The 141,435-nt window shown below is 41.9% G+C and overlaps 9 protein-coding genes and 1 long non-coding RNA gene across 19 annotated transcripts; 4 read left to right on the top strand and 6 right to left on the bottom strand.

The window, feature by feature from the left end:
- The first annotated feature begins 21,895 nt into the window (after window positions 1–21,895).
- nocta (nocturnin a) lies at window positions 21,896–31,223 on the top strand. 2 transcript variants are annotated; one of them, XM_032554885.1, is made up of 3 exons: window positions 21,896–22,488; window positions 29,556–29,831; window positions 29,960–31,223. In XM_032554885.1, the coding sequence occupies exons 1-3, from the start codon at window positions 22,281–22,283 to the stop codon at window positions 30,811–30,813; spliced, it is 1,338 nt and encodes a 445-aa protein (XP_032410776.1). In that variant the 5' UTR covers window positions 21,896–22,280; the 3' UTR covers window positions 30,814–31,223. The 2 variants fall into 2 exon arrangements, with proteins under 2 accessions (XP_032410776.1, XP_032410777.1); XM_032554886.1 differs by lacking the exon at window positions 21,896–22,488 and adding an exon at window positions 25,749–26,810.
- Window positions 31,224–33,341: 2,118 nt separating this feature from the next.
- Window positions 33,342–45,732, bottom strand: elf2a (E74-like factor 2a (ets domain transcription factor)). 4 transcript variants are annotated; one of them, XM_032554884.1, is made up of 9 exons: window positions 45,413–45,732; window positions 43,246–43,329; window positions 40,064–40,313; window positions 39,654–39,761; window positions 39,221–39,334; window positions 37,403–37,486; window positions 37,081–37,273; window positions 36,653–36,907; window positions 33,342–35,569 (listed from the first exon to the last, which is right to left on the bottom strand). In XM_032554884.1, the coding sequence occupies exons 2-9, from the start codon at window positions 43,318–43,320 to the stop codon at window positions 35,026–35,028; spliced, it is 1,623 nt and encodes a 540-aa protein (XP_032410775.1). In that variant the 5' UTR covers window positions 43,321–43,329; window positions 45,413–45,732; the 3' UTR covers window positions 33,342–35,025. The 4 variants fall into 4 exon arrangements, with proteins under 4 accessions (XP_032410775.1, XP_032410774.1, XP_032410772.1 ...); XM_032554883.1 differs by having other exon boundaries at window positions 39,221–39,337; window positions 40,064–40,310; window positions 45,413–45,731; XM_032554881.1 differs by having other exon boundaries at window positions 39,221–39,337; window positions 45,413–45,730.
- Window positions 45,733–47,812: 2,080 nt separating this feature from the next.
- mgarpa (mitochondria localized glutamic acid rich protein a) lies at window positions 47,813–62,961 on the bottom strand. Of its 4 annotated transcripts, none has more exons than XM_032554524.1 (9): window positions 62,757–62,961; window positions 58,905–59,005; window positions 58,681–58,786; window positions 57,216–57,233; window positions 52,373–52,624; window positions 50,688–51,064; window positions 49,929–50,648; window positions 49,341–49,388; window positions 47,813–49,158 (listed from the first exon to the last, which is right to left on the bottom strand). In XM_032554524.1, exons 1-8 carry the CDS (start codon window positions 62,830–62,832, stop codon window positions 49,353–49,355), a joined length of 1,686 nt encoding a protein of 561 aa, XP_032410415.1. In that variant the 5' UTR covers window positions 62,833–62,961; the 3' UTR covers window positions 47,813–49,158; window positions 49,341–49,352. The 4 variants fall into 4 exon arrangements, with proteins under 4 accessions (XP_032410415.1, XP_032410416.1, XP_032410413.1 ...); XM_032554525.1 differs by having other exon boundaries at window positions 49,929–50,614; window positions 50,732–51,064; XM_032554522.1 differs by having other exon boundaries at window positions 49,929–51,064.
- A 1,208-nt stretch (window positions 62,962–64,169) lies between these two features.
- ndufc1 (NADH:ubiquinone oxidoreductase subunit C1) lies at window positions 64,170–66,616 on the bottom strand. Of its 2 annotated transcripts, none has more exons than XM_032554219.1 (4): window positions 66,434–66,616; window positions 65,541–65,644; window positions 64,364–64,439; window positions 64,170–64,285 (listed from the first exon to the last, which is right to left on the bottom strand). In XM_032554219.1, exons 1-3 carry the CDS (start codon window positions 66,576–66,578, stop codon window positions 64,380–64,382), a joined length of 309 nt encoding a protein of 102 aa, XP_032410110.1. In that variant the 5' UTR covers window positions 66,579–66,616; the 3' UTR covers window positions 64,170–64,285; window positions 64,364–64,379. The 2 variants fall into 2 exon arrangements, with proteins under 2 accessions (XP_032410110.1, XP_032410111.1); XM_032554220.1 differs by having other exon boundaries at window positions 64,368–64,439.
- Window positions 66,617–69,435: 2,819 nt separating this feature from the next.
- On the top strand, window positions 69,436–82,748 carry LOC116714456 (N-alpha-acetyltransferase 15, NatA auxiliary subunit-like). The gene is made up of 20 exons (XM_032555048.1): window positions 69,436–69,489; window positions 70,087–70,171; window positions 71,988–72,092; window positions 72,202–72,359; window positions 72,679–72,813; window positions 73,999–74,152; window positions 74,252–74,371; window positions 75,551–75,646; window positions 75,960–76,066; window positions 76,194–76,266; window positions 76,360–76,529; window positions 76,606–76,758; window positions 78,068–78,196; window positions 78,448–78,661; window positions 78,755–78,948; window positions 79,045–79,153; window positions 80,573–80,671; window positions 80,750–80,893; window positions 81,963–82,060; window positions 82,140–82,748. Exons 1-20 carry the CDS (start codon window positions 69,436–69,438, stop codon window positions 82,347–82,349), a joined length of 2,607 nt encoding a protein of 868 aa, XP_032410939.1. The 3' UTR covers window positions 82,350–82,748.
- A 670-nt stretch (window positions 82,749–83,418) lies between these two features.
- ugl (ureidoglycolate lyase) lies at window positions 83,419–92,940 on the bottom strand. Its single transcript, XM_032555204.1, has 15 exons — window positions 92,837–92,940; window positions 92,026–92,187; window positions 91,737–91,955; window positions 90,605–90,695; window positions 90,406–90,482; window positions 90,136–90,246; window positions 88,954–89,013; window positions 87,796–87,952; window positions 87,521–87,719; window positions 86,679–86,757; window positions 85,536–85,628; window positions 85,370–85,442; window positions 85,094–85,161; window positions 84,326–84,450; window positions 83,419–84,245 (listed from the first exon to the last, which is right to left on the bottom strand). Exons 2-15 carry the CDS (start codon window positions 92,140–92,142, stop codon window positions 84,068–84,070), a joined length of 1,647 nt encoding a protein of 548 aa, XP_032411095.1. The 5' UTR covers window positions 92,143–92,187; window positions 92,837–92,940; the 3' UTR covers window positions 83,419–84,067.
- A 771-nt stretch (window positions 92,941–93,711) lies between these two features.
- On the top strand, window positions 93,712–101,444 carry hars (histidyl-tRNA synthetase). 2 transcript variants are annotated; one of them, XM_032555205.1, is made up of 14 exons: window positions 93,732–93,908; window positions 95,258–95,589; window positions 95,713–95,805; window positions 96,595–96,714; window positions 96,798–96,893; window positions 97,004–97,129; window positions 97,217–97,324; window positions 97,391–97,489; window positions 98,772–98,865; window positions 99,233–99,360; window positions 99,452–99,718; window positions 99,811–99,927; window positions 100,728–100,874; window positions 100,960–101,444. In XM_032555205.1, exons 2-14 carry the CDS (start codon window positions 95,479–95,481, stop codon window positions 101,017–101,019), a joined length of 1,566 nt encoding a protein of 521 aa, XP_032411096.1. In that variant the 5' UTR covers window positions 93,732–93,908; window positions 95,258–95,478; the 3' UTR covers window positions 101,020–101,444. The 2 variants fall into 2 exon arrangements, with proteins under 2 accessions (XP_032411097.1, XP_032411096.1); XM_032555206.1 differs by lacking the exon at window positions 95,258–95,589 and having other exon boundaries at window positions 93,712–93,908.
- A 2,081-nt stretch (window positions 101,445–103,525) lies between these two features.
- On the top strand, window positions 103,526–104,473 carry LOC116714912 (GRAM domain-containing protein 4-like). The gene has a single exon (XM_032555713.1). It carries the CDS (start codon window positions 103,559–103,561, stop codon window positions 104,471–104,473), a length of 915 nt encoding a protein of 304 aa, XP_032411604.1. The 5' UTR covers window positions 103,526–103,558.
- Window positions 104,474–111,438: 6,965 nt separating this feature from the next.
- On the bottom strand, window positions 111,439–126,292 carry dnd1 (DND microRNA-mediated repression inhibitor 1). The gene is made up of 7 exons (XM_032555712.1): window positions 126,263–126,292; window positions 125,547–125,665; window positions 124,947–125,112; window positions 122,744–122,849; window positions 116,463–116,788; window positions 116,190–116,322; window positions 111,439–112,061 (listed from the first exon to the last, which is right to left on the bottom strand). Exons 1-7 carry the CDS (start codon window positions 126,290–126,292, stop codon window positions 111,505–111,507), a joined length of 1,437 nt encoding a protein of 478 aa, XP_032411603.1. The 3' UTR covers window positions 111,439–111,504.
- A 9,056-nt stretch (window positions 126,293–135,348) lies between these two features.
- Window positions 135,349–139,952, bottom strand: LOC116713940 (uncharacterized). Its single transcript, XR_004337954.1, has 3 exons — window positions 139,184–139,952; window positions 138,928–139,061; window positions 135,349–137,420 (listed from the first exon to the last, which is right to left on the bottom strand). It is a non-coding gene; the product is annotated as an uncharacterized LOC116713940 (long non-coding RNA).
- Between the last annotated feature and the right edge of the window lie 1,483 nt (window positions 139,953–141,435).

Below are 141,435 nucleotides of genomic sequence, written 5' to 3'. Positions count from 1 at the left end.
GATCGGTTTGCTATTCATAGAAATCAGTCGATATTGTTGCTTTTTATTTTGAACATGTGTAACCTTTTGGATTTAGATAACATAGTTAAAAGATGTACACCAACATCCAGACATGAACCATAGAAACATGTTGTTCAGTACGTGGGGGACCTCAGCCTGTTCTACCCAGTCAGGTCACTCACTTGTTTCCAGTCACCTGTGAATAGGTGGGAAAAGAATTTGCAAATCATCATATTCAGTTTTTATTTATGTCTTACATAACGTCCTAACTTCACTGGAATTGGGTTTGTAGATTAGAGCAATAATTTGTTAGAATGGCCCTCATTGCCCAGAAATAGGATGTGTTATGTACTTGTTTCAGGTAGCAGGGCTTGGCGCCATGGTAACAGACATTTCCTAAAAACAGTGTAAGCAGGATGAAGTGATGAGACAGGAAACATATCTGTCTCTGGAGTCTCTTCTGTTTATTAAACATTTCCAACAGCATCATATCTAGTCTTCTTTTCTCATAACCATTATGCCAAAGTCATTCGCTTTGTCAAAGCAGCACAGTTTCTGTTTCTGTCATTTTAACAATTCCATCAATGACATTTGTACATAGGTACAGCATCTCTCTAACATGTCAACCTCATAGTTCAACTTAACCAATATGTTATTACATAAACTGACAGAAAGACAGACATATATATATACTGTATATATACACTGCCTGGCCAAAACAAAAGTCACCACCTGGATTTAACTAAGCCAATAGGTACAAGCCTCCTATTGGATAAGTACTGCATAGGCGATTATCTTTCAGCTGGCAACAAGTTATTTAACCCCAGCTGATGCAATGAGTAACTCCTCATTTCTTAAACAACCATGGCAAAAGACACATCCTGTGGTTGTGGAAAAGACGTTAGTCTGTTTAAGAAGGGTCAAATCATTGGCATGCATCAAGCAGAGAAAACATCTAAGGAGATTGCAGAAACTACTAGAATTGGGTTAAGAACTGTCCAACGCATCATTAAAAACTGGAAGGATGGTGGGGAACCATCGTCTTCCAGGAAGAAATGTGGTCGGAAAAAAATCCTGAATGATCGTGATCGGCGATTACTTAAACGTTTGGTCAAATGAAATCGAAGAAAAACAACAGCAGAACTCAGGAGTATGTTTAATTGTGAACGCAAAAGCATTTCCACGCGCACAATGCGAAGGGAACTCAAGGGGTTGGGATTGAACAGCTGTGTAGCCGTAAGAAAACCTCTAATCAGTAAGGCTAACCAGAAAAAAAGGCTTCAGTTTGCTAGGGAGCATAAAGATTGGACTCTGGAGGAATGGAAGAGGGTCATGTGGTCTGATGAGTCCAGATTTACCCTGTTCCAGAGTGATGGGCGCATCAGGGTAAGAAGAGAGGCAGGTGAAGTGATGCACCCATCATGCCTAGTGCCTACTGTACAAGCCTGTGGGGGCAGTGCTATGATCTGGGGTTGCTGCAGTTGGTCAGGTCTAGGTTCAGCAACATTGTGTGCCCAAAGAATGAGGTCAGCTGACTACCTGAATATACTGAATGACCAGGTTATTCCATCAATGGATTTTGTCTTCCCAAATGGAACGGGCATATTCCAAGATGACAATGCCAGGATTCATCGGGCTCACATTGTGAAAGAGTGGTTCAGGGAGCATGAGACATCTTTTTCACACATGGATTGGCCACCACAGAGTCCAGACCTTAACCCCATTGAGAATTTTTGGGATGTGCTGGAGAAGGCTTTGTGCAGTGGTCAGACTCTCCCATCATCAATACAAGATATTGGTGAAAGATTAATGCAACACTGGATGGAAATAAATCTTGTGACACTGCAGAAGCTTATTGAAACAATGCCACAGAGAATGCGGGCTGTAATCAAAGCTAAAGGCGGTCCAACAAAATATTAGAGAGTGTGACCATTTTTTGGTGGCGACTTTTTTTTGGCCAGGCATTGTATATATATATATATATATATATATATATATATATATATATATTCAACTAGATTCAACTCAGGTAGCATATTTGAAAGTTCTGAAGAAAATATCCAAAGTACAATTCAACAAAATTCAGAATAATGATGTATTCATCCACAATTGTTTTATCAGCACAGCCATTTTTTTACATTTTGTTTGTAAATTTAAATAAAATCTATAACATAACTTTGTATACCACTGCAGCAGCTTCTGACAACCTTAACACATGATAGCTGAACAGTACTGCTACCGCCACTTTCTCTGTTGGTGCACAATAGATCGGGTTTAATGACAAACAGCAAACAAACCACCAGAGCACTCCTTGTATCTATAAAGATATTCAATATGTCAATATGTATAAGATATTTAACCAAATCAAGAACCTGTTGTTATTTACTGACAGCTTAAACATATCTGTGCTTTATAAATCCTCCTGGAGTCTGTTCTGGACCACAGATACACTGTCCCAACTTCTGAGGAAGAACAGTATTAGATGTTTTAAAAGTTACCAGAAGTTGCTGCAAACAGGCTCACAGATAGATGTGCTCCTGGTCAGAACCTTAAGACAGAAAAATAAACTAAGGGGCTTCACATTTTATGCTTCTGGGTTGGAATTGTGCTGGAAGTTAAACTTCAAAATGCTCGAGGATGCGCTATAGGAATAACTGGTAGACTGATTGATCGATTGATTGATTGTAGCGGTTGCAGGAGACTCCATCTAATTGTGAAGCAAATGTCTGAGGCTGAACATGTTGCAATCTTTTAAGAAAGTGAAATCCAGCAGGAATGGGTTGTTGTGAGAGATTGTTTCAATCTACAAAACATTTCTTATTTTACAGCCAAAATGGATCCACATGCAGAAATAAAACATACTCATGTTTTCGTTACATGTCTGTAACAACATACATCTGTGTTTCTTACAGTTTGGTTCCCGTGTCTCTGTGCACGTCTGCAGCAGCCAAAGTGTGCACTTGTAGAATAATCAGCAGCTACTTGTGAAGGCCAAACTCAAGATGTTATTCTCAGGGGGAATCTAAGTGTTAAACAGCAACACAGCCTTGATGATTGCATTCACTCTCCTCAGCATAACCCCATGGCCACATGCACAGGCTATTACTCTTCTCCCCTGACACTCGCTGACAGCGAGTCGCCCCCACTTTTCCCCAGCACAAAGGAACCCACACCACACCTTTAAATGCATCTTCAAAGCTAATACAGTCCACACATTGATTTGAGCTGGTTCTGCCCTCACAGCCCGTGTAGCAAAGGCCTGGGGTGAAAGGAAGGAAGGTGGGAGGTGGGGGGGACAGAATGAATCAAAGATAAATCAAGAGATGTGAAGGGCGGAGAGGTGATGGGTTAAGTACTGCAAACAGCAGCAATACACTGGAGTGTAGAGGCAGAGCAGCATGGATGGAAGCATGTCAGTCTTAACAGAGCGGACAGACGGGATGAAATGAGGCCATGAAGGAGCAAGGAGGGAAAAAAAAGATGGAGAACAGCGACATGCTAGTCCATCTCCCCCATGGCTCCCGTCCAACGCTTTTAGAGCGCGCTGCAACTGCATAAAGATGTCAAGCGGAAAACGCAGAGCGATTATAAAACTCTGGGAGGGGCTCCGTCCCTGCGTTTCTTTGGAGTCACACCGGCTCTTCAGAAAAACACTCTGATTTTCCACTTTTCACCATCAACTTACCACACAGGATCCAGCCAGAGCAACACACACAAACTCAACTCATTTTACTGAGCACAAATCATAAAATTCTGTGTAATCCGAACACTACTGACCAGGTAGTTTACCTGGTGGTTTTTGATAAGATCCTCACCAGTGGCAGAAGTAGAAACAGATCTAATGTAAATCATCTGGTAAAGAAAGAGTTCATATAAGAGTAGTGGCTAGAGCTAATGGGAATTATGGGATAGAGTTTTAAAAATAATAATTTATTTCACAACCATAAAGGAAGAAAGTAATTTTTTAAAGTTTTTCAGTGTGTGGTATTGTGCCTTGGTTCTTCCTGATGTGCTTTCATCCTTAGTCTCTGGCTAGATGAGCTCCATGAATGACATCAACTTCACAGATTATATAATAATAATAATAATAATAATAATAATAATAATAATAATAATAATAATAATAATAATAATAATAATAATAATAATAATAATAATAATAATAATAATAATAAAGGTTTCACTGTTGCTTTTATGGTGTACAAGTTTTATTAGCTTAATTCTTAAAACAAATTCAAAAATTAGTTTAGAAGACTGCTCACTTTTTAGAAATTTGTAAAGATTAATTTTGTGCACATGAAAAATACATAAATGTCTTTTAACAGATTCATTAAAAAAACTCCGTATTTCTGATTCTGTTTGATAAACATTAGTTTCTCTCAAAATTCAGCCATTTAGGAACCTAATTACCATATTTATGCCACAAATTGGTGCAGATCTTCTGCTCCTACATTTGCATATAAAAGGACGAGTTATTTGACAACTAAAAAGCCTTAACAAACTTTCAAAACATGAAACTGAGATGTCGCATTAAAGAAGATGAAATATTTTATTTCTGCTCTCTAATCTCAACTGGGCCAAAATGTTGTGAACTGATAAAATGCAACGGAATAAATCAGCTCTGAATATTCAGAATTAGAGGCGTAACAAGCGAAGCAGAATGTGGCTGATGAGATGAAACCTCTGCTCTGTGCTTCAATGGGAATTAAAGGCTGTTTAATATTTGATACAGCCTTCAGTGGAGACGATGAGACGGAGATAAAGCTGTACATATGCAGCTGTGTGTTGGCTGTGGCCCATAGTATCAAAACAACCATGATCTTTTGGTTAACCTACCTAACAAGGTTATCCAACAGGCTGTTGTTGGATGACCAACAACAGCCTCTGCATTGTTGTTTGGTGAAAGATGTTTGGTGGAATGTGACTGGCGAGCGCTCCACACCAAACTGGTCGACTTTCCTGAGAGGTTTTTGGGACATCAGATGTACAGAGTCAAAGAATTAAAAAGTGGGTGGGGCTAAGGTGACTGACCCTTTGCAACTACATCACCTACTCATGTTGGAAGTGAGGAATGGGAATACTGAACTGCGATTGTCTTCCCAAGTTGTTTTTGCCAGTGTAGTCATGGCTTCTAGTTGTTCATGTCTGTGGATGTAGCACACCTAGCTGGTGCTCATAGATAGATTTTTACAAAAGGTTTCCATAGAAACCGACCCAAACCTTCTCTCTGAGGTGTTAGTTGATTTGATCAAACCACTGACTTTGTCTGAATTCACACCACATGGTTTATATCACTATGTGGGCCTTTCCCTGTTAACCAAAGCAGACTAAAGTACAAAAGTCTAGATGCTAAGCCGTTTTCTTTCATTCATGGTCAGCTACATGCTGGTGGGGCATTTTCTCCATGGTTACCAGTGATTAGACACACATCTTCTCCATAATATTTGATCCAATCTTACTGACTTATGAAGTATATGAACATTAACAGTAATGGCATTCAACACATAATTTTGAATGAGATATGTGTAGAATTACAGTCCAGCTGTTTTGAATACATAATTCCACCGTGTTAATAATGAGCTCTGTCCATCACCAAAAGCTCATTATCAAAAACAGACATTAGCAGGCTGTTATGGCTGAGTGGATAATACAGATTAATATCAGAAACAACTCCTATTTATCAGTAACATCCATCCCTGAATCTTTTTCTTTTTCAATTTAAATCCATTCTAGTGTTTGCACTTAAAAAACAGAAAGGAGCCCAGACAGAGGAGCAGCTGGGTAAAGGCTGGGTTGGGGTCCTTCAGAAGGTCGGGGTCAGTGTGATGCTCCAGGCAGTCAGGAGAGAAGGCAACGAGCCACCTCCACTGCTGCTCCCTGTTTCCCTCTCTGTCTTGGCCTCCCCCCTACCCCCTTAACAGCTCTTCCTCGTTTTGAACTTTTCTTCCAGTCCCTTAGGCAGCACCTTCGGTCCAGCACCACCTCTTCATGGTGAGAGGGAATCAATAGTGCTCAGGTCTGCGTGGTGGAGGAGGCATTGATTGTTCAGTCCCTTCGACAGCCCTTTCTCTGTCTGTTCAGAAAAGCCTGAGGGCAGGAAGTTTTAGACTTGTTTTCATATCAGGCAGACATTTATCTAATTTTGGATCTCCAGAGATGCAAAGAGTGGATTTTTACACTCTTTCCTCCTCGCTGAATTCATCCAGTGAACCACCAGAGGCCTCCTGTCACCAAGCAGGGCAAATTATCGCCGAAAATGACCCTGAATGTAATGCTACTGGTAATCACTGGATTGTTGCCTTAATCACTGAGATGCTGCTTTGGAATGAGGAATGGCACCAGGGACCGGAAGCCTGTGTGAAGCAGTAGGTTAATTTGGCTGCGATTTAAGGTAGCTGGGAAATGACTAATGCTTCTGCGGACAGGATGGAGCTGTGGGAGGTGCTCTCAGCTAATGGGGGGAACAAAATATCACCACATGCAACATGGCATTAAAGAGGGGCATGGCGAAAAGTGGTGCATTAAAAGTCCAGATTGGTTGCAAGGATACTAGTGTAAGTCTTATTCTTCAGAGCTTCATTTAGTGTAGCTGAGCTCCTCGTGGTTCAGCGCCGCCGGAGGCTCTGGGGAGAGACGCTGTGGAGCTCTCATTTTACACAGCCTCTCTTCTCTGCTGCAGTCCAGCAATCTAAATCTTTCAGGGAGTTATTTACCATCTATTGCACAAAATAGGAAAGTAGAAGTGAAGATTTTTTTTAAGACAGCTGCTGCAGCATAAACAATATTTATGTTGTTGCTTTGCTAGTTCCACTCAGTTTTTGACCCCTCTTGGCAGCAACTACTACCACCAACAATTGGCAATAAATGGCAAATTATTTTTTTTTTTTGCCATAGCAGAATTCCTTACAGGATTTGCAAAACACTCCTCCAAGTCATCTTAGATGATGTTTTTCAGCATGAATGGTCTTTGTAAGGTCATATCACAGCATCTCCATCAGATTGAAATCCTGAATTTGACTAGGCCACTCCAGAATCTTCGCTGTAGTTTTAAGCCAATCTGAGGTGGACTTGCGGTTTCTGTTTGGATCATTGACCTGCTGCATAATCCAAGAGTTTTCTCTGATGTCCAGAGATTCTCTGAGATTTTCTGAAACAGAGCAGAAGTCAGCAGCATGCAGTCACACTACCACCACCACCATCATCATCATCATCATCATCATCATCATGAACTGCTGAAGTTTTACATGCAGCAGGATCCCTACCTTTGTCTTGTAAGTCCAAAGAACATTTTCTTAAGCCTTGGAGATCATCAAGATGCTTTTCAGCAGGTGAGCTGTGGACCTTTGTGTTCTTCTGAGCCAGCAGTGGTTTTGGGCTTGGAATGTTTCCATGGAGACCAACTTCCAAGTCTCCTTAATCGAAGTGGGTGAGGCTTGCAGAGCTTTAGATCTTATTCTGGGTTCTCTTACCTCTTGGATGAGTCATTAATGCACTCTTGGAGTAATGTTGATGGGTCAGCCTCAATCAGGAAGGCTCAACATTGTTCAATGTTTTCTCCCTGTGGCTCACTGGACTCTAGAGCTCTTACAGTGTATTCACAGAATTCATTTCCCTCGTTTGTCCGAACTTTTAGTGCAGGTGTGAACATATTTGAGTGAACCCTGGTTTGACCAAACAACCGAACCATGATCCAACTTTTGAGGCAGTCTCGGTCCACTGCCAAAAGAACTCTGGTGCAGTTCACTTATGGTGTGAAAACAGACCAGCCTCGATCCAAAGCAACTACAGCTAACACACACCTTTATGGGCTTCATGAGCCACCGTTGCTGATCACTACGGTAAAAATGAGCCTTTCAGTGTTGCTAACACTGATACTGTAGGTACTAATAGGGCTTCAATTGTACCTGAAATATGCACAACATTACCTCCAAAGTTTTGTTTTTCCAGGTTTGTGCTCCATTATTTCTGTTCTGTGATTGTTACCTGGGCAACTTCATGTAGAAATTATTGCAAGAAAGCACAATGTGAAAGCAAACCACACCAAATGAAAAAAACTAAAAGTTTTTAGTCCAGACCAAACAAGTAGACCAAAGACCTTTTCTGGTGTGAACACACTCTTAGAAATGGCTCTGTCAAAGATTAGTTTCTCCTGTTTTTAATTTCCTTAGTATGAGTCATGACATGTTGATTTTTTTTTATCTTTTCATCTAGTTCATGTTGCAAAGAGGTTCTTTTTAAGTAATATTCATGTGTGGTTGTAAAACTGAGTGCAACTTTGTTTGAAGGAATTGTTGTTATTGAAATATGGTTGTTGATCTGAAATAATGAGGAGTGACAAAAAGAAAAGAAAATCTGTAAGAAGATACTTTCCATAACCCATTTTATAACATTCGCTGTGTCTGAACACTTCTGAGCTGCAGCTGTTTTAATCACAGCATCTGAACAGCACTAATGCATCTGTAAAGTCCCAGTGTCACTCTAATGAAAGAAAGTTTTTTTTCTGTAAATAATGTAATAGTTATTCTCAGCCAGCTTCAAATCATCGTTTCTTGCTTCCAGTGTATTATTATCTCGTTCAGCTGAATCAAAACATCCTGAATCACCCTGAATTGTGGCTGAGTGGTGAATCGAGTCACGTTGAATCAGTGCTGGCTGCTCATGTATATTTTGTGCATCAGATTGAAAACCCAACTCTGATGAAAACACTTGAAGAAACTGGATGCACAGTGAAGATGATATTTATATGACAAAGAAAGTAAATTACAACTATACCTTCCACATGTTTGACTTTAATAAAAACTGTGATATTTACTGGATATGTCTAAGATGCCATTAAAGACCAAATAATGCATGGTATAACATTTACCAGGATCATGTGATGAAGACCCGACCAACAGCCTATCCATATGTTTTCATTTCACCATCTGTAGCCATAAAGTTAGTGAGATATCCAGCATTTCTTCAAGATTTTTGGATTTCTATTCTGTACTACTTTTGTAGCACACAGTCCCTCTGACCAGACACGCTTAATGTGCTTAATTCTGAAGTTTGATACCTATTGTAATGGACCAGCTCAGACTTTAATACATATAAAAAGTAACAAGTCATTTATTTCTCATTTAAGCTTAAAACAGATCTCAGCTATGCTTTTTAAAGCAGATAAATGAAGTGATTTGTTCAAATGATGGTGGTGACATTGGTAGCAGTTTGTCCTGCAATCAGCAGGCTACAGGTTCGATTCCTGCTCTGTTTGCTTCTGTTGTGTCATTGGGCAACACATTTATATGGCAGACTGCTCCTGACCACCATCAGTGTGTCAATGACTGAATGTAGTGAGAAGCACCATGAGGTCTATATGGACTTGATAAAGTGCTATTCAGGTGCAAGCCGTTTACAAACACTTTCTTTATTAAATATATAAATTAGCATTCCTTCCACACACATAGTTCCACTAAAATTGGTTAGAAATATAGAAAAAAGTAAAATTTATTCCATCAACCTTCACAGATCTGCTCCTTATTGACAAGCTCACAGAAAGACTTCCTACAGAGAGCCGTACATGTCGCCCTTTCATCCCAGCAGAATCTGGGTCATATCGCTGCCATAGATGTGAGGGATGCTAATTCTTCAAAACTTTCTGTTGCATCTATAATTCAATGTGAATCTCATTGTTTCTTATTTCTTTATATAGTTATGTTTATATAATTCTCAGTTGAGAAGCTAACTAATGCAGAAATACTTTGGTTTGTACATTTTGATGAAGTGAGCCTCTTGAAATTTGCTGTATTTTGACCCTGATCATGTTTTTTATCTTTGGGTTTTATGTTAAATGGTGCAACATCCAAAATAAAACCTCCACTTTGCTCTGTGCTGTCTCATTGGAGACTTAAATTCAGAATAGATCTGCTTTATTCACTCCATGAACAAATTGAAAAAATTCATACATAGTACTTGAACTTGTCTGCTCTTTTTATCACAACTTTAGCCAATTCCATGTGTGAGCCTGATGAACATCTGCTTTTCCACAAATTCAGTCATCACCATCCGGAGTCAGCTGAATCTGCAGCAAAAACAACTTTTACCATATTGCACATCTCTGCCTTGCATGTCAAAAGCAGGAAAAACATGCAAATGCAGTTTTAAGTCAATAATGCTCCAAGATTGCCCTCCTACGCATCTGTCACTGCAGCATACACAATTTGATCTCCAGCTGAGCCGAGCCGCCTCATGCTGCCACATGAGCTTCACAGTCTGAGAGACGTGGTGCATTACTCATATATGTATCACCACTATGAACCATAGGCAAGTCAGAGATTATTTGAGGGCAGTCAGAGCATTGATATTTAATCCTAACATGGTTGTTTGATCAGGGAGGAGACAATAAATGAACAGATGATGCAGCAGGACACTGAGTTCTACAGCCTGAGTCCAACAATGAATTCGCTATTGTAAGAAGAAACTTATTCTGTTTGTGCAAAGAGAGCAATTAGGAGTCATCAGGGAGAAAGGATCAAATCTGCTTTGGTGATTTCTGAAGTGGCTGCAGGTGAGTTGTTGAGGAATAAATCAGGTGATGTCATGACAATCTGAGACAAGACCAGACAACAAAGAACTGACGGAGAGTATGACGGACGACAGAGAAGCAAATTAATGATAAAAAGAAGACTACTGGAAAGAAAGAAATCTGACAGAGTCACACAACACAGACCAAACCCACAGGTTTCTACAGTATATCATCAGCTTCCTGAAATAACAGCCTAAGTTATTGTTTGCCAAAAGTCTTTTTTTGCCACAATCATGTTTGGCAACAAATGACTTAGGCCATTATTTTAGGAAGGTCACAATATGTGTAGGTGTATAACATATGACTTAGCCAATACAAGACCTCACGATTCAAATGATAGAAATGGCACCCCAGCACCTCCTCAATGGGGCCGCACTGGAGCAGCTTTGTGTGTGAGGGGAGCGCCAGCAGGAGGGGGGGAGTTGAGGAGTGGAGGGTCTCTAATCAGTGCCATGCCTCTGTTATTGATCACATCATTTACACACACACAGACAGCTGTTAAATACCGACTAGAAAATGCCGACTAGAGATCATTTTTCCACCATTGCCCCTCTAGCGCAGCCCCATATAGGGCATACCCAGGTACCCACTGAGAGTCGCACTACTTCTTCATCAATTTATTAAAATGATGTTAAAAAAATTATTCAAAAAATGACTCCAGTTGAAGTAAAAAACTTTTGGTTGTAAAACCTGCTTCTTCAATGATTATTGATCTGGGCATTCCTTATGACGTTGCTGATCAGAAGTTGCACCAACCAAAGCAGCAGCCATGCCAAGGTGACTGGGCTCCTTTAAATGCTCTTCGCCATGAGTCTGTGCAGGCACGGTGGCTTGACCTTTGTCTCTCCCTGCTGCCTTGATGACCTGATGATATGAGCAGAGTGGGACTGATGGAGACAGGCAGCATCCACCTGATGGAACCTAGTGGATGGATGGATGGATGGATGGATGGATGGATGGATGGATGGATGGATGGATGGATGGATGGATGGATGGATGGATGGATGGATGGATGGATGGATGGATGGATGGATGGATGGATGGATGGATGGATGGACCGACGGATGGATGGATGGATTGCACCTCCCCAGACGGAGGAGAGCAGGCTGCTTCTTTCAAAGTAGCTCAAATTAAACATTTTCCTCATGTGGAAATTTAGCCTTATTGCTTGACTTGAGTTTCATATCTGGGAGTGGAGTTCAGGCATGGAGCTGCAGTGCCACCTAGTGTTTTAATAAAGAGCAACACCTAATAAATTAAATACCACAGGACCTGAACATACTACAAGCTGTTAATCTTTATATAATTGGCCGCTCAGTGGAACATCACTAATTAATCAAAGTGATTTCCATTGCAATTGCCTTTCACCATAAAATTGAGTTTTCATTCATTTGGGGCTTTGTTTTGCCGGTATTCAAATGGAGTGATAAGTTCTCCTGTCTAATCTGTATTAGTTAATATTAGCTCACAAATCCAAGTTTTAAAAGTGTATGCATGATGAGACACACAAGTTAGATCCCTACTTACAGCACATTTAGGAGGATAAGAGCCCCGCTCAGGGTAATAACCTAGAAATATTACAGAGGCTGGACAAATCAGCCTCTTACTGAAACCTGCACACTCTCACACACACACACACGCAAACACACACACTTCTGCTTTCTCAGCAAGGCTTTGTCAAACGAGGTGCAAAACTGCTGAGGAAATGGTGTGCTGTGTTTCAGGTCTTATCATAGCTCATACATTATATGTCGATGGAAGCGCAAGTCATAACCTTTCTTCTCACATCTCCATATAGTGTGATATCAGTGCTGAGCAGCAACTTCTATTTCTGTTCTGCATCACTGGGGTACTTTTGTGCAGTCCGCTGTACAACTTCTGCATTTACCCCTTATCGACTTGCAATGAAGATTAATTACATTCCATGAGGACCGCCCTCCTTCTCTTTAGGCAGCAAACTCCAGCTAAATGCTGACTGAGGCGGCTGGAAAAAATGGATGTCTTTCACAACGTACAAGGGAAACTACATGTCCCAGCTGACAAAGCAAGCACCTTTGTTCAATCCATAAGAACCTTGAGCCAGCTGTTTTTGCAAATATTCTGAAGAATTTTCACATGTGGAAATGAAAAAGTTGCAGCGTTTCTTTAAATCCACAAGAACCTGTCAGATCAGATCAGCTGATTTTATTTTCAGTACATTTAAAAATTTATCATGACAAAAAAAAAGACAACAAAAAGCACTTAAACATTTGGCCTCACAATTAAACCAAGACACTGGGTCTGGGCGTGTCCACCTGCAGATAAGTACCAATACCAAGCTGAGCATTGATATAGAGGGAGGAGACTCTAGGCTCCTTTTTCTATATCTCCTGCACTCATTAGTTATTTATTTTGAGTTTCCACATAGGATGCAAATTTTGTTCCTACGTTTTGAAGGATATGTGCTGAAACTGCTGCTTCAGATTTAACCAGGCAAGTTTTAGTGAACTAAAAATAATAAATGCTGTCCAGATTCCCTGAAAATGTCAAAAATATCAAAGCTTATTTGAGCTCTGAATTAGAAGCTGGGAATCAGATTCTAACTTCTTTGTTTTTAGCCAGCAGCAGTGTATGTTTTCTAACGGTGATTACAGTAATGACCTGTGATTGATCACAGAGTCACAAGACAAAGCTGCTCCCCAAAATCTGCTGCTCTTCATGGAAAGCTTATTAGTTGCAAAATAGTGCAGACTGTGACTGTAATGACATCTAGTGGTATAAATTGCAAATAACATTCCCTGAACTACTAATGTTCCTCAAAGAATGTTGGAGTAACAACTGAAAAGACTTTTTCAGGTTTGTTTCTTGCTCCTGAAAAGCTTATACCGATTTATTAATAATCTTATTTTCATTATTTCTGCGTTACAATGATGATTGTAACGCAGAAATAGTAGTTGATCTACTGTTTAGATCAACTACATTTTACCGCAGCTAATAGAATGCTTATTTTCTGAAACCTTCAGAAACAGAAATCTCATCTCAGTCAGTGACTCTCACACATCGATGCAGGTTTGGACCAAATCAACAGCCTCATTCAATAAATCATACAAGCTATTTCTAACTGTAACCAAGCGTCTTCCTGTTTTTCTGACTAAACAACGTTTTTTTGCACAATTGTTAAGTGATAGTTAATCTGTTTTTATCATCAATTATTAGCTTTATCTAAAGCTTCTGAGCTGGTATCTAAGGATGTTTTCTCTTTGATGGATGTCTCATTTTAGGTGGCACACTCACACTGGTGATTGACAGCGCTAAGACCCATCACAGGGCTCTGATTGGTTACTTCTAGTCAGCAGTGGGAGCACTGGGAGTAGTCAGAGGAGCTTGATTTTTTTTTTTTTACATGTTATCTGTCTCACACCATAGTGTCATGGCATAGTGACAGTTTCAACAAATATGTAAAAGAAAATATTTTTTATAAAAGCTACATACTGCAGTTTTAATGTTTAGGGAAATTCCTTTATAGTGCCCAATCAATCAAAAACATGTAGAAACTCATTATTAAATTAGTTACCGCATTTATAACTTCCCTTTGGGATCAATTAACCATTTTTAAATTTGAATTTCAAATTGAATTTGAATTTGATGGCTCATGGAACTTAAACACTGTTCACCTTTTTGCATGGCGGCAAAATTAGACAGGATTTTCCCCATTTGTGTTTTAGAGAAAACTGAGAAGAATTTAAACTGCTGAATCTTTTGCTGTTGAAATTTACTTAACTTTTGGTATTGTTCATTAAGCCCATATTCCAAAAAGAATAGTTGAAATTACTCATTAAATACTCACAAAGACATCTACACCCAGATCTGAATTTCTACATTAGTTAAAACAGAAAATTAGCAGCAAGAATCCTGGACATAAAAATAAACCAGAAAGATGGAGCAGAGTTTTAGAAATTCGACAGGAACTGAGGCTGTATAACAACACAAAAGGGACTCGTGTTTATTGATTTATTTTTGTTTGTTTTTCAAAATCATGGGGTTTCCAGCCAAACAGGAAATCAGTTTGGCATTTTATTTTTCACCCCCTCTCATTAAACACTCTTTGCTAAAAACTTGAAATGATAGTCCCAAACAGCATCCATTTAGCAAAGATGATGGCAGCCGGAGAAATTCATACTTGGCTCAGCTTGTTACAGAGTAATAGTGAGGTGAAATGAGCCGTGTAAATTAGTGTGCAGATCATTTCAAGATGGCAGCTGGATGGGGCACAGACGGGTGAGCAGCAAAGATGTGGAGGCAGCAAAAACAAAGCATTACCAGCATTCATACCAAACAACATTAAAGCTTCAGTGGAACAAGTGGAAGAGTCTGCTGAGGTGGAGTCAGAATGAGGAGCCATGCAGAGATATTTGAACTACTTCAAGTTTTCCACATTTTGTCACATTTCACCCAAATGTTATATTGAGATTATATGACAGACTAACACAAAGTAACCCCTAAGTGTGAAGTGGAAGAAAAATAATGCATGATTTCAAAATGTTTTTATGAATAGAAATCAGAGATCTGTGATATAAAAGGATTTTGTATTCAGGCCTTTTTGTGCAAGTTATAAGTTGCATTTTTAGACAACATCATCATGATTGTAATGTTTTACAATATAATGTAAAACTTTCTGACAATTATTATTACTTTTTGACACTGTGACTTTTGTACTGTACACTCATTATTGTAAATCCTCTAGACACATTTTGGAAGTTTGTGCTAAAAGAGGCTCCATTCTGAAACTGCAGAACAAATTCAATCCACTAATTGGACCAGAGGTGAGTAGTAACTAGTTACATTTACTTAGTTACATTTACTGGAGTAACATTTTGGGGGGAAATACTTATAAGCATAGTTAAGAATAGTTTTACAGCACAGTACTTTTAACTTTTATTTTTGAGATATTAGTATTGTTGCTCTTATTTGAGTAGAATATCTGGTTACTCCATCCACTAAATGAAGAACAAACAGATTTTAACCAAAATGCAGCAGACACAGACAATAACATACAGTTTATGTCAAAATGAAAATTCTTGTTTCTACACAAGTTTCATTTTATTCTGCTAAGCCCTTTGTGCCATTTGGAGATCATGGGAATATGTGGTAAACAATACATACTGTATTGTCACTGAATGTACTCTACCATTTTCTAACACACACTGTATACAGATAACTTGCTGTAAGTACTGGTTTTATCATTTTTATGTTTTTATATTCCATCTCTGAGGAATTAATCTATTTAATGTGTTTAATTTATTATTTATTTATTTATTTATTTATTTATTTGTATGTATGTATTAATGTTTCATTTTTGTCTTAAAAATATCAGAACTTGGGGCGTGCTGTGGTTAGCACGCCCCACGTTTGGAGGCCTTAGTCCTCGACGCGGACGTCGCGGGTTCGACTCCTGGTCCTGACGACCTTTGCCGCATGTCTTCCCCCTCTCCTCACCCTCCTTCCTGTCTGCCTACTGTAGAAAAAATACGAGCCACTAGCGCCGCAAAAACTCTTCGGGGAAAAAAATATATATATATATATCAGAACTTATCAAAGAGAAAAAAAAGTGTAAAATTATGCATGACATCATTGTAAGATATTGACTCAGACTATGATCAATTACTCAGAACATGAGTAGAGTTTCTAAAACACGTTTTTATGCTGCACTCACTTCTTGGACTGCTATGTTTTACTTTTATTTGAATAAAAATATGTTGAAGTACTACTTCTCTTACTTGAGTAAAATTTAAGGGACACTCTACCCCCATCTCAATTGGACTTTTCATATGTTGCTACTTTATATTATCTCTGGATAACAGTGATTAACCTTGAGGAAACACTCATCCATTTTCACATAGTCAGGTCTATTTGGTTCCAGGTAAATCAACAATAATCCCAGTTAGTGTCTTTCTTTCAAAGGCAAAATTTAGAAACATTTCTTTTATTACACTAAAATCAACTTTAAATCTGTGAAATATGTTTTGGTAAAGGTCATGAGAAGTAATTAAAGAAACAATGACTTAGCGAAAAATCAAAAACACCCAAAAGCTTTCCAGTATTTATTAGGCCCGAGCAGCAAAGCGCTGCGAAGGCCTATTGTTTCTGTACTGTTTCTTATTATTATTACGATTCTGCCCCCCCAAAGAGGCGCCTTTTTGGGGGCTTTATCATATTCAAAAACTCACCAAACTTGGCGGTGGCGACTAGAAAATTTAAAAATTTTGAATTTTAAGGTTGTCGCAAAAATCGCAAAAAAAATTGCTGAACGGCGGCAACTAGCAATTTTCTGTTGACACAATGGTATGAACGTACTTCATCGTAGAGACATGAAATTTGGTACACATGTAGAGCTCACCAAAAGACTCAGAACTTACATTTAATGTTATAAGCCAACTATCACAGGAAGTCGGCCATTTTGTATTGAACGTCCATTTTTTACCTCGATTTTGACGTTTACAGCCTTCGTATTTGATCGAACTCCTCCTAGGGATTTCGATTGATCGACTTCAAACTTGGTCAGTCTGATCATAAGGCATGTTTGATTTAAAGTTATCAAATTGGTGAGTTTTGGAGCATGTTGAAGGGGGGTTAGCAGGGGTCAAAGTTCACCTACTCGCCATGAAACACGAAACTCTTATATTTCCTATACAAAAACACATAGAGGGACCAAACTTTCAGTGATTGATCGTCATCGGGTGTCCTAAAATACCCTGTGGTGAAATGATGACATCACTTAAGCCACGCCCCCTGAGAACAGGAAGTGTCATGTTTTACTGTGAACGGTCGCTATCTTAGCCCTTTGACCTCATCAATATGAAACTGTGTCCAGAGACAGAAGACATGTTGGTGTGTTTAGGATTCCAACCCTGACCGGCTTTGACATAGCAGGTGGGCGTGGCGGCGTGGCGAAGTGACCTGTAACGCCGTTGCCATACGTTTGGCTCTGAATTCCACAATTTCGGGCCCAGCTGCTCCAAACTCACTAGGATGGATCCTTATCCACTCACCGACAGGAATTCATAACAAAATTTGGTGGGCGTGGCCTAATTTCTCTATAGCGACCCCTAGAGTATTTTAAATGAACAGCCCCAAGCCATGCTTAAACCTAGAATTACGAAACTTGGTACACATGTGTATTTTGTCGGGACGTACAAAAAAGTCTCTTAGAGCTATGCTCTAAACCCAACAGGAAGTCGGCCATTTTAGATTGAATTTCATTTGACCTCGATTTTGACGTTTACAGCATTCGTATTTGATCGAACTCCTCCTAGGGATTTCGATTGATCGGCTTCAAACTCGGTCAGTCTGATCATAAGGCATGTCTGATTTAAAGTTATCAAATTGGTGACTGTATGAGCTTGCTGAAGGGGGGTTACCAGGGGTCAAAGTTCACCTACTCGCCATGAAACACGAAACTCTTATATATCCTGCACAGAAACTCACAGAGACACCAAATTTTCAGTTATTGATCAACAATAGGTGTCCTAAAATACCCTGTGGTGAAATGATGACATCGCTTAGGCCACGCCCCCTGAGAACAGGAAGTGTCATGTTTTACTGTGAACGGTCGCTATCTTAGCCCTTTGACCTAATCAACATGAACCTGTGTCCAGAGACAGAAGACATGTTGGTGTGTTGTGGATCCAAGCCCTGACCGGCTGCGATGAAGCAGCTGGGTGTGGCGGCGTGGCGAAGTGACCTGTAACGCCGATGCCATACGTTTGCTTCTAGATTCCACATGTTTCGACCGAGCTGCACCAAACTTGGCCTCAGTGATGCTGTTGTGATGCCTGACAATGCTATGTCATCATATTATGACGTCATCTAAGCCCCGCCCCCTCAGAATGAATTAGAGAGATCTTCTGTGTAATTACATAATAAACAGTACATGTTCGTCGTTTGTAGGGCAATGCTGCCCTCTGCTGGCCACTGAAATAGTTTCATTATTTCAGTAATTCGACACCAGAGGGCAGCATTGCCCTGCAGATGAAATTCTTCGATTTTGTAATACACAGGAAAAAATGAAAAATTGGTATTTCTAACACAAAAACTCACAGAGACTCCAAACTTTCAGTGATTGATCGTCATCAGGTGGCCTACAATACCATATGGTCAAATGATGACATCACGTAGGCCACGCCCCCTGAGAACAGGAAGTGTCATGTTTTACTGTGAACGGTCGCTCTCTTAGCCCTTTGACCTAATCAACATGAACCTGTGTCCAGAGACAGAAGACATGTTGGTGTGTTGAGGTTTCCAACCCTGACCGGCTTTGAGATAGCAGCTGGGCGTGGCGGCGTGGCGAAGTGACCTGTAACGCCGATGCCATACTTTTGCTTCTAGATTCCACATGTTTCGACCGAGCTGCACCAAACTTGGCTTGAGTGATGCTGGTGTGATGTCTGAAAATTCTATGTCATCAGATTATGACGTCATCTAAGCCCCGCCCCCTCAGAACAGGAAGTGCTATTTTTTTCCTTGGAAACTTTCATCTATGGCTCTCTTGACCTAATCAAGGTGATTCTGTGTTGGATGACAGATAGGAAGTTGATCTCGCTTGCTTTAAAGTGCCAAGAGTTTTCAATGGCGGCAACGCCATTCGTATACGTTTGCCTCTACATTCCACATATTTTGACAAAGCTGCATCAAACTTGGCCTGAGTGATCCTGGAGGCTCACCCGTCAATCCTACGTCATCACATTATGACGACATCTAAGCCCCGCCCCCTCGGAACAGGAAGTGCCGTTTTTTTTCCTTGGATAGCTCTGTTTATGGCTCTCTTGACCTAATCAAGGTGATTCTGTGTTGGATGACAGATAGGAAGTTGGTCTCGCTTGCTTTAAAGTGCCAAGAGTTTTCAATGGCGGCAACGCCGTTTGTATATGTTTGCCTCTACATTCCACATATTTTGACCGAGCTGCATCAAACTTGGCCTGAGTGATCCTGGAGGCTTGCCCGTCGATCCTACGTCATCACATTATGACGTCATCTAAGCCCCGCCCCCTCGGAACAGGAAGTGCCGTTTTTTTCCTTGGAAAGCTCTGTTTATGGCTCTCTTGACCTAATCGAGATGATTCGGATGATAAACTCTGTCAATGCTCGCTGCTGGCTGAACCGTGTGGGCGTGGCCAAATGGCGAATATCAGTCCCTCGCCATATACATACGTTTGGCTCTAATTCACACATGGATCATCCGATTGGCGCCAAACTGGAAATGTATGACCTTTGTTCACCTCTAAAGAGCCCAACGGGTTTGAGATGTAATTTGACTCCACTGCGCCCCCTAAGTTAATACATGGGCCGTATCTCCTCGACGCATCGACCGATCTGCACCAGATTTTTTGACAGTCGTCGGGGAGCGCCGCCGAACGCATTCACGCGTGTCGACTGGTGGACGGGCGGGGAAAATGCGCGACAGCTCCTGCGACGGCTAGCGGGCGGTGGTGCTGGAAACTGCGGCGGAGCTTCCGCGGTGGGGAGCGGGCTGCGGCTCTGGAAACCGCGCGAGAGCTTCTGCGGTGGCCGGAATCCCCGCGGTGGCCAATAGGCCGGAGCGGCGCTTGCTGCGAGGGCCGCCCGAGGCTGCTTGCAGCTTTAATTCATTTTACTTTTTGAAACGAAAAACCATGGCTGGCTGTCCAATTTGCGCAGTATTACTAGATGACCACTAGATGGCAGCACATAAACACCAACTACAAATTACCCCAGAAGGGAGGTGAGCTGAGCTGAGGTGTATCTGTCATTATTGTAGGATTTATTTATTTATTTATTTATTTATTTATTATAATTTTTGCTGGTGTAGAGGGGAAGCATGCACAAGGACACTCTCTCAAACAAGAAAACAGCAAAAACAACAACAAAGTTTGTTTCAATAGTCACTGGTTCCTCTCACCAAGGTTTCGGTTTAAATGTTTTAAAAATTGGCCATTCCACCATTCAAAGTGTGTGCACATCACACGTTTTTTTCTGGGTACAGTGAGCAGGCATAAAAGTTTAAATTAAAGCGTTATACATTTGGTTTAAAGTTAGATTTGATCAGCATAGAATCCTGCCCCCTCTTGGCTCCCAACACATTCTGCAGACCTGGATGTTCCTCCCCATGGAGAAACAAATATCGAGGGGATTTGTTTGTCCATGTTGAGCCCGATCCACAAAGATCACGTCTACAGACACATCTCACTTGGATGAGACGTCGGCCAGACTCATCATTTCCTGGAGAAACTATAGTACACTGTGAGATTGAAAGGGAGAGGGCCCGGGTTTCCAGACAGAAACTGTTACCTTCATCAACCAATATTATGTCAGCAGAGGACATTGGAAGGATCAGTACAGAATGTTAAGCCACTTGGTAATACCTAATATTACTTATTTAATGGCCATCCCTAATTAATGGCCACTAACAGCTTTAGGTCTCTTGGGTTTGGAGTTAGATACCCAGGAGGTATTTTGTTACCAACCAGTGTGACACCTGTAACTTGCTAAGTGATGAGCTTTTAAAGAGATTCTTCTCTGTGTTCACCATCAGTTCAACTGGAAGAGTGGTCAGAATGATAAAAACTTGTGAAACATCAGACATATTCAGAGCTGTGTTTAACATCCTTCTGTTTTGTTTTATCTTCTCTTTGCTACTGTTATGACGTTTGTCTTGTATACATAAACACATCCGTGACGTTAAAATTGTAAAAGACATACAACCTTCAGACAGTGGATGACAACCCAGCACAGAGCCTGTACTGACCTCTGACACCACTGCTCCCTTATCTGGTTACATAATGGTTTCTGAACAGGAGTTTGACCTTGATTAACTCTAACAAGTACAGGGGACATTCAGTAAAAAACCCTGATTAGAAAACATGAAGCATTGACATATTTATTACAGAAAAATATAATTATGGATCAGTTTAAAGTACAGTAGAGTGCTCAATATACAGAAGAGTGCTTAAGTAAGTCAAACCTCTCTGCTTTACACATTTAGATTATTTGCCAATGCGCCGCTTGATTTTATATGGAAAACTAACCAAACAAAGATTATTCTTTTAATTTTAATAAAGTATAGAAAGGAACTGATCATTGCTTAGCTGGCCGCGGAACAGTGAGCTAGTAAAGCTTCACAAAAATCAATTAACCGACGTAAAGTCCCCTCTGTGGGGAAACAGGAGAGCTGCTGATGTCAAAATTCGTCATACTTATGCTGTAAAATTCCAGAACGCTGATTGGCTGAAATGTGGAAAAGTAACGCCCTTTTTTTCCTCATGAGTTTCCGCTCAACCTTACAAAAGTCAGAGCGGCTCAAACCACAGCTGCACAGTAGGGGTGAGAGGTGGATGAGCAGCTCTTCAAATTGAAGTTTTTATTAATTTGTTCAGGGAAAAAGCTAATTATATATCTACATTTATCACGATATAATCACTGTTATTGTAAATGGCATTTGTTTTGTAACTGTGAGATTTTCACAGAGCCTTGTGGACTATCCCACCAGCAGGTTTCCCCTTAAAGCGGTACCGGCGTTCAGTAACTCAGAAAAATGATGTAACTTACCGGCCGGCTTTCCGTCTTCCTTCAGTTCTACAGAGAGAGAGAAGAAGCCGCGTGAAGGGGAACATTAGAAAGTTTTAGCTGAATTAAATAACTCGGGTTTTATCAAAAATAGTGAAAAGACGAAAGGCTTTTTTAGTGCGGCTCCCGACAGTTCAGAATGAATTCAGCTCGTCGTTGTTCCGCTTTGTTCAGGGAAATATGCGTTTCATCAGTGGGGGGACAACCAGCCCGGACACCGCTTCCCCCGGCTGGGTCAGCCGCTACCGGAACCCGCTGTTGTCACATTGGCCCCGGAGGAGGGGGAGTCAGAAGAACCGGTGACCCGCTGAAGCCGGGTGCCGCAGCCAGCACCATAACAGCACCAGGTACTGTTTTCATTAACATGTCACCAAGAAACTTTGACCTATTAACACGCCGCGACGTGGCGTTTTCATGAGTCAAACTGTGGGTTCTGGGTTGATGGTTTCCCCCGCCTCCCTCCAAGTGTCACTTCCTTCTCTATGTTACCACGGCAACCGAACTGAGACTTATGAGATTTTAGGTGTCTAAAGTTCTGGACCAGTGGTGACAACTTTCTGAAAAGAAGAACTGGCAGTCTACTTCGCCTCATTAGAGACGAGCAAATTAAAACTACAATCTAAAAACCAACAAGACTTTCATCTTTTTTAGTGTCAATCTGGTTTATTTATTTCTTGTCCCAGATGATCATTATGGCCAAAATGAGTAGAATGGAAAAGTAACGACTTCAAGTCATACAATGTGGCATGTAAAACCGCTTTGTTGTAAATGTTCTATCAGACTGCAGACAACAAAGATGATATTCCACAGTCACATTTCCTGAGTGACACCGTCGGTTCTTACCAGTCACAGCTAATCCACCTCATTAGTTGCTGCTCTTTTGCTGTTCCTCTTTAAATCTGCAAACGTTAACATATCTGGCTGTATGGTTACAGGCAGATGAAGATGTCAGCTTATTCTCGTCTCTGCTATAAACCTCTCACCAGCATCATCCCTGCCTCCTTCAGATGACCTCTGTCACATGTTCAGTTCACAGACCTGTTCGCTGTTTGCTGATACTTTTTATATCTGTAGCAGACCACATAAAGTGTGCTGAACTGATAGGAAATCAGCAAAAAACTGAAAATACAGAGTACCTTGACCTGCCTGTACTTTTTCTTTCTCTTTGTTTGTTTGCTCTCACATCCACATATTTACTTTTATCATTTTCAAACTTTATTTCATGAGCGTTTTGCAAGCTTGTCATCTTCTTTGAGTTTTACACATACTTTAGACCCAAAAACATCAATCAACCAATAAAGTTTAATTATAAAACACATTTGAGCAACAAGGCAGTTCAAAGTCGCATCATAAAAAAAAAACATAGAGTGGACAATTGAAAAACCAGGGACAAACATTACATTTTGATGATAGCCATCATCAAAATCACTGGTACATGTTGAAAATGTTGGTCAATGTTCCATTTATTATGGTTCAAAAGAAACTCTAAACAGGTGGGACTTTAGCCTTAAAGGAACTCAGTGTTTCAGCTGTTTTGCAGTTTTCTGGAAGTTTGCTCCAGATTTGTGGTGCATAAGCTGAATGCTGCTTCTCCATGTTTGGTTCTGGTTCTGAGAAGGCATAGACTTTTCTAAAATATTTACACAAATAACAGGTCTGGAATGTATGGTAAACCCCAAAATTATTCATAAGCCTGGGGGATTTAGATTTAAGATTAATTTTATTTAATGGAGATGTGTCTGCCAGGAAATGAGAAATGACCATCTGTCATGATTGTTTATTAATTTTTTTTTAAATATTCTGTAAAACAAAAAAAAAAGTAAAAAAACTACTTTTATCTTTCTCAAAAGTCAATCGCTAAATCTTTATTGGCTTACCGGCATTCAGACCCTGCTTACAACAGTGTAGGGGCATTTTGAGGATTTAGCCAAAGGGATTAGCTTCAAGATTAGAAAACCTTCTTGCCATCACCCTAATCTTTTACTTCCCCTTCTGATTCTCTGCCAGATTTGAGTTGATCCAAAACATCAAAATTACTTCCAGTCATAAAAAATGCATACATAAATTCAAATACTTCTTAAAATCCTAATATTCCAGCAGTATGAGGCATTTTGTGCCTAACTGCATGGTGTGTCATTGTTCTTGCCAAGTCATCTCTATTCCTGCCACCACTAAAACTCTGAGAGCGGATGAACCTGAACCCTGATCCTGATGATCCTCCGGCAGGTACCTGAGCCCAGTAATCTCCTCCGGCTCATTCTCTCTTTACTTCCGTCTGTATTCCATGACTTTCCACTTCTCTTCTCAAAGTATCAGTGAATCAGAGCTGCTGACACATGGCCAGGTCTTCAAATAGTTAAACCAATTCTCCTGGATCCTCCCCTGTAAACTGTTCAAAACGAATTCCTTTACTTTTTTAATTTGGGCCTGAGTGTTTTAAAACTGAAATTGTTCAAACATTTCATGCTGATCTTTGCTTTAATAGTCTCAATGTGGCTTATTGCATAACTGATCTAGGACTTCAGTCAACAGATGATTTACACAAGGTGAACTAGATCTAGGTCTGCCTCAGCTTCTGTTCTGATATGTTGAGCCAACTAGATGGGATTGAAGAACTGAAATCAACAATATGAATAGAAACAATGCATGAAGACAGTCAATGCCCTGCTGATTATGGATCAACAGGACATGTACTTTGTCCCCTATGCATGGAAATATTTAACTGGCACACAGTACAAATTTACTATAGTAGTGCTGATGAGGGCTAATCAGATGAAGGTTTTTACTAGCAACATTTGCCTAGTCTGTTGTGTCACCATGAGCTTGTTGGAAAGTACAGACACCTTGGAGTGGTGGAAGCTAACAGCTGGTTAGTCCAACACTGTTTCAGCTGACCTTTTAGTCTTTTAGAATGACTGCTCATTTCCATATCAAGGAATGTGGAGATAAACTATCTGAATCTGCTGGCATTAGCATGTCTGCCAGATCAGCTGTGACTCAGCAGCCCACTGTCTCTGTCAAAGACTGAGTAAACTTAGATTTCAGGTTGTCAGTTTTTCATAGGATGACAGCTAATGTGCTACTTCCCACATTGTTTACACTCTGAACAACACACATTCAGCGTGCGTTACTTAGGCACACTGAACACCATAGCTTAAAGAAGCCAACAAAACCACATCATTGGTAAAAAGCAGGGTTTGATCCTGAGGTTCCACACTACCCTGACAGCCTGTTGATGCAGAACAATAATATGACTGGGAACATAGGTGTCCAATCTCCACTGGTGAAGAGTTTGACATGGTATCAGTTGGTATCAGGAATCTGGTCCTAAAAGGTCTCACTGGTACCTCAAGTGACACGGTCCTGAGCCTTCTCTGATGCCACTAAACGCCTGTTGACCATACAGCTAAAGTTCCCTCAACTCTGAGGGTAAAGATCTGGTCCACTGTTGTGTGGCCGAGACAAAAGCTGTATTGCTTCTGAATTCAGTTTATGGCAATGAGTTTAAATCTCCTCTTCAACCTCTACAGGAAGCTTTTCCATAGAGGTAGAGAAATGTGATCCCTTGGTAGTTGGAACACGCTCTCCAATCTCCTTTTCAAAAAAAAAAAAAAGAGCACAGATTAATTCTGTTCATTTTCCATCAGTCCATTGCACTTCTTCCATGTCCCAGTTAGAAACCTTGGATCCTATCATTTATGTTGATGTTGTCCAGTGCTATTGGTCCAATGGGAATTACAATGGTTTCTTTTAACAGGATTGTTGTCCCTGCCTCAATATCCAAGAGAGACTGGGTTATTCAGTACCATCTATTCATTGTTCTATCAGATTCTCTTCCAATGGAAAATATTCCAGCTTTTGCTCCCCATTATTGGAACCTTCAGTGCTCATAGCTGCTAATGGTTCTGTAATTAGTTCCTCAGTGACTCTGTATAAAGCTTTGCTTTTGTTTTCCATCACATGATCTACTGTCATTTCTTTCACATTCCGTGTAAGTGAATCTAATTTGTATTCCTGGTAATTCAGTTAGGGGGGGCATGTGATTAGTGCTGCTGTGGGTTCTCATTCTTCTACAGCTGAATGTGTGCCACCAGGCTGTTCTGGAGTAAATATGTGCTGTCCTGAGACTTCATGCTTAAAATACCAGAAAAAAGAGCTAATAATGTTCCTTGAGTGATTTGGTTTAGTTGTGTTCCAGTTGGGATGTTGAACTTCTTGTTGTTAGTGACAGTAATATTAGCTGCTATCTATGTTGTGCAAGTTCTGTGTCAGTTCCATGTGTTACACAGTTGGACTGAATATGATAGATGGCTTCAGAATAGTAAAACTATTTGGGTGCAAAGGTCAGAGAGTTCATTGAGTCATGGGAGTTGAGATTTGTCAGGCCTGTTGCCTTTCCGCCTTGTTCCAGTTGACTGAGCTTCTCTTTGCACTGCCTACTTGGCCTGGTTTGTGTGTGTGTGCCTGTTTGAGGGAGAACAAGACCATTCTTGTGAGTGAGTCATCGCTTTGTGTCATGATGACTGTGTGCTGTCACTCTGCGCCACTCAGAGGAGAAAGACCGTGGGATGACTGAAGGTCCAACGGAGAGGACGGGTGGAGACAGACAGTTGTTCCGTGGAGATCCTTCGGACCGACTGGAACCGGGCCCACGTGGGCTGTAGGTGGTGTAAGTATCAGTTTGTGTTTCTGGTAGAGGCAGGGAATCAGTGGAAAAGAGTTCGACTCCAGCTTTCCCCTGCCACATGTCAAAGCGCCCTTGGGCAAGACGGTAAACCTGTAGATATTGCCGCCTGTCAGTGTGTGGATTTGTTTAGATGGATTGAAAATACTACAAAAGGTTCAATCCATTTGGTCTTACAGAGCAGACTAAAGAACTTTGTCTTTACAACAGACCTGATGTGGTTCTGAGTTCTGGTTTTGAGGGATTGTGATTCAAAACCCTGTGATTATCTGCATGTTTCCTAGATCTCAGCAGTAGTTTGCTTTCACACTAGCATTTCTGAAGGTCGCATACATCCGTCCAACATGACCGTCTGTGACAGAATACCTCCAAGACTGAGCTCCATTCATCTGTTTAGATGGCACATCTGTCAGTTAGCATGGTAACTATTCTGGTTGATCTGATTGACTAGATTTTCAGCTCAAATCAGGTGAGAGTCAGCACCGAACTAATCCTAACCGGAGGAGAAGAAGAATGAGAGGTAATGCAAAAGGAAAGTTGTTTTTTTCTTTTTCCTTACCTTCTTATTCCAGGGTGGAGTTATTATGTTTTACCTCTCAGTGCTACGTTAATGGGCTCACGGATAGATGGAAATGTATCATTACCTGCATTCTCAGGGTTTATGGCAGCAATGTGATGTGAAGGAGTGGTTCAGACCTGAGTCTTCTGTATTTCTGCTCAGTAGTTTCATGTTGGTTTCAGAGATACTGTGGTTGTTTTCACCACAGAAAAAGATGTTGATTAGATCTTATGTTAATTTCACAGCTGGAGGCTCACACCATCACATGTTGGTCACTCCAGTTTGACGTAGATAAACTTTATTCTGAAAGAGATAAAGTTCTAAGGTCTGAGTGTAGAAGTTCTAACATACACTTTCTCTTTCAGCAATAAATTATTTCTTGAGAAAAGTATTAACCTGGTTCTGAACTCTGAGTCTCTGTCTAAATTCACGCAGCTCCTTTCATCTGTTCATCAACCCTCATCTTCATCACAATGAAAGCTGTCCTGGTCTGAGCCTGACTTAGTGCGTCTCCCAGAGGTCACTCTGTCACCCAGCCTGCAGGAAGGGGAGGGGCCTGATGAGTCAGGGAGGATGAGATGCTAAGCTGAGTCACAGCAGACAGGGGGAAGGGCCGTTCTAGTGCAGGACTATCAGAGAAGGAACTGACAGACAGACGGACTTTCCTGCTCTGTGGATTCAGATCTAACCAAAGATGGAGGCCAGGGGTAAGACCCTTCCTTCCTCCACCTGGTGGTTAGCTGTTGTAGATCACAGATGCTGACTCTCACTGCAGCTTAGGAGATTCCCTCAAAGCTGTTTAGTGTAAGACCTGGCAGGGGAGCAGAATCGCCCTTCTCAGCTTACTGAAGTCTTGTTTACCGATGTGGAGCTGGTAATTACACTTTGCAGTGGACTTGACTCTGAATGGTCCTTTGTCTATAGACAACCACATCACCCTACTAGAATTATAGATCAATTTCTGGACCAGTACATTTATGTACTATACCTCTGGTGCAGTAGCAGATGTTCATGTTTGGATTCCCAGCTGCAGGAATGTTCTAGATGTTGGGACCGTTGGGACCTGATTTTCTCCTCTGTTGGATCCATGTGATCCAATTTCTTTAAAGCAGTTCTTTTCAAATAGTGAGGTGGTGAGTTGTCTGAGGGGGAGTGAGAGGCAGAGATGCCTCTCACTCCCTTTGGTATTCATGTCTTTTATTCATGGGCTGCACAGTTGGTAGCACTGTTGCCTTGCAGCAAGAAGGTCCTAGATCTTTCTGTATGTATGGAGTTTGCATGTTCTCCCTGTGCATACATGGGTTCTCTCCTCCCACAGTCCAAAACCTGACTGTCAAGTTGATTGGTCTCTCTAAATTATCCTCAGGTGTGCTTGCCTGATGTTGTCTTGTCTGTCTGTGTTGCCCTGTGATGGACTGGTGACATGTCCAGGGTGACCCCCCCCCCTTTCACCTGTTGACCGCTGGAGATAGGCAGCGGTAAGAGGACTGATGGATGGATGGATGGATGGATGGATGGATGGATGGATGGATGGATGGATGGATGGATGGATGGATGGATGGATGGATCTTTTATTCATACTTGAACCATAAACCAGCCTCTAGTCACTAGGTGGCAGCAGTGCTCAATAGGCTGCTGGTTCAGTCAGCAGAAGAAGTTTCCTACTCAGACTGATGTGGTCATTTAACTTCAACTATGAAGAACTGAGCACAGATCATTTGCACATTTTCACGTTTGAGGATCACTGAGCAATCGGGATTAAATGTTACAAATTGAATTATTAATCTGAACTGCAATAAATTAATATATAAACTGTTGCAGCTCATTTATGTGGGGATGAGACAATGTTTACAGCTGCCTTAGATTCAGAACTGAACATTGATCAATATATTTGATGTATGTTTTCGATCATGGCATTTGACAAAATGTAATGTTTATTGTTTGTTTCATAATTGTTGACTGTATGATGCTTGTGATGTACATCACTTTGATCTGCCTGGTTGCTGAAATGTTCTCTACAAATAAACTGGACTTGAACTTAATTAACAGAACCACGGCTTTACAAGCTGAAGCAAGTCAACCTCAGTGCGGTTCACTGCCACCGTGTTTCACCTTTGACCCCAGCTTCTTGTGACTAATGTGACTCTGTCCTGCCCCTCCCCCCTTCACAGTTTGTCCAATGGGCAGCAGCAGCAGTAGCAGGTTGTTTGGGACGATGGCCCAGGCGTTGAGCAGTTCCTCTCTGGCCCAGCCCGACCCGGACCTGGATCAGGACCAGGACTTGGTGGAGGTGGAGCCGGAGCAGCTGCTCAGAGAGTGTGAGGAGGCGCTGCGGCGGCGCCCGGCCCGGCCTCACCGGGACCTGGTCCAGCCCAAGCTGCTGGCGCCCTGCAGCCACCAGCACAACCCGTCCATACGGGTCCTGCAGTGGAACATCCTGGCCCAAGGTAAGGTTCTGTATGCTGAGAGGAGCTGTGTTCTGTTAACTACTGTGTGTTCATGGTGTGAGTTCATGCTATGTGTGTGTGTGTGTGTGTGTGTTGGTGGGTGTGGGTGTGTGTGTTTGTGTGTGCAGCTCTCGGTGAGGGGAAGGACAGCTTCATCCGTTGCCCCCTAGAGGCTCTCAGCTGGCATGAGAGGAAGTACCAGATCCTGGAGGAGATCCTCACCTACCGACCCGACATCGTGTGTCTGCAGGAAGTAGACCACTACTATGACACTTTCCAGCCCATTATGGCCCGCCTCGGTTATCATGGCAACTTCCTACCCAAACCCTGGTCTCCCTGCCTGGATGTGGAGCACAACAACGGCCCTGATGGCTGTGCGCTGTTCTACCGCCGCTCGCGCTTCCACCTGCACTCCACAGCCCACCTGCGGCTGTCAGCCATGATGCTGCCCACCAACCAGGTGGCCATCGCTCAGACACTGCGCTGCCTGGCCACGGGCCGCCAGCTGTGTGTGGCCGTCACACACTTGAAGGCCCGCAGCGGCTGGGAGAGGCTGCGGAGCGCGCAAGGCGCCGACCTGCTGCAGAGCCTGCAGGGCATCACGGCCCCTGGCTCGGGGGCCGGGCCGGGGCCCGTCCCTCTGGTGGTGTGCGGGGACTTCAACGCCGAGCCCTCGGAGGACGTCTACAGGCGCTTTAGCTCCTCCCCTCTGGGCCTGAGCTCCGCCTACAAGCTGCTGAGCGGTGACGGGCAGACGGAGCCGGCGTACACCAGCTGGAAGATCCGCCCATCTGGAGAGAGCTGCAGCACTCTGGACTACATCTGGTACAGCGAGTGCGCCCTGAGGGTGGAGGCGCTGCTGGACATCCCCACAGAGCAGCAGATCGGACCCGACCGCCTGCCCTCATACCACTACCCCTCAGACCACCTGGCCCTGCTCTGTGACATCAGCTTCAGGGAGGGGCCTCACAGGCTGCTGTAGGCAGCCAATCACAGCTCTAGCTGAAACCAGGACAGCCACATCAGAGGAACCTGACCTTTGACCTGATGCTGAGCTTCTCTTAAACCTTCCTGTTTATGTGAAGCTGACTGCTGTAGAATCTCTTCTGCTGGAAATCAGATGGTGAGACTGAACAGCCGGGGGAAGCGATATGGAGGGGGGAGGGGCTCCTGGGTATCTGGCTCTATGAGGACCTGAGGGTTTCATTTCCTGACATTTGATCACTGCAGTTATTTATAAATAGCCTGACTGTCTTAAATTATTCCTTATACTCTGTAAGGTTCTACTGTACTGGGTAGTGATGTGGGTGGGCACTGGGGGGTCATGTTGTCATGACAGCAACAACACTTCATGATTGCTATTGGTAATAAAGTGATTGTTTTTACTCTGAATGGTGTCTACCTGATCCTGCCTTCAATCACTTCCTGTCTCAATCTGCAGGCAGTTGGATTAAAAAAATGTTTTAATGGAGCAGTAGTGCTCTATTAAGTTATTTATGAACCGGCATTAAACAAGAAAAGAATATTTGTTGAATTCTTGCAATACTGCAATTTTTGGTGTTAATCCGATACCAGTAGTGCCAGTACCGTTGATACCAACACTTCAGATTTAAGTTTAATTTGTCATCAAACTTCTGAACTTAAAGTGTTTTTGTGGTTTTTCTTTTGAATTATTTTGTTCAAACCTGGGATAGAATTTGAACAAAGTTTATAGGTGTTTGTAACATATTAACATGACAATAGAAATGTAAAAATGAGGGTGCAAAAATTTATCATGAAAGCTAATCAAGACAAAGTCTTTTCTGAGGTAGAGTTCAGAGACTACAGTACAAAAACAAAATTACACGAGAAAATCTGAAACTCAAGAATTGACCCAATACTGATACTGATGTGGTATCAATATCTTCCATTCACCTCTGCTCAGCAGATGAAACATTCTTGAGCTTCTTGAGACTCTGAGAATCTTGGAGAATCTGCTCCCTGGATTCCAGCTTAGTTTGTTTATTAGTCATAGACAGAACATGTCCAGGCAAGACAAGTCACATATTCATTTCTAAAGAAATTCTCTACAATGGATACAATATGCAAACCAGCTAGCTGTGAAGAGGAGGTACTGGAACACACAGGAGGGAAAATGTGGAGCTGGTTCAACTTTCTGAGTGTAAACAAGTGGAATGAAGGTGAAGTCAGTCTGACGGGTTAGAAACTGAAAGCAGAATGCTCTGAAATGAAGACAATGAGACCTAACACTAAGAGGGAAAACATCAGCAACAGCCAGAGGACAAACAAAGGTTCTGGTGGGTTAAAGAGGAGCAGACATGTCCTGTTTGATTGGATCAAAGGCATGTTCAGCTGATGAATCACTAATCTGCATTAGAGAAGTTAATTCCCAAGTCCTTAGAGATTTCAGCACATTAAGTCTAAACTCAGTTTGACTTAAGTCAACACCTCTTAATAATCAGCTGATTATGACTTATTCTTTTGTTGTAGCCATTGTTTCTTCTACTCACCTGTTATTCTCTTACACGTGAAAACTTTTCAGGTGAAGCAAACATCAGTCAGTGACTCAGTTCATGTTGACATCATTCTGTCCTTCTGTTTGTCCAAGCAGACCCACAGACCTTGTTTGATCCACGATGAAACCACAGAAAGTTCTGCTGATTATTTCAGCATCATGGCTGCAGGAGCAACAGAAGACAGTCCAGTGAACTCTGTCACATCAGAGGAGGACAGACAGGGAGACGTTTCATTCTGAGAGAAAGAAGATCTGAAAGTGGACTTTTGAAATTCAGATCTGCAGTCACATCATCTATGGAATTCTCTTAAATACAGCAGAATTATACAGTTCAGGTGTTTTTGGAACCAGCAGGTGGCACAAAGCATCACTGACTGTGGAATCTTAACACTGGACTTCATTTCTGTGCCTCTCCACTCTTCCTGAAGACTGTGGCACCTTGATCTCCAAATGAAATGAAAACTTTACTTTTGTCTGAAATGAAGAGACTCTGTATCACATGACCTGGATATGAGTGAATGGGACTTGAAAATCTCCACCAAACTCTTAAACGGTCTTTGCTCTTCATTTTTTTAAACCACACTTTTTTTTCTTCCATTCAACTTTCCATCAATGTGCTTTTGTCCAGCAGTATGAACAGTCAGCTTCTTTAGCCTTCTGTTCTCTACTCTCTTTGTGGAAGGTGTCCGACCTGCATGCACAGAATTTCTCATGTATCTGATGGAGTATTTGACTTGGGACGATGGTGGTGACAGTGGGAGGAGTTCATCCCTCAGTCAATGGGTTGCCAGTTTAATTCCTGCTGTCTGCCTGCATCTGTTGTTGTTTACTTGGGCAAGACGCTCCACCCACCTTGCCTGCTGGTGAAGGTCAGAGGGCCTGGTGGTGTTGGAGCATGGCATGGGACCTAGACAAGTACAATTCCAGTTTTCTTAAACTGACTTTGGGTTTTCACTGACCATAAGCCAGAAGAAATAAAATTCATGAAAATTGTCTTCTTTTGGCTTTTCCCTTTATTTGATTTCTTTGTTTCAATAAATAACTTCTCATCAAAGCAGACAGAAGTCACATGCTCTCTACATTATGATGTCACCAAGTGACTCTGAACCCATCCAAGCACTGACCAGATGCTTAGAACAGATACATGTCTGGATGTGCCATAACTTTCTCCAGCTAAACAGAAACAAAGCTGAAGTTATAATTTTTGGACCTAAAGAGGAACGATCTAAAGTCAACACACAGCTGGAATTTACCTGACATGAATGTGTCTGAACTGTTGGAAGGAGCCAGAGTACCTGGAGAGAACCCATGCATGCACAAGAACATGCAAGCTCCATGGCCCCTGGCTGGGATTCAAACCCAGGACCTTTTTGCTGCAAGGCAGTAGAGCCTGAACTGTATAGTGCATCCCTTCTCCAAAACACCTGAATCAAATAAACTGCTTCAGCTGCTGGAGTGAGGAAGCATCTCAAAGTCCCAGGACAGGAGGGGCTGGACTTGGTCATCCTGGAATAGACTATTACCAGTGGCGCCATCTTCTGGGGAAACCCTGATTGTGCAAAGAAAACTATATGTTCTTGTCACCTATGTACACCTACAGCATGTAGGTTTGTAAAAAGGCAAAAAAATTAAAAATACTTTCAAACAAATTCTGAAAATCTGCAACATTAAGCAACACTTGCGGTTGTAAAAGGGATAAATTATATTCTACATTACTGACATGACGTACAGCCGTTGGTAAAGATGCTCCATCTTTTCATTTCTCAGAACTAAAGGCTGAGAAGTCATTTCTACACACCTGAATAAAAAAGGCACACTGTTTTCTTTCACATTTGTATTTTTTATAATACATATTTCAGTAAAATCTACTTCAATACACTGATAGTACAAGAAAAAAAATAGTATATTATGCTTCAAATGCAGGGCTTACTTAGTTCACTGACATGGATGCAGACATCCTATTGATCCCTTTTAAGGAAGAGTAAAAAAAGAGAAGCAGAGAGACCGACAGCGCTGAGAAAAAACCATGGACTGCAGAAGCTGATGTAGCCTCTGATTGGACAATAAAGAGATAAGTCCCACTAACCTGTGTTTACGGCCAGCAGGGGGCAGAGTCAGATGATTTTATTTATTTTTTCAGTTTGGTCTCTGCTCAGAGTGAGATAAACCTCTCTTCAGGCTTTGCATAGTGTTCTCTGCTCTTCACTCTGAAGTCAAGCAGCTGAAGCAGAGGGGCTGTGTGTGTTCGTGTGTGTGTGTGACCCAGAGGGACCCAGAAGGGCCGTGTGTGTGTGGGACTCAGAGGGACGTCTGGAGACTGAAAGGACGTCTGATTCAACATTTAAGCTGCTGAGTATCAAAAATGTTTTTACACCACAAAGTCTTTATATCAGGGCTGATTACAAAAAGACAGATTTTCATTTACAATCTAAGGCTGCTCATGTTGTTTGAGCACTGAGGGAACTGTGGGTGTGTGTGTGTGTGTGTGTGTGTGTACACAATCGTCCCTTTGATCCTCTAGGGGGAGCGCTGTGACAACAGCCAATCATAAAGCAGCTCTCATCTGAAGGTGTAGAGAGAGGACGTGTCCTTCATTTCCTGAGCAGAGTCTACAGTCACTTCCTGCAGTACCCCCACTCCATTGCCCAGCCCCCCCACCCCACAGCTCAGGTCAGGTTTTCAGGACGATGCCTCTGCTGCTGCTGCTGGGCTGGAGAGGGGTGGAGGCTCCGCCCCCTCTGATTGTGCTGCTTGGGGCTGGGGGTGCAGCTGTGTGAGGGTGGTGGGGGGTGCAGGGCGAGGCTGGCCCACCTGCACCGAGAGCTGCGGCAGAGCCTGGGCGACTGCGGCCGGTTTGGCCAGGATGAGCTGCGGCGCGGTCCGGCCGGGCGCCAGCTGGATGCCGGACGGCTTGATGGCGGCTGGAGTCAGCTGGGTGGCCACCGGCTTGGCCTGGATGATCTGAGCCACCTGGCCTGGGGGGTTAGTCTGCATTAGCGTGGCCAGCTGGTTGGCTGGGATGGTGATGATGGTGATCTTTTCTCCGGCCTTGGAGCCGGCGGGCAGCATGGTGGGCAGCGCCTGGATCACCAGCTTGGGCGGAGCGCTGGTGGAGGCCTTCGCTACGGTCACTGGGACGCCTGTGGTGGTGAGGATGGGGGAGGAGTTTAGCGTCACCTGGCCTAGAGAGTTGGTCATGACCAGTGGCATGGCTCGGAGGGGCCTGTGGGAGAAGAACAGGAGAGGTCAGGGGTCATGAAGCTGAGGCACATCAGCTTCTATCATGTAAGTGAGAAGCAGCTGACAGACTGAGACACATGGTCAGGTCACTTTGGGTCATTGTGGCACCACTAGAGTTACTACTGAGGCCCGTTTACACTGAGCCGGTTTTCATTCAAACTGGAACATTTTTGTTGATTTCATACGTCGTTCATATGTCTGCTGATCAAAGTCTCTGACATGGTCACTGTTAGAAACCAGGACTGAGTTTAACTTTTAAGGACATCCCACATGGAGATGTGAAAGCAAACACAGAACACACAGCTGTAGGGTTTGTTCTAGGCATGAACAAAAACAATGGTGGCCAGCATTGTACTGTGTGCTACTTAACCTGTTCAGTTTAATAACCTCTGATATGGAGCATCTGAGTTATATGAGCACCTCATTTCTAAATGAGGTGGAAGCTAAAGGTCAAAGAGCATTCACGTTTCAATGATGTGCTAAATCACAGTGCCAACTAGTGGCCTGACATGATAACTAGAACACTCAATGTTTTTTCTAAACATGACACTTTTCACCAATCAACATCTGAAAATACCAGCAGTTCCCAGTCTCATGTAAGAATAGTCTAAAGTTCCTTCTTTGTTACGCAGAGTCACTCCGGCTTGCTAACGTCTTATTAGCTTCTAGCCCAGTTGGTTGTTTCTCCACTGGCAGTGTGTGTCTGTAAGTATGGGCAGATCTTGACAGGGTTTGAAAACAGTGGTGGAGATGCTGTTTGTTGACTTATTGGCCAATCAAATAATAAACTGATTTTATAGATTAGTCAAATTTTCTGTTTCTGAAGATTTAATATTTGAAACACGGTGATCGTTTTTCACCACTGCACTCCTTGGGTTTCATGGTTAGGAGTGATTGTGCTCCATGTTGTTTTGCCTTAATGTTTTTCAGCTTGTGTTTATTTTGACTTGGTATTCAGATCAAGCCAACATTTGTAACGTCTTTTTAAGAAAATAAAAATTGATTCAAATCCAAATTAACAGCCATGTGGCCACGCCCTAAAGTGAGACAGTGCAGTGTGTCAGACCTGGTGGAGGCGTTGCTGGGGATGACTGTGACGTAGGTCTGCTGGGGCTGGGTGCTAACAGGGGTGCTTAGGCTGGCAGGGCTCTGCTGGTGAACCGGGAGCTGGCCGGACACAATGACCTCGCTGTCCTCCATCTTTATGTCCATGCATCCCTCGTCGTCGTCGATCACACGGATGTTTTTGGGCATTTCTTTAAACTGGTAAGCAAGTCGCTGACCCTCGACCTTTGCGAGGATCCCTCGCTGGTAGTAATACCTACAACGAAAAGGTAAAAACTAGATTATCAAGAAAATAGATCATTCCAACCAATTAATAAATAAAAAGAAAATGGAAGCAACTTCGTATCAGCCAGTCATAAGTGACTTGTGTGTGTGTGAGGGTGCGTGTGCGTGTGTGTGTGTGTGTGTGTGTGTGTAGCAGGAGCTGACCTCAGGGCGCGGCCCATGGTCTCATAGTTCATGTCGGGCTTGTTCTTGTGCTTCCCCCACAGCCTGGACACGGCCTTGGAGTCCACCAGCTTGAAGATGCCTTTGTCTCTCTGCATCCATTTGATGTACCTGGGACAGGTGTTTTTATCCTGCAGCAGCTCCAGCAGGAACTCCCACAGATATGTGGTGTTTCCTGGAGAGCGCGCACGCATACACACACACACACACACACACACACACACACACACAGAGAACAACATGAAAACCAGATGAAAGGAACATTCCTGCAGAATGAGGCTTAGGATGTGAAACTAGAGATAACCTTTTCCTTCCCTCGGCCTCTTCTTGATCCCCAGGTCATAGGAGCCGTTGGAGGCAGGCTGCTGCGTTTTGGGTTTACGTCCACCTGCGGTCAACGCACACCAATATCAGTTTTTATTTCCTCTCTTCTCTCCTCCTGCTGTTGAATGAGGCCTTGAGCAGAAATTGATTTAGGGGCCCCTCTTGTTGCTAAGTGCATCAGCACCGCTAAAAGCATTTCAACATGGATCTAGTGAAATCTTGGAGGAGAGGGCCTAGTTTAATTGGCTGAACAGTCAAATATAATTGTAGTTTACTACGATATATTTGTGAACATATTTGTGATTTTAAAACTCAAAGATTAAACTCACAGCATCAGATTGTAGCTGTGGTAGTAAAACAATCTAACTATGAAGGTTGTTCTTTGAACTTTTACTAAGTAAACTTGCCAGCTCCTTAAAATATTAAATTTAAATGTCAAACAATTTAAAATCATTTAACTAGGATGTGCTGTGGTGGCGCAGGGGTTAAGCACAACCCACATAAGGAGGCCTTAGTCCTCGACGCGGCTGTCGCAGGTTCGATTCCCGGCCTGGCGACCTTTGCCGCATGTCTTCCCCCTTCTCTCATTACCCACTTTCCTGTCAATTAACTATCAAATAAAGGCCACTGGAGCCAATAAAACCTTTAAAAAATAAAATAAAATCGTTTAACTCAGTGGTTCCCAAATTGTGTGGCGTGCCCCCTAGAGGGGGCGCTGTGCCATTGCAGGGGGGGCGCAGGAAGAAGTAAGGATTAATGGAAAAAAAAAACAGTCACACAAAAGTGTTTCACTATACAGATGGTTTGTAGTTTGTTTTGTTGCAACCTGAAGTGTGAAATAAACTTCAGTGGAGTTTGAAAACAAAATATGTGTATAAGTTTATGTCTAGTTGAACGATGTGTGTGCCCAGTTGATTTTCATTTTTTTTGGGAGGGGGCAGAAAATTGTTGGGAACCACTGGTTTAACTTATATATGCAGAAACCATTAAATCAAGTTTAACTGCATTGATATTCTCTTAGGTCATTTATGCCTTGGGCCGGTTCTAAATGTAATCAGCGTTACATCATGTTTTTAGATCCACTAACTTATTACTTAATTTGGATTAAACAGAAGTGCAAATAATTGATATTTATTTTAATTGTATTTTTTTGATTTGATGTTGGTACGATTCAATAGTGTGGGTTTAAGTATTGTCGGCAATATCTTCCAGTACCATAATTACTCAGTGATATTTTACATTTCCTATCAACTTTTAATACAAACCCCGGTGGACCGCCTCGTTGCCCTGACCACCGGGCTTAGCAAGTTTTCTGGGGGAAACCCTGCATGATCCAAATGCCTTCAGTGATGTTGTTAGTGCTAGTGTTAGCTCACTTGCTATCTATGTTGAAGGCTTATTCACAATACTTTCACATTTTGGCAGTATTCATGTTTCTAAAAAGGTATCTGACATGTAGTTTGTGTTCAAATATTGTTGACATCTTTTAATCAATTTGGGAACAAACGGTTCCTCTACCAGTAGATAATCGAATCTCTGCTATCAAAATACAAAAATGTCTGAACAGCTTTGAGTGCAACTCATCAGCGGCATTTAAAGAGATCCCACAAAATGAGTTGCTTTCAGATGCACCGGTGGAGCTACAGTCACGAGGAATTCAGACCGAAACAGTGATGTTCCACTTCATACAGATACAACTGAACCATTTCAATGGGGAAAGGAAGGATTTAAAAACATGATGCGACTGTAAAACAGTTGGTTTCCTGGAGCTAAATATCGAGAACATTCACACACTGACCTCCTCTCTTCTTCTTGGCTGCAGGCTCACAGTCAGGAGGGATGGGGAAGGAGTCCTCCTCGATGGGCCCACACTCAGTAGAAACCTCCACCACAGTCTCCATCATCACATCCTCTGCTGAACACATAAGGCACATTCACATGCTTTACCTGCTGCACACCACACACTTTACACTATGGCTAGCTTTCAACTCTGATTATTCAAGCAACGTGAGACAAACAACAAAATACAATATTATTTCTGTTTGGAACGATTCAGATAAAACAACCTCTGATTCAACGCAAACCGAGAAAACAACAAAAGAAAAAAGATACTACAATTCATTTTCCAAACTTCTGTTTATGGATACAATATTGGTGCTATTCTTTGTGAAATGTCTAAATCTATCCTATAGCAGGATATGATATTCAGTCAGAGAGCTGGCAGGGTTTACCTGTGCTGCGGTCATTGTGAAGGCCTCCAGGTGATTCCATGTGCAGCAGAGCTTCAGCTGCCTCAAAGGTTTTGTCAAAGCACACCATGTCATGGCCTGACATCTCCACTGCAAACAGAGCAAATAAGAGGTGATCAAAGCAACAACCCCTGGCTCACTGAACAGAGGCGCTCAGGTCAGACCTGGGCCATCCAGAACCCGCTTCCTGACCTATTTGTTGTGAAAACAGCTGAATTCAGAAGCTGCAGCGATGCCAACCACTATTTTGAAATGTTTACTTCCTGGTCTGAGGTTTGCAGAAGCAGTCTGCTCCTCCCTTCCTGTTTCCTGTAAGTGGGTCTGAATGGCAACACCTGCTTCCTGCCAGCAGAGGGCAGCCTAGGCCAGCAGTCAGAGAGTGGAGGACTCACCGGACTCAGCCACCTCCGTCACCACCTCCTGCTCCTCAGCCACGTCCTGCATCAGGTATGTCCCGTCGTCGTACACCAGGACCTGGGCCGAGTAGCACTCCTCCACCTGGGCGCTGGGCACCTCTTCCACGATGACGGCCGGAGATCCCTCCTCTTCTTGCAGGATCACCCCTTCCTCCTCCTCCTCCTCCACCATGATCACAGCCTCTCCATCCTGCTGCACCACCTCCTCGTCCTCCTCAGCAGCCTGCTGCACCAGGTTAGACAAAGAAAAGAACGATGAGCGTTTCCAGAGTTATGATCTCCTCTGGCATGAAGTCCTGACTTCCTGCCGTCCGTCGGTGTTTCAGATGCAGGCAATAGATTGTGGAGCTGTGGCGCTAATCTGGGATCAGCATTTCCTTCCTCTGTGTCAGAGTGAAAAAGTCTCAACATAAACACCTCAGTGGATGCTCGGCCCCACAGAGCCGTCCACCCTGCCCAGCTTTTCACCACCGTTAGGTGGTGATGATGGGGATCAAACCACTGAGCTGATTCTAACCCAGAACATGCTAAAGACCCTGACCAGCTGCAGCAGCCCCACATCATAATGCTGCCACCATAGGCTTCCCTTCATCTGCCTCTCTTCTCTCTGGAAGGGGCTCTTTGCACGTGAGCTTCCGCATTCGGGGATAAGTGGCTTTGTCGCTTCCATCTATTGAAAATGGCATTTTACTGTATTTTAATGTGTTTTATTTTACTTGCTTTATTGTATTTTAATGCATTTTACTTTTAGTGCTGGCAGGGCTTGCCCAAGGTAACAATTAATGATGTACATCGAGCCAAAGCCCCAACAAGTAGCTGGAGAAAGATTTTAAGATGTACGCCTCGTTATACATTCACAAATACGAAGGTGAGTTTTACTTTCTTTAAACTTTATGACTAACATTAACTTTAGCTTATGCTAGTAGGCAATATTCTCGGACATTTTTCTCATAAAAATGTGCTATTTAAGTATCTAAACATTTTAATCCATTCCAACGGACATTTTGTTACCTAATTTTGTATTTATTTTCAAATATATTATGTGTATTTATTGTCGTTAGTGTCAGAGACTAGGTAACAGGAGAGGTTACGGTTCGGGCTTTTTGCTTCCGAATCATGAGGAAGCACAACAAGCCCATAGCTTAACAGTTAACAGGGCAACCCTGGTGTCAGAGTTCTAGTTCAGCTGACTGTTCAAGTTCAAAGTTGTTGTTTTTAGAAAAATATGGCCATGTTCCTTAAGATCTCCATGTTATTTAGTTTTGTTACTTTTTTATGCTCCTTGTGAAGAGCTCAAATAGGACGGTGTTTACAGCAGTGTGTACCGGCGGATCAGTTGCTCGGCTGTCTGGCTCTGGTCTGCTCACTCGTTCCCATAAACTGGCTCTTTCAGGCTGACTGCAGAAGTGATTCCATGGAAATAACACAGCGACGGCTCCTTTATTTATCATCCGTCTCCCCCAGGTGGTTTTAGGCTGAAGAAGCTGATCCAGAGTGAAGTGAAGGCTGTAAACTTTCCTGTGCAGCGTTAGCTTTAACTTGTCGTGGTGAATATTTACAAGCCACCGTCTTCTTAATTCAGGATCGTTTGGAAATCCATGAAAACTTAAAATCCCATTATATTTGGAAGACAACAATGTTCATAGTATTGCTTTATTTGTTTCTGAAATACAACTTTGTCTTTTCATGGTAACTCAAAGCGGGAGCAAGAAAGCCGCTTTTCGCTCATGCAGATGTGAGGCCGCCGCTGTACGTGCAAAGAGCCCACAACCTTCCTACAGAGCTCCAGAGGACCAATCAGTGCGACTCTTAGAAAACTGAAGCCTTTCTGCTGTTTCCTTATTTCCTTACAGCGTTAAGGCTCGTTAGTCCCTTTGCATTGTGGAAATGTTCTGACTGTTACTAGTAAACCCAGCCTATTCTCTATTCTCTAACCTTGTCAAGATTTTCTCCATAACGACACGATGGGTCACTTCAGACATATTTGATTAAAATGAGAAGCTGCTCGTTGCATCACTTTGTGTTGAACCACCATCTGAAATATAATGCACTTCCAACTAAAACAGAGATTTCTGCTCCAGAATAAATAGCTTCAAGAATAGATTATATTAACTCTGATTGTTTTAAGCTCAAAATTATTCATACTCTTGGCAGTTTTCATGAAACCAAGAAATAAGCAACAGAAAAGTAAAACATGAGTTAAAACAATATTCAAATTTCACGAAAAACCAGAGGTGAATGATTTCTGATGACTAGCACTGTGAAGCTGCAGCTGACAGAACCGGCAGGTTTCTGCAGAAATGTACAGATTTTTAGATGAACCTGGATATGGACATTAATAATTTCATATTGATGCAGTGATTGGACATAACAGAGACATGTGAGACTGCTCTGTCATCTAGCTGAATACACAACCATTTTCAAAACATACAGAATATACATTTTGATGAGTCTCATTTGTCAGAATAAACAAGTATTAAACATAATGTTAATTAGGGTAAAATTTCTGTTCTTAAAACCAGGTTGTTTTATTGGTCTGCTATTATATTCTAATTAAAAATGTCATGTTTTCATTAACTGTAAGCAGAAACTCATAATTAACAGACATAAAAACTTTCAAACATCCATCTGTGCTTACTTAATCTACATAATGTGTTTCATATGTGATAAAGGTCCTGAAATGACTTTTCAGTGATATTCTAATGTATTGAATGTGTCTGCTCTATATGCACACTGAGCACATGTGTCTGACTGAGAGTCAGCAGCTGGAAGCAGCTCTGATCCCCCCGGCTCGCCGTAGTGGGTCACTGGAAGAAAGGCTGATCTGCGCTGAGGCTTTGGAGCTCCATGCAGGGAAAACCAACCCACTGTATTAAAAATCAACTTCTATGTCCTCAGAGTATTTTAATTATGACAGATTCCCAGAGTTCCACCACACTCAAGATGCATTACCAAGGCAAAGACATTTTAAATATTCAAAATAAATAAACAAAACCACAAATAGAATGAATTATGAAGTCATTCAATAAAAGGGCTGGTTGACACCAAAGAACCAGACTGAAGACTTTTATCATCCATTTTTGGTAGAAGGACAGAAAAGAAAAAAGCGATAAGACAATTATTCATCTTGTAGATGACAGAGACTAGAAGAGGTTTACCTGCTGAGACTCTTCAACCACAGTGACATACTCCACTATGTTTCCTCCTCCATCTGACACCACCACAGAGTTCATCACTCATTCCTGTTAAAGAGAGAGAAGAGCATGCCAGAGGTCAGGAGGTCAACTCAAGCTGAGGGAAGTGTGCCGTTTGTGTTCTGAATGTGCTTGAACAAGATCAATGTCAAGGGAAAGCCTGGGGCTGATGTGAGACAGTAAGGTTACGGTCAAAGCCAACTACCGCTACAACAACTACAACTACCATTTCATTATCAACAACTACTCTCATTTTAAGTCAATAATGTCAAGAAAGTAGGACTGCCAACAACTAACTATTATTTTAGTGATCCACTAATCTAAAAATATTTCTACAGATTTTTTATTTAATCACTTGAGGTGGTTAAATGAATTTTAAAAAATACATTAAAAAAGTAAAACAATTAAATTCTTTAAAGCAAGAAAAACATTTTATTTCTTAAAATGTAATAACAGCACTCCTTTATTGAACGCTTGATCATTTGTAGCAAAGAATGCATCTGCAGCTAAAAAACACTTCAATACAGTGTAATAATAATAGTAATAATAACTTTATTTATAAAGCGCTTTCATTCAAAGCAGCTTAGGGTTGCAAGGAAATAAAAGACTAAATAAAACAGCGTAGGTTAAAAACAGATAAAACACTAAGAAGGCAATAAAACAAGGAGGCAGAGTTTAAAGCAGAAACAAGTGGCTCTTTAACTTTAAAACCATCCAGAGACTCAGCCTGCCTGGTGTTTAGAGAAAGATTGTTCCACTGAAAAGGAGCATGAAAGGAGAAGATACGCCATCAGCTTTTCTTCACACTTAAGACATTTTCAAAAGGCTAAGGCTGATCTACTGATCAAGCAATTAATAACCGGATTAAAAGAGGTGCTTAATTTGAAGGGGGCGGAGTTTGTTTTGATTTTTTTTTACCAAATTTGAGCCAGGTGAAGGTAAGGAGTTCCGGGTAGAACACATTTATAAAGAATGTTTTTATCTAAATGTAAAATTAATAGATTTTTTTGTACAGTTTCAGTTTTCCAAGTGGCCTTTTTAGAATCTGTATACTCCAAATAACAATTAATTGATTACTAAATTAGTCAACTCAATGATCAATCTATCTGACTAACCCAACTAATTGTTTCAGCCCTAAAAGAAAGTACATCCTAAGCTTCATCAGCATCAACTCATTGCACTACAAGCACACAGGGAGCAAAGTGAGAACTGATCCAGAGGTAAGAAGAAGATTAATATCCAGCCATCGCACTTCAAGATCAGGTCAACAGGACTCCTGGCATCACAGCTTTCTGTCACTCCAACAGCTACGGACAGATCTTAGAGGACAGTCTGTCTTTGGGTTCTTCTGAACACACCAGCTCAGCCTCCCTGCTGTACCTGATCACTACCATGACCATGATAATCATCCGCTACTGCTGGACGTCCTGCACGAACGGACTCCAAACGGTACCAAAGCAAGCATGTGGTCGTTTGCGCTGGTTGTAGCTACAAGTTAATGTCGAGCACAAAATCACCATTAAATGGTGAGTCTGCACGAATCGAGTACCAGCTGAGCCTCAGTGTCCTCACAGCTTTACTGTAAACAAGGCAGCGATTCTGTAGCTCCGAGGAAACAGCAAAACAACATGTTAGCTGACTGCCTGCCAACACAAGCTATGCAAAATTGAAACTGTGACTTATTAAACTTTGAAGTCTATCAAACCAGAAGACGCTGATGGGTGAGGAACTCTAGTTAGTTCTCATCTGCAGCTAGTGTTTACTTTCTGAGCGGGATCTGAGCTCAAGTGCGACCCGTCTGTCGCTGCAGTCTCCGCGGCTACAGTTAGCTCCTGTCTGCGCTTAGATACCAGGTCTGTTTACTCACTGCTGTTCAGAAAAAAAGTATTCAACTTTAAAAAGCAAGTCAACATTCATTTCTGCAGTAAAACACAACACTAAGGCACATAAAGAGCCTTGCTGTGGTTATTCTTATTCAGCTCCAGAGAGCTAGCAACTGGTTAGTTGCTAAAACACTGCTACTCGTTTTGAGACATTACATTTTAAGGCTATTCCAGCAAATACATCAACAACAGCGGGAACCGTGAGCTTTCAGAGTGATGTGCCCGTGTTGTGGGTTTTCTTCTCTTACCTTGTTTTGCTTTTGCTTGCGGGAAGTGAGCTCCACTGCTAGCAGCAGCTAGGGCCCAAGTTAGCTTGTTAGCCCACTTGACGGGACCAAAACGCTCCTTTCGCTCGCTTCTGCAGGTGTTTTCAAGGCCTCTTTGCCGCGGAAGTCCCTACGCAGGCACCTATTAATGTTCTGGAGACTGAATGTACAGGTCGATATGCCACACAGATTTCAAACTCAGGCTTCTATTTCCGATGGAGTTCTGCTACCCGTTAGCTTTCCGGTGTGCCGCCTCTCTTTGCTACAAATGATCCAACGGGTCAAAGCACAGACCGCCTTGACGTCAGACGAACGGACGCAGAAACAAACGCTCCCGATCTGGGCAGCAGCTCAAGCGCCATCTAGTGGAGTGTGAAGAAGAATGCGTTAACTTATGGCAAATCTAAGCGTTTTAGGAAGCTTTTTCGAAAGTAAATGATGATCAATTTGACTGCGAAAATCATAAAAAATAAAATAAAATCCCCAACCGTAGTTACTGCAGTGAGAGTTATAAGGGGAATTTAAAGGACAAATGTTAACCCTCAAATTGTAGTCTCTTTTCATTGGCACTCTGGGTCAAGTAGTCATACCATCACACAAACAACACACACAATCATACCCAAGAGTAATTTAGAGTATTCAATCAACCTAACAGTCATGGTTTGGACTGTTGGAAAAAGCTAGAGTATCCATCATTCTTCACCTTTCTTATGATTAAGATCCAATGTCGTGTGAGCCTGTCCCAAACCAGTCCCCTTGTTTTGTCAACGTTAAAAGGGACAGAGGATGTCCACACCTCATTGCTACTACTTCTGTAGGCTTCTATCACAGAGTCATTTCAATTCCATTTGAATATTTCAGAAGACTTCAAAGAAGTCCTGAAGAGATCCTAGAAGGTCTTCCAGTGTTTTAGAAAAAGTAAACACACTTTAACTAGAGCATCAGTGTTTAGAAGTAAACTACAATGCATTGATGACAAGTTACAAGACTCTGTATCTATTAGCTATCACTGGGGATAGGCACCACGGAAAAGTGCTGCTTTGCAGTAACAAGGTCATGGGCTTGAATCTCAAACTGGGTCTTCCTGCAGAGATTGCAAGTTCAACCCATGATCAGAGGACTGATCATGGGTTCTCTTCAGAACATCCTAACCAAGCAGCTGTATCACCCGGAACATCCTGACGATCTGAACCTGTCGTACTGACCTTGTTAGCACTTGTAGAGTGATCAGGACTCTACAAGTGTCCTGATCACTTGTAGAGTGGGGATTTATCCCAAATAAATTTGGGGAATAAATCCCCAAATTGGGGACAAATCTCCAAATCTTCCCAATTTGGAGATTTATCTAGGCAGAGGGAGATCTAAAGAAAAACTGAGAGAGGGTTTCAACTTTAATTATCAGGCATACTTTCATTAAGCAGAGGGAGGGTTTTGAGTTGGGTGGTTTGGAGCACCAATCCTTCTACACCAAGATAAAACGCCTAACTGAAGCTGACCATGGTTAGTCACCAAGGGTACAACCTGTGGTACTGATAAGCTACTGTGGCCCAAATTCTTAAGCACTTCATGTTGGTTCTGATAAAATATAGAATACACAAGGCATCAGTGTGTAGCCACAGAACAGTCAAGGAATTCATTCTGACCCCTTTCCACTGCCAACAATGGGCATGTCAACATTTACCTGGACCTTAGAGAATTGGAAGCAGCTGGACCAATTTTATACAAGTCATGTTTTCTTACCTCACATGGATGGCCAAGTGTGTGTGTGTGTGTGTGTGTGTGCGTGTGTGTCACTCCCTGTAGAAGGCATGGCCCCCACAATGAACTATGGGAACAAGGTAAGCCAGCAGAGGTGGTGTGATGGTTTGGCAAACATTTGGTCTCATCATCCATGTGGAGTTTACCGACATGTCACCTAATTAAGCTTTGTTGAAGACCATGTACTGTAGAGTGTATAACAAAATGGCTGTGGCCTTCTTAATCAGGAAAACGAACACTGCTTTGACGCAGAAATGGGACTGGAGCGTCAATTTGGTCTACAAATCGACGCTCAGGGCTCAGTTTCAGCCGGTCCCTATGCCACTGGATGAGCAAGAATCTCCAATACATGGAAGTCTCAGCTCGCAACGTCTTTGGTGCCAGATCCCATCCCACACATTCACGCAACGGATTCAAGAAAAATAATAATTAAAACAATTAGGCAGATGACATTATGCTTTGTTTTCTGATATATGTTCAAACGTAATAAAATAATAAATAAAAGCTACTTTTATTAGTGTAAATCCACCACCCTGAAGTGTGGTGGATAAATACTGATATATGAGTTTCAGATACATTTAATTGTTCACACTTAAAACATATTAAGCAATGCAATAAATGAAATTCTGTTTTCAAATTCTTTATTTTGAAAAACAAGAGTACATTTTCACAGTATCTGCTATTTAATGGCAACCATTTAGAGTCTAATAGAGAAAGCCAACTGAAAGGATAGAGGACAGTGTGTAACATCCCATTTAAAAACATCTATTCTATCAGTTCAGCTTCAGTGATCCCTGCTGCCCTATGAAATAAAGAAATTCACAAAGAGGAAGAAAAATCTGAAGGAAGGAAAACCACAACAGAGTTGTCAAAGCTTTTCACACTGGAGACCTTCCTTCAGACATACTGAAACATTGACACATTAAAAATCACAATCCCTTAACATACAGTTTGTCACATATTTGTACATGCTGGAAGCCTTTAAGGTCCACTTAAATACAGGGTTAACTCTAGAAAAATAGAAAAACAAGACAGGATAGAAACACAAAGAGTGAAAGAACAGGATGCTGCTTTATTTCCCCATTTAACTCACTGATCCAATGATGATTCCAATATGTGTAAATTAGAGATGATACTGACTATAGTTACAGTTCCCTTACTGGTTTCCTTTTTCAATCTTAATCTATGTCTATAACATCAGGTACCTGGTGCTGATTATTCTTTTTTCACATAATTTCCTTGGAGTGTTTTTAAAAATGACCCCATTACAATTTAATGGGACCATTGTGAAGGTAATGGTTTAAGTGCTATGTTGCAGAGCAAGAAACCTAACACTGATTGGATTGCACAGAGCTGTAAGGGCTTGTTTTAAAATGATGAACATGAGAGAAAACAGTGAGGTAGAAGGTCATACTCATGGGTTCATGTGTTTGTTCATAAACATAAAGTACAGTCAGAGTGATTCCACCTGGAACCAGAAGCACCAGAGAAAAAAGCCTGAGGCTGGTTTCTATAACGCAGTGCTGGTGGATCTGAACGCTCCTCGCTGTGAGAGCTAATACTGTGGCGGCGGGGCAATGTTTGGAGATGCACAATGTCAACATATTCCACTGGAGTGGTCGTTAAAGCTTTAACGTGTAACAATAAAAGCTTTGGGATGTTTGAAAGGCTCAGTTTAGTCAAAAGCTGTAAACAGATTGTAGTTCACAGAGGAGATAATAAATGTTCCTAACAACACAACAAAAACCATATTCCCAAAACAATCTGGCTACAATGCAACATGTGACGTTTCACAGTAATGGGCTATGTGGGCTCAATAAAGCAGCTGGTGATCTAAACACTGTACCATGTCAGTAATGCGTAACCAGTTACTTCCTTTGTATTTCAGAGCTGAAGGATGAAGTGTAGGAGAAAGGCACATCCTCCGTCTTCTAGTGGAGGACTGAAAATCATCATTTAGGAGTGCTTTACTGCAACAAATAAAAGCAACATGTTAGTATTGTACAGATGATGAAAACTCCAAAACATTCCTTTATGTCTACATCCCTAGAGTGGAAAGTACACACATACAGGAGGAATCTACATTTTACTTGGAAGCACATAGTGTTCATAACCTAATCTAAAATAATCCAAATAATTAAAGGCTAAATACCTTTGTTGGATACTACTGCATTTGAATCCTAAGAAGACGTCGCCTACCCTGAATAGCAAAGTTTAAAGAGCTATGTTAATTCTTTTCCAGACTACACTACATGTTGTAAGGAAAAAAATGTAGTAATCCTTTTTATAGTTTAAGTACTACTTAAAAGTAAATCATTAAACATTTTCTTGTGGAGATGCACGGAGCAGGGTTTTAGAAGCCGAAATTCATTTCAGGTAATTTTATCATTTTGGTTGACTAGCAGGTTCATTGGTAGGTACAGTAACTTTTATATATAGCATTTATATATAAAAGTTAATCTCCCTAAACTTAAGACGCTCTTCATCTGTTTATCTTATAAGTGCACCAGAGAAAACTGTTTTTTCTTAAACACCAATGAAACCAGAGTTCTTGGCTGACATATTTGATGAAAAGGAGAATGAAATCAGACTTTCCAGTATCTGACCTGCCACTGACCACTGGTTAGAGAAAGTTAGAAAAAATTAGTCAATTTGAATCTCTTGCCAAAGGAGTAATGCATCGCGATTTACTAGTTAAAATACTTGCATGTTTCTTAAAATTTTAAAAACAAACTGTTACCTCAGAGGCAGGGGTACTGTCATCTTCTGGAGCTGGGATGATTCTACCGGTCATAGGGCCAACTCCTAGGACCTTGAGTCTTTTCTCTTCTTTGGGTGTTCCTTCCAGGACAACAACAATGTATTCTTTGCTAGAATCTACTAGTGCTGGAGTTTCCTGCATGACTGGAGCAACCTCTGTGGGTACAGGAGCCTCCTCGACAACCGGTGCAACCTCTGCTGGTGTCAAAGTCTCCTCAACAACTGACACAACCTCTACGAGTGCAGGGCCCTCATCGACAACTGGTGCAACTTCTATGGCTACAGGGGCCTCCTCGACAACTGCCTCAACCTCTGCTAGTTTTGAAGTCTCCTCAACAACTGGCGCAACCTCTGCTGGTATCAAAGTCTTCTCGACAACTGCTGCAGTCTCTATGGGTGCATGGGCCTCCATGGCAACTACCTCAACCTCTATGGGTGCAGGGGCCTCCTCGACAACTGGTGCAACTTCTACGGGTACAAGAGTATCCTCAACAATTGCAGCAACCTCTGCTGGTGTTGAAGTCTCTTCAACAACTGGCGCAACCTCTACAAGTGCAGGAGCCTCATCGACAATTGATGCAACTTCTATAGCTACAGGAGCCTCCTCAACAACTGCTGAAAACTCTATGGGTACAGGGACCTCCTCAACAACTGGTGCAACTTCTGCTGGTGTCAAAGTCTCCTCGACAACTGCTGCAACCTCAGTGGTTGGAGGGGCCTCCACGGCAACTGCTGAAACCTCTATGGGTACAGGGACGTCCTCTACAACCGGCACAACCTCTCCTGGTGTAGGGAGCACCTCAGCAACTGGTGCAACTTCTGCTGATTCTTCTATTGACACTACCTCTAGTGGTATAGGAGACTCTGTGGCTAGTGCTACTTCTACAGTTCCAGAAACTTTTCCATCTTCCTCTGGTGCAACAATCTCCTCACTAACTGCTACAGCTTTGACTGAAGTATCTCCATCTGATGTCGAGACCTCTGTAACAGTAGGGGTCACTTTTTCAACAGGTGTTTCCACTTCTGGTGGTAGGGGTTCTTGATCGTTGGATGCCAAGTCATCTTTTCCTTCGGCTTTCTTCAGTAACTCTAATGCAGAGGCAGCTGCTAGTGGCACTGCAACACAAAATCCAACCATCTAAACATCACAACTACTCAAGTTGTATTTTCTCCACAATTAGCACACAAGTTGAGGTGATAATGCAATTTACAGAACATCTGCTAAAGTCTTCCAATGACTCATGATTATGAAGTGGATAGCACATACATGCAGTTTTAGTGTTAACTGTGAAAAAGGGGATTCGTTTAGAAAAAATTAGATATGGATTCAATCAAATGGGTTCAGGTTCAAAGACAAACATCATGCAATGTATGCAAACATGTGGTCTCAAGTGTAAATACTGGACAGTGCCAGCATAAATGTAGATTAGAAACATATCAGACAAATCAAAGACGGCAGTAAATATTTTAGTTTAACAAAAAGCTTTATTGTAGGACCTCATGAAATATCTGTTCACAGTGCTCATTGTCCAGTTATAAGCAAAATAAAAATATGATCACATATAATTTGAATTGGTTTGTAAACTATTAAAATTAATGATTCACAGCATTTCTGACACTTATTTCTCTAGACAATCTGACATGACAGTTATTACAGAGTTGGAACATAGCTTTGCATTTAGACACCCACACATGTATCACAGTAGGAGATAAACATACATACATGAACTATGTGTGATACTTAGAACAGCAGGGCAACATTACAGATGCTTAAAGCAAAGAAAAACAGAGTTTGGTCAAATCAGAAAATAGCATTAAAGGTTTTAGAACAAAATGGTACCATTATTATTACAGCGTCTACTCTGGCTTAGCATTTTGTTGTTGTTTATACTGTTTGAACTTTGGGCTCATATACTGGATGAGGGTTAACTTGAATGAATAAGGTTTATACTTGTTGAGTGATCACATTTATTTCACCCATAACTGCAAATGAGTATTGATTGAGAGCTCACAGCCACATGGGGAGGTGAAGATATACTTCAGTTTGTAGTTTCTGACGGTGCAAGGCCAAGTAAGAACCTGAACAAAAATCAGACACACAACCATCTACACGAAACACCCTGCAGATTTCAAGTTACTTTCAGCAGCCTCTGCCCGTTCAAACCCGCTCCAATAAATAAAAAAGCAAATATACACTTTCAGGACAACAAGAGAGAATGTGCAGTAAGAGGTGAGGCCAGACACCTGGGGAGAAGCAGTTGGCCTTTAGAGGTTCTACAGGTCCTATTGCTCCCTGTGATGTTAGACGACTACTGATGTAGTCTTTGCAGTAATCCAGAAATAATCAGGTGTGTGTGGTGGTGTGTATGTCTCCCTGCAGTTAATGTGTGTGGCATCATGTTTCCTCAGATTAAGAGCTCGTACCATCGCTTTGCGTCTCCTCTGCGCTGACAGCGGCAGGTTCAGCCACAGCCTGAGCAGCCTCTTCCACTGCCTCAGCCACTTTGGCTACTTCCTCTGCAGCTGCCTCCACTTCCTGTGCCACCTGGGCGACTGCCTCGGCGGCCTCTGAAACCGCCTCGGCGGCCTCTGCAACCACCTCAGCTGCTTCCTCCACTATGGTTTCTGCCTCGTCAGCAGCAGCAGCTTCCTCATCCCCAGCGTCAGCCTCTCCATCTGCAATGCACAGAAATACACACACCGGCTTACTAGAGGAACTCTCCTAATGTTACATACACAGAGAATCTTTCAGATTAATGAATTAGATCAGAATATGTAGAAATGGATCTGAATCTTTCTGTAAGATTAGGTTGAAGTGATTGCTTTGTATCAATTTGGGCCAAACTGAATTTGCTGTTGATCATTCTGGATTCAGTCTAAGAGATTTATTATATCTGGATCTTTAGAGCCCTGTATATTACTGCTTAATGTATATAATGGATTACTGTAAAGAACATTACACATTGTTATGATTTTGCTCTTTGTAGAGCAACACAATTAAGCATTATGCATTTCATCAACTGCTTTGTTGCTGAAATGTTTTTTGCTACAATATGCTTATATCGTTTGATTTCATGTTCAAACTCTTAAAGTTGGGGGCAGGAGGGCAAATGACTTGTCATTGTTCAGATATAATTATTTATAGTTGATATTTTGGTCCAGATTTTTAACAGCGCCCTCTAGAGTCACAATGTTGTCCATGCCTAATACAGATCTTGATACTGAATGGATTAAACACATCCACATTGGTGTATTATCACTGATTAATGATGATTCAATTCATGTCAGTAGTCATGAAATCTAGCATGTTTTCCACTTGCTCTTGGTGTTTAACAGCCTGCAGAGGTGACACAACCACTGCTTCAATCTACACTTAAGTTAATAAAATTAAAGCCTTTCCTGCAATAAACAAAAACAATTGATGAAGGTTAAAAATATTACATCTTTCACCCATGTTTGACTGTCCAACCAAATTACTAGCAACCAAAATAGGCTTGTTTTTATTAATGTATCCCAACACATCCTTCATTCTAATTTGCCCAGATTGTCAGTATTAAGTCATTTTTCCTTTTTAAAACATTCTTAAAATGTACACAGATCAGCCATTTTGATTTCTGACAGGTGAAGCACAAAAAAAAGATAATTGCGATGAGACCCAGAAGTGAATGGGATTTATAATGCAACAAGCAAATCTTTGATATGACTGTGCAGGACAACATTAGTCCTTAAGATTTACTGTCCTGCAGGTTATAGATGGAATCCTGCTCTACAACACCTGTATCAGATGATTGAATTTCCTCTTCATATGCCATCAACTTTGGCAAAAGCCTGGTAAAGAGCCATTAATTTGATTCAGGTGTGTTGGAGCAGGGATGCATCCCAATCTTTGCAGGGCAGCAAATTCTGAGGTCAGGGGATTGAGTCCCCTGGTGTAGGAAATAGGAGCAAGTTGAAGAATCTCAGCAACTTTCACCAGGCCCAAAACATGAGTAGACAGACTCTTTACATCTGTGAACAACTAGATGTTTTTGAAGTTATAGAAACTAGTGAACTGGCAACAAAATTGTGAGCGATCAAGGTTCACTGATAGGTGTAGAGGCTACACTGGGCTGTACTGGTTGTGCTCCTAAATGGCCCAACAGCAGACCAACAATCTAAAGAGGTATTGCCTCTGCAGCTCTGGCTTCTTGTGGAAGCAAAAGGGGAGGGTTTCACAGGGTGGAAACATTGATACCCTAAGGGTGTCTGAAGGGTAAAACCCAGTTTGAGGGATCTACAATGTTCAGGAATAGCATCATGACAATCTGCCCAATGGCCTGCTGGTCCCTCTTTTGCAACCTAATTAGCCCAGACATGTTGAGGCATTCGCTCCCCTTCTGTAACTTCTGGTACCATTATAGACACTTCGCCACTGGATTGACTTTAACCTGCTCTGCCCCAGTCTGTCCCAGTCAGATTCACTTCTATCACCAGATCCTGCACGACTCTTACCCCATTTTTCATATAGTCCAAGCCTCTCAAAGCAAGCAATTTGATTGACAGCATTCCCTGACTGAACCATAATCTATCAATCAAACAACATTGAAGCTCCGTAGTGGAGTGGCAGACATGCAGACTGATGCCAAAGAGCTGCTCAGTCTGGAGGAGCGTAATTATGAGTTTAATCTTGAGCGGTGCAGGAGCACACGCGTCCACTTATGGCGCAAACCACATCATGGAAGAGTCGACCACAGTATACCCATCCACACCGACGCCCACAATAGTAGGGAACAGACCATAGTGATGGCGCTTCAAACCGGGGTAGAACCAAACCAGACATTAACCGGATAGAGAGAGACTTGACAATGGAGAAATCAATTTTGAAAGTCTATTTTAGATCCTGCAAGTTGCAAGATGAGGACTCCATAGTTTGGACTTGTTTATCCATGGTTTCTCAACTGGATTAGAACCTGCCAGCATATAGAGGGCAAGTCAACACTTTAAACTTGTCCAGAACCATCTCTGCTTTGCAATAGGATGCATTACTCTGATGATGAAGCCACAGTCATAGGTCTGCTCCTATGATCCTGTCACCAGTTCACTAGTATTCCTTCCTTGGCTGAGTACTGACCACTGAGTACTGGGAACACCCCAGAGGAGTCTAACAGCTTTGAGGGCAATCCCACTCACTAACAGGTGCCATAATGAAGTGATCGGTGTCAATAACGTTACAGAGTTGTAGGGATTACCTTCCCCTGCTCTTGAAATATTATTTATTGATGGCATTTAAGGACCTGCCTCATCTCCAAAATATTATAAAGGCAAGTAGATAAAGACATGCACAGAACAAACTGCATGCAAACGCAAAGACAGGAAGGAGGACGACGGGGAGGGGGGAGATAAAGAAGGAGGAGCAGGCAGGGAGTGGGGTTAAGTGCAGGGTAGAAAGGGTCAAGTGGAAAGTTGGTTCTTACCATCAAATTAACAAGTTAGGGTTATCTGGAACTGTGAAAGCACGTCTGACAGTGAGGCATACAGACACTGAGACAGGCCAGGTAGGTTGTGCGTCTTTAATCTGTGACTGAGGAATCCTTCCATTGCTTCACATTAAATCACAAAGTACACAAAACTGTTGGGCACAGCAGGCTTATTCCTTCAGTGAGAACAGTGTGTGAGAACAGCTGTGGGTCTGTTGACTATCAAAGGAAAGTCTTGAACATTTCAGTCTGTTGGCTCATTGTTCTATGTAGTCATTTTAATAGAAGTCATAAATGAAATAGGCAGAGCTCTGGGGAACAGGAACACTGAACCCTACAGCAGTGTATGCAAAGTGAGTTTGTCTGAATGGCCTTCAACAGCATTTGGTACAACAATGGTCTAGAGTCCCACAACCACAGAGGTTAACAATAGCACAGTCCAGAAAAATCTCTCAAAGTCCCTCAGTCAGATCCATAAGAGACTGTTCCGAAGTTCTCTATGGGAGAAGAGGAAAGGAGGAGGAGGAGGAGGAAGAGGAGAAGGGGTTTCACATCCAGTTCTAGGACGGATATCCAAGCGGTCACAGAGGACCTTAGCTTTAAGCATTATGCTGAAAGAGTAGAGACACAAAGTGTTAGAGAGTTTGGAGGAGGAAATTCTGGTTTTTAAAGAGCTACGTTCACTTATCATCTCTGTCTAAGTTTATCCACTCTAGCAGTGGGAATGCAGGTGGAACATGAACAAGGCCTGCTAGCATTGATGATGCCACACAGGGAAGTGAGAACCTGGCCGTCTTGCATAGACAAAACAGAGGGAAGTGGGTGCATCACTGAAGCTTGGATTAAGACTGTGTTTGTTAGAAGGTCAGCTTTTGGTTTAGTTTATGAGGAACACACACTGACATCATGCTAGCTTCTGATTTCTGTACAATCGGGTTCCTTTCCTGTTTTCTACACTTATCGAAACAAAAGTGACCTTTTTGGGATAGAGATTTGGTTTATTACTAAACACACAGTCATGATAAAAACGTGTATACAACCTCTAAATTCTAAGTATTTTCAAATCAGGACCAAACATTTTTGTTTCTTCAGTCAAAAAAAGAAAGAAAGAAAAAGAACTGTTGATCCAGGTTGACCTGATCAATTCAGTAGTTAATCATGATGATGCTGATCACTTCAGTTCTTATGAGGCGCTGAAGTGAATATATATTTGAGAGGAACGGTGAGGCACAACTGATACAGTAGTAACAGGTTTAAAAGTATGTGTCCAGCATAGTAATATGAACCCAGTCTGACCTCAGAGCAGGCTAAACATTTGTATCTGTAACACCATCTGTCTTCAGGTAACAAAAAAGCTGAGCATGGTGTTCTGCAGTAGAGGCCTGTTGAGGCTCGTCCAGATCATTTCATTACCATCAGAGCCATCTTTGCTCTCACTGAGAGAGAGAGCAGGTTGAGCAGGGCTGACTGGGGGAGCAGCTGCAGGACTCTGCAGGAATTTAGGCATCAAGCCTGTTCAAGCAGATATTCTGAACTCAAACAACCCAAATTACAGTAAAACTACTAAGACATAATGTTTCCTACTTATTTCATCACATATAAACATAACTGTGTTATAAAGGAGACTCATGCTCTGCTTTCAGTGTGGACTTCCTCTTCTGTGGAGGAACCAGGTGGATCAGTGGGATTATTTGTGCTGATAGCAGGTTGGTTAAACCAGGTGTTTGGTTAAAGTGTTTGCAGCATGTTTACACCCAAGCTCACATTTCATTCAAGCCGTGTCTGAGTTCTCAGGCAGGCACACTACTCACCTTCATCTTTATCTTTGCCTGCAAACAAACAAAACAAACAGAAAGTTAGAGTTTCGTATGCATCACTATACGCCGACACATTAACACAACTCAGACCTGCTCTATACATCATGGATTTATCTCCTGTCATGCTTTAATTCCTGTCTAGTACAACAACTGATGCTATCAGCCAGAATTTCCACTTGGATCCAACAGCCTAATCTGGTCCATCTACAGCAGCAGACATGGGCTGCTGAGAGTCAGTCAGCTGAATATGTAAACAGTCCCAACCAGGGCTGCTGTAGGCTGTGGAGGAGGTTTGTCATTAAGATCCCAGTTACGCTGCAGCCTTGTCTCCTGGCTGCATGGAGTGAACTCCGTTTCTAAGAACTAAATGAAGCACATGGTGAAAAGCAGAAAGACGTGCATCCATAATGCTGCAGTCTGGATTCCCTAACAAATACCTTCACAGGTCTGCATGTGGATCAGTGGTAAGGAACGGTGGATGGGAGCGTTCACTACATCAGAACCTATTCAGCAAATGTGTTTCCATCTTCCATTTACCGCATTAACTCCTTTTCAAGAAAGACAAAAACCACCTCAAGCAAGGGTTAAAACTTTTTTGCAAAACTGACAAAGTCATTTCAAAATTTGCAATTTCCATCAAACTTTTCTAACGTGATGCTTCACAATCCCCATAAAAACCACTGAAGGAAACACAACTAGTAAAGTAACTCTGTGTGGAACAGATGGTGGTCGTTCCCAGTCAGCTGCGCCTAAACGTTGGTGTGATGTTGACACTCCTGCTCTTTCTGAAATTCAAAATGGCTCCTCTATTAACCCTTTAACGTTTTTACCAGCGTTGCACTGAGAATTCGCTTGTATAATAAACTCAGGTCAACCTGAGTTTAGATCTGAATAGGAAAACAGCTGATTCAACTGTTTTCTGGTGAAACTGGCAAAAACCAGTTCCACCAGGTGTTTGCTAACTGCTGCTGGCTAGTCTGAAGGAACTGAATGGGGAAGTTATGGTCTCTGTGAGACAGAAGCTTGGAGACTGCAGCTCCACACAGGAGCTGCATCTCAAAGGTTATGAACAGTTAATGGTTGCCATGGAGATTAAAGAATTTCTCAAACATGCATGGAAGGACCAAATCCACACTTCATGAGGTAATAACATTATCTCATTATGTAAACCTCATAAAAGGTTGATTTTACATGATACTGCCCCTTTAAACATTAAGATCCCAGTTACACTGCAGCCTTGTCTCCTGGCTGCACGGAGTGAACTCTGTTTCTAAGTGCATATTGCCTGATCACACTGATTCTGATTTTCTCACTGAATGAAACACATAACACACATTTCTATACACATCTTAAATTATGTGGTACAAAAGTAATCCGGTTAAACTGTTACTACTATTGATTTAAGTGGATCCAAAAGCAAGTAAATTCCTCATGAGGAGCTAAAGATGGGGGGACTTGCCTTTAGGTGGCCAGGGTTTAGGGGTCCATTCAGCCTCGGGTCTGGCTCTGAGTTGACTGATGCGGTCATTATACCGATCGCGATCTGAGGTCACAGTCTTATATCCCTGTTAGAAAAAAAAACAAAAAACAGAACATCTGTGAGATACAGTTAGAGATCACATCTCTGTTCATGATGTTAACTCAACTGTCTGACAAACCTCTGATGGAAAGCAGATAACTTACATATGACAGAGTGCCGACCAGAACTCCACCACACAGCACCGTGTACAGGATGTTCTGCCCAGAGCCTCCAGGGACTGTCGACATGGGCCGCCGCTGCACACCTGCACATTAGATAATTCACTGAGTTTGGTTCACTTTGATCCCAAAATGCTGCCCTCCCACCCCCCCATGAGTCAGGCTCTTGCTGACTGGTGGCTCTGCAGAGCTCCAGCAGGGCAGCAATAATGTGTAGACGAGCGCTAAGCTGCAGCTCTGTTAATGTGAAACGGATTTAAAGGACTCAACTAACTCTGATACACCAAGTGAAAGGATCATTTCCCATTGTCTTGTGAAGAAATAGCAAGACATGACTGTCCAGAAGCTTCACCTTCACCATTTCATTCCCTGATGGAATTACTGAGTCGTCTCAGTTTCCCAAAACTAACCTAGAAATCAGCATTTATTGGCAGAACTCTACCAAAGAGGAGGCAGCTGTGAATGAGAAAATGCTGAACAATCAGTTAAACAATCAGAATATTTAATTATTTTCAAAATAGAATTTATTTTTATATATAGATATTATTTTTCATTTGGACTCTTGGTTTTGTGTCCTGGAGAGCAAGCAGATATTTACAATCTTTTCTCCTTCAGAGAAGATGAGAGGAACTGTTTAAGTAACTAACGTGTGTTTTAACATCGCATTTATTCTCTTTTTGATTTTCTTTACATTTCCATCCCTAACTGTACCTGTTATTTCCAAAGAGAAAAACTGAAAACCTGGCATACAGTAGAGAAACAGATGCACGTCTCAGGTTCTGTCAGGTCGCGTTTCTTTTTTTTCCACCCATTTATTTAAAAAGTAGGGTTCAGATTAGGGGTGGGCATTGATTGTATCAAGGTATTGTGATTTTGTTTCATAAGACTTTTGATTTATTGTGGTCATGATCACGTTCAATTAATGATGTTTAAAATCCCCCAAGACTGCCTGTATTGTCGGGATTGTCCTGTTACTATTTTCCCCACTATTTGTCCAAAGAGAGAATTAATACTTTTTAAAATATGATTAAATGCAAATACTGTGTGCAGTTTAGTGATATAATACATGCTATTTTATGTGACTGGTAGCCTAAAGAAGCACATTACAACTGGTTATGTTTTTTTACATTATTATCTGTGTTCACTGGGCTTTGGTTGCTGTACAATACAGTCACAGTTATACAGTTACATAAAAATAAGTAATAAAAAGTTATTTTGTCATAATTTTCATTATTTTCACAACAGTACCATAAAACATCATGATAAAAGTCTAAGTCCATATCGTCCACTCCTGGCCATACGGTATACATATCAGTGTTTCCTTTCTCCTTTTTTCCCTACTTCATTATCCAAAATAAAAACAAACACACATATGAAGAGTTAAATATGAAAAAAATTGGGTAGAAAAAAACAAAACATGTCCAAAGTACAAAAGAAAACTGAGCTAACCACGAGGATCGGTGGACGATAAGCATGAAGGAGTTCAGGTTCGTGTTAACCTTTTTGCTTTTTCACATCACAGAATGTATATATTGTGCAAAACGTACACAAACGAGACCAAGATAAAGAGCTCACTCCACTGTCTCCATGTTCCATGGGGCTCATGCTGTCAAATCATTAACCAGTTGCTGCAGTAGAAGCCAAGGTCTGAGGAACCTGGTCCTGTCCAGTGTTACGGGTATTAACCTGTTCACTCATCCAGAGCTAATCCTACATGCTGGCAAATGACCTCCCAAACCTGTTATTTATACACTCTAATCGGCTCAGGTCTACAAAAGTAGGAGGACATGGAGAGAACATTTCTAAACACTGTAGGGGACGAAGGTCAGAAAGTCATTGGATTTGCCTGTTACACCCTCCTCTGTTTAAGTGAGAGGACATTAGAGAAAGGAGCTGAAGAAATTACAACCATGGGGTCACTTTGAGATTTTCACCAGTTAGGCCTGTCGCGATAAACGATAAATCAATTAATCGTACGATAAATTAAAACTATCGACGTCATTTTAATTATCGGCACTATCGTCTCTTTCTGTTAATGACACTAAATGAAAAGAGGCTCAACTCCGGTGCTCTCCACTGACTCCTCCCTTCCTCATTTCCTTAGTTTAATGCCCAGCGCGCACTACACGATCTTAGAGCTGTCGGCCGATTGTCGGCCCATTTTCAAAACCTGACAGACAACACATTAGTCGACAGAAATCCTAAGTATAACGGTTCGATCGGGTTCGATCCTGCCGTGTGGTGTCCAACAATGGGCACAAAATAATGGCTACAAGTCCAGTGAACTAAAACACGGAGGAGAATCCGCGCTTTCTGATTGGCTACCTGTCACATTCAACAGGCTGCATTAATGCTTCCAGTGGGGAAAACCCCTGATTTAGATCAGAGCGATCTACCATAACACACCACACAATCTTAGAAAGACCAACGTTCTAAGATTGTCTTAAGGGGAAAAATAGGAGCAAAGAATCATGTAGTGTGAATTATTGCATCAGGTAGTAGGATGTGCCGATCTTCTCTATTTAAATCTAATTATTACTGAAGGGCAACATAGTACAGAGACGTCATAATCTTTACTCTTTTGGTTGAATGCAATATTTATTTCCACTTTGGCTTTATGTTGTTTAGTTTTTTTTCCAAGTAAATTTTTGTTAATGGAGACTGAGAATCCATTTTATTTTTGTTTTTGGTTGTTTTGTTTATTTTGTTTATCAGTTCCAGTGTTTAGTGTTCTTTTGAAACTAAAGTGTATCTATCTTTGGCAGGAAATCGCATGCATTATTTCGTCATTTTCATTAAATCAGTGTAAAAAGGTCTTCAAACAATATTATCGTTTATCGCAATAATTTTTGAGACAATTAATCGTTCAGCAAAATTTGCTATCATGACAGGCCTATCACCAGTTAATATTTCCAAAATAAAACTTCTCTAGCTGCCATGCTTTTAAGTGCTGTCATTTTCTGTCTAGTTCGATGTTGTAGTGTTTAGAAAATGACAGAAAGTGTGATACTTTCTCGTCTTTTGATTGGATATGTCTAGATGGACCTGTCACCCTAAATGCAGTTTTGAATCCAGTGAGTGTGGGGCTTCGTGAAATACCTCACGTGGACACGCAAACGCTGATGGCGGTATTATTGGCTGGTTGTAGTAAGTCATAATGAAGTATTTAAAGCAGAGCTGATGTCACACGCTGACCTTCCTTCCTCTAGCAGCGCGAGCTGCAGTGCTCCGACTCGTGCCTCAGCATTCCCTCTCTCTACATTTGTTCACTGTCACACGCGCACGTCACGTGACTGACAGCGGCAACCATGTTTCCACGTTTACCCACAAGTTCATGAAGGTCATTTTTTAAGAGACTGCGCAGTGAACGCGCAGTCCGTCAGTGACGCTCGGCAGAGGTCACTATGGTTCCCATACAGGCCATGCTAGCTGCTAGTCCGACAAGAACATCTGGTAAAAGGCTGTTAAAACACCGACTTTGTGCTGCGCCGTGAAACATGGCCACGCTCTAAGGTTGCAGATGTGTTGTTTGTAGAATTACAAACAGTGCAAAAGACCAATATTGTCTTGTCACATGAGGAGACACTTAAATGTTCAGTCAACATTCCACAACGGAGTCAAATTATTCTAAAAACTACAGAGCGACAATTAAACTTAAGCCAAAATTCCATTCTGACAGTCATGTAACATCCTGAGTCATTGCTTTTTACCCAGGTATTGACATTCGCATGAGGACAGTGTGTCCTATCACGTCTGTTACGACAGCAAGCAGACAGTACATCACAGACACACACTGTGGAGAGAAGACAGACATCCAGAGCCGCTCTGTAAACTCACCGTCCAGTGGCAGCCTGTAGGCCGCTCTCCGAGCCAGAGGCCCACACCTCTGCCAGGCCGCTCTGCAGGAAAACATCGCTGCAGCTTCAGTAAGTGCTGAGTGGAAGAGAAGCACGGCGTGGTGTAATCTCAGGAACGCGCAGAGAGGCGGAGACCAGACCTGCCCACTGTGGTGCGCTGTAGAGTCAAGTGGATAGAGGACTGTTGAGAAACTGCAGCAGGAATGTATGACGGGCGAGTAATGACAGAGGACAGTGGAGATATATGAGGGGTGCTTCCGAACCTGGAGCACTGTATTCAATGGGGGCCCAGAAGGGTGCTTTTATAAATAAAAAAAGCTAATACAAGTAGATAGAGGAATTCCCACTAAGACCATTATGGCTGCCTGGGGTGGTGATGACCTTTTACAGCGGTCACTGGCTGAAGGGTGACCCAGTCCATCACTGGACAATATAAGCTTTCTCCATTGTCAGGTCTCACTCCAGCCGGTTAATGTCCGTCTCCATTGATAGTGTGGCCCTCACTGTTGTGGCCCCGAGTAAGGGCAGGAGAAAAAGAAATGAAACTGGAAATAAAGAAGAAATATACTTCTGAAAAGGAATTTAACCATCCTTGTAATTTTCATGCTCTACAGAAACACGTTCTCTGAATGTTGATGACATCAAATCTCTCCACACTATAATTCTTCAAAACAAGACTGAGTAGATCTACAATCTGCTTTATGTTCTGCCTCCATACTGTCTGTTGAATCTGAAGCTGTTACCTCACACTGGCACTAATCACCCCCTATAAGTCATAGAGCCTCGATGCCTCCACACCTGTTATAGGACGCCCAAAAGCAGCATGTGGAGATCATTTATTTGTCATACTTTTAAGCTCATGTTGAAGTAGATGAAGTCAAAGCGAACACTTGAATTTTGTTTTCATTTTGGATGACAGTTTCATAAATGAAATGTTAACAATCACTGTCAAGGAAAATCAAACATTTGCAGGTTGTTCATGTTTTGTCACCATAAGAATCACAAACCACATTTTAGATCAATTTTGTGTGACAACCAACTCAAAGTCACACAACTGTAAATACAAGTGACACATGGTTTTCAGTGTTTTTCAAAATCTGAAAAGTGTGAAGTGTATTTGAATTCATCCCCACTGAGTCAATACTTTGTTGATCCACCTTTGCTCTCCACTCTCATTTCAAGTAACTGTGAGATGAATGAATGATGTCAGACAAAGTCTTCGTTCAGATAAAAGCTCCCAGCATGCATCATCACGAACATGACTGCATCCTTTAACACAGGACAGTAATAAGAGTGTAAAGTTGATGAATAGAAATACAACAGTGAATACAGGCATAATGTCCTAATGTCAGTCAAAGCTTTCTTAATTACATACGCAAAGTAATCAGGACTCCACAGTTCACACATGACATTTATTTATCTTATTTCATTGTATTTTACAGAGTTCAGGTTGGGGGGGTTACATGGAACAGAAGCAGATGTGTCCAACAGAGAGGATCCAAACGCTTCCTGTAAGAGAAGAGAAACACATCAGGATTCCTCACACTGATATAAAGTCATAAACGGCAGCATTCACACCATGCTCACCTGCCTTCTGTACAGATCACTGAAGGCCTTTTTTCACTTCATACTCGTGAACATCTGTGCTGTGCTGTTTGAAGAGCTGTGGGTGAAAGACTCAAAGTCATTCACTGAGAAACAAACACTTAACAGGTTAAATCATCTTCAGAGATTACTCCCTACATGTAACTTTTATCTTTTTTTTTTGCAGTACCAGTATATTGGAAGTAACTATTTTTAATAACACATTAACATCCAGGAAGTTGTAAGATTTGTGATGAAGTCCACTGGGGGTGCACCGATTGCAGTCTTCTGACCAATCACCACTCTTAAGACAGCCTGACCCGACGATTATAAATTTTGAAGATAAAGATTTTTTTTTTATCTGAAAAGTCTCTAAATATAGCAACAATGTTGTCAAGTTAGCAACAGTGGGGCAACTGCTGCTAACCACATAGATGCAGACATGACCTAGTGGGCGGGTCTGTCAAGGCTCCCACTTACAGTGAGAACAGAAAGTATTCAGAACTCTTTCAATTTTTCACTCTTGGTTTGGTTGAAGCCATTTGCTAAAATCAAAAAACATTATTCACATTATTTATCATGAATGTACACTCAGCATCCAATCTTGATAGAAAATAACAGAAATGTAGACATATTTGCAAATTATTTAAAAAAAAAACCTGAAATATTATATGGTCATAAGTATTAAAACACTTTGCTGTGACACTCATATTTAACTCACATGCTGTCCATTTCCTCTCACCCTCTTTGAGATGGTTCTACTCCTTCATTGGAGTCCAGCTGTGTTTAATTAAACTGATTGGACTTTATTAGGAAAGGGACACAACTGTCTATATAAGACCTCAAAGCAAATGAGAATCATGAGGTGGAAGGAAATGCCCCAGGAGCTCAGAGACAGAACTGTGGCAAGGCACAGATCTGACCAAGGTTCCAAAAGAATTTCTGCAGCAAAGGTCTGAAATTCTCTGATGGCAGAGAGAGATGAGATCAGTTTCACATCTAAGTATTGGCCAATCACGGGTCTCCTAAAATTAAAGAAATCAGAGCTGATTTATAGGTGCACCCCTACGTTTTACTACGTGTACATCACTTTATGACCTGTCTCATTCTCATCTACGGTCACCATCATGTAGCTGCCATGCTAACTTATGTCTCTTAGTGCACAAACATTGGTCCTCACCAGGCCCCAGATAAAAGCCGCTGTTCCAAACGCAAGACCCACTTGCAGCCAGTTGGGGCTGGCTGTGTCCGTCTTGGAGCTAGTGAAGGCTGATCTGGATCCGGCTGAAATACACACACACACACACACACACTGCGTTTAATGAACAATAAACACTACCATGAAACAGAAATATAGCACAAGAAAAAAGTTTTGGGGACAAGGAAAGCAAAATGTCTTCAAAATAAGTGTAAACATAGAAGCAACCTGAATGGGGGGTTGGTATGACCTTTGTTTTGACCCCCATTAAAAATACAGCATTTAAAATGTTAGTAAAAATAGACTGGACAAATGATAAATCAGAGTAGAACCAAATCACTTCTGAACAATGTAAAGGAGATCAGTGCATAGTGTAATAAAATGATCTGTTGTTGCCAGTTAATTTATTTTAATAAGATTTAAACTTAAATTGTGTATGTTTATATAGGTGCAATCAAATGTGGATGTACGTCCCATCTCTAAATCAGAATTCAACTAAAGTCCAGTTAATGAACCATAACCCAATTCATTAATAACACAATACTACATCCTGATCAGTAGATTCTGTAAGTTAGTAAATCTGTCTCTAAGCCAGCAGACATGACAGCAAATGAAATGAACGGGCAGCTGTGATAGGATTGAAACAATGGGACCGGGATTTCCATGATCTAGTGGTTAAACTAGCTGCAATAAATGCATCACGGTTACCACTAAATTCTAATCTTTGCAGTGAGAAAAGAAGTCATCCGTGAGAAAACGACGCGCTAATGCTAAGCTAAGCTAAGGTCAGGCTGGAAAACAACCTCGGTGTTTTAATTCAGAATAACCACATTAAACTTCAGTCATTCTTAAATACCACGCTGTGACTAACTCACCCCTGTTAATGAGAACAGCTCGGGATAACAAGCGGCTGAACGTCATTTTAGCCCTGACTGCTGCCTCGGTGCTGCGTTTAACACCGCCTGCCTGAGACTGGCTGTCGACTGCGATGGATTTCAAAGCCTGGAAGGCCTGACTCATAGAGCGCCGAAAACTCGAACAAGCTAGTTTTAGCTAGGTTTAATGAACATTTGAAATATCTTGGTTGGTATTGCTGACATTCAAAAAAAAAAAAAAAAAAAAGCAGGAAAATAAAATATTTACTGCGGTATCAAATATTTTACCGAGCTTGCTTTTGTTTTTTTAAAGTAACTTTCTTTCAGGTTATTTGAGAAAAACAAGGAACAGTAAACACTTGAACATATAAGAAACAATGCAAAGTGGCGACTATTGTTTTACCCTCCTAGGACTGTGCATAATTTATAATATAATTTGGCAATTTGAGCTTTTGATGGTTTCAAAACACAAAATATGACATTGCCACAAATATTTATTTGTTGAAGACAAAATGCAAAGTAAGAGAAATGTTCATTTGTCTTTCTTTTCATATTTAATATTAATAACGCAAAATCTTTGGAATCGAGAAACGAAAGACGACTTTGTAAATAACTAGAAGTGCTTTTATTACAGAAAATTTGAAAGTGTTTTATTTTGCCAGTAATTTTTGACTTCTGCTTTGAGCTGTATACGTTTAATTTTGGATTTAGCCCTTTCTGTCTAGTGCTGTTGTATAACAGATAGTTTGTTTTCTCCCAAATTTAGCTGTTAGTAAGTTACAGCAGTTACAACAGTTAGTACAACAGTTATTACAGCAGTTAGTACGGCACTTTGTTTTTCACGGAGCAAGAAACATTATTTCATACTGACAGCCTCTCCGAAGAGTCAAAAGGTGCGTTGATTGTAAAAAAAGTATTTACTTTTAATATATCTTGTCTGTCAACATGATTATTTGTCATAATCGTAAAGTAATGTAAATTGAAACATTGTAAAGTGGATTATAATGCTACGACGAATGGAATGCGCTTTTGAAGGAATTAAATGTCATAAAACCTTCAGTAAAGCTTCATCCGTGCTCGGAGCGGCACGCTATAGTTTTAAATAAAATAAAAGCAGGAATGTAATCGTGAAAGTGTAATACAGCTATTTTGACTTTACGAGGCGCTATTGTGAAGCATCAAAACAGTTCATCACTTCTTGTGATGGTTGTTATCAGAAGTGATGTATCCTTAAGTAAACCGTTATTTAATTCACGCCTTTCTCTCTGCTCCATATTTAAAACCAGTCACTCTGCATCGAAACATCTCATGTTAGTGTTTGACATCAGAGTTGGGTCGCAACTAGTTACATGAACTCAACTTGTAACTAATTTGGGAAAAAAAGGTACTTTCAGGAGTATTTTACTACGCTGAACTTTTTACTTTTACTTGAGTAATTTTATAAGTATCACTACTCTTACTTGAGTAACATTTCTGGATTCTCTACCCACTGTGAGTAACTTCACTGAATGAAGGACAGACATGTTTTAACCAAAATTCACCAGACAGATAGACACACACACACACCCACCCACCCCCACACACCCACACACACACACACACCCACACACACACACACACACACACACACACACACACACCCCACACACACACACACACCTGCAGGTTTTGTAAGAATTTCATGAGTTTTTAATGGAAAGAAACTGATTTGTATATATATATATATATATATATATATATATATATATATATATATATATATATATATATATATATATATAGCCTAATTTTATTTTATTTTACTGGTATGAATTACTGTAATTATTGTAAATCCTTAAAATTTCCATAAAATTAAACTTAATTTTATATTTTGGTCTGTCTGATTATGTAATTTTTAAATATTAAATGATTGATCATATGATCAATACTCAATATATTCAGTATGCAGTATACTTTTTTAACTCTTACCTGAGTAATTTCTTGGATGGCTACTTTTTACTTTTACTTGAGAAAAAATATGTTCAAGTAGTGCTACTCTTATTTGAATAGACTATCATTGCAAACTCAACCAAAGCACATTCCTGTTTGTAAGTACAACGTACAGGCGAAACAGCGCCACCTCAAGACGTATGGGGGAATTTTTCTGCCATAATCACACATGTTCAGTATGAGAGCAGGACTTCATGTCTTTCTTCTCAAAACTTGTAATGGTTGTACTCAAAACGTCTCCTCGCGCTCACACTAAGTCTCTGCTCGGAGCAATGAACATGTGTGCTCTTGGATTATGGCAGAAAATTCCCCCATATATTTATGCCCTGCAGAATTTGTTAAGGCTCAGACTTTTGAAGTCATTCCTGTGCGTCCACGGACCGTTGCTACTATTGAATGCTAGCCGGTCGTTTGACAGTGGGTGCGCACTATTTAACAGTCGGCGTGAAGAGAGGCGCGCCGGGCAGGTGGAGCTTGCACTGAATTTCAGCCACACTATCAACACAGACAGACTAATACGAAGCACACTCTGCTAACAACGACGACCGCACAAACCACACTGTTGATGTGAACAAAATGGGATTGTGTCGATGCCAAAAAGAAACGACTGTTTTAAATGCAATAAATAATTCCGATAATTCTGCAGATAAATTCCAGACTTTATAAATATATATGTATAATCTGTTGCTAATATATTTATATAATTTATTTTATTATTATTATTTTTTATTTTATTTTATTTTTTTTTGCCGAACATATAATGTAGAAACTCTTAGTTTCGCCGCTCATCATTTCTTACATTCAGGCCTCCCACCGGCTAGCTTGTAAGGAATGAACTCAGGAATTCAACATGACCCGGAGGAGAAGTGTAGCGGCCATTTTGCTCGGAAGGGGGGCCTCGGTTTAAACACGTGAGAAAGAGGAGCCTGAAGGTCCAGATAAAGTCCAGTATCTCTGTTTCTAAAGGAGTTTCGTTCATGTGCAAACCAACAGTGGAGTAGGAAACCACCGCCATGCCCTCAGTGACTCTGCCGCAGAAGGAGAATGCTCTCTTCAAAAGGATTTTGGTAAGCACTTGGCGTTAGCTTATTGCAGTGCTAAGCAGTGGCCCGTTGTAGCACATATAAAGCAGGTTGCTAACTCATCAGGAGCCTAGCAATTATGAAGTCTGTGTTGTTAACCATCAGCTGTGATAGAGCAGGAGAGAAACAGCACCGCTGGATGGTTATTGTGGGATGCTGCAGATGTCTTTTGACCTGTCAATAGACCGAAGTGTATCAATGAATAGTTGACACATGACAGCCATGCCCAAGTTGAAGAGGAAAGCTGCGGCAGTTTGTCCGCCTAAAGTTGGATTGTTGACTCGTGAGTGACGCTGAAGAGCAGCGGGGTGTTGTGGTTCTGTTTAGCACTGTTGTCACAGAGAAGTGAAGTCAGTTAAGTTAAACTCCAACTTGATACACTTCCCCTAACCAATAGTAAGAAACAGTTTAGAGTTTAATTAAAACTCGACAGCAGAGCTGGACCGTTGCTCCAGATGTGCTGACATCTCTGTCCCATCAGGATGAGGACTGTTCCCTGTCAGCAACAGCTGGAGGAAAACTCCTGGAACGGTTTAGCTCATGGCGGCATGGTGCGATTCTTTTCTCTCTCTCTCCTTCCAGAGGTGTTACGAACACAAACAGTACAGAAACGGGCTGAAGTTCTGCAAACAGATCCTGAGCAACCCCAAATTTGCAGAGCATGGAGGTAAGAGACACCCTCTTCTTTCTTTTCCCTTTAACTCTGAGATTGTCTAGAAGTTTTTAACAGTTGCAAAGTCATGTTCCATGACAGGTGTCGCACACTAAAAGACAAAACAAACTTTGTTGTTCTTCCGTCAGCCCTCCTGTTATCTACTGAAAGTTTCTTTCTCTCCGGCAGCCAAAATAAACCACAGACGGATCCTGGAGAATCCAGCTTCTTTTTAAAAGCCTTTGATAGTTTACGCCTTTGTGTCTGTCTGTCTGTGGTTTTTTAATAACTATGAGACTCGGTTGTACAGTGGCACTGTTGGTAGAAATGTTGTCTTTCAGAAAGAAGATCCAGCCTGGGTCTTCTTTCTGAACGACCCAGGCTGAAGGGACAGATGTCCTTGCTGTGATTTGCTATCAGTGTAAAACACTTCCTACTCTGATCACATCCAGCTACAGAATGAGGGACACGTTAAGGGAACAGAAAGCTAAAATAATGTGTGGAATAGCTTGAAGTCAGGGCGTTATCCACACATACAGCGTCTCTCCAGAAGGTAACCTGCTGTGTGTTCATGCCTGACATGAGAGCTACAGTAGTAGGATAAGATTGATGGCCGATCTCATCTGCCTCCAAAGGTCTGAAAATCAGCAGCTCTGCTGTTAGAGGCTGACACAGACCTGCCCATCAGGTCATGCTAACAATAGTCACCCACTGTTAACTTAGCACCTTTGTCACTATACACATTGAAAGTGTGTTGTGACCTCTTAACACCTGACGGTGTTGTTTATAAAAAAACAAAATCAGCTAGAAAACTGTAATCAGTGCACCCCTACTAAGATAAATATTAAACTTAAATAAGGTAAAATCAGCTTATTTCTAGCCTGGTTAAAACCTTGTTCTACACTTTGCTTCGTTTAGAGGGTCGGGGTCCTTGACTGTTGCGCACTGTTTGCTTCTTGGAGATGTGAACTGTGTTGAAGATTTAAATTTTTCCCAGTTGCTAACATTTGGCTGTGACGTATGTAATGTGCCAGTTTGACACTCTGAAGCTTACTGGAAATTCCCCGTGTTGTAAACAACCATTCTCCACTGAAGAGAGAAGAGCTGATCTGAACTTGTCAGCTCTTAACGTTAATCTGATATTTGGAAGCTTGACCAACATGGACTGAACGGCTTCCTTCACTTCCTCTGCTGCCAGAAAATCAACAACATCGCTCACTTCTCCTTCTGTTCACTGATTGGCCCGTAAGAACTCTACCGTAGGAATATAAGTAAATGGAAGAAATCCCAGACAGATTACTGAAGGGAGATGAGAAGCTAACGGAATTGGGCAAGAAGCTTATTATGCAGACTAGCTTATTTCATGACTTCCCTTCTTTTTATTTACATAGAGGCTAATGGATGTTTGGACCACTGACCGCAGCAGACCTGTGAACTGCTGCCGTCATGGTAACAGACCACCAGAGCAGTCAGTTCATTTTAGTCTGTTCAGATATTCAGAGTTCAGTTTAAAGTTCAGCTGTGTCTTCTGTCGCTGTTGCTTCATGATGTCGTTTTACGGGCATACCACAAACACGTGAATACGTGAATTAGTACTTGGCTATGAAAGCATGGCTGGACTCCACCAAATCAAATCTTACTTCACCATGTGTAGTGTTACTGAGGGCCTATGGACCAATTCATCTAGCTGTTGTCATGGTAATATCAGCTGTAGTCTGCTTGTTAATTAAACTGTAATTAACAGATTGAATCGTGCTTCAATAAGAATGTTTGGGCCGTTTCTCTCTAACTCTGTGATATGAACGCTGCGCTGGTTGACTCTGGGCTGCAGAGACGCTGGCCATGAAGGGGTTAACCCTCAACTGCCTGGGCAAGAAGGAGGACGCCTACGAGCTGGTGAGACGGGGCCTACGCAACGACCTGAAGAGCCATGTCTGTATCCTTCACCCTGCTGCCCCCCAGGGCGCCTGTTCTCCTCTGACTGACTAACCCTCACCAGGGCTCGGTTCTGATCGGTGCTGTTCCTGAACTCAGACTCCTTCCAGGCTGGCATGTCTACGGCCTGCTGCAGCGCTCTGATAAGAAATATGACGAGGCCATCAAGTGTTACCGCAACGCTCTGAAGTGGGACAAGGACAACCTGCAGATCCTCAGAGACCTGTCCCTGCTGCAGATCCAGATGAGGGACCTGGAGGGCTACAGGGTGAGAGACACGCACACACACACACACACACACACACACACACTGCTCAGAGTCTCATACCTGCAGGTACAAGGAGCTGATGGGTTCATTAGAGAAGCTCAGCGGTGGACAGTGTCTAATCTACTTCAAACTGATTGTTAAATATTTAAAGTCAGCCAATGACAGAGCTCTCCAGTCAGACAGTTCAGGTCAAACAATCAGCTGCAGGATGGTAGTATGGAGAGACTACAAACAGAACTCCAGGACCCAGCAGTGAGGGTGGCCTGGTTGGTCAGCCCAGCAGGAGCATGATGTGGTGACCCCCTGCGTCTGTCTGTAGGAGACCCGCTACCAGCTGCTGCAGCTGCGTCCTGGCCAGCGGGCCTCATGGATTGGCTATGCTGTCGCTTATCACCTCTTGGAAGACTTTGAGATGGCGGCTAAGATCGTGGAGGAGTTCCGGAAAACCCAGCAGGTACGCTAGGGCTGAATGAGCTGCTGGACAGCTGAAGTAAAAATCATGATGATGACTGACTTCAGAGCAGATGGAGGATTTACTTTGAGCTGCTGTTAGCTCCTGTATGGAGGAGAGATGACTCCTTTCCTCCATACTTGTGTTATGGGGGAGAGGACTGGTTATGTTACTGGGCCAAGTTTAGTATTATTTTACTCATTGAGTATTCTGTCCATTGTTCTGATGATTAATCCGATTTAAAATATTGTCACATTGTGCAGTTCTTTTTATTAAACCACTTATACCTATTTTGTACAACATCAAATATATAATTCCTGTTTTTAATTTAAGAAAACAAACATTTTATTGCCCAAAAGTTAATAACATGATTCCTTTAATGAACACTGGATCATATGCAGCAGAAAGAACTGTATTGATGTTCAGTCCTCTCCACTGGACTGAACATCAATACAACAGCTGATCTGGTGATTATGCATTCATTGATTAATAATTGGATAACATAAGGTGATTAATTGAAGATTTTTCTTCAAAATCTGAAACAGGTGAAGTTAAAACTGCCACTTGGGGAGTTCTGAATAGAACATATTTACAGACAAAGAATGTTTTATTATATTAAATGAAACGTATATATTTGTCGTAGATTTTGGATTCACATATTGTTCTTTCTGCAAACAGCCTTTCTTTAGTCTGTGTGCTCCAGTTAACGATTATTTGATTACTTAATTAGTTTACTATTATTTCAATAATTGTTTCATCCCTAAAGTTTAGTTCTGAAAGGTTGACTGAACAGTCACTTTACTTGGACTTATATATTTCCACGTGGTTTACCAGTGTTTCTGGGTCTAGTTCATCTGGAACCCTATTTGTAAGGTCAGACACTGATGTGGGGCGAGAAGCATCTGGCTCAACTCCAAATCGTCTCTGGGGTGTTCTGATGGATTGACAGGTTGAATCATTGCTGCTCAAAGCTGTCCTGTATCTTTACCTGCTGCTTCAGTTTGGTGGCTGGAACCACATTTGTTGTGCGGCTGCAGTTACCAGGCAGACATGTTGTCAGAAAGCTGCTGTGGCAATGATCCCAGTCAGTGTTATCACTATCATAACCAGCGATCAGGAGGTTCAATACAGGCTGAAATGGTTCCCCTGTGTGTGTGGGCGTGTGTGTGTGTGTGTTTTGGTGTCCAGACGTCTCCAGACAAGGTGGACTATGAGTACAGTGAGCTGCTGCTGTATCAGAACCAGATCCTGAGGGAGGCTGGCCTGCACAAAGAGGCACTGGAGCACCTGAACAGCTATGAGAAGCAGATGTGTGACAAGCTGGCTGTGGAGGAGACCAGAGGTGAGCACGCTGTCTCTGCAGGCTGCAGTGGAGCCCATCTGAAGGCTGCTGAGGCTCTTAATGCACAGCTGTGCAACGTGAACATGTGTGTGTTTGTAGGAGAGCTGCTGTTGAAGCTGGAGAGGCCAGAGGAAGCTTCAGAGATCTACACAAGACTTCTGGAGAGGAACCCAGAGAACTGGGCCTACTACAAGGGCCTGGAGAACGCCTTAAAACCAGGTGCACACAGCATATAGCAAGAATTCATTCCCATTAGAATGAAAAGTCTCTCTGCATGGATAATTGTATACTGTGGGGCACCAATGAATCGGCTGTGATTTCCTTCATTCTGGTGATTGGCCAATACTTGCATGTAAAACTGATCTTATCTTCCTCCACCAAGGTCTGAAAGTCAGCCACTGTCCTCTTTTGCTCTGCAGTTAGAGAGGATGACATACAGGCCACCAGGTCACGTCTGCAATCAAGCTGAAAATGGTCCTAGTCCAATCATGAGCCAATTACTTCAGACTTCTCTACTCTTTACAGATCTTTTATTTTGAATCCTAAATCTCTGTCTTGGGATTCTGTTCACATCATATCTCACATCCCTCTAGCTGCTCTAACACCCATATTTCCACTGGGTCAGTCGGCATCACCATGCCAACATTGTTTACGTTACCAAAGCCGCTGCTGGCTAGCAGAGGCAGAGAACTAGTTAGCCTGGATGTTAGCATGTCATAAAAGCAACCTTCTGCGTATGACATTCTGTTTGTGCCACCTACCTGAGACTGATGTGAGCGGATATAACTTTGTGAACAAACATTAATGTGTGTGTTATGCGTTTACAATTCACACACGTTTAGCTTGGTGTCATCACCAGCCAATCATCATTATCATCTGAATGCTGGTTGTGACTTTTCAATCACAACCAATAAATCAAAACACTGCATCACATAACAAACAAACAGCAGGATTTAGGAAAACAAGAATGGTAACTACTGTAAATAGTTTAATGTTGTACCATCAGAATATTTACTTAAGCAGACAAACTTACTCATTGTCCATTTTAGATAATATCTCTTTTCATTGATTTTACTTTTAAGTGTGACTAGTATTGCATAGCTTACCCACTGGCAGATAACTAAGTTAGGATTTAAGTGAAGTGAAAAAAACTACAGGCCTTTAGTAGGTTTTCTCAAGCTAACCATAGAAACTGTATTGTATTCCAATGTATTGTATTCCATATATTACAGTCTGGTGTTTCCTCACAATTCAGGATAGATTCAGGATAAATCCTCTTAGTGTGTTTCTCGCATGAAAACGACGTTCTGTGCAGTGTTAGAAGCACTAACAAAAACAACTCTAAAGATCAAACGGCGTTAACATGTTAGCATTAAGTGTCTGTGTGTGTGTCTTCAGGCAGTGTAGAAGAGCACCAGAAGATCTATGAGGAGTCCTGGACGAAGTTTCCCAGGGGTCTGGTTCCTCGAAGGCTGCCTCTTAACTTCCTCACAGGTAAACGCATGTAGCCTGCTGCTACATCCATTAGCACTCTTAGCTCAGCCTTTGGGTGGTACTGATATCAGCGTGGCTGCAGCAGCTCCCCCTGTTGGCAACATCAACATTAGCAATACATTAGTAGTGTACTCAGGTGGGGTACAGCAGGAGACGGATCAGGTGGTTAAGTTGAACCAAACATCCTGGCTCCAGGTTCAGTGTCATCCTCTCCTCTGGGAATCAGAGAGGGTGTGATATTCTGGGCTGATGACTCCGTATTGCCATTCCAGCATCACATTCCTGTCTCCTTTCTGTTTGTTGTGCCGGTCAGGGGAGAAGTTCCGGGAATGTCTGGACATCTACCTGAGGATGAACTTCACTAAAGGCTGCCCTCCTGTCTTCACCACACTCGAATCCTTGTACACAGACAGAGAAAAGGTTAGTAGAACTGTTCTGCTGGAAAGTTTCTGGCTGAGTATGAATGTATTAACGTATTTTGTTCATTTTTCCATTTTAGGTAGAGCTAACTTATTGTGTTTTTTTTTTATGTTTTTGGGGCATGCAGGTTACGATAATAGAAGAATTAGTACTTGGCTATGAAAGCTGTTTAAAAAGCAGTCGAATGTTTAGTGAAGATGGTAAGTGTTTAGATGTCCTAATGCATCACTCTGATTGGTTTCATTCTAGCTGTCTCTAAATGCAGGAGTTGTGTGTGTTACGGGTGTGTGCAGATGATGGGAAGGAGGAGCCTCCGACCACCCTCCTCTGGGTGCAGTACTTCCTGGCCCAGCACTTTGACTTCATCGACAAGGCCAGCCAGGCGCTGGAGTACATCAACGCTGCCATCGACAGCACACCCACACTGATCGAGCTCTTCCTGGTCAAGGCCAAGATCTACAAGGTATGACGGCGCACTCAGAGTGACACGCGGCACCGAGACGACACAACTTCCTCTAACTGTCCGGCCTGATCTGCAGCATGCAGGCAACATCAAGGAGGCGGCTCGATGGATGGACGAGGCCCAGGCGCTGGACACTGCCGACCGATTCATCAACTCCAAGTGTGCCAAGTACATGCTGAAGGCCGGCCTCATAAAGGAGGCAGAGGAGATGTGCTCCAAGTTTACAAGGGTACACTTACACTGGTCACTGTTTTCCTAAAGGTGGTTAGGCTGGAAGAATAGCCTGTCTCAAGGGATTTAGGAACCAAAACATCCTGACTGCAGAGTGTCCACGCATCCTAAAAAGCTTTAGGTTCATGTATCTAAAATCAAGGCCTTAAAATGTCTTGAATCCATGAAAAAGATGTAGGTTGGCCTTAAATACATTAATTTTAAATTTTGTCATTCCAGATCTATTTAATCTCATATAGTGTATGGGGGTTTTGTTTTCTTTCAGGCAAAAGTTTAAGTCATCGTAAACATGATTGTTGCGTTCTGTGACTCAAGGCGGTTCCCTTAATATACCCTCCTGGCTGGCTAGCTAGCTTTGTTCCATCCGTCATGCAAATGTATCTCCAGTTGGATGTATGACTTTGGTTTTTGCCACTGGCTGACTTCTGTTTCAAACTCATATGATGCTAAGAGCTTTCTGTGCAAAAAAACAACTTTTAGGCTTTGCACTGTGGGGGTTGAAGGTGCAGAGAGCCACATGCAGTGTGAGACACAAACCTGCTGCCAAGAGGGTGTGAATGTTGAAGTGGGCATATCAAGCAAAATTCACTCTTTAAAATACAGTGGTAACACCACTGTGATGAATTAATTTGAATACATATTTTGTCTTTTATTTATTATGTCTTTATTCTCCTGCTCTGGAGTAATGAAACGTGTTTGAACTCTTTTTTTTCCCCATTCACTTTGTATTTTTATTGTCTAAAAGGTTTAAAATGTATAAATGTAAAGTTTTTCTATACCACATGGCTAATTAGCATATCAGAACAATCACACATTTCCACTGGTTTTCCTCAAACTTGCAGGTCATAATTGTTACTAATAATATACATGCAGCACAAAACTCCTCAGCAGTCTGTCTCTCTGTTCAGCATTCTATCCACACAGACAGATTTTTAAAAGGAGCAGCAGAAGCAAATGAGGTGCATCAGCAGAGCTGTTCAGTTGTTTCTGCTGCCTGCATATTGAGCTGTTAGTCTGTCATGAGACTGTCATAGAGCAACACACTTCAGTCAGAGGCTTCTTCAGATTTGTAGCAAGACTGACTGCTACTGGAAATCTTCCTGTCCATGCTGACACCATCAAAATGACTCTGAAAATGTATTATCTCTCTGGGATAAAGTAATTGTGAGTTGAATTGAATCGACTCACAGGCCCTTAAAGTTGACTTGTAAGCTGTTTCTGGTGCAGAGTGTTATTCTGGCCTCAGGGCTGATGCACTTCTAACAGGCTTCATTCACCTCCTGTGTTTGTGACTCTTGTGTCTCCAGGAGGGGACATCTGCAGTGGAGAACCTGAATGAGATGCAGTGCATGTGGTTCCAGACAGAATGCGCTTTGGCCTACAAGGCCATGAACAAGTTTGGTGAGGCCCTGAAGAAGTGCCATGAGATCGAGAGGGTACGTTGGTTATTCACTCTGTCATCGCAGGCGTCCATTATTGTGAAGAAGTCTAAAACCACCAATCATGTTTCATTTTTGCTCGGTTGCTGTTCCTGTTATTCTTGAAGTCAGAATCGCTTCTTTTTCCGGATTGAACAGTTACTTGTTCTACATCTATTAACGTGTTAATCTGCTGCATTGTTCAGGTTTCTCAGCGTATCAGCTGGATTCATGGAACTCTGAATCTGTCCTCTCCTTGTGTCTCTCAGCATTTTGTGGAGATCACAGACGACCAGTTTGATTTCCACACCTACTGCATGAGGAAGATGACGCTGCGCTCCTATGTGGACCTGCTGAAGCTGGAGGACGTCCTGCGACAGCATCCCTTCTACTACAAAGCCGCTCGCACCGCCATCCAGATCTACCTGGACCTACATGACAAGCCACTGACCGATGACAACAAAGAGAGACAGGCGGACGCAGGTCTGACGCGGTGTCTGCTCTGGCTTTAGTAGAGAGCTACATAGTGGGTGTGGAAAAAACACATGAACAAATAAAACTTTTCTTTTTATGCAGAAAACCTAACAGACAAGGAGCTGAAGAAGCTGCGGAACAAACAACGAAGAGCGCAGAAGAAGGCTCAGTTAGAGGAGGAGAAGAAGAATGCAGAGAAGGAAAAGCAGCTGAAGAACCAGAAGAAGAAAAAGGAGGATGATGATGAGGAAATTGGAGGGCCCAAGGAGGAGCTAATACCAGATAAGTTAGCTAAGGTGGGTTCAGGGGTTCTTGTGTTCTGTCAGCTTGAACGAACGTTTTTGGAGTTTAAAAATAAATAATAAAAACTCGTTCTGATTGTGTGTTCCCAGCCGGAGAACCCCTTAGAGGAGGCAGTCAAGTTCCTCATCCCTCTGAAGAACCTGGTGCGCAACAAGATTGAGACTCACCTGTTGGCCTTTGAGATCTACTTCAGGAAAGGTTGGCAGCTCAGAGGAAGGATGGGATTGGTCAGCCACATCTGCTGCCTCATGGCAACTTCAGATTAGCAGTCAGAAATTTCTGTTTAAATATGTCTGACTGTTGTGATTAATTCAGCCTTTAAGCCTTTCTAAGTCTGTTCTGTAATAACTATATAATAGATAGACTGACTCTTTACTGACCTATACCTGCTGACTGTAACTTAGATGACCAATCCCCAGGATTTGTAAAAATCTCTCCTGCTGATACAGTTTTCAACTGATTCCAGATTCTCTTTAGGGAAATCTCTGAGGTTCTACCGCAGCGGTCCCCAACCTTTTTAGTCGCGCTGACCGGTCAGCCCTTCGCAATTTTGCTGGGGGGGGGGGCGTGCAGTACTCCGATGTTGTTTTGTTACTCATTTTGCTGCAAGTTGGCTCAATTTTGACGCGCAAGACGTAACCCGTAAAATCCGGTTTAGGATTTTCAAAATAAAAGATCCCGAAGTAGTTCATTATTTCTTGCACGGCCCGGTACCAATTGGTCTACAGCAGGGGTGGGCAACTCCAGGCCTCGAGGGCCGGTCTCCTGCAACTTTTAGGTGCATCTCTACTTCAACACACCTGAGTCAAATAATGAGGTCCTTAGCAGGACTCTGGGGAACTTGACTGCACTTAGGAGGTGATTCAGCTATTGGATTCAAGTGTGTTGGACCAGGGAGACATCTAAGAGTTGCAGGACACCGGCCCTCGAGGACCAGGATTGCCCACCCCTGGTCTACAGGATATATTCTCATGTGATCAGTTGTTTATTAGCTATATTGGAAGCAGAGGCGACATCACATGGTGAAAGTTTGTGCCAACATGTCTGAGAACAGAGAGTGGTTCTGATCGCCCGCTGGTTTCACGGTGCATTGCCACTCTATCTGTAACCTGGTTTATCCACATGTGAAAGTGTTGCACTAGAAAAGGTTGATGGAAACTGCCGAATTCAAATAACTTTCTCAATTTTGCAACATTTTTACGCTCACATGAATGTAAAAAGGTTTTTGGCTTTTCTGAAGTAGAGTTAATGCACTAAAGTGTAGATGGAGACACTTTTACAGAATAAGTTCCAATGTAGCAAATTTTCTCATCCACTGCTGGGTCTGTGAAATCTATCCCGTTCAGAGGGAAAGACTTCTTCTGACATGTGAGGTCCATTCTAGTTTACAACCTCAACTTCCTGTTTATTACAGCCATACATGTCATCAACATCTGACATAGCCTGGTTGATTTGCTCCAAACCAGTAGATAGAAACACACTGAACTTAAAGGTTTGTCTAAATAATGAGCACCATAATTAGATGGAAACTCAGCAACTGATCCAGCCTGTTTTTGTAGAGAAAACAAAGGTCTTTTTCCTCCACTATAACTTGTCTGTCCATTCTTTACCTCCCAGAGAAGTACCTTCTGATGTTGCAGTCGATAAAGAGAGCGGTGGCCATAGAACCCTCCAACCCATGGCTGCACCAGTGTTTAGTACGCTTCTTCAAGAAGGGTGAGAAAGTGACCGCTGGCTGTGTTCAGCTCTCGGTCCTTCCAGAGGTGACTAAAGCTGAGTGTTTGCTGCCTGCAGTGAGTGAGAGTGCAGACCTGGCCGAGGCGGTGAGGACCGTGCTGAAGCAGGAGATCTCCAGGCTGTTTGGAGACAGCAACCCTCAGAGCTTCAACAAGAACTACCTGAGCCAACACTCCAGCTGCATCCCCCACCGGCTGGCTGGTAGGTTCACCTCAGAGGGAGGAGCTACAGGCTGCACCGTGTTCCTGGCTCTGCTCTAGTTACTGATTTAAACATGTGGAGCTCAAGAAAACATTGGGACTGTACAAAATCAAAACTGCTAAAATGAGTAAAAACCTGGGAAGCTAAAGGCTAACTTGGAAATGCAGAGGCCAAGCTGTATGGTGCTGAGAACAGTAGACAGACTTAATAAAGAGCTGTACAAGAAAGCAACAGTTTCTGCTTTCTTGTATGTAGCCTGTCTTTGCATATTGTAAAAAATATTTTACTGGTGGTGGGACTCAATTAAAAGTTTGTTGAAGGGGCTGTAATTAACTAATTACTATTGCATTTTAATCAAACCATATATTGACAAAATAAGCAACATTTTCAATTCAAAACCCGTTTTTTGCCGGTTAAATTATTGAATAAATACAAATAAGAGCTCTACAAGAAGGATATTATACTTTTTCATATGTTATTCAGTTTGTCCACCATCAGTTTAGATAGACAGATTGTTATTCAATCCATTCATCTTTCCAGAGTTTCAGGAACTCCTGATCATTCATGGAACTTCTGTAGAAATGTGACTGTCGAAGCTGACATTAGCGTTAGCATCTGTGCTGCAGCTACATGGTTAACATTGAGATGCTATTTTAGGCTTGAATAGCTTTGCTGACAGGCTAACTCCTTTTAGCTCAACCTGAACACAACAATAGTCTTTTCCAGCGTCCAATCAGGTCGTTTTTAGAGGCAAAAAAACCAAGATCTAAAGTATGATGACAGAGTGGGTAGGACTGTGAAGTCTTTGAGTAAACCCAAATTAGTTTAACACTGAATGTTAAAATCTCCTCTATATATTCTTTTTAATTAGAGAGTTTGTTTTTTTTTCATCTATTTTTGTTCATGTGTTCCTGTGCTTCAGTCTTCCCTGGGGAAGATAAACCTGATTTGGCCGATTTAAATAAGAAGCATGTATCTGTGATTTAACTGAATCCATTCTGGACTCTCTGTTCTATGCAACGTTTGCACCAGAAGCACCTCTCAGGCCCGTGTCTCCTTGTGTCTGCAGCTGCTAAGATGATGGTCTACCTGGAGCCTTCCTCTGATAAAATGGCCTGTGAGATCGCGACAGCTCTGGCCGAGCCTCTGTCTGGAAGAAGCATCCAGGTGAGTCGTTTGACCACTGGGAGGGGGTGGGGCCACAGTGAGCGCCATGGTAACTGAAGCGGCGTGTGTTTGTCCCCAGATCTGCTCCGAGGTGCTGGAGGCTCTGAGGAGCGGCCAGCTGGGCGAGGCTCAGCAGAAAGCAGCCGAGTCTTACCGTGCCACCTGCAACAAGATCTACCCTTACTCCCTGGCCTTCATGCCCCCCGGTTACCAAGACAACAGCACCACAATCAGCGCCAACGGCGACCTGTCAGCAGGAGAGCAGGATGACCTCGCACATGAAATGTGAGGAGGGGGGAAGAATGGGGGGGGTCAGAGGGGGAGACTTAGTTCACCACCACAGCCCCGCCTCACCCCCACACATTGCACTGATCTGCTGGACTGAGCGCCCCAGGATGGACGGCAAAGGGAACAGAACCATCAGACTTTTTTTAAACAACACAAAAGGCTCTGCCCAGTTCATGACATCAGAAAAGAACTGATATATTTACACTGGGAGGCAAAGGATTGTGGGAAGTGTGGTCATTGGCTGGCCGGAGCGGCCTGGTGAACACAGTCTAGGTTTTCTAGAACGCCTGTGTTTTCATGCCAAGTCCTTCTTTTAGGTGCATCTGCTTCTCACGTTTTTAAAAGTAATTTATATATTACAAACTGACAGAGGAATTAATAAAACTGTTTGCAAAACCTGTGCGACAGGTGTGTGTGTGTGTATGTGTGTGGTGGGAGGTTAGGGGGAGTAATCTGGCTGACCATGCTCTGCTGCAGGAACAGGAAGCAGTAAGACCAAACGGTCAGTCACGTTGTTGGACAGAATGTTCACTTCCTGTTCCCTCAGCTGCTGCTTCTCGCTGCCTGTGGCCATTTCTAAGCAAAGTGGTGATGAATTTGTGAGCACTGAAACTGAATAGAACAGCACCACTAGTGGTGGGAGTATGTTAGAGCATCTCTGTTGCATTAGTTTTTGGGTTGAGGTTTTTCATGTTTGCACAGTTACTCCCTTTGGTTCTGGATGCAGTGCAACTGGAAAGATATATGCTTTTTATTCTAACTTTCAGTTGTAATGCATAACCATGGCAACAAGGTTTTTACAACAGGTGGCAGCTGATTTGCATCCCCCAGGGTTAGAGATAATACTTGACCTCTGACCCCAAATTCCAGAGGAGTTGAAATGAGGCTTCATGGCTGCAGAGCCGGAGGTCCAAACATCTTCATGGATCAGAACAGGTATGAACTTTAGGATCTTGATTCCCAACAGCTTCATTTGGCTCAACATCCTCAGTAAACACTTAATGTGTAGATATTCTGAAGAAAATATAATCAGTTTATTTCTGTAGCGCCAATTCACAACAACTACCATCTCAAACAGATTAAGCTCCGTTTATTGTTCAAATTATAAACATTTTTTCTGTAGGAAAACCCAGCAGATTGCATCAAATCATTGACTTTACAGCAATCCCTCATACTGAACATGCATATAGCGACAGTGGAGAGGAAAGAAACTCCCCTTTAACAGGAAGAAACCTCCAGCAGAACCAGTACTTTTTATTTCTGGATTAATTTTACGTTGGTAGCCATGATTATTATTATCCTATAATTGTGTGTTTTAATCTTGTTTAGGTAGGGAAGCCTCTGCTGTCTGGTGTCATGCATTGATTATCTAAAGTTCAGTTTTGAATTTAGCCTGCTGTTAGCTCACAGTTAAACTTGTAGGTGATCACATATTAGTTTGGTATTCACAGTTTTGAGACTGATTCAGAATCATTGATTAAATACTGTACATTTTAATGTACAGACCGATCACTTTTAGCTAATTTAACCCTTCATGTTGTTTTGCTGTATGAAGAGTCTCACATTTGGAGTCATTTCCTGATTGGTAATTTTGAATGCCTGAGCTGGACTAGTAAGGGAAATCTATTGGCACATTTCTCTGAAGGATTGCGTTACACAGAATCAGCTGCATGACTTTTAGGTCTGTTGGTTTTCCATCACTCTGCTCCTGGCTGCCCCTCACAGTTTGGCTCGCTGTCTTCCTATTTCCACCGCCTCCTTCTCCTCCTCCCTCAGGTTCTGGGAGGTGAGAAAAGTGTGGTCCAAGTTCAGGTAAGAAGTGATGAACTCTGGGAAATGTCTCTTCAGAACCACTTCCAGGAACATGTCTGCTGCCGTGTGTAACCTCTGTTCCGTCCTAAAGCAGATAAAACACACTAGAGGATGAGAGCGATTCAGGCGAAGAAAAGCCCAAGTCCTTCACTGCAGCATGCTGACCTTTCAGAGGGACACAGACGGCTGAGTTCAGTGCTGAGCTCTTTGGTGAGCTCAGTGACCAGCTGCCTGCTCACCACCCTGCTGTCGTCCTCCAGCCGAGCCTGGTGTCGGATCCACTGCCACACCTGGCACAGCCGTTTGCTAAGTTAAAAGCTGTTCTGCAGAACTAGTTCATCCTACTCGGTCCAGTTTAGTTTGTGTTCAAGAATCATTTTGTCCATTGTTACTAGTACATAGTTCTGTTTTTTATTTTGGTCCATTTTAATGCCAGTCAGCCCAACAGAAGTAGAACTGTTGGGCTGTAAACTAAGAACTCTATTAGAGTCCTTCTTTGGTGAGTTCTACCTCATAAAATCAGACAAACAAAAAGTATAAAATATGAACTGTTCATCCACTTTACCCAAAGTCTTCTGAGGTCCTGATTGACCTTTAGGACATATTGTGGATCTTTTTCAGCTGTCTGTGTCACTGCCCTGTAAATGTCCTGCACCAGGGCTGGAGTTAGTAGAAATTCATTTTGATGTGTGGTCTGTTAGTCTACCTGAGTTTGCAGATCCCTAAAAGAAACAAACATGTTTTATCTGTGTTGCAGTCTGACTGATTCAGTTTATCATGTGTTTGGCTGAAAGCAGGTTCTGTTGGACATGTCAACTTTCTACCACTCTTTTTTGTGGTTTAATGTCTGGACTCTGTTCACAGGTGATTTTCTATATCAAACCATCTGTGATGTATTTACTGAATTGTGAGAGGATCGTCTCTGGAACTTACCTGGGATCTAGAAATCTCTGCAGTGGCTGAGTCTTCCACCTGGCCTCTGTAGAAAAAATGGCCTTTACCTGGAAAACAGCATTATGGTCCTCTTACAGAACTGTACTAGCAAACATAAAAAAGTTAATCAGAGTTGCTAAAATTGTTTCACTATGTTAAACAAGTTTTTAGCATCATTTTTAGCTTCTGGTGGTTCAGGACTCAACAGAGAACATGGTGTACCTCAGTGAGAGCAAGCATCTCATGACTTTTGCCCAAAGTGTGTATGTCTCTCACCTGATAGCCACGCATTAATAAACAGGACACCCACTGCAATGTTATACTTCAGCCCATAAAGAGTGACTCCTCCCTGAGGAAAAAGACAACAACAAATCATGCTCTGTTGAACCTTCTTGCTACTGTGTTCCAAACAGTCTCCAATCTAACCGCTGATTCCACTAACAGAGGGCATGGACAGCAGGTCCTCAGGAGTCACGCTGACATCGTCCCGCAGCCGGTGGAGCTGGTTGTCTCCCTCAGTGTGAAGCTCAAACAGCTGGAGGAGAAGAAACATCACCACTCATGTTAAAATGCCAACTTACTGCAATGTAACAACCAAAAAACCATGACAAATCATTACCAACTTTGTTCATCACTACTGTGACACATGCTGTAAAATTCAAGTGAAGCACAAATTTCATCTAGAAAGGGGGAAGAGTGCAAAGCAGTTTTGGAAGAAAACTTTTTTTCCTACAGTAGCCTGCAGAGGTCACCTCTACTCCACAGCCCCCCCTTTAGGTGACCTCACAGAGGTTCTGTCAGATTTGGGTCTGGACTCTACAGGCAAATCCAAAATGTTCTATTCTGCTGATGTTCACTACACTGTAGTTTTTCATTGGACCTCAGTAGTATTCTAATGAAGTATTGCTGCTCTTACTTGAGTAAAGTTTCTGGATCCTCCACCCAGCGCGAGTAACACTGAATGAAGAACAGACAGTCTAACTATAGATCTAGAAGGTGCAGTAAGCACCATATGTTGTCACTGGCAGTACTGTACACTTATGTAACACTTACTGCTGTAGCTTCCTATGTTTTCTGCTCAGTTTTGCAATCATCTTATTTCTGTCATTTGCTTTATTTTAGTCTTTAAGATAACTGAATTTACAAATAATTAAATATTTTTGTCTGTTAACATCATTGTGAAATATTAAATCAGACGTTCTAATTTGTTAATCAGTACTTAAGTAGCCTTTTCATCAAATGCTTTTTTAGTTTTATTTGAGTCATTTTTGGGGGAGATTCCAACTCTTTTCTTTTACTTGAGTAAAAATATGTTAAAGTGATGCTACTCTTTGGGTGATGTGCTCTGGTTTTATGTGCAGACATCCCTGTCTGAAATGGCAGAATTAGATTCACTATCATTTTTAGATACTAAATATATTTAGATATGAAAACTAAATGAATTTTCTCTCTTTCAGTTGAATTTGATATGTGGGACATAGACAGGAAATGAAGTTTTGAAATCAAATCATGGTCCATTTTTATAGAACAAAAACTACTGAGAGCTGCCCTATGCAGTACTAAAGCAGTATAATCAGGTACTCACTTCTTGCATTGGTTTAATCAAATTCATGTCATACACCATGAAGCCATCAACACCTGCCTTGATTTCCAATAACTTCAGCCTGAAGAGCAGAAAACAGAGGAGCAGAAGATATTTACCCAAAAGAAAGAGGAGTTACATTAAAAAGAAAAAAAATTACATTTGTATTAAACTCTAGAAAGTACTATTGCATTAAATTATGGGAATTACATGAAAAGAAACAGGTGGTAAAATCCAGCTCTTCCAACAAAACATGACATCACATGGTTTCAAAAATGTATCTTGTGCGTATCAACATGGAGCAGAAAATGAACCGCTGTGTATTCACCCAAACATGCTTTTTATGGGTATCAGCTCTGATTTTAACAACCAGATCATAATTAATGCTGAAATCCTGTTACATAAATAAAATAAATAGCCCAGAAGTGGTAAAGTATGTTTTGGCCATTGCTAAACACCTGCTGTCAGACAGAGTTCCAATAAAGCCAAAATTAGCAATTGTCAGGGTGTGTGTGATACTAAACTTTTAGTTTAATAGAAAACTGGCTGGAAAACACTGAAAGAGAAAGTAATATTGTGTCATACAAGAAAAAATCCTTTTCCCTCAAACAAAAATTGTAAAACTTTGTGTTACAAACGATAACAACATACAGTTACTTATTTATGGGTTTCTATCTTGTTCATTTTTTAATAAAAATGAGCTCAACTAACCTCACACCTCTTTAAAACCACTCCGTCTGTGTGTGTGTGTGTGTGTGTGTGTATTGCATTTTCTCCTGTGTTTGGAACTCTCTGATGATGCAGCCTCACACAGAGCCAGAGGAAAGGAGTTGTGCTGTTGGTACCTTTCCACAGAGGCCAGCACTGTGCTGTAGGAGTGTGTGTGCTGGCAGTGAGGCAGCAGCGGAGCAGCCATGCCTCCTGTGGCCAGCGCTCCCCGTCTATGACACGTCTGAACCAGCAGGTCCATGTAGCTCCGCAGAAAACGTTTCTCCATGTTCACGTACTTGCTGCGGTCTGGCAGCAGGAAGTCCTGACGGTGACCTGAAGGATGTGACCCCTTGTGACCCCTTGTGCTCTGTTGGTTATGTTAAAGAAGCAGGCGCCACATGGGGCTCACCAAACTTATTGACGAAGGAAGCAGAGTAATCCCAGATGCCACAGTTGAGCCCTGCTGAGTGTTCCCGCAGCTCATAGAGAATCTCCTCCATTTCAAATGTTGCCAACACGTTTTCTATCAGCACCGTCGCCTTGATGCAGCCCAGTGGAAGACCCAACTGCACACACACACACACACACACACACACCCATACAGACAACCACAAATCCAGAAGAGAAACACTTCCCTTGAGGTCATTTACATTTACATATATACACAGTACAGACCAAAAGTTTGGACACACCTTCTAATTAAAATGGGTTTTCTTTATTTTCATGACTATTTCTAAGGCAAGAAATCCCACTTATTAACCTGACAGGGCACACCTATGAAGTGAAAACCATTTCAGGTGACTACCTCTTGAAGCTCATCAAGAAAATGCAGAGTGTGTGCAAAGCAGTAATCACAGCAAAAGGTTGCTACTTTGAAGAAACTAGAATATAAGGGGTATTTTCAGTTGTTTTACACTTTTTTGTTTAGTGCATATTTCCACATGTGTTATTCATAGTTTTGATGCCTTCAGTGTGAATCTACAATGTCAATAGTCATGAAAATAAAGGAAACTCATTGAATTAAAAGGTGTGTCCAAACTTTTGGTCTGTACTGTATATATGTAAATATATGTATATTTATTCTGTAAAATAATCCTAAAACAACCCGACTATCGTCTGCTGTTTAACACAGAAGATAGCTGGGTAGAATGAAAACAATTTCCTAATTTCTGAAAAATTATTGCCTCTGATTGATGCAAAATATGTTAGATGTTCTTCAAAAGACACCATGAATTATTTTTTTATCTCACCACCTTACAAATGCAAATCAATCTTGGTTCAAGAAAGCCCGTTCTAGTGAATTTGATTTCCAAGGTGGCCTAGAGCTGAGTGTCGGTATGGGTTAACCAATCAGATGTTTGAGTTTATTCTAACATCAGATGTTGATTTCAGGTGTGACTGAATCTATTTAGACCAGACCTCGGACTGCTGCTGTATTTCCTGTTCTAATGTCAGATTTGCTCTTATTAAAAATAACATGGATTTATTTTTACACTTTAACCTAACATATAAAATAGATGAACAATTCTCCTAATAACTTATTAAAAGTCATTTTTTGGAGTCAGACCTTCTGTTGTGTCCAGATGAAGATGTTGTTCCACAGCCTGGCCTCCACCAGGCTCTCCACCTGCAAGTTAAGGCAAAACTGAAACATGCAAACATCCCACCAATGAACAGTACAAAGATGTCATTATATGTGGCAAAAGTAAAGTGAAGCAACAAAATAAAAACGACTGATAAAACATGTTGCTATAATACCTTCAGTATTAAAGCCACATGTGCTGCTAGCTGCTGTAGGAAGCTAGAAAAGGCTGTTTTGTGAAACTCCCATGAATCTTTTTTTTTAGAGGTCCTAAAATTCTTTATGAACCATTGGTTCATTTCTTTTCTTGTGTTGCAAACATTTAGGCAGGATGAGTGAGGAGACTTTTTTAACGGTGGCTGTAATCAGCCACCATAATAAAAGTTCCTCCTCTGATTACTACCCCTGGAGAAAGTTTTCCAGGTTTAGCAAGTATAATGTCTCTAAGATTACTTTGTATATTAGTTCTGAATTAATCTGAATAAACTTCACACTTGTTGGTTTGGGTACAAATGAGCTCTAAATAACTGTGGACATGATCAGTGACTGCTTTATTTGATATTTATCAATCTAAAACTCAAAGTTACCTTGAATGATTTATAATTAAAGTATTCAGTTGGGCTCTAATTATATATTCCATGTGAATTTATCATTGAGCCACAGAAAGTTGATGGACATTATTAGTTGACCTCATTGTTAGTGACCTGTTTGCTCCATGAAAATAAAAAGTATGTCCACTTTAAATGCCATGAATCTCCACCATCACACTATAAACTTTTTATTATCTCTTTAAAGTGTTTGCAGTGTTCCAGATGATTTTTATGGAAAGGTGAAGTGCAAAAGTCACAACAGAATTCATTCTTGAGTTACTATAAACTTGCCTTTTACATTTTGTTGACCCTTCTGGGCCACCATAGAATTTATTCTGACATGCCCTAGCTTTCCTTTGAAACCAGTGGGATTCATTCAGCTGCTGTAGTTGTGAAAAAATGCTCCATTTGTGTTGGATAAGTCATTTCAGAGAGAAAACATCCTGAAATATCCTGAAAACAGCGTATTTATGATGGAAGCAGATGAATATTTTTCCTTCTACCTGTGAAGCTGCGTATGGTTTGAGATACTGACTTGTAAAAGCCACAGGAAGGCTGGTTGTGGCTTTGACTTTACCTTTGACAGGTAGAAAAATGGTCCACTCTGGTGTTCAAGCAGCGTCCTTCCACAGTGATACATGAGCAGGCCAAAGTCAAACAGAGGACCAGGAGCTTCCTTTCCCTCCACCTGATGGTTTTGGTTTCAGTAAATATCAACATGAAGACTTCCAAACCCCTCAGCTTTACTGTCTCCATGGCAAACACAATCAGTTAGGTGATTTAAGTGACACCCATCCATCCAAAGTAGCCTTAAGGAGCGTGAATAAATGTAGCAGTAGCATGTTACCATCATGTTGTGCTCCACCATGTTCCAGGCCCTCGGACGCAACATCAGCACTGGGGCCTGGGAGATGTGTGGGGCCCCTGCATTCCCACAAGCAAATAATAAAAAAAAACATTAGAACACATCAGAACAAGTGTTCTGTCTTCTACTCTAACGAATACTGTGATGCAAAATGAACACGGCTGTAAAGTCAGACACTCACCAGGGAGTCGGTTGTTCACTGCCAGAATGACGTTGTGAATCCCTTTGATCTGGCTGTGGAACGTTGGGCAGTTCCCATCATCAAAGTCAACCTGAGTAAAGCGAAAAGAAGGTTTCATCCAACTAAAGGTTATAACCAGAGAAATGTTGGCAGCTTTAGTTTAAGACAATGCTCATGAACGAAAACTGCCCACTTAGAGGACCCATCAGTGAACTGAGACATCGCTACAATGTGAATCTGTGCAGAAAACATGAAGATAAGCTGAACACATGTAGTGTGAATTTTACAGAGATGAGTTTCAGATCAGTTATTCAAGTTATTCAGGTCATTTAGCCAGAAGATTAAAAAACAGGGTTCATTTATTTAACTCATATTTTCACAATTTATTACTACTAATTGCCAATAATTGCCAAATGTCAATTCAAAAGCATTATTTAGCTCCATACTAAATACTTTGCTCTGAGCTAAATATTTGACTAGAATGTGAACATTCAGATAGCATAAATACTTAGGTTCAAGCTAAATATTTACTTAATTTTGGAACTAAATATTTAGCTTGCTAATGAAATATTTATCTCAGGAAATGTAACATTTATGACATGATCACAATATGACTCCATTTTTCTCCTACAGGTTAAATAACCCAAACTATTGCTGTTCACCTTCGACACTTTGCTCTTAAATGACTTCTGAAAACAACCAGTTGCACTACATTTGATTTAGGGGTGTCAGAGTTAAAGGCAAGTGAACAAAAAAAAATCACACCACACTTTTCAGATTTTATTATTTTTAAAGATGAAAACCATGTATCCTTTTCCTTCCACTTCACATGTGTGTACTGTACTTGTGTCTGTTGGTCTGACCCATAAAATCTTTCACCTCACATTACAACCACAAACCTGACTATACAGTTGAAGAGCATGTGTGCTGCTTGTGATGGGTGTACATTGTGATTTTATGTAAAAAAAAAAACAACACAATTATTTTTATGGAAATAATAATAAAAACTGGATACTGCATACTGGACAAGACATCAGAAATAACAAAGAAACCCTCACTTGCTTAGTGCCATCCTCAGTTCGTTTCCTAATCCTCACTGCTCTGTGTGATGAAAGCGGTGAAGGTTCTTTACCTGTATGCCCTGTGCTGGAGACTGCAGAGCCCTGATGAAGCGTGCGGTATCACAGGGGGCCATGTCTCCAATGTCCACATGCCTGTTTTGGAGCCTGGGAGGAACCGGGAGCACCCTCCAGTCTGGGTCTGCCCTTATGTGTGCGGTGCTTTCCAGGAAATTTGGGAGTTCACCCGAAAGATCCAGGTGAGCCTTTCTGGACACTCTCAGCTGGAGGATCTGAAGAAGAAGAAGAAGAAGATAAGCTGCTCATTCCTTGAGCCCATAAAGGGCCTGTGGGCTGTTTTACCTTCTCCACCTCCTCATTAAACATGGAGATCAGCTCATGCAGGAAGTGAAGAGATCCGGTGGTGAAAAGGGCTGCACTCTCAGCTTCTAACCCTGTGGGAGGAGGAGACAGCTCCATGCTGTGTGGATTTACTCCGGTCCTGTCAGAGGGGAAACCTGTGGACTGTTAGAAACCCAACAATATGAGACGTTTGTTAATACGGAAATAACCAGAATCAAAAAGGTGCACTGTGACTTTGCAGAACTACTCTAAAATACAGGATCAGTAAATGTTCAAAATGATGAAATGTTTAATAAAATTAATACATCACTAACATAAGAACATTGACAACAAGAGGCCCTCTCTTGCAGAGAAAATAAGAGCAGAGGTATTCTCCACACCACCCTGCTGCATGAAAGGTGGTGTTGTATGTAGAAATTGGGTTCTAGATCATTATTAATGTAAAACCAAAAGAGGTTCCATTGAGGGAGTTAAACCAACAGCTGCTCAAAGCAGAGACAATTAAGGAACAATCAATTTGAAGCAGAAACAACAGTCGGGCTTTAACCAGTGAGTTGCAGGTATCACAACTCAATGAGTCAGAGCCGTGGAAATGAGCAGGAAGTCTGGACTCCACTCACTTCACAAGTTTTTTTTTTTTATCTCCACAGTAAAGTTCTCCTGTCCTGAGCCACTGCTGGGCCCTGAAACATCAGCTTACACTCTGATGAAAAGCTTTACTTCAACCATTCTCTAATAGAAAATTAAACACAACACACAGTTATATTTAATCTGATTTCAGCTTCTTAATAAAGATTACGGACATACTTACAAAGGCTGTGGAGACAGGCTTGTTGACTGCACTGGTTTGGACTTTGAATGTTTGTTCACTGTGAACCCTGCTTGAACAGGAAGATGTCGCCTTTCAAATGGAGTTTAAAGTCCTACAGGAAGAATTTTGCATTTCAAATAAATGAGATTTTGCTCATTTATTTTTAGAGAAAGAAGTGGATCATCTGTGGCATGATGTACTTCTAAATTGCCAAACATAGATAAGAATGATTTCTATACACTGCTGCTTAATTAAAGTTTAAGTAGTAGTTTAACAAATAAAAACCCAACTTTCACGTGAACATAACAGTTTTACTTGCTGTGCACAGATAACTTTATTCTGTTCTACTCAAATTCCTACTGTCTAGTACTTTAAGCAATTCCACTCTTTCTGACTGCTCCCTGCTCCCCTATAAAAGGGAGAGAGACACTAGAATTAGAGGAGACTTTATTGGCTTTATCCCATCCGATGATCTCTAAACTTTGACTAACTTAATATCTACATTTTAACCTGCTTACTCTGTAATTACATATGTTTACCTACAGTATTTAAGTCTGTCTTCCAGAGTCTTCACTTATGCATCCCAGAGAGGCATATTATAGACAACCCCAAAAATACCCATCATAAATTTGACAAAAGTTCAAATGTAGTGTCCTATAGTGCATACTCAATGTCAGCACACTGGATCTTGATGCTGATCGACAGGAAAGAAACCAACTCTGAATCTGTTCCCACGATGCTGCCTTAGCCTCATCCTTACCCCTTTTACAATTTTCCTCTGAGAAAGAGTCAGAAAGAAAACAAAAGAGAACATGAAGCAGTAAACCTGCACAGTGGAGTATTTTGTTTTGAAAATACGGAGCGGAAGCTGTCCTTGCGAGTGTTTCCGCCTTTCTCTGCCCAGACAGGATTTTGACAGCAGTTGTACAGCTCCACTCTGCAGGCGGTGTGATTTGCTTCAGCTAGACCTTCATGAAAAGCCATGGAAGACAAAGCTCAGATCCAGGAGGCCATTAAAGTCCAGGGGGAAGTCGTTCGGAAGCTAAAATCCGAAAAGGCGAGCAAAGAGCAGGTCAGTCTCTACACTTAGCTTTCCCAACATGGCTGGATAGGTTACAGCATGCGGTGAAGTTCAGAGCTGAAAGGAAAGGGAGTTCTCCATCAATAACATCACTCACAGAACAGACGTCCACATTCACTGGCAGCAGTGTTCAGCCCGGGTGGAAAATCATGCGCTAAACACTTATTTTTTTCAGCCTTCACTGTTAGTCAACCACGGCCTTCACTGGACAGAATGGCAACTAATTGCATATTTTTGAGTCCATAAGTGCGACAGAAAAGAAAACTCCCGGAACTGTGTTCCTGTCTGATAGGAAAGGTGAGCGGAAGAAGCCGGAGTTTTCCCCTAGCTTAAGCTAACCGGCTTATTGCTAGCTGGAGCGGCTAATGCTAACACGGCGACATCTGGGGGATTTAAACAGACTTCTTGCGCTTTAAATTAAAACGCACAATCTATCTTAAAAGTCCGCTTTGATTTTAAACGTATTTACTTTAATGAGGCACAGCTGATGCAATAAGATGTGGCTGTTACTGCAGATTTGTCCTGCACTTCCCCCCACCCCTCACAGCTGCCTGACAACCCTGAAACACCAGGACACAATAACGGCACAATTTCATTCATATATGAATCAAACTTGTCCTCCATGTTGTTGAAGGATAGCCTCTTATCTGCTGCCAAACAGTAAAAAAATTTTAACCTCATATTTATACAACATTTGTATAACATCTGAAGGTAACATAGTTACTTGATTATGCTATAAAATGACACTGTGTGCCTGCAAAACACATAATACTGTCCATTTAAACAAATATATTTTTGGAATTCCAATTTGCACTATTTTATGAGCAATGGAAACGCTGCTAGTGTTGAGGAAGCTCAACTCATAGCAGTTCTATTAAAACTTATATGTCAGCTGGGAAAGATTCAACACTATATTTATGGAAGCAGCATATAAACATGTGTCACTCTTGTTGAGCTGCATTACAGAGTATCTGCGCCAGGCAAAAATGATGATTGTGTTACTTTGTCAGGTGGACTTTATTAATTTGCACCCATTCCACTGTAATTCAAATGCTCTTAAATCCTAAACCTTTGTGTCCAATCTACCAAGCCTTAGAGCAGGAATAGATGCATATTAATAAACAGAATCAGAAACCAGTAAATGTTTGCTGTCCATAGCTGCTCCAGGATTTTTGAAGATATCTGCAGGTGTTTCTGGGTAGCTGTGGTCAGGCCTGATATAAGCAGTGTGTGTGAGTGAGTGTGTACAGGGGCCTGCATTTTTGATTGACTTGCTACATCTCATGTTCTGTCCTCCACGCTGTGGTGATGATGATGCGTCATGCCCCGCCCTTCCCTAGTGCTAGGGTTGCTTACCACTTTTCTCCTGTTCTTCCCGCCTGGCCCTGGATGACCTCTTCCTGCTGGACCCTTGACCTCCACCAACTTTCTCACCACCTGTGGGCGATCGGACCCACCTCACTTCTTCTTGGGAATACTGTTCCCATGACGCACTCCTGAACTCTACCTTTCCCACTCCCTGGACATTTTTTTCCCTTCATATTTTTTGTTCCTGTGTCGGATGACCATGCTGGCTCTGTCCTTTGCTCGTGTCTGCTCTGGTCTGGCACCGTTTCGGACTGCGCTCCATCTGCAACCGCTCCGTTCTGCCTCTGGCATCACTGTGGCTCAGGTAGGCATGTCTGCATTGCAGAATATTCTAGATTATTCATTGCTGAACCAGACAAAGTAGTGTAATATGTTCTGCTTTTTATGTGTGTGTGTGTGTGTGTGTGTGTGTGTGTGTGTGTTGTAGATTGATGAAGAAGTAGCCAAACTGCTTGAGCTGAAGGCTCGGCTGGGAGGAGGAGATGATGGCAAACATCAGTTTGTGCTCAAAACACCAAAGGTAAGAGTCTGTGGTTATCCTGAAGCTGTGTGAGCTGAACTACAGGCTGGGCTATAGCGCCACCAACAGCTGTTTCTGATGATTTACAACAGGGTCTGCTACCAGCAGAGCCACAGTAACTCTTTGGACCTTCCACCATGGCTCTGAATAATTTTGTCTGAAAAATGATGAAAAACCAACTAATATTTTTAAATTGAGGGAACATTTTATAGATAGATTGAACAATATGTTTTTATTTACTTCAATATTCCAATATCCTCCATGCTAAAGTCGTATTGTTTTCTACATTTATAATTAGAAATGAAATGCTGTTTTTTAATTACACATATGCAACAGTAGATTTTTTATAAAAAGTGACAAGTTGTATATTTTCAGAATTTCAAAGTAGACATAAAAATGTGTATTTGTCGAAGTGGAGACAAGTAGACAAAATAGAGGTTGATTTCTTTGAATCAAACACAGATTTCTATGTTTGAAAACTGTCTTTATTTCTAAGTTTTGTAGCACATAACATTGTTTTGTAATCCACTAAAACATAAAACAATAACTAGATTATCCCAGTTGATGACTCTCAGCCCTTTATTATTATCTGAACTTTCTTGAATTTATAAAAAGCTGGAGTAAATTACAAATTGTTAGTTTGAATGATTGTAGTTCTTAGTTTCTACTCCTTCCTTAAAGAAGAGGAACACTGGTCTTCAGTGTTCAAACCTGGCTGTCTCCAGTTGAGCAGAGTCAAATGTGAATCTTGCACATGAAATGTTGACAACATGTTTGGGTGTGATGCAGGGAACCAGGGACTACAACCCGAAGCAGATGGCCATCAGAGAGAGAGTCTTCAACACCATCACCCGCTGCTTCAAACGCCACGGAGCGGAGACCATCGACACACCTGTGTTTGAGCTAAAGGTTTGTGTGTGTCTCAGACTGGAGTCATGATTCTGAGCTCATCTTGTTTCCAACATGGAGGTTATTCGTTCTCGTCCCTGCAGGAAACGTTGACGGGGAAGTACGGAGAAGATTCCAAGCTCATCTACGATCTGAAGGACCAGGGAGGAGAGCTGCTGTCGCTAAGATACGACCTCACTGTATCCTGACCCCTGACCTCTGCACTGTCAGGAAGTTAACAGGCGTTCGGAACCAATCATAGGTTTGGGCTGATGAATCAGGTTGAGGTCCTTTACACTCCCTCCTCCAGGTGCCGTTTGCACGCTACCTGGCCATGAACAAGATCACCAACATCAAGCGCTACCACATCGCCAAGGTCTATCGCCGTGACAACCCCGCCATGACACGCGGCCGCTACAGAGAGTTCTATCAGTGTGTGAGTTCTCCTGTCACAGAAGAGGGTGTGTGTTGCACTGGTCTGCTGCAGTGCAGTGTGCGTTATATGCATGTGTGTGTGTTTCAGGATTTCGACATCGCCGGTCAGTACGACGCCATGATCCCAGACGCAGAGTGTCTGAAGATCGTCCATGAGATCCTCAGTGAGCTGGAGCTCGGGGACTTCCGCATCAAGGTCAGTCTCCGCCTGCAGCTGAGCGCTCAGTAAATGTCATTTCCTGATCCCTTACCTCACTTCCAGGTCAATGACCGGCGCATCCTAGATGGGATGTTCGCTGTCTGTGGAGTTCCAGATGACAAGTTCCGCACCATCTGTTCAACGGTAGACAAGCTGGATAAGGTGAGAAGGCCTGTAGGCAGAAAACCTCAATCACATTAATCGATTATTGAAATAATCAACTATTTATTGATTATTTGATGAATTGTTTACTGGACTATACAGAGTCAAAAAGGGCCATTTGCTGAAAGAACAACACATTCAGAGCAGTGATTAAGGCTGGTTCATTATTGCCATGACCTTCTTTGCCACTGTAGGAGTTCTACAAAGTGGGAACTTCACCTGATTCAGATTCTGAACAGAAAATCAAAAATAATTACCAGATCAGCTCTACACTGCATTAGGTCTAGCAGAGTATCGACAGGATTTTCTTTAGCTGCAGATGCATCCTTTGTTGCAGATGTATGGTGGCTGACAGGTGAAACTACATGCAGCAAAGGGCGAAACAAGCTGCAAACTCCAAAACACAAATGCAACAGAAAAATGATTCAAACAAAAAATGCTGCATTCACAGGAAATAGAAGCAAAACGGGAAAAAATAACAAACCCCCCCTTAAAATATGAGAAACTGCAAACTTACTGCACAAAATGGAAGTACTCCAGACCACTAGGGGGAGTCTGGAGAAAATAATGTTGCCTATGTAAAAATGCTGCTAAAAGTTTTTGTGTTTCATTAAGACACTATACATTACATAAATTTTCTTTTTCTTGAACATCTCAATAAATTGTGACATCCTGTCTCTACTGAGGGTCTGTTCTAGTATTTACTGGTTGACTCCCCCTAGTGGTCTGGAGCACTTCCAATTTGTGGAGCGAGTTTGCAGCGTTTCATACTGGCTGTTCCTACTGTAATTACAAAATGTACACCTTTGCTCCTATTTCCTGAGCGGCAGTGTTTTTCTGTAGCTTTTGTTCATGTTTTGGAGGTAGCGTCAGTCATGTGTTTGCAGCTCATTTTGCTGTTTACTTTGCGTTTGGACCTCTACTTGACAAAGCATGCGCTGAAGGAATACTAAGTCACAGTGTTTTAGACGATGAAATCCTTATTTTGTCCTTTAAAAATAATTAAATTATTTATTTGCATCTTTTATTGTTTATCTAATATTGTATGAAAGGCTTAAGTGGCTAAATGAAAAATCTGCTAAATGTGGCAATTTTTAAATCTGATTAATCATCAGCAGAAACAATTACTACAGTTATGATTAGCTGGTTGCTATTCTCCTGCTAGTAACTATATTTGCATGTAGTGTGTGGGTGGAGGTTTGTCTTACTCTATTCCTGATCAAGACCATATTCGGTCTGTCTGCCATCATTCAGCGCTGATTCATATGTGCTTCTCCTGCAGTTGCCCTGGCAGGAAGTGAGGAAGGAGATGGTGGACGAGAAGGGATTATCTGAGGAGGCTGCAGACCAGATTGGGGAATACGTCAGCCTGCATGGTGAGTCAGCTAACACCTCCAGCAGGTGGCAGTCTCTACAACTTTAGGAGGCAAACTCTGCTTTTTTGTAGCAATATGTCATTATATAATGGTCACAAAATCTATATTCAATAGTATAAATTACAGAGACTCATTAGTGACAGTGTTTGCCCCAAAGGAGCAAGAGTTTTTGCCTAATGTTAACAAGAGAAAGGTTTCAAGTACAAAACACATCTTCAATGGTCATGGCTCCAACCTGCCAGACATGGAAGAAAAATGTAGCTGATGAGGAAGAAACACTGAGGGCCGGAGCCCGGGGCCTGGAACCTGGGGGCCAGTTGCCATCCTGCAGGAACTCTACCTGAGTGAGGCTGGTTGTGTGTTTCAGGGGGAATGGACCTGGCAGAGCGCCTCCTGCAGGACCCCAGGATGTCTCAGAGTAAGCAGGCCTGCGCCGGCCTGTCTGACATTAAGCTTCTGTTCAGCTACCTGCAGCTCTTCCAGGTCACAGACAAGGTCAGGCATCCCAGAATGCTCTGCTTCTGTCTCTCAGCATCCTGTCTCTGTGGCTGGATTATTCATTTTTATTTCCTTTGTCATTCCTCAGGTCGTGTTTGACCTCAGTCTGGCCCGTGGGCTGGATTATTACACAGGAGTGATTTATGAGGCGGTGCTGACCCAGGCTGGGGTGGCCCTGGCGTCCAACGACGCCCAAAACGGGTCTGAGGAAAGCGTCAGCGTGGGAAGCGTGGCCGGAGGGGGGCGCTATGACGGCCTGGTGGGCATGTTTGACCCCAAGAACAGGAAGGTGCCGTGTGTTGGGGTCAGCATCGGCATTGAGAGGATCTTCTCCATCATGGAGCAGAGGGCTGAGGTGACACCTGCAGCTGGGTGGGCTGGAATGTGCTGATGATGACCGCTCATGCTCACGCTCATTCTCACGCTAACTCTGCTGCTAATGTTCAGGTGGCAGCAGAGAAGGTCCGGACCACAGAGGTCCAGGTCCTGGTGGCGTCGGCTCAGAAAAACCTGCTGGAGGAGAGACTCAGGCTGGTCACTGAGCTCTGGAATTCTGGCATTAAGGTGTGTGTATGTGTGTGTGTGTGTGTGTGTGTGAGTGAGTAAGTATCATTTGATTTTATGTGCCAGACCAAAACCAAGCAGTGCAGGGTGTCTGCACATCCAATTTGAAGATGTTAAAATGTCTTCGCATTGGCCTCTAAACACATTCATCACAAATCTTAAATTTTGTTGTGGCAGAATTAATTAATCTTCTATAATCTATCTAGTTATTTTTCTCATGGACTTTTCTCTGCACGATGTGCATCTGTTCATCTGTCACTCACTCATGGATCATTCTTGTAGTTCTGCAAAGCATAACATAATTATTTATATTAGTTGCAATAATACTGGATATGAAAGGATTTATTTTTGACAATGTTAAAGTTCTCTTTATGAACAATAATGAAGAATTACAGCAGAGGAGAAAAGGAGTAGAACCTGGAACCAAACAGCAGAGATCTACAGATGCAGCTGTGATGACAAATAGGGCAAAATATTAAAAGAAATGTCAATAATTAGTCTTCAACTAAAGCAAGAATGCCACAAGATCTATAGTTAATCTCACAAAAAGTTTTTTTCCTCAATAGCTTTCTATTCTTATGAATAATAAAAATTATATTTTATTTTGTACATTTCTGACCTGACACAGGTCTTATATTCCATTCTTTAGGGTCTTAAGGTCTTAAATTTGAGTTGGTGAAAATGGAGTATGGCTGACCCTTTGAGCTGTTTAACTTCTCCCAGGAGCCTCATGAGTTTTCCTGACGGGGAAACTCATGGTGTGTGTGTGTGGTTGTGGGTGTGTGTATGTGTGGGTGTAGGCTGAGGTGATGTACAAGAAGAACCCCAAACTGCTGAGTCAGCTGCAGCTGTGCGAGGAGACGGGGATCCCCCTGGTGGCCATACTGGGAGAGCAGGAGCTGAAGGATGGCGTGGTGAAGCTGCGTGTGGTGGCCAGCAGAGAGGAGGTAGCTACCGTCAGCACAGCCTCTTGCTACAGCTGAACAGCCCCGTCTGTGATTTACCAGCTGCTGTTCCTGGGTCTGCCTCCAGGTGGACGTGTCCCGCTCTGACCTCATCACAGAGATCAAGAGGAGAACCTCGGAGGCCTAGCCGGCGCTCTGCTGTGTACAGAATCTCCACAGATCCTGATGGATGTGAGAGCAGGCCTGGTTAATGTGGGCAGCAGACACATACACTGATGGAGAGCCTGGACAACATGGCTGATCTGCTGAGGGGACCTCAGGTTGCCATGGAGCTCACATTACATACACTGACTTCAGCTTGTATCCAGACATTTACTCACTCTACATGTTTATTGTCCAGCTGTGTGCTCTGGTGAACACGTCCTAGTGAAAGCACCACTGTGGTCTGAAGCTGTTTCTGCAGGAGGAACTCTGCCTAGCAACCAGGCATTTACCTCCATTCATGTTAGAAGAAGACACATTTCCATCAGAACTGCTTCGCTTTGAATAAACCTGATTTCATCCTGTCTGCATGCTTCAAATCTCTATTAAAAACATGGAAGCTTTCTGAAATCTGCCAATGTACTTGTCCACTAGAGGGCAGGATGGTGTCATTCTATTCAGAAGGTGTTCAGGCCACATCTGGACACAACCTCACTGCTGTGGCTGTGACCGGTAAACCCTATTTTATGCTTCCATCCTCATGGTTGCTGGTAATTAGTTGATGATCTCATTGATATTTCTGTGATTGATGAAGAAAACCAGGTGACTCATCATCTCTCATCCTGACCTGAAGCTCAGGTTATTTTGGACCTTTAAGGATTTTCTGGATCTGGTCTTCATCCTCAGTCAGTTGATGAGACAGTTTAACAGGAACCCTGTGCACTAGTTCAAATTACTGGATTTAAATAATCCAAACAGGGTCAAAATTATACATTCGGGCTGCATCTAATGGTTATCTTTGGAATCGATTATTTTGACAATTTACTGTAAAAAAAAAAAAAAAAAAAAGTTCTCATTCTGCAGATTTTTTATTTAACAACTTATTTTATTTTAGATATGAAAAATGTATTAAAATATGCAACTAAATGTTTATATATTTTCTTTAAAATGTGTAGAAATGATAAAATAAACATTTTATTGTGTAAAAGCAAATAACAGTATTCCTTTAGAGCAAAGGATGCCTCTGCAGCTAAAACCTTTTTCAAATATCAAACTTTCTGCTGGATTGAACATCAATACATTGTATTGATCTGGGGATTAATTATGGTTTAACTGATTAATAACTGGACACAATAGGTGTCATGTTTTTCCCCTCATTAAAATCAAACCTGCCGTGTTGCTTTGATTCTTTCATGCTTGAAAAATCCGTCAGTCTCTATGGCAACCATTCAGCTGTTCAAAATGCCTGAGTGGGCTTAGCCCCGCCTTTGAGATGCAGCTCCTCCCCCACTCAGCTCCTTCACACTAGCCAGCAGTAATTAGCAAACAGCTGTTGGAACTGCTGAGCTCATTACAGGAGTTACTTCTCTGAGCAATGCTGGTAAAAACGTTATTATAGGGTTAATAGAAGAGCCATATTGGGACGACTTCCTGAAGGCGGAACTTCAGGTACAGACGAAGAGACAAAGGTACAATTTCAAGGAATTAAATCAGGAAGTTACATTTCTTTTAAGTCATATTTGATACACAGTATTTAGCATTTTTAAACCAACTGAAGTTAGCATAATTACTTAACTGTGCTATAAGGCAGCATTATGTGCCTAGAAAATGCACGATACTTTAACTTCTGCTCTGAGTATTGTTCTTTCAGCTAATGGCCTTTTTAGAGTCTGTATAATCCAGATAACGGTTAATCCATTAGTAAATTAGTTGATTATTTCAATAATCCATTAATCATGATCAATCATTTCAGTCAGGATATAAATCTATTCTCTTTAAGACACTTTTATCTTCTGATGTTTATTTAGATGACTCTCCTCAGTGTGAAAACCAGCAGCAGGTGTTCTCCAGGGTGTTGAGAGGTGAAAGGTCAGGCTAAAGTTCTGCTGTGTGTGTGTGTGTGCAGGATGACATGGTGTGTGTGATCACAGAGGATCACTCATGCCAAGTTTGGTGCAGCTCGGTCGAAACATGTGGAATCTAGAGCCAAACATATGGAAATGGCATTACAGGTCACTTCGCCACGCCCACCTACTCCATCGAAACCAGTCAGGGTTGGAATACACAACCACTTATACCACAGCAGGTACGGAAAACCACAAACGCAAAAATTCAATCATGTAGAAATCTACTGTTAATCTCTTCATGTTAAATAAAAAATATCGAGTCCAATGCTGTTGGTGGGGGGGGTGCAGTACTCCGATGTTGTTTTGTTACTCATTCTGCTGCAAGTTGGCTCAATTTTGACGCGCAAGACGTAACCGGTAAAATCCGGTTTAGGATTTTCAAAATAAAAGATCCCGAAGTAGTTCATTATTTCTTGCGCGGCCCGGTACCAATTGGTCCGCGGACCGACATGAGACGTCTTGAACGAGACTTCTGGTTTTGGAAAGGCGTTTCAACTAATGGCAAAGAACAACTGATGTACATCACAATAGAGCAAAGAAGTCCTAAAGATTTAATGTGTTGCGCTCCAACATTGAGCTCACACAGTTTTGATAAAGAGCAGAATCAACAGCAGAAAAATGAGGAATCGCAATCGTTTCAGAGTTTTCATGGAAAACTTTGGTTTCCACCAAGAGGCAATTGTGGAGAGGGAGGACCCATTAAGCCCCATGAAGATAACAAACAACATGAGACACTTTGAAAGAGACTTCAGACCTGTGTCACACTTTTTTAGAAACTTGCCTGCTTTATCCAGCTGGCGCTCTGTGCAAATGACTTTCTGTTTTTTCTTTGTGTACATGTGCACAGTGTGGTATAGCTGGACCATTTCCTTCATCTTGCTCTTCGTGATTCTTCGCCTTTCCCAAAATTATCTAATTTCCAAAGGATGGAGGATCCAGGGGAGCATCATACCCGACGTGTGTGAGCCATTGGAACATCTAAAAGACAACCTAAATGTCTTTCAGATGTTCCACTTGGCTTTCGATGCTGCTCAGAAAGCTCAGAAGCTTTTTGGAAACATGGCCAACATCCTTGAGAAGATAAAAAATCTGTGCATGTGGGTCCGGCCAGAGCTCACTCTAAAGATCTACGTGGGACTGTGGCTGGCCTTTATCTTTTCATGTGTGTTTCCATACCAGCTGCTGGGCTTTATCATAGATGTTTTTGTAGGGATCAAGTTTTACATCATTGACTTGATCTTTGAAAAGTTCCCGAAGCTGCGGCAGCGGTTTGACGCCCCCTACACCTTCTGGGCTAATTTACCCACCGACCTGCAGCTGAGGGAGCCCAGAAACACCTTCCTGAGCAGATGGATTGCACAGCAAGGGCCCAAAGGAGCACGGCCCGAGGTAGCATTTCTAATGCTCTTCTCGGTGCCAGACGGAGGCGCTTGTTCCCTTCATGATCCCGCTTCATTGGGGCCTTTCATACGTGGCGACGACGGGTATGGAGAAGATAGTGGACAAAAGTGTGTCTCAGGTCTCTCAGGATGATGGGAGTGACTGGTTTTGGAAAGGCGTTTCAACTGCAAGGAACAACCGACGGATGTCTGTGGGAAAAGGTAAGAAAGTCACACCTGACGTTACACATCGGACACAGAAAGCAGCGACGACGTCGTGACAAAAACGTGCTTCTTGCCCAGAGAGCAAGAAAAGTCAAAGAGTGATTTGAATGAGGTTAAAGGACTTCTAGAATCGCTTTACTAGAAAACCAATTCTTACAGAAAGAACTGAAGAAACTGAAAGATAGACTTAGACTGACTTTTATTGTCATTTTGCATGCACAGGGTGTATACAGAACGAAATTTCGTTGCATACGGCTCAGAACAATGTTTTGAGCTTCCAATGTTGTGAGGTTACTCCAGAATAAAATAAAATACAGTATAAAATATGAATGTAAATATAGAATATAAAGTGCAGGAATGACAGTAAAATATAAGTTATTTAGCTCTGTACATGTGCAAGGTATAAAGTGGAGACCAGATTTTAAGTGCAGTCCAGTTAAGAGTTCAGCAGTCTGATAGCAAGTGGGAAAAAGCTGTTTCGGAACCTGGTGGACCTGCACCGGACGCTGCGGAACCTCTTTCCAGAGGGCAGCAGGGAGAACAGTCCATGGTGGGGGTGTGAGGGGTCACTGATGATGTTTCGGCCTTGGGACACGCAGCGCTGGGATGAAATGTCCTGAATGGAGGGAAGGGGGGCCCCGATGATCCTTTCTGCTGTCCGCACCACTCTCCTCACGTTCTTCCAGTCGGAGGCGCTGCAGCTTCCACACCACACAGAGAGGCAGCTGGTCAGAATGCTCTCTATGGTGCTTCTGTAGAACGTCTTGAGGATGGGCGGGGGCAGGTGTGCTCTTCTCATCCTCCGCAGGAAATACAAGCGCTTCTGTGCCCTCTTAGCCAGAGACGTGGTGTTCACAGTCCAGGTGAGGTCGTTAGTGATGTGCACCCCCAGGAATTTGGTGCTGCTGACCACCACCAGATGAGCCCCTCATAGATTCACTTAAACAGGAACTGGAGAAAGAACGATCCAAACGCATTGAGCTGGAACAGAAAGTCATAAAATTAGAAGTTCAGGATTCATCAACACTGTTTATAGTAGGGATCATGTGCTGCTGACCTCAACTCGGGATGTTGTGGGCCGGTGTGCAGAATACTTCGAAGACCTCTTCAATCCCACCAACATGAAAAAAGAAAAGAAATAACCCAGTCTTTTCGATGTGTCTGTCAAATGTTCATTCAATGTCTCACGGCTAGTGACCAGTCGGGTCACCATCTACCAGTTCACTTGGTCCTCTGGGCTGGGGCTCGCCATCCAAGTTCTGGAGAGGATGATCTTGACCTGGAACAAGGCCAAAGTAAAGCATCTTAAAATACAGGATGCTAATATCAATAAAGCTTAAGCTACAATTCAAAGAGATCTTTCATCATTTCTCATGTTTTTTCCATGTTGTACAACAATATTCAAGTTATCAGAGTTCAATATTGCCAACACATCAGTAAAACTAAAGAAATTAGCTTATATGTGGTAATACACACACACATATACTGTATGTATATATATATATATATATATATGTAGTGCCAATGAAGTACATCTATAACACTATATTTAACATCAGAATGTGGATTAGAAGCTCACATTAGCTCTGACCTACTCAGAACAGAAAGTTCCCAAGCAATGCTAACAGAAAAGCACATTACAGAACCATGAATTAGCACCGTTGAAATATTAGAACATATGCTAATAGAAAAATAAGTGCAACTACATAGATAAAATACAACATACACAATAATAACAATAAAAAAATCTTACAATACAATTTTATTTTTACTAAATTTGATCAGTTACTCGGTATTTTATCCAATTTTCAGCGAATTTACTGAGCCAACTGCCGAGCGCGTGCGATCACTCACCGATGCTACACGACGCTACAAGGGGATTTTCCCGGGCTTCAGCCGCTCACAAGAGAAGCTTTCTGAGATTTAATAAAAACGGATTTACTATTTTGAATTATATATTTTGCGAAACTATTTTAACATTGTTTTGACAGTCTGTCAAATTTGACAAGATCTTCCAGGCTATTAGCGGAAACAACCGCTAGCTCTGAGCTCTCAAGTGTGTCTGACGCAGTCTGTGCAAAATCTCAGCACATCAGTTAAAGAGGCGGGACAATCAACCTTATTGGCTGATGTGAAATCACACTGTGCCAGCTATTGGTTGTTTAATCCGTCACTAAAGAAATATCACTAAAAGCATATTTCAAAGTTTTTAAAGATTTTTAGAACTTTTTTATCTATATTTATGAACATATTTATTAACTTATGTTTTTTAATCTTATTACTTTTTAACTCTTATTGTAGAATAAGACATGAAATCTATTTATACTTTTTAATCTTGTAGAAGAAGACATTAAATCAACATCTATTAATTATTTACTTGTGTTTTTAACACTGGGTTACACTTGGGATTCCCCCCCGGAGGAGCTGGAACAAGTGGCTGGGGAGAGGGAAGTCTGGGCCACCCTTTTTAAACTGCTACCCCCACGAACCAACCCTGGATAAAGTGGAAGAAAATGGATAGATGGATCGAGTAAAAATATTGTAGCGATAGTAAAAATAAATAGTAAATTCAAATCTAGAATTCCTGTATGAACCCTGTTTTATGACACATTTCAGCAACAGGTATGTGAATAAATTGCTGCCTACAGGGCAATTAAAAAAGAATGAAACAAAAAACAGGGCAATATTTCATAATTTAATATATATTTGAGCCAAAGAGCCACTTCTGTTAGCCTGTGTCTAGAAGCGCCTGTGGGCTGCAGGTCTGAGACTTTTTGTTAGCATGTTTTCTGTCATTCTTATAGATTGATAGGAAGCCTGATCCAAACTGGCAACCCACATTAATAAAATAGTGAAATAATATTGACCACAAAACACTGTATTTATAAAAGATATATAAAAAAAATTCCTACACAATCCTAACAAACGTTTTTAATGTTGAAAAAATAAACGGTTTCTCTTCACAATATTTATTTATTTACTATTAATCTATTTGTATGATTTGTTCTTTAAATTGCCATTTATATTAGTTTTAGGTCTCAGGAAATGACAGAGGGATGAAGAAACTGATGTCTGGTTCTTTAGGTTCTGACGGGTCTGCGGTTCCTCTCCTGATCCATTCTGTCCGATATCAAACAACCCACTGTGCGCCACTGAATATCGCCGACACATTTTTTTAATGCTCCTATTAAACTTCACTGTGATTGTTTAGCCTGGAATGTGTGTCTTCCTACTCACGTCTGTATTTTTGCCAGAGGTTTTGCTTCTAAGGATGGTGTAGTATCGGGTGGACATTTTAAAAAGACGCGGGTTGATAGCAGCTCACCGCGCCTGCGTAGCAACCGTCTCTAGGTAACCATGACAACAGCGTCAGTTAGTGGGGAGGCGAGGGGGAGGGTCGTATTTAGGTCCCGCAATGACAATTTAGCTGACCCTAATATTATTGTTACACTTATTGTCGAGGTGTGTGTGATAGGTGTGTCTATCAGACATTTATAGCAATACGGAATAAATCGCGTCCCGTTTTGGTTCAATAGGAGGCGGAGACAACAACAACCACCTGTCATTTTAGGCTAGCTTAAGTTAACCTGAATATTTACAACTCTTGTTGATACACTGACATTACTTACCTACGGAGCCCTCTAGGGGACATGGGGAATTTTTGGGGGGGAAGAAAAAAAATTCCCCATGTCCCCTAGGGGGCTCCGTACCCTGTTGTCGAGGCATTACTACAATTCAAATAAAAATTTTTAAAAAACCGCGCCTCAGCGCGTTCTCGAAGGGACGTTGCTCAAGGTACATGAGAGGGGAGAGCGGCTGGCAGGAGGGGAGGGGCGCCAAATCAGTGCTGTTCCTCTGTTATTGACCATTTCATACACAAACAGCTGTTAAGTACATAAGATGCTGACTAGAAAAAAAATTCCCTACATCGTTTTTGCGCCCTGTCTAGTGCAGCGCCCCTATGCGTTGCATACACTGCATACCCACTTTTTGCACCACTGCTTGTGACAGACCTATGCAATAGTAAACATTGAGACTTTTCTTTAACAACCAAGGTTTTTCTTCAGTGTTAACAGGGTGGACTGTTGGGATATTTTTGTTTTTTTCAGTTGTGGTTGTGTCCGTACTCCAGGGGGATTAGGGGGTGTCCTGTCCCAAGTGGAGGAGTTCAAATATCTCGGGATCTTGTTCACGATTGAGGGAAGAAGGGAGCTGGAGATCGACAGGCGGATTGGTGCAGCGTCTGCAGTCAAGCGGGCGCTGTACCGCTCCGTCGTGGTGAAGAGAGAGCTGAGTCAAAAAGCGAAGCTCTTGATTTACCGGTCGATCTACGTTCCCACCCTCATCTATGGTCATGAGCTTTGGGTCATGACTGAAAGAACGAGATCGCTGATACAAGCGGCCGAAATGGGTTTTCTCTGTAGGGTGTCTGGGCTCTCTCTTAGAGATAGGGTGAGAAGCTCAGTCATCCGGGAGGGACTCAGAGTAGAGCCGCTGCTCCTTCACATCGAGAGGAACCAGTTGAGGTGGCTCAGGCATCTGATCAAGATGCCTCCTGGACGCCTCCCTGGTTAGGTGTTCCGGGCACGTCCCACCGGGAGGAGGCCCTGGGGAAGACCCAGGACACGAAATAGGGACTATGTCTTTCAGCTGGCCTGGGAATGTCTTGGGATTCCCCTGGAGGAGCTGGAACAAGTGGCTGAGAAGAGGGAAGTCTGGGCCTCCTTTTTAAGATCCTACCCCCATGACCTGACCCTGGATAAAGGGATGGATGGATAGATGGATGAATGGAGTTAAGATATTGTAGCAATAGTAAAAATAAGTAGTAAATTCAAGTCTAGGATTCCTGTATAAACCCTGTTTTATGGCACATTTCAGCAACAAGGCAGTTCGTGGTGCTTTACATCACAAGTCATAGAAATAAACAACAAAGATATTTATTATTTTTAATCTGTTCTTCAGGTTCAAAATGTTTTTCTATCCGTTAATCTTCACAATTTCTCTGATCATTCATGGAGCTTCTGTAGGAATGTGATTATAAACGCTAACATTAGCATTAGCTGCTACATGTTTAGCATTGAGGCTATTTTAGGCTAGCATAGCTTTCTGACAGGCTAACTGCTTTTAGCACAACTTGAACACACTGGTCTCTCCCAGCATCCAATCAGATCGTGGTGCCGTAGGCCCAGGTAGAGCAGCCTGCGCCCCTCCACACTCCTCTTCCTCACTCACACATTGATAAGATTTTCTCATTTAATCTGGTGATAAAATAATTTTAACCGGAAGAATCAAATTCACATTTATTATCATTGATTATTATTATTGTTGTTATTATTATTATTACTAGTGTTGTTTGTTTTGATCGGAGCTTTTCTCCACCAGGTGCCTTCAGAATAATTAAGATGTAATAATTTAGATTTTTTTTGCACTTTTTTTATCTGACATATTAATAAAAATCTGGATGTTTTCAGGTTTATTCCAGTCAGGTGATTTACCTGCTGGGTAAACAGAAACAAAATCCTGACCTGCCTGCTGGGACGGGTTTAATGTTCACTGCAGTCCAATCATGTTAGAATAAATGTTTTTATTAACCATAAATTTGTTGATTTATTACTCAATTGATTGATTGATTGTAAATCAGGATTTTCTGTCTGACTGATGGATGTTTCATCATTTTGGTGTTTAAATGTTGGTGGTTCTGTTGCTCCTGGTCTCAGCTGAACGATCTAGTTTTGGTTCTCATCAGAACCAGATGCTTTTTACTGTTTCTGATGCTCCTGGTTCTGATTCTGGTTAGAGGCTGAATGTGTGAGTTATTTTCCTGTTGGTTCTCAGACGAAGCTTTTAAAGTGAAATTACTTCGTCTTTTTAACATAAACATAATTTCTATTTTCTGTTTAATACAGTATTAAAAAACCTTTTAGTTTCTCTCTTTGGTTTTTTATTTTAAGTCTGAAGTGAATCCGATACTCTAATCGAGTCGATGTGAGGAAATGTTGCAGGGTTGATCCGGTTCCTCTCATGGACGCTTGACCTCTGACCTCACCTGGTCTGTGGATGTGATGTCATTCTGGAGACACTGGCCAGCTGCCTCCACTTCCAATCAGAACCAATTAGAAACTCTAGAATAGGGATGTTACAGACCCGGAGGAAAGGCCTTGGACTGTAACAGTACATATAGAAATAACAGGCAGACAGATTTTACACAAACTTTATTCATCCTTTCAGGACCTTAAATATCTTCATTTTTGTTATTCACCAAATCATTCGTGGATATCTAGACATAGTCAGGCGGAAGTAGCAGTGGAGTAGGAGAAATGCTGCCACCTACAGGTGGGATTTGGTGTTACATGTCTCAGCTGGGTTGAAACAATTTAACAAATGTTTATTGATGTCTCCGCTTCTCCTTTCTTCTGAATGTAGCAGGATGAAGCCTGCCCCAGGATTGAGGATACCTGGCACCTAATTACCTCAATGGATGTGAGCATAAAGGCAGACTCTCTCACCTGCTTTCTTCATGCCTGCATTTCGTCGCATTTCAGTGGGAAGGTCGCTTGGTTAACTTGCAATGGTCTAAACTCTGAAATCAGTAAGTAATGTTTCTCCTTCTGTATAAGACTGCAATTTTAATTGGTTAATTCAAACCCTGCTCTAAGGTAAAAAACACAACTTAGGACCCAATTCTTCATTGCACATTTTAAAACACCACCCTTTTTCTTTTTTTTAGCAAATCTCATTTTTATTAAAATGAGCAACTCAGAACACAGCAAAAATAAAATAAATATTTTTAAAAAAGCATGCAAACAAACTTCTTAAACTCAAACTGGACACACGAGTTAACCAACACTATTAAAAACATGCAAAAAAAAGAAGAAGAAATGACACAGAATGAAATCTTTTCTTTTGTTCAGTAAAACAGATGTGAAACAGGAACGTCGCAGCTGGAAGCTGGTGGAGTGTTCAGGCCACCTGCTGGTTGTGGAACATCTTCTGCAGCAGCTGCTGGGCAGCGGCCCGCTGAGCCTCCTCCAGCATGACTTTGACACTGGGTCCCGGCAGCACCATGACCTTCCCCCTGAAGGGTCTGCTGATGCCGGGGATCAGAACCTTGTAGGTAAATTTGACGAAGCCATCTGGTCTGGCCAAACTGTAGTCTAGCTCATAGAATGGCTGACCAAACCCGTGTGCCTCGCAAACCTTATGGAGGAGCATCATTGGGGATGGCGCACAGACCATGTGTTGCTGGGGGTGGTGGGAGGCCAGGACGGGGTAACGCACATGTGGGTGCGGGGGGGAGACTGGTTCCCCCACCGCCCTGCAGAACCCTGGAGAGACGGGCGGAGCAGCAGGCTGGAGCTGTGGCGGGGCTGAAGGGTGAGAGACGGCCTGGCTGCAGGGCACGAAGCACGGCTGCAGCAGAATCTTTGGGGCTGGAGGAGAACATGTCTGGCTGGGGCTCGGGTTCTCTCCTGGTTCCCACTTGATGGAAATCTCCAATGAAAATCGCTTCTTGAATTCTAGACAGAGTAGAGATGTTTATCTGACTCTGCATATCTTCTCCGTCACACATAGAAAAACCCCAAACAGTTCCTTACAAAAGTATATGTACCCATCATAAAACCACAACTTACTGTGTTTTATTGGGATTTTTATGACACAAAGGAAAGAAAGGCTGACAAGACTGACATTGAAAGAAAATGATTCATTGTTTCAGGGAAGAGCTACTAGAAAAATCAAAGTGATCTTGCAAAGTATTGACTCAAGTGGGACTGAATATTAGCCCGGCCATCGCCTTCTTGCAAATTCTGCTCAATTCTAATTTCCTCTCAGTGCTCTGTCTTGGATTTCTCCCATTGAGCCCGATTTCTCCAATAGAATTTCATCCTGGCCAATCAGCAAACAGAAGGAGAATTTGTGAACGATGAGGTTCATTTTCTACCCTGGCTTTGAATCGTGCTCCATCTGTAGTTTTAGCAAAGGCAGCAGATGAAGTGAAGGAAGCCGTTCAGTTCGTGTTGGACATGCTTGCAAATATTCAGCTATTAAATTTGGAACAAGAGGAATGTTTGAAGCAATTTATTGCTGGCAAAGATGATATTTCTCTCTTCACAGTGAGGGATCATTGTTTACAGCACAGGCGTTTCCTGTGCTCTAAACAGGAAATTTACAGCGCCTCACATGATCAAACCTTAGTGATTGGGTAAAATCAGACAATCATTTAAAACTTCAGCAGAGGCCACACATCCAGGATGTGATGGTTTCTTAATAGCCGAGGGTCCAGACTGTACGAAGCCTAGTGAGAACCAGGGTCTGGTTTTTACTGGAGTGCATGAATAGAAATGGACAGAAAACTTTTCAGATTTACATTTGTTAAAACGTATTTTTCGACCTTTCGCAAGTTTACCAGTGAGTATGTGATGTTGATTGACAGCACCCAGCCCCTCCTCTTGGCTCTGATTGGTTGTTTTTGATTGCCATCACTGCATTTCTTCAGAGAGGAATAATAGCTCAGGGAGAAGATCAGATTTTTCACAGATTATCCGTCTTATCACAAACTGTCAGGATATACAGACAGTTTTAACAAGTTCTTTATAAAAGTTGCATACTGGAGCTTTAATAAATAAATAAATAAAAATAAAGTTAAAAATCATGCATCTAGGCCTGTCGCGATAAACGGTAAATCGATTAATCGTACGATAAATTAAAACTATCCACGTCATTTTAATTATCGGCATTATCGTCTCTTCCGGCCTTTTTCTCTTTCTGTTAATGACACCGAATGAAAAAAGGCTCAACTCCGGTGCTCTCAACTGACCCCCCCTTCCTAATTATACCTAGGATTTCTGTCGGCTAATGTGTGATCTGTCAGGTTTTGAAAATGGGCCAACAATCTGCCGACAGCTCTAAAATCGTGCAGTGTGCGCTGGGCTTTACACTAAGTATAACGATTCGATCGGGTTCGTTCCTGCCGTGTGGTGTCCAACAATGGGCACAAAATAATGGCTACAAGTTCAGTTAACTAATTTTAAAACCAGGCATTAATCAATGCTTTACTACAATCTACCTGCAATGCATGTGGCTAGTGTCAGCGTAAAGTCCTGACTGGATGAAAATCATTATAACCTATTTACGTCACGTTAACGAAGAACAGCTGAAAAGTTACCGGGTTTATCAACTGCGGTAGCAATTTCGCTCCAACTCCTCCTCTTGTCATTTCTATATTATTTGCATATTGAATAAACATTAATGTTGTTTCCACATATCATCTCCAATGTCCGCTGGACTTCGGGTTGCGCCGTGTCAGCTGTTTGGGATTCCCCGATGTAATTTCCCCTCAGAAAACACGAGGAGAATCCGCGCTTTCTAATTGGCTGCCTGTCACATTCAATAGGCTGCGTTAAAGCGCCCAGTCGGGGAAAACCCCTGATTTAGATCGGAGGGGCAACGACGATCTACCGTAACACACCACACAATCTTAGAAAGACCAGCGTTTTAAGATTGTTATAAGGGGAAAAATAGGAGCAAAAAATCGTGTAGTGTGAACTATTGCATCAGGTAGTCGATGTGCCCATCTTCTCTATTTAAATCTAATTATTACTGAAGGGCAACATAATATACAGAATTCATAAGCTGCACTCATTTGGTTGAATGCAGTATTTATTTCCACTTTGGCTTTATGTTGTTTAGTTTTTTTTTTTCAAGTGAGTTTTTTGTTAATGGAGACTGAGAATCCATTTTATTTTTGTTTTTGGTTGTTTTGTTTGCAGGGCCCCGGGGGTGGATGAGATCCGCCCGGAGTTCCTTAAGGCTCTGGATGTTGTAGGGTTGTGTTGGTTGACGCGACTCTGCAATGTCGCATGGACATCGGGGGCAGTTCCCCTGGATTGGCAGACTGGGGTGGTGGTCCCCCTGTTCAAAAAGGGGGACCGGAGGGTGTGCTCCAATTATAGAGGGGTCACACTCTTAAGCCTCCCTGGCAAGGTCTATTCAGGGGTCCTGGAGAGGAGGGTCCGTCGGATAGTCGAACCTCGGATTCAGGAAGAGCAGTGTGGTTTTCGTCCTGGTCGTGGAACACTGGACCAGCTCTACACCCTCGGCAGGGTCCTGGAGGGTGCATGGGAGTTCGCCCAACCAGTCTACATGTGTTTTGTGGACTTGGAGAAGGCGTTCGACCGTGTCCCTCGGGGAGCCCTGTGGGGGGTTCTCCGGGAGTATGGGGTACCGGGCCCTTTGATACGGGCTGTCAGGTCCCTGTATGACCGGTGTCAGAGTCTGGTCCGCATTGCCGGCAGTAAGTCGGGCTCGTTTCCGGTGAGAGTTGGACTCCGCCAGGGCTGCCCTTTGTCACCGATTCTGTTCATCACTTTCATGGACAGAATTTCTAGGCGCAGCCAAGGTGTTGAGGGGATTCGATTTGGTGGCCTTAGGATCTCATCTTTGCTTTTCGCAGACGATGTGGTCCTTTTGGCTTCATCAGATCGTGATCTGCAGCTCTCGCTGGAGCGGTTCGCAGCTGAGTGTGAAGCGGCCGGGATGGGGATCAGTGCCTCCAAATCCGAGGCCATGGTCTTGAGCCGGAAAAGGGTAGAGTGCCTTCTCTGGGTCAGGGGGGGTGTCCTGCCCCAAGTGGAGGAGTTTAAGTATCTCGGGATCTTGTTCACGAATGGGGGAAGAAGGGAGCGGGAGATCGACAGGCGGATTGGCGCAGCGTCTGCTGTCAAGCGGGCGCTGTACCGGTCCGTCGTGGTGAAGAGAGAGCTGAGCCAAAAAGCGAAGCTCTCGATTTACCGGTCGATCTACGTTCCCACCCTCATCTATGGTCATGAGCTTTGGGTAATGACCGAAAGAACGAGATCACGGATACAAGCGGCCGAAATGGGTTTTCTCCGTAGGGTGGCTGGGCTCTCCCTTAGAGATAGGGTGAGAAGCTCAGTCATCCGGGAGGGACTCAGAGTAGAGCCGCTGCTCCTTCACATCGAGAGGAGCCAGTTGAGGTGGCTCGGGCATCTGGTCAGGATGCCTCCTGGACGCCTCCCTGGTGAGGTGTTCCGGGCACGTCCCACCGGGAGGAGGCCCCGGGGAAGACCCAGGACACGCTGGAGGGACTATGTCTCTCGGCTGGCCTGGGAACGCCTCGGGATTCCCCCGGAGGAGCTAGAAGAAATGGCTGGGGAGAGGGAAGTCTGGGCCTCCCTTCTGAGGCTGCTGCCCCCGCGACCCGACCTCGGATAAGCGGAAGAAGATGGATGGATGGATGGATGTTTTGTTTATCAGTTCCAGTGTTAAGTGTTCTTTTGAAAATAAAGTGTATCTAACTTTGGCAAGAAATCGCATGAATTATTACGTCATTTCCATTAAATCAGTGTAAAAAGGTCTTCAAACAATATTATCGTTTATCGCAATAATTTTTGAGACAATTAATCGTTGAGCAAAATTTGCTATCGTGACAGGCCTACATGCATCATTTTCCATCACAATTTGGCACAATGCTGTGCTGATCTATCTAAAACAAACTGAAACAAATTAAATGCAGTTGTAGCAAGACACAAATAACTGAATAAGTTGGAAGTGGTATGAATTCCTGTAGAATGACAAAATGTGTTAAATCATTAAAAAACCAGAAGTTGGACTGGTCTCTAGATTACCTTCCACTAGATCCTTCTTGGCCATCGACGCGGTATGATGGGAGGAGAAGGCAACGACAGCAGAGACCCCCTGTATGCCAGGACCGGTCTTCAGAGAAACCCTCTCCACCCCGTCCACCAGCCGCCGCAGCACCTTGAAAACACACACACACTTATCAGTCCCACCTACCTTCCAGAAGACCTTGTGTGTTGGTACATAATTTAAATAAATTAATTTCTGATCTCTGCATTCTTGTTCTTCAGTTTCACTCCCAACAGGCAGACCGACCTAACCTGCTTCAGGTCTTCTTGTTTAGTGGCAGCCGGCAGATTTCCAATACAGAGGTGTCTCTTCTCTGTGCTGCGGCGGACACAGAGGTAGCACTTGGGCTCCAGCATGTAGCCGTTCAGCTTGAGGACGGCCTCGGTGGCGAAGGCCGGTGTGCCATATTTAGCATAGGCAAAGCCCCGGTTCTGGCCACTAAAGTTCATCATGAGGCGGAACTCCCAGAGAGGCCCCACAGAGCTGAACAAGGGGATGAGCAGGTCTTCGTAGGTCTCCCGAGGGATGTGGCTGATGAAGACCTCACAGCGCTCAGCTGGGGTTGGACCGTCCCACCCTAAACCAAGACAAGACAGGAGGGCTATGAGGCTCAGTGGCAGATACACCGCCACCTGTCAGGATAAATATGAAGATTAGAAACATTTAGATACATATCAGGGGGAACTGCACACACAGAAAGAACCAGCTAAAGGTGTGTTAACAGGAGGAGGTTATATTCAGCATGTGATCCCAGTTCATCAACTTGTGCTACGTTCACACACCAGGCAAATGCAACCCACATCAGACTTTTTCACGGGAGAATAAACAGCCCAATTTTGGTATTTTGACCCCCCAAAATTACAATTTGTGTCGGCTCCATGGCTGAAAAACTTTAAAATGCATCCACAGTATTGTTATCTCGGTAAACAGAGCGCTGACATCTGCCTTGTTCTTCCACACATACCGACTTTGGGCTCGCAAACCGCTCAGACCTAAATCTGATTGTGGTTGTATTTAATTAGTCACGATCGCGCAAAAAATAAAATTAAAAAAAGTTAGATTTTTGCAAAAAATTTTACTTGAGCATCAAGACCTGCTGTGTTATTTTCCATACTTGCATATGAAGCCGATCTTATCTACCTTTCCCTCTGGGACTAAAAAAGTATTTTTAATTTATTCATTTATTCATTCATACCTCAGCAAGGGTCAAACAGTCAACCACTGTCTTGTTTTCCTCCAATGTTAGAGAGGTTTGACTGACTGACACGTCCACCAGGTCACGTCTGCTGTTTGCAGTTAACCGTCTCTGGTCTGTTACCAACTCAGTAACTTCCCATTTTTAGAAACATTTTAGACAAAATGTTTGCACTCCAAACAGTTTTCTGTGACAATATTGATTCCTGGTGACATTATAATAGTACTATATTGTGCAGCCCCTCTTCTGGTTTAAGCAGCTCTATTTACCTTGCCAGAGGCTAAATTAATAGCAGCCTGAGACACACAGTGTGGTTGTTCTGTATCTACTGCAGGTAGATACTGCTACTTTTTATATGAATTCTGTGAGGTCACCACAACACAGCAGATAATCACCACCAATCATAGGAACTATGTATAACATCACAAGTTCTAAGCACAAGACCTTTTTTAAATTTTCATTATAAAACATTTATCAGTATTTATTTATGATGTTTACTGCCATACAAATAAAATATACTTTCTTTCACTGCTGAGTTTTTGTACTAAATACATCACCTTTGCCTCCCCATAATGAATAGATAATCCTATTATCTCCTGCATTACTCATGTTTATGTGTTATGTGTTATACCACAGTGTTATGCTATTTGCAAAATATAAAACAATGTATAACACAGTTTAATTATTTCAATGTAAAAAGAAAAAAACAATTATTCATCCTGCTGTTAAATTCTACCCATAAAATATATAAATCCATATATTTATATAAATATCACAACTATAAAATATAGGCCCACCAAATCTAGTATTTCTAAATCTGCTAAATCTAATATGAAGCCAAGCGTTATCAATGCAGAATATTAGACCTTTTTATTCTTAAACACAGCAACAAGTCTAGTAAGCTGACATTATGTGGAGCTCCTTTAGTTTACACAACATATAACCACATTTACTTCCAGACAGACAAATTTATATTCCTTGTGGGCAAATGAAAAATACATGGCCTTCTGTCAGCTGACCAGCAGAGGGACAGTTATGTATTTGTCTGTTCTCCACAGCCAGATCAACTCTGGCCAGGTCAGGTCAATTCATCTCATCAAGAGGACTCTCCATAAGTATTGAGCAATAAACAAAAATATTTTATTGAGGAACAGAAAATGACAACGATAAGTCAGCTTTAACATTCTATAAGACAGACAATGCATGAGGCCCACATTGCTCTGCTGCAGTGTTAGACCACAGCAGCTGAAGGAGAATGAGGAAAATGTTGACATCTTGGAAACAAACATAAAACCTTGGCAGGCCTGAATACTGGAACGGACCCACAGCGCTTTCACTTTGTCGCACCTAAATGCTTGAGATAGTCAAGATAAAGATAACCAGAGTAAATATAAGTAGGTTTCAAATGAGGATTTCAGTCATAAAGGGAAAAACAGTCAAAGCCAACCTGTGAAAAGTGGGAGCTCACTCTCACAACCAAAACCAAGGCCTGATTACTACCTCATTTCCAGATGTAATTATTTAAATAAACCTCTGTGAGGATCAGATTACCTCAGATTCTGTATACATCAGATTCTGTGAGGACACTGTCATATGCCAGCCCGGACCGTGCGCTGCTTCTCCAACAACAAACCCTGGATTACCAGTGACCTGAAGGCACTTCTAAACAAAAAGAAGATGGCTTTCAGGTCTGGAGATAAGGAGGAGCAGAGGAGAGTCCAGCGTGAACTCAGAGAGACACTGAGGACATGCAAGGACAACTACAGGAGGAAGCTTGAGTCTAAACTCGAGCAGAACAGTGTGAGAGATGTGTGGAAAGGATTGAAGCAAATCGCTGGGTTGCAGGGGAAAGACACACAGACATCTGGGAGCCTGGATAGAGCAAACCAGTTTAACCAGTTTTTCAACAGGTTTAGCTCACCTCCTGCTACTCCCCTACCACCACCATCCCCCCACACATCCACACTGCCCCAAGTTGTTCAATCCACCTACCGACATTCTCCTGCACACCACCTCTCCTTCAGCCCCTCCTCCCCCCCTCCTCCCCCATCTCCACTGCAGACAACAACACCTACCCCCAGCTAACGGTGACTACAGGCCAGGTTAAGAGACAGTTGGAGCGATTACACCAGGGGAAGGCTGCAGGACCTGATGGCATTACACCACGGATCCTGAAGACCTGCTCCGGCCAGCTGTCCCCTGTACTGGCACACATGTACAACCTGAGCTTGAGGCTGGAGAAAGTCCTGCTGCGGTGGAAGACATCACATGTGGTTCCTGTTCCCAAGAAGCCAAGGCCATCCGACCCAGAGGACTACAGACCAGTCGCTCTCACATCTCATGTGATGAAGGGCATGGAGAGACTGGTCCTGGCCCAGCTGAGGCCTCGGGTGAGGATGTTTCTAGACCCCCTGCAATTTGCCTACCAGCCCCACTTAGGAGTTGACGATGCCGTCATCTTCCTGCTGCAACGAGCACTGTCGCACCTGGATGGTGGAGGAGACACTGTGAGAATCACATTCTTTGATTTCTCCAGTGCCTTCAACACCATCCAGCCTCTGCTACTGGGTGAGAAGCTGCGGAGGATGGGTGTCAACGACTCAGTGATCTCCTGGGTTACTGACTACTTGACAGGCAGGCCACAGTTTGTCCGTCTGGGCAGTGTCCTGTCTGATGTGGTGGTCAGTGACGTAGGAGCTCCACAGGGAACTGTGCTTTCTCCCTTTCTCTTCACCTTGTACACCACTGATTTCCAGTACAACTCTGAGTCATGTCACCTACAGAAGTTTTCTGATGACTCAGCGGTTGTCGGGTATACACCCGGGGATGGAGGGTAGGGGGAGTACAGGACACTGGTGGACGGCTTTGTGGAGTGGTCTGAGCAGAATCACCTGAGGCTCAACATTAGTAAGACCAGAGAGATGGTGATTGACTTCAGAAGGAAGAAGACATCTTCACGGCCACTGAAGACCAAAGGGGAAGTGGTGGAGGAGGTGGAGGATTACAAATACCTCGGAGTTGTAATCGGCAACAGACTGGACTGGGCATCTAACACTGACGCTGTGTGCAAGAAGGGGATGAGCAGACTCTATTTTTTAAGGAAGCTGAGATCCTTCAAAGTGTGCAGCAAGATGTTGGAGACCTTTTATCACAGTGTTGTTGCCGGTGCCATCTTCTTTGCTGCTGTGTGTTGGGGAAGCAGCATCAGAGCCAGCGACTCTAATAGACTGGACAAAATCATCAGGAAAGCTGGCTCTGTACTGGGACTAAGGCTGGAGTCCCTGGAAACTGTGGAGGAGAGGAGGACACTGAAGAAGGTTCTGTCTATTATGGACAATAAACAGCACCCTCTCCACCACATAGTGGACAGACAGCGGAGCACCTTCTCACATAGGCTGCTCCAGCTCCGCTGCCGTAGGGACAGATACAGGAAATCCTTCCTGCCACATGCCATCTCACTGTACAATAAAAGCTAAATCATTGTTCTGCACTAATCAGTCCAATTTTGCACAACTGCACTATGGCACACTTGCTGTACATATATTTACATATACATATCTGCATTTTTTAAAATCTTTGCAAGGACTGCTCTAAGTTGCTTTTTATATTAACAGCATTTCATATTTTTACAATTTATAACATTGTATATTTTTATTTTTATTTTATCTACAACTACTACTCAGTTGTTATTGTGTCTTGTCTCTATGCTGTAACTGCGAAGTAATTTCCCTGCTGGGATGAATAAAGTACTTCTATTCTATTACAAAAAGCATCATCTAAGAAAAAAAAAAAAATCAAAAATAGAACAAAGTCACTGACATCAGACTGGAAAGGGTTACGAAAGTCTTTCTTTGAATTTCCAACATGTTTATTTATATTACAAACTTAATGCACAACATGACCACTCAGAGCATAAAACAATACACTAAATAAAAATGTTCTTTCCCACATGGATCCATCCAACTGTTCAATCAAGAATCCTATGATCGAAGTTACAGTTCAGTCCCAAACCCTTCAATGACTTCCTCCCTTTTAGCAGAAACATGTCAGTCGTTCTTCAGCTAATGTCCTAGTTTTATTGAAACAAAGACATTCAGTATTTCAGCTTCCTGAGGAAAAAGACAAAGACTCATGTCTGACCCGCTTTATCAAAATAGATTTCCTTTCCACCATTAGATGTGTTTGAATAACTTCTTTCTGCTGTATCAAAGTCAGGAAAACGTCCAGGATCTACAGGCATGTGTTTACTGTACTGATGTTAACACTTTCTGCCCTCCAGAAAACCTGAATGATGCAACATTCCCTCAGACAACAGAGCCAGCAAAGGTCGGTCAACCAAAATGACTCCAAGAGCACAACAATGTTTCAACCTGGAGGTCACAAAACATCATCTAACACTCTGCAGGCCTCACTTTCCTCAGGCAAGGTCAGAGTTCATGACTTGACAATGAAAAAGAGAAACTGGATAAACCAAGGCCAAAACCACAGCTGACCAAAACAATCACAAACATTTTACCAAACACATCTTTATGATTCCAAAGACCTTTAGGGAAATATTCTGAGGAGTGAAAAGACAAAAGTGAATCACTTTGGAAGATGATGTGGTGTGAAACCAGCAGCATTTCAGAAACAGACCACCATACTGAGAATCAAACACGGTGGTAGTATGACGGTTTGGAGCAGCTTTGCTTTCTCATGACCTGGACAACTTGTCATTACTGAGGAATCATGAATTTTGCTCAGTACCAGAACATCCTGCAGTAGAATGTCCAGCCATCAGAACATGGCCTGCAGCTCATTGGTTACGCAGCAGGAGAATGAGCCAAAGTACGGCACCTCTGAATGACTCAAAAAGGAAAAAAAACAAAAAACAAAATTAAGCTTTGCAGGGAGTCTAGCTAAAGTCTGGACTTGAATCCAATTCAGATATTGTAGGTTGACCTAAAACACACTGTTCATACTTCCAAACCCTCCAATATAGCTGAATTTGAACATTTCTGTAAAGGAATGGTCAACATGTCTCAGTGATGTTAAATACTCATTAGCACCCTTGATGTCAGTTGGTGGCACAACTAGTTATACGGTTTAAGTTATTTGCTTTTTCACGTATGGTCAGGTTGGCTTGGATAATTTTTTCCCCTAATGGATAAAATTCTCATGTAAAAATTTATCTTTTGGTTTAATCACCCCATCTCTGTCTGATTCAAATTTGATAATGTAAAATTTTCAGAAGAGATAAAAACAGCGGCAGAGATCTGAAAAGGGACAAATAGTTTTTTACAGCACTGTCTGCCTAACATGTTTATATGATGGTGTCCCAGTGTGGCTGTGTCTCACCCTCAGGTGGTCCTCCGTACTTCCTCTGGCCGTTAACCTGGGTCAGCTTGGTGTTGGTCGTTTCCAGCCAGGCTTCCAGAGCCTGCACTCGCTCAATGTTCTGCACCTGACAGTTAAAACAGAGAAGGACCACGTTGTTCACAACACCTCAGCAACCAACAGGAAACGGTAACCTCTCTGAGGAAATGAGCCATGACTGCTGCAAGCCGCCTAAAACTAAGAGACATCCAGTCGGATGCATTCTGACTGCTGCTCATCTCTACACTGGATGTATATTTTTAGAGCTTGAGATGACAAAACTCAAGAGTGGTGAAGAAATTGTGTTACAATAAAGAAAGAAGTAATCAAAGAATCGTTCCAATTATAATCAATATTTTCAACAACAATATCACAATTAGATCATTCCAGATATCATGCAGCCCTAATGTTACTGGAAAATTCCCCTTTAGTGGAAGGAAAAAAGATGGAATACAAATGTGCATAGGAAACATTAATAACGGCAGTCTTGAGAGGGTCGTGGAGTAAACCCTGACCAAGAGTTTACAGCTTGAGAGTACAGACTGGACTCAGAACTTCAGGATCCACCTCACACAGACATATCCAGGACATGTTCTACTGCCATCACATTCCTTTTGATAGGCCATTCCTGGACCAGACACGACATCAGAAACATCTGACCTGGAATGTTACTTAATAGTTTGGTGTCCTGTTTTCAGATAAAAGTAAAGTTGCTAGCTGGGAGAGGAAGAGAAGTCATGTTTCTATGGGTTCAGAGTGAAGTTTCCACAGTCAGTGGAGGGGAGCCATGTCACCTGCTGGTTCTGGTCCACTGGGTTTTCTCAGGTCCACAGCCATTCTAGAGCTCTTCATACTTCCTTCTGTTGACCAGCTTTATGGACATGCTCATTAGATTTTCTAGCAGGACTTGGTAACAACCCACACAGTCAAAGGTACCAACTGCTGCTTCAATGACCCTGGAGGCCAACAATTCAGTCTGACATTAAACAGACTGAACCACAGAGAACTTGTGGGCTGATGGTTGATAAAGTAACCAGGGCCTCCACTGCACCTCAGAGGAACCACATACAGAACGTCATACTGATGGAGGAAGTCATGCAAAGGAAGCCCTGAACCAGTATTTAGTTTATGTCTTGCACAGTACCTGGACAGACTTTCAGTATGCACGCTGATCATTATTAAATATCAATTTAATATTCTACACAGGACTTTTTTTTTGTTTTTATTAGCTAAGCAGCGGCACAAAAGCATAACTGTCAGCACTTTCAACTAGCAGCAAGAAGGGTTTGGGATTGAATCTCAGCCTGAAGTCTCTTGTCATGGAGTTAGTATGTTCTCCTCATACAAGAATGGGTTCTCCCTGGGTACTCCAGCTTCATCCAACAGTCAAAAAACATGACGGTGGTCCTTCTAACTGGGCTGAGGTTAACATTTCATATCATCATCATCAACACTGACAGAAACATATCGCGCTGTGTGGAATAAACCTAACATAAACACAAGTTTCCTGTTTAGATTTGAGCTACTGAACTAATTCTATTTATTTAATCTGATGCACCCGTACACGGAGCGAAAACTTTAAACATGTGGCAGTACCGAAAAATGATCATGAGGTGGCGCCACAGAGCAGCAGATCTGTGGCGCCAGGTGTATTTAATCAAACATCCTATCGAAATTATTTTTATTTTACAAGGATAGAAATTATCTACAGTTACATCAATTTAAAAGACACGGACGATACATTTTACCGCGCTAAACAACAAGAAGACTTGATAGCGATGGTGAACGGCTAAACTAGAGCTGAAAACACAGAACCTTCCGGAGAATATCAAGGCTGGTTCTGGCGTAATAAAAGAGCGAAGTTCTGTAAATTCGCTACAATCAACAGCAGGTCTATATGTATCTAAATTAGTCATCAGACATGTTGTCAGTGAGCGGTACTGAGCCCAGAATACCTGCGGGGCCCCGGCGTGTTTAGATTAGAGGTGCAGCAAAACAAGGAAACACTTCAACAACGTAACAGACACGTTCGCTGCATCAATGCTAGTAAACCAAGTGAACTGGGAATTCCCCCAGCTTTAAACAATGTAACAACCCTGACAGGCGTCACCGCAGCCCGAACTTTTCATGTTCCCAGTTACTTTCTTGGGGACATTCCAAGTATCCGCAGACCGCCAAAACTCACCTGGCTACACTTGTTTTCCATCTTTCCGACCGTACTTGTGTTACTTCTCCCGTAGAGAACAACACCCTTTGTCTTCCCGTTGCTCACCTGCAGACCCTCTGCTGATTGGTGCGTCACTGATATGGCGGGGCCTTCACTGCCATGACGGCGCGCGGGCTCCGAGGCACTTTCCAGTAAACCCGCAGGACGTTAAAGAGTTAAAGCATACATTATATATGCACCAAGCAGGGCCCACTATCTGTTTGTCTGTTCTATGTCCTAGACTTAATTTGTTTGGACTGAGGGCCATGAACTATTGCTATCGACACAATTAAAACTGGACAGTAGGATGGGACTTTTGGCTCGTCGAAGAGAACCGAATCTTTAGATTCAATTTGAAGAGCCATTAAAATGATCGACTTTTGAACATTTACATTTTTCTAAGAACAGTCATTTTACAGCTTTACATTAACTTAGAGGAACCTGTTTTTGAGTGAGATTCACAAAAAAGAATAACCTGTATTAAGTAAACTTAATATTTATTCAAGATTTACAAAATAGAACACAGTATGTTTTTGCTCAGTGAGTGAGATGATACAAGTCTGTGGGAAAGGAGCGTACAGGAACTGCTGCTGAAGCAGAGCAGGAGTCTTCAGATCCAGAACTCCAGGGCCGCTGCTGCAGGTCTGGATGTGTCCCTGGTTCAACACACCTGGATCACATGTCAGAATCACCTCCTCCTGTGTTGGTGGACAAAGCAAAAGAGAGGACAGTAGTGATGGAGGCTGACCCAGAACAGAGAACAGAACCTGAAGCTCCCAGGCTTCAGGCAGAGGACACCAGCTGGAAGTGGAGCCACAGAAGTGGAAAGTGTTATTTTCATGTTCAAAATAATAATAATAAAAGTTTAGTACACTAGTTCTTTTTATGCTTTAAAGCATCGACAGGAAAACATTTCTGTGTTCATTCAGGTGCTGCTCCAAATTTAATCACAAACTTAATCCTTGAAGTCCCTCAGTCTGACAGATCAGAGTGCAGTTTGTGGTAATCTGACAGATAATAACTAACTGCTCTTTGGAATAATTCATGGTGCATTTAAATCTGGAGTCAAGACTTTTCCTTACTCTGTTCTTCTTATGCTGTAAAGAGAAAACATTTTCATCAGGAGTTCAACAGTTCACACTGCTGGGGGCTGAGTTTACCTGTGCAGGCAGCAAATACAGATTACATCAGATTATATGAACCCCATGCCTGAAGCAGTGAGGTTCTGATTCTGTCATGATGAGTTTATGGTGACGAGCAGAAACTCCTGTTCACGGTTTGCACCACAAACTCACCTCCAGAAGTTGTTTGCTGATGTCACGCATGTATCCAGTGTACTTCTTAAAACTCGAAGGATGACGTCCTCGTGTAATGGCTAAACAAAACCACAAGATGCCGCTGTTGAGCCATATAAGAAAATTAAAACCTGACGCATAATAAAAGCAGGTTTAGAATTTACTCTTTGTCATCCAGGAATTTCTCACACTGTCATTGCTGCAGAGAATGATGGGTAAAATAATAAATCTCTCTTTCCTGCTGAATTTGAAAACATCTGACACAAATCAAATGCAACAGACTTGTTGGTATTAAAAAAGTAACAGATTACATGAAGCATAATGGTCTAAAAAATAAGTAGAATCAATAATGTTCATTCAGCTTTAGTAAAAACAAAAAAACAAACAAAATAAAAACAATGACATGTTGTCTTTTGAGGTCAAATACAGGAAAGATTTATACACAGTGTTTATTTAGTATCTTGAAAAAAAACGAAGTCCTTTGTTTGTGTTGCCAGCTTCCTGTCATTCAGTCAATTAACAGCTCATTACTGAACATTCATTTGCAGAAATGTGCAGGGCCTCATGCATAAAACGTGCGTGCGCACAAAAATTGTGCGGCGCCACATTTTACGCACAAGTCGGCATGTATAAAAATTAACTTTGCGTCAAAGTTTGCGTAAATATACGCAAAATTTTTCGCTGGCGTGAAACTGTGCGGCAGTCACGCAAACTTTTTCTGTGGACAATATCAAACTACAAAGTGTCAAAACTCACCTAAATACACTGAAATCTGACTATATTCGGTGTTATCTAGACCAAGAAGCATCAAACCCGATGTTTATCATGATTTTAATATTTTATTGTTTAAACGTAAACGATGAAACTGAACAGCATTTATCCTCAGACAATAAGCTAACACGCACACAAAAGAAAGAAAACAAAAATCAAAGTATGTGAAAACTTCACTTGAATGTAAACAGTACTTTTTCTCAGTTTTTGAGACAAAAACTGAGAACCATTGGACCATTGCGACCAATCACATTGGTCCGTGCGCCGAAGCGCATGAAATGCATCTATGTGGTCATTTCATTCTCACTAACAGAAGAAAACGGGATTGGATCAGCAGATTAACTCAAACCTGCTGATAAGAAATAATCAACAGGTTTGATTATTTTTAAGGTGATCAAGGTGTGATCACACCTATGAGTCGCATAATTGTGGAACGCTTTGGCTCTGATGGAGAACATCACCAATGGAAGGATTCAGAGAGAGCGATTGACCAGAGATCATATTGATCTGCTGGGAAATGTTGATGATGTTTTATGAGCGTTTAGATCGCTCAGACTGATCATCCTGGAGCTCTGAGCAAAACTTAAAGAGCCGTGCGGTACCGGTACCGGTCCAGCTGCAGTCATCCTTCAGTCGAGTCGCCCGCTTTGTGAATGCAAAACATTCTAGTATTTAGATTAAACGTCCACATTCCCACTCAAAGGATTCTCTGACTCTCTGTCTGTCTTTAAATCCCGGCTGAACGCGCTACTGTTCAAACAGGCATGTGCAGGATCTTTTTATTTTTTATGTTTTTAATTTGGATTTTTTTTTTCTTTAAAATGTTTTTTTTTGTGAGGTGACATTATGTGTCCTCAAAGCACCTTTTAAATAAAATATATAAGTATTATTATTATAAATACTTATACTGCTTCGAACAAAGACGTTGCCATGGTTATAGCTTCACGTGGTGGAAGACTTCCGGGTATTTATACTAATTTACATATGTATTTATGGGTGGCGACATGGCGGACCAGCAGCTGTGCTCTGTTTCCCCCAAATTAGGATTTATAAAGGAAAGGTGCGTGGCCACGTGCTTGCGCACGGCTTTATGCATCCGATTTTTTTTGTGCGACTCACTTTACTAAATTTTTTTAGTGTGAAAACTGAGCACTCTGCCTGAGGCCCCAGAACTTTGTTTGAGATTCCAGGCTCATTCCATGTTTTGTCCTCTATTTGATCTGATAAAACATAAGCCATAAAATACAGCAACGTTTTAAGGCATACTTTACAAAGACAGATGTTTGTATCATGTGTATAAATTGTTTATTTGCTATGAAGAAAAACAGCTGACTGAGTGTCCTCTCTGACTAATGATAGTAGTCTGTGGCTAAGCTAACTATGCTAAATGGTTGTTAATCTCACAGTCTACCCACCTCTCTTGGAGAAAAACTGGGTTATAAATTGACACTCTTGCCTTTTTCTCTCTCTCCCTCTCTCTATTTTGTTTTGTTGAAAACCTGACTATTTTTTTTCTTAGCAGCATAGTAATAGCTACAGTCTTTCTTGTTTTCTTCTGACTGCTGCTGAACACTGTCACCTCAATCGCTCCAAGCAGGAACGTGTTCAGGGCAAATATGGATGTGTGTCTTTTGGTCTGGGAGGAGCAACATTTAATTTTTACTGCTAAAAACAATCTTAGAAAATACAGTATGATTAATTTTGTAATTGACAGGGCGCCAAATTTTTTAAAAATTTCTATGAACAAAAAAATAAATAAATAAATTGTGGACGGCCCCTGTTAGTCAGGGGCCCTTAGAATTGTCATAACTTTCCCGCCAATCGTGCAGAGTTGTACATTTACAGAATAGAGATGCTTTCTGTCCATAAAGGCGTATTCACAAAGCGGGCCTGGCTCGACTGAAGGATGACTGCAGTTGCACCGGTACTGGTACCGCATGGCTCCTTCTTTAAGTTTTGCTCAGAGCTCCAGGATGATCAGTCCAGGCAATTTAAATGCTAATAAACCATCATCAACATTTCCCAGCAGATCAATATGATCTCAGATCAATCGCAATCGCGATTATGCATGAGTCCCCTGATGTTTTTTGCCATAATAATTCCATACATAACATAATGTGGATTAAAGTTGTCGTTTCCTCTTTATCCTGCAGAATGTGATGAAGTCACAGTCCAAGGCCAGGTGTCTGACCTAATATCAGTTCAGCTGCAAAGGTTTGCAGTTTTCTAAATCTCTCACCTCTCTCAAACAAAAAAAGCAACAAAACTATGAAGCTGAGGTTGGAGGTGTAAGGATGAGTGTTTTTCTTCTCTTTGATGAGTCATGTGATCACCGTTCCTTACCTGGGTGGGAGGCGGACCTGAAGTCCTTCAGTAACATGGTGAATCCTCAGTACTGACAGTAACATGATGCCCTCTGGTCCAGAGAAACTCAGGCTCACTCTGCTGGTTCTGCAGCAACCATCTACTGTTCTGGGTGCTTTCACTTGAGAACTTTACGGCATTTATTATGTTTACAAGTATAAACAATAATCCTTCAATTGTATCCACGACCCACATGTATAAAATAAAAGTAAGAATTGAAATGGGTCTTGTGGTTTTGAGTCTGCATGTTCTCCTTGTCTTTGTTCTCTGTTGGTTCTCCTGTTTCCTCTTGTGATGGACCAGCGACCTGTCTGACCTCCTGACCTCTCGCTAAGTGATAAACAGTCATATTCAATAAATTAGCATACATGTCCAGAAGAGTCTCGATTGTCAGATTAAAGGTACAGTTTGAAATAAAATTTAAGCAAATCTTAAACATACTTTTTATTCAGCTCATATTTCTGTTTTTTATGTTTTCATTAATTGTAAGCATAAAATCATAATTAAACAGAAGAAAAGGACTTTCAAACATCAATCTGTGTGACATGAATCTATGTAATGTGTTTCACTTGGTGATAAAGTTTATGAAAGAAATGAGCTTTTCAATAGTGTTGTACTTTATTGAAAGGCTCTGTGGGTGCAGTGATCCTGACAAGTCTACAACGAAAAAGAAAGTAGAGAAAAAGGAAGGAGACATGTTTGTTAGACATACAGAAGAACAAACACAATTCTTTCATAAGTTCCAAAGGCATTTATGGGCAAATACGCCACAATCTTGTGAAAAGTCAATATTTACAGAGTTAAGTCATGCACAGGTTCTCAGTGGGTTAAGATCTGGAAGAAACTCTGCTTTAGCCCTCTGCTCTCTGCTCCTACGTCCAGCAGAAACTCAGTCTGTGTCCATCATGTTTTCCCTGGGCAAAAGTAACTTCTATGCTCCATTCTTTGTCAAAAACAGTTTTTGCCAGTGTGTGCAGAAGACGTTACACCTTCCAGCTGCCAGGCTGAGCACTGGTGGAAAAACGACTGTGTAGTGCGCTCCACAGAAAGAGATGGTCCTGTTTGAAAGGAAAACTGTTCAGCAGCAGATTCCTCACATGTGAGGCCATTTTGATGCAAACTGGTGATGACTGTGTGCTTTTCTGACAACACAACAAGCCAAGAAATTAATGCATGTCTGTCCCTCATTTGGAGAAATCAGTCTGCTGATTAGACTGACAGTTATTTCAGACTCACAGCTTCATTGGTTCTGATGACGCAACTGGACTGAAATGAAGTTAGCTGATTGTTTTGTGGCAGGAATAAACATAAGAGTAGAAATGTGGTTTGATATGAAAATACTTCTTTTGGTGAGACAGTTTTTATTGTTATGAATAAATCTGCATCCAATCACTGCACAAAAACTACATGTCTGCACAAAAACTACATGTCTGCACAGAAACTGCAAATTGTGTGGAACATAAGTTTTGTGTCACTACCCAAACATTATATAAAAATATAATAATTTAATTTAATTTAATTTAATTTAATTTAATTTAATTTAATTTAATTTAATTTAATTTAATTTAATTTAATTTAATTTAATTTAATTTATATGGGTCTGGGGAGGAGGGTCCATCGGTCAGACGAACTTCAGATTCAGGAAGAGCAGCTTGTTTCTGGTTCTGGTTCTGGTTCTGGTTGTGGGAAAGTGAAGCAGCTCTACACCTTCAGCAGGGATCTGGACGGCCCTACGGGCTGCTGGGTCTCTGTATGGCCGGTACCACAACTCTGGGTTGTGACCGGAAGAATGAGATCATGGATACTAATGAGTTTCCTTTGCAGGATGTCGGGCTCTTTCTTAGAGACAAGAGAGAATCTCGGTCATCCAGGAGGGACTCAGAGTAGAACTGCTGCTTCTCCACGTAAAGAGGAGCCAGCTGGGTGGCTCTGGCATCTGGTTAGGATGCCTACTGGACGCCTCCCTGGTGAGGTGTTCTGGACACGTCCCACTGGGAAGAGACTCACAGGAAGACCCAGGTCACACTGGAGGGAATATGTCTCTCAACCCTTAGATGAACTGGCCCAAGTGACTCTGGAGAGGGAAGCCTGGACCTTTTTAGGGCTTCACCTGCAACCTTACCCTGAATAAACAAAAGAAAATGGGTGGATGGATAATTTCATTTCATTTAATCAATTCAGTTCAATTCAGTTCAGTTCCGTTCAGTTCAGTTCAGTTCAGTTTAGTTCAATTCAATTCCAAAGTACTTTGTTAATCCCAGAGGGAAATAAAGTAACATAAAAATTATCATAGAACCAAAATTTATATATAGAAAAAAAGTTTCACAAAGACACTTTGATTTGATTTCTATAGTTGAATTGATACTAGAAAAAACACACAGATATCACAAACAGAAGAGATTTTTATCAGCACCAACAAGGTGTTTTCCAAAGAGCAAAGACTCAAACATGGCTACTCCTGGTGCTTCTAGCATCCAGTGCAACACCTTTGACCCCTGATGATCCAGTTTTTAATTTCACTACACTTATTCTGCATGGGAAAGAAAACCCAGTGTTAGGTTATAACTGTCTTTCACAAAGTGGGATTCCACACTCATTGGTGCCACAAATAATTTGAATAAAATAAAGTAGACTAATGCAGTTTTTCAATGTTTACATCTCCAACTTTTAGTAGTGGAAGTCAATTCAAATTAAAATGTTTAATTGAGTTAATTACAGGGTCTGTAATTAATTAATACCAATCAATTGTGTTTTAATCAAACTATACATCAATACAATAACAGACATTTTCAATTCTAAAACTATTTTTGCTGCTGTAAAACTGTGAAAGATTTTTGTAAAGCAGCAAAAACCTTTTACAATGACTGGGAAGACTGAATTGGTATAATAACATTGTTAATGGAGGCTTAGATGGCTGCATATTAATGAGAGTCAAAGATCTGAAGACTTATTAGACGGCTAAGCAGTGATAAACAAGGAAATAAATAAAAACTAATCAGTGGCACACGAAAAAGTTTGGCAGCTCTATAAATGTACTTTCAGCTCTTCATCATCTCGGGAGCAGGTTGAGAATATTCATTAGGAAACAGGAGCTCATGATTATTCCAGACTCTGAGAATTCGTCAGCATTTGATAAGACTTGAAAACAGAAACTCCTTTAAGCAACTGACTGCGGATCTGAACTAAAGCTAACTGAAGTCTACAAAGCAGCGGCAACTATAAAAAGATTTCAGAGAGCTCCCAGCTTGCTGTTTCCTCTCTCTCAGATTTCATTAGGAGCTGCATGTCTGCTGAACGGACGCAGGAGGAGCTGCAGGAACACTCAGCTGACACGCTGGGATGGCAGCAGTGATGACTGAACACACGGGCAGACAAACATCACCTGCCGCCTCCTCAGAGCAGCTAACGTGTGAAGTTCAGGGAAATGCCAGGGTTTTACAGACAGATGTACACGTGGAGAGGAAATGAGCAGCGCTAGCTGGAACTGGAGTTATTCCTGTAAACATCAGGTCAGTATCACAAATATCAAGCTGTCAATCCGGAAAGGGACTTCAGTCCTTTGCTAATCCCAGTAAACTCGTTATATAACCGTACTGGTGGTAAAACATAAAGTTATCACTGATAACATCTGATGATGTTCAGAACACACTAAGAGCATTACCATCAACTTCCACAATTTATATTTTACTCTTTTTTTTCCATCTTCATACTAGCAGGATTTCCCCAGGAAAAAAAATACACATATTTATATGTAGAATTAAACCGGTATAGAAAATACAAAACTTGTCTTAAAATACATTTAGACATGAACTGTATTTAAAGTGGGGGTATAATGTATTTATCGACACAAAGTGTCATTTTATAGCACAATCAACAAACTGTTACCTTTAGTTGTTATAAAAATGTATATATCAAAAATGACTTAAAGAAATTTCACCTCTGTCTCTTTAAGAAGCTCCTGCTCTTTTCAACACTCCACCTTCAGGAAGTGCTTCTCCATGATGCTGTCTCCAACCGTTCTTAGGAGTGTTGTTGGCGTGAGAAGTGGTTGGTATGATGAGCTCAGCATCATACCAACAATTAGCAAACACCTCCACCAGGTGTTTGCTAATTGCTGCTGGCTAGTCTGGAGGAGCTGAGTGGGGAGGCCCCAGGGAAGAGGTGCTCAACTAGTGACTGCAGCTCTGAGGAGGAGCTTTGGTATGTTGAGCTTTGTGAGAGCCAGTGTTTAGGCATCCCCGGTTGGTTGCCACGGGATATTCAAGAATTCCTCAAACATGCAGGAGAGAATCAAAGCAACACCCCAGGTATGTTTTTAATGAGGGAATAACTTTATAGCATGATGTAAAGCTTGATTATTACATAACACTCTACATTTCCCCTGTTTTGTTAAGGTTTTATTGACTCTAGTGGTCTTTATTTGAGAGAAGTCAGACAGGAAAATAGGGAATGAGAGGAAAGACATGCTGCACAAGTCACCAGGCCGGGACCCGTGACAGCTAAGTTGAGGACTAAGGCCTCCATACTTGGGCTGTGCTTTGCCCCTGCGCCACCAAAGAGGATTTTCTCTTCAAAACAAAATCCTTACCCTAAAGTGAAGAAGGCCATGCAGAAATCACTGCTTTTACTTCATTCTGCACTCACCCCCATGCTGTGGGAGGAGTGATCATTCAGATCAGATCAGCTCTCACTCAGGGCTGGGCCATTTACTGGTGTAAATATTTATATTTTCTGCTCTCAGGATAAAAATAGTATATTACTTAAATGTAATTTAAGTTATTTAAGTTAGACACACTTAATTCTCAAGCTAACCTGAAGTAAAAACTGCTCATTTTCCACAAACTCAATCCAGGCCTGGTACTGCTGGAGGTTTTCTGTTGTTTCTGTCTACTGTTGCCATGTGCTTGATCAGAATGATGGGTTGCTGCAGAATCAAAAACTGAATGCTATGACCAGGGTCTCCTTAGATGATACCAGGTCGTATTACACGACCCCCTGACCTTAATAGTGCCGCACATCATTACAGTCACTTGTTATCTGACTATTAGGATGATATTGCACCAGAATGACATGATTTGAAACAAATTTGGATTCTATTTAACTGGATATGAATTGGACCTGTTTGCCCAGTGTCTGGGAATTCATTCATTGTAATCTGGCTCTATATTAAGAGTTGGACTGGTTGCTTCTCAATCAGAAGCTTGTCTTGACAATAATCCTTTATTCCAACCCTCTGAACACTCAAACAAACAGTTATGGCAGCACTAAGGAATGAAGGAGTGTTACTTCTGTGACATCTGCAGAGAGAAGGAGCCATGAAACTGAGCTGTTTGTCATAATTTGCAGGCTTGGCTGCAGCGCTGCAGGACAACACCAGGCTGCCAGCCTCTGGCCTCTGTTTGCATGATCACCACAGTGTTGGAGGAATGATGACCATTCCCTGTAAAGCCATTCTTCTCTGCAAAGCAGGAAGGCTGGAGGAGATAGGTGCTGGCTTCTTACACTTTACTGCCTATGAGGCATTCAGCTGTGCAGCAACGCCAGTGATGGATACCAGCATGGATTCTCCCTCTAGTCATGGGGAATAAAACAGAGAGAATGGAACAAGAGAATCCCAAAGCAGAAACATGGTTGGAACAGTGTGGACAGGTGATCGGAATCATGACATTCTGAACAAGTCAAAAAGAGAAGACCGGACCAAAAATATCTGGGATGTGATAAGTCAACAATAAAGTGAAAGAACAGGAATGACATAACCATGCTCTGCAAATTCAGTTCTTTGTTTTTTTTTCATTAGTCTCCTTCTATATTGGTCTTTGGTACTTGTGTTAACATATGCCTTTGTGTGTTGGTGTGTGTGTGTGTGTGTTTGGGTTTGTGTGGTTTGGTCCTGTGTCTCTCTGTGTTGTCCTGTGTTGGACTGTTGACCTGTCCAGGATGGACCTGGCCTATTGCCCCATGAATGTTGGAAATGCCATCTTCCCAATCTCCAGAATATGGGATGTTGGGTCTAAAGATCTCATCTGCATCTGTTTTCACACATTTCCAGGTCAGCAAATGAACAGAGAATGCCAAAGCCGAACGCCATAAAGCAGGACGGTCAACAGGAGGGGCACTTTGGTAAAACATGCAGTCTAGCTATGAGGAGGTTAAGGAAGCACAGAATATTTTCAGAGAAAACAAATCATCATTTGGACAAAAACAAAACAAAGGCTGATCAGACAGGATCCTGTTGCTCATAGCCAGACTTACTCTCATCACCCGAGTTGTTTAGGTGACCAGCTGTAAAAAACATTTTCTCATTGTTTAATCTTCTGAGAAGATTAGACACAACGATGGATAGTTTAAGGATACATTCAGGAAATAAATAAAGAGCTGCTGTCAGAACAGACCCCAGAAAATTATACGACCCCGATGAATGCCTGAAGCATGAAAACAGGGATGATAGTGGAAAAATATCCTGAGTCTGAACTTTTTTCTCTGCCCTGTAGGCGGGCAGGGGATGCTATATGTGATACACTTTTAATGCATATTATATAAAAATAAGCCTTTTAATCCATGGGCGGTTTATGGTCTTGTGGGCTTCTGGGTGCAGATGTATAAAACATTTTTTGTGTGTAACCTTCGTCATCCAGACATTATTGTCAAGGGGGAGATCTACGAGTTTTCTCTGGGAGAACGTTTTGGGAAAACAGACCTTAACTGATGGATTCTGGTGAACTTTGTGGATACAAATGGACAACAGACAAACCCAACATGAGTTTATGTTACAGTACATACTTTGGGCAGAGCCCCAGGCTTTAGGGCCCCTGGAGCTCTTAGGCCCCTGAGCCTGGTAGGCTTGCTCAGTAATCCGTCCCTATGAATAACAAGTCAATTCACTGCCTGCCTATTGCTCTTACTGTGTTCACAATAAAAGTTACTAAAGCTGTAAAGTTGCCAGAAGAAATTAGCTTTCCATTGACCAGTGACAAAAAATGACCAAACGATGGTAGCACTTTATTTGAAGGGCGACATGAACATGACATGAACACTAATGACAGTCTTAATGGTCGTCACTGTTGTCATAAAGCGTCTTTGGGTTTCTGTAACGTCTGCTTCCCAAACAGTGTCAGTTTTTACATATGACAGCAGGTCAGCTTTTACTTCCAGCATCAATGCTGAGGCGATGCAGCCTGTATCCTCTTCATGAACTGTCATTCTTACTGTTATTGATGTTGAGTGAAAACATGCCCTGATTTAGCTTTTTGGATAAGCTTTTCTCTAACTCTGGTGAAATACCATGTGTGATTACATAGTTAGCATGCAGCCTCAAAACAGATGTGTGAGGGCGTTAAGGTCTTGCATAAACCTATGAGTGGAGGAGCGATGGTAAATGGCAGATCTACACCAGCAATGAAGGAGCAAACACACATTTTTAAATCGGCCAGTGCCTGCTGCGGCTGTGAGGTGTGCTGAATGAACAGCTGGGGTCAGATTCCTGCCATGACAAAACTTTTTTCCTGCTAGTTGCTAGCGCATGTAGGTGCCTAATGGTGCACTCACCCCAGCCGTGTTTAGCCCTCTTTAATCAAACTCCAGTTTGTTTCCTGGTTCATCTGTGGAGGTGTGAATGTGTAAAGAAACTCTGATGTGGAAAACAGCCTAAAAACCTCGCTCTGGGTTCACTTCAAGTGAACTCTGGTGTCATTCGAATGCACATGTGAATGCCAAGCATACCTTACAATGCAGGGCATTCTGGGTAAATGCAGACAAAACAGACATTTGTGTCTAGGTCTTGCTTTAGAAATGGCTCGTGGTCTTTTGAAAACGTAAACGGAGAAATCCTGCAACTGCTAAAGATTTACACCACTCCATTTTTGTAACATTTCATGACGAAGGAAGTTGTGTCTTCTTCAGAGGCTTTTGTGTTGCTTCCTTCAGTGGTTCCTGGTGCAGTGCCACCACAGGTGAAGAGGGGAACAGGTTGATCAAAGGGTTTGGTTTGTTGGACTCAGTGCAGAGTGAAAGAGGACTGCAGCGGCTGAAAATGGAACAAAAGTGGCAATTTTGGTCTGCAGTTGAACCAGACTGATAACAATGCACTTAGATGCTGACATGTGAATAGCTGATTTGCCATTTTTACTACATGAGAGAAGTTGAAAAACACCTCAAAGTGCCCCGTAGGTCCGATTAGAGACTTGGTTAAACAAAGAAGTCGGTTTGATGAGAACAATGAGAGTGAGTTCTTCACTACTGTTCTTGCCTTCAGCAACCTCTGCTCCAAAGCATTCCAGTTCATACAGTACCAGATAAAGGAGCATGAAAGCAATTAAGGAATGCTCTTCAAAAAAGGCTAAAGGAAGACAGACGTGTCTCTGATACAGCTGTCCAAACCAATTGATTCTGAAAAAGAAGTTGCTTCTGGGGGAATGTGTACAATGTCAGTGCACAGCATATAGATTCCTGTTGGTGTGGAGCTGGAGCATCAGCAGCAGAACTGATCCTAAAGAATGGAGCCCTGACCAGCACAGAGCGCCACAATCCATACTGAGAAATACTGTATGTTTTTAAAGTGGCAGTATTATTTAAAATGGACTTCTATGAGATTTACATGTTTCATGTTATAACATTATACCCTCATCAAAACATAGCTGGAGTGTTGCTTTAATTCTTTCATGCATGTTTGAGAAATCCTTTAATCACCACGGCAACCATTTGGCTGTGCAAAATGCCTGGGTGGACCTAGCTACGTATAAATATGGTTTTTACCGTATTTGTGTGGTAAAATCTTATGAACACTGATGTTTCATTACTTATATGGTAAAATTCTGGTAACCACAACTGACGGTATTTACTGTAAATTAGAGACATTTTTTGCAGTGTAGCATTTTTATAACAACTGAAGTTAACAAAGTTAATTGATTGTACTATAAAATGGCATTATGTACCTGGAAAACACAATACTGCCCCTTTAAATAATATCTACTTGTATAATTTTCTTGTAACCAAACTTTTAGTTATTTTGTTTGGCTATGCCTAAATTTTTTTTCTGTTAAATTTCACACAGCTTGATTGCATTTTGATGGAATAGTTCAGAAAGTGGTGTTATATTTGGTTTAATGTGGCGTATTCTCCTTATGACATGTGTTCTAATGAAGCATCTAATAAAAATGTTTCATAACCCGGGGCCTGTGCTACAGCGCAGGATTAGAGTCTCAGTGAGGTGATTTACTCCAAGAGAAATCTGGCAGAGATCTGAGACTGCTGCTAATGTGTGAATTACTTTGTTTTCCCTGATAAAATCATTAAAATAGAAAATATTTCATTTTTATTTTCCTAGTCAGTATAAAAGAAGTTTATCATATTCACCAAACTGCATTAAATCATGTTGTTCTCCAAAAGAACATGAACTTAATTTATTATATCTTTTTAATGTTCTTAAACAATTGAATTGCATTTTTATTGACAGGAAGAATAACAGCATCAGGTTTCTTCTTGCATTGCCAAGTTTAAAACAGAAATGTTTTTTTCCAGCCGACAGAACTGACCTGGACTGATCGTTCATCTGAAGAACTCCCCACCGGCACGTTCATTTAGTAAAACACAGTCTGGATCTTTAGATCTGCTTGTCCTTTGAAGATAATGAGCAGGAGTAGTAGCTTGTTATCTTCAAAGATCCTTCCTGAAAAGGTGAAGATGCTCAGTCTCATCAAAGTGTGATGTGTTTCTAATCCTCAGGTGGCCTGATGGCTGGAGCCTCTCCACCCGGGCTGCAGCTTCCTGCAGCCTCCCAGTCCAGCTTACCTGAATGCTGCTCCTGCGGCTGTGTGTTGCAGGCCCTCCACTACTATTGTCACTAACAACTGAGGACCTCCAACAACTGCAGCAGATGATTCACAGTTTTTTAATTGTGTGGGTCAAAACAAGAAGCAGGTTATATGACAACATGAAAAAAAACAACATTAATGTCATACATTTGAATGGTTGTGAAAGTGTTGAAATATAAAATTTGAATAAACTTCTTCTGGGCTGCCAATAGACTTTTAAGAAAAGCAACAAACTCAAAACACTCAAACTCAAAACCACACTCCACCTTCAGGTTAGGACAGAAACTCATATGCAGCTGCTCCCTGTCTGCAGCAGTCATCTCACTGAAACTCAGGATTTTCTTTCTGCAGGGCAACACTGTTAAAAACCATCCCACTGTGCAGCCCTTGTATCCTATTTTTTCTTCATTGTTTTGGTCATCAAAAAGACACATTTGCTCTAGACCATGCAGCCGTGTGAAAAAACATCTGCCCCTTCCTGAGTCCTTTTTTCTTTACATGTTCATCACACTTCAGTGTTTCAGAGTCAACACAAGTAAACACAATATGCAATTTTCTCCCATGTTTATGCACAAAGGAGAAAAAAAAATCTACATCTACATGATCCAGTGAGAAAACATGACTGCCCCATACAACTAATAACTAAGCAAGCATGGGGTGACAGTGGAGAATATCAACTCCTAGAAACAGAAAGAAACCTCCAGACAGACTGAGTCAGGGCAAGGAGAGAATGAATGAATAAATAAATAAATAAATAAATAAATAAATAAATAAATAAATAAAATACAGCAAATGCATAAACAACAGGTTTAGAAAGAAAAGAGGGAAAGGAGGTCATGACCTCGTTTTGGTTCATTTTGGTGCAACATAAATCTGAGAATAACTAATGCCAGGTTTATTCAGTAGAATTTTAAGGATATTTCTGAACATATAGAATGACCTGCACTAAATACAACTTCTACAAATTAATTCAAATATAAAAAAGGTGTTGAAGGTCTTACTATTTATTTCAAATCTGCTTTTATGAAGAAAATGGATGACAACTTCTGTTCCTTCAGTATGGATTGAGGGGACTCAGAAAATTCTTACTCTTTTGTGAAAGAATCTGACTTGATTTTTAAAATATATTTTTAGCTCTTACATGCATGTTAACTGGAGTTAATACATACACAGACGCTTTCACACATTCATAAATGCATGCTCGCACGATTTGTCACTTTTCACACTTAAGTTTTCTTATCATTAGCACTTACAGTTGCTAATTTTTTTTTCTTCCAGGGGAGAAAGTAAAATGTTTTACAATATGTATGATAAGATTTAAGATCTGACTGGGAAGAAATACGAATATTTTCAGTATGATAGTTTTGATCCAGGCAACCTGGAGGTCAACTGTAGTCCTGGAACTAGAAAATTCCTAAAGAAATTTAAACGGGGCCGGCCAAAGTGTGCCCTTCGGTTGGAACCCAGCGTTCTGATGATGAAAATTAGCATCAATGCTAAGCTTAGCTAAAAATTACAAAATAGCATGTGGAGAATCACAGGAATGCTGACTAACATGGACTTGCACCATTCGGTATGTTAAAATTAGTGCATAAGCTAAATTTAGCCAAAATGCTACTGGTACAAAATGCACCGACACGGATGCTGTTGCTGCTGTTTCTAAATCATTCTGCTGCTTGTGGGCTCAATGTTGACGCTCAAGACGTAACCGGCAGAATCCGGTTAAAGGATTTTCTAAATAAAAGATCCTCCAAACTCAATACATAAAAGGGAAGTATTGAATTATTTCTTGCGCGGCCCGGTACCGGTCCACGGCCCGGGGGTTGGGGACCACTGCTTTGAAGGACACGTCTATGTAGGATGAGTCCTTCACAGACCGCGAATAAACGTGGACAGGACAGGTCTAGACTTCACCAACTGTCCCCACCTCCACCTCAGCGTAACTCATGTTGCCCAGCGTGAAGCAGAGAGAGGAGAAGAAAAAAAACAAACAAAACAGAGCCAAAGTTTGTTTTTTATATATTACTGATTTCTATATTATTCTTCACCTTTTATAGCAAAGGATGTTCCATAGTAAAAAAGGAAATCTGTTAGTTTGATTCTAAAATGTTCAAAAGTGTATTTAACTTTCTACAAGGAATACATATAAGCAAATTATCCATTTACAAATATAATACTCTCCAGATCTCAGAAAGAACATTACAGTTAATTAAACCTATTATGTTTGAA

This window comes from Xiphophorus hellerii, chromosome 23 (genome assembly GCF_003331165.1).
Source record: "Xiphophorus hellerii strain 12219 chromosome 23, Xiphophorus_hellerii-4.1, whole genome shotgun sequence".
Taxonomy (NCBI): domain Eukaryota; kingdom Metazoa; phylum Chordata; class Actinopteri; order Cyprinodontiformes; family Poeciliidae; genus Xiphophorus; species Xiphophorus hellerii.
The sequence above is the reverse complement of the archived record's forward strand: the minus strand, read 5'-3'. Positions and strand labels throughout refer to the sequence as shown.

Coding starts and splice junctions, on each gene's coding strand:
- elf2a (XM_032554881.1), bottom strand. CDS start 43,320: ATGAACTCTGTGGTGGTGTCAGATGGAGGAGGAAACATAGTGGAGTAT. Junction 39,338..39,653: donor TCACAATGACCGCAGCACAG/GTAAACCCTGCC, acceptor TTATGTGTTCAG/CAGAGGATGTGATGATGGAG. Junction 37,487..39,220: donor AGCCAAGAAGAAGAGAGGAG/GTCAGTGTGTGA, acceptor CGTTGACCGCAG/GTGGACGTAAACCCAAAACG.
- dnd1 (XM_032555712.1), bottom strand. CDS start 126,292: ATGCGTGACATCAGCAAACAACTTCTGGAG. Junction 116,789..122,743: donor GTACGGAGGACCACCTGAGG/GTGAGACACAGC, acceptor GTCTTGGTTTAG/GGTGGGACGGTCCAACCCCA. Junction 112,062..116,189: donor CAAGAAGGATCTAGTGGAAG/GTAATCTAGAGA, acceptor TACTCTGTCTAG/AATTCAAGAAGCGATTTTCA.
- hars (XM_032555205.1), top strand. CDS start 95,479: ATGACCATGCTGGCTCTGTCCTTTGCTCGTGTCTGCTCTGGTCTGGCA. Junction 96,894..97,003: donor CGCTAAGATACGACCTCACT/GTATCCTGACCC, acceptor TCCCTCCTCCAG/GTGCCGTTTGCACGCTACCT. Junction 97,490..98,771: donor CGGTAGACAAGCTGGATAAG/GTGAGAAGGCCT, acceptor CTTCTCCTGCAG/TTGCCCTGGCAGGAAGTGAG.
- mgarpa (XM_032554522.1), bottom strand. CDS start 62,832: ATGTTTTCCTGCAGAGCGGCCTGGCAGAGGTGTGGGCCTCTGGCTCGG. Junction 59,006..62,756: donor CTACAGGCTGCCACTGGACG/GTGAGTTTACAG, acceptor TCTAATGTGCAG/GTGTGCAGCGGCGGCCCATG. Junction 58,787..58,904: donor TGGTCGGCACTCTGTCATAT/GTAAGTTATCTG, acceptor TTTTTCTAACAG/GGATATAAGACTGTGACCTC.
- LOC116714912 (XM_032555713.1), top strand. CDS start 103,559: ATGAGGAATCGCAATCGTTTCAGAGTTTTCATGGAAAACTTTGGTTTC.
- ndufc1 (XM_032554219.1), bottom strand. CDS start 66,578: ATGAGTCAGGCCTTCCAGGCTTTGAAATCCATCGCAGTCGACAGCCAG. Junction 65,645..66,433: donor AGCTGTTCTCATTAACAGGG/GTGAGTTAGTCA, acceptor TGTGTATTTCAG/CCGGATCCAGATCAGCCTTC. Junction 64,440..65,540: donor CGGCTTTTATCTGGGGCCTG/GTGAGGACCAAT, acceptor TTTCACCCACAG/CTCTTCAAACAGCACAGCAC.
- nocta (XM_032554885.1), top strand. CDS start 22,281: ATGAATTCAGCTCGTCGTTGTTCCGCTTTGTTCAGGGAAATATGCGTT. Junction 22,489..29,555: donor CAGCACCATAACAGCACCAG/GTACTGTTTTCA, acceptor CCCCCTTCACAG/TTTGTCCAATGGGCAGCAGC. Junction 29,832..29,959: donor GTGGAACATCCTGGCCCAAG/GTAAGGTTCTGT, acceptor TTGTGTGTGCAG/CTCTCGGTGAGGGGAAGGAC.
- ugl (XM_032555204.1), bottom strand. CDS start 92,142: ATGGAGCTGTCTCCTCCTCCCACAGGGTTAGAAGCTGAGAGTGCAGCC. Junction 90,483..90,604: donor AGTGAACAACCGACTCCCTG/GTGAGTGTCTGA, acceptor GTGGGAATGCAG/GGGCCCCACACATCTCCCAG. Junction 85,629..86,678: donor TGATTAAACCAATGCAAGAA/GTGAGTACCTGA, acceptor CTTCTCCTCCAG/CTGTTTGAGCTTCACACTGA.
- LOC116714456 (XM_032555048.1), top strand. CDS start 69,436: ATGCCCTCAGTGACTCTGCCGCAGAAGGAGAATGCTCTCTTCAAAAGG. Junction 72,093..72,201: donor CGACCTGAAGAGCCATGTCT/GTATCCTTCACC, acceptor GACTCCTTCCAG/GCTGGCATGTCTACGGCCTG. Junction 80,894..81,962: donor CATCCCCCACCGGCTGGCTG/GTAGGTTCACCT, acceptor TTGTGTCTGCAG/CTGCTAAGATGATGGTCTAC.